The 144179-nt window shown below is 49.3% G+C and overlaps 1 protein-coding gene across 1 annotated transcript; it reads left to right on the forward strand.

Annotated features, from left to right (window-relative positions):
* The first annotated feature begins 28069 nt into the window (after positions 1 to 28069).
* Positions 28070 to 111203, forward strand: adgrl4 (adhesion G protein-coupled receptor L4). Its single transcript, XM_078408144.1, has 15 exons — positions 28070 to 28103; positions 34767 to 34943; positions 54064 to 54216; positions 59352 to 59422; positions 61258 to 61437; positions 64595 to 64778; positions 71642 to 71758; positions 73569 to 73774; positions 74700 to 74873; positions 79287 to 79490; positions 81606 to 81826; positions 84880 to 84946; positions 98322 to 98413; positions 101728 to 101896; positions 108305 to 111203. The coding sequence occupies exons 1-15, from the start codon at positions 28082 to 28084 to the stop codon at positions 108365 to 108367; spliced, it is 2100 nt and encodes a 699-aa protein (XP_078264270.1). The 5' UTR covers positions 28070 to 28081; the 3' UTR covers positions 108368 to 111203.
* Positions 111204 to 144179: the final 32976 nt, after the last annotated feature.

Genomic DNA, 144179 nt, shown 5'->3' on the forward strand with positions numbered 1-144179 from the left:
AATTCTGAACGTAGAATGTATGAACAGTGTCTGTTCCTGTGTCGCACTGTTCTTTGTTTTATTGTTCAAATGCTTGCAGCACTACCCAAGTGTCAAGAAAGTCAAGAGTCAAGAATCTAAATGCTGGAGTAATTCAGCAGGTCAGCTGGATCTTAAAGAAACGTACACAATTATAAAAGGACTGGACAAGCTAGATGCAGGAAAAAAAATGGCCCCAATGTTTGGGGGAGTCCAGAACCAGGGGCCACACAGTCTAAGGATAAAGGTGAGGCCATTTAAAACTGAGATGAGAAAAAAACCTTTTCACCCAGATAGTTGTGAATTTGTGGAATTCTCTGCCACAGAGGGCAGTGGAGGCCAATTCAATGGATGAATTTAAAAGAGAGTTGGATAGAGCTCTAGGGGCTAGTGGAATCAAGGGATATGGGGAGAAGGCAGGCACGGGTTACTGATTGTGAACGATCAGCCGTGGTCACAATGAATGGCGGTGCTGGCTCGAAGGGCCAAATGGCCTCCTCTTGCACCTATTTTCTATGTTTCTATGTTTCTATGTCAGGCAGGAATCGGTGACGTTTCGGGCCAGAACTCTTCTTAAGGCATCTGCAGTTCCTTCCTACACAATTTAATAACATCATGACAGTATAAGATCGTGAGAGGAATAGATCGGGTAGACGAACAGAGTCTCGTGCCAAGAGTAGGTGAGTCGAGGACCAGAGGACATAGGTTCAAGGTGAAGGGGAAAAAGATTTAATAGGAATCTGAGGGGTAACTTTTTCACACCAAGCTGCCAGAGGAGGTAGTTGGGGCTGGGACTATCCCAACGTTTAAGAAACAGATCGACAGGTACATGGATAGGATAAGTTTGGAGGGATATGGGCCAAACAGGACTAGTGCAGCTGGGACATGTTGGCCGGTGTGGGCGAGTTGGGCCGAAGGGCCTGTTTCCACACTGTGTCACTCTAGAGTTGGGCCGAACGGCCTGTTTCCACACTGTGTCACTCTAGAGTTGGGCCGAAGGGCCTGTTTCCACACTGTGTCACTCTATGACCAGAGTTCAGGAGTGTTTTATTGCCATATGAACCGAAATGAGACAATGACATTCTTACGAGCAGCAGCAACACCACAGGTGCTTAACGGCAATTCCAGCATCAAATTAATGTGTTTAGTGACCCTTCCATGTGCTTGATTGAATGAATAAGTGGATTACGTTGCAAGTGTTGTCACAGTGGTAGACTCCAAGGCACCTATTATGACCAGGCAGGATCCCACATCAATGTGATAATGGCTTATTAACCTGTTTCACCAGCGTTAATATGATGGATCAGCACTGATTAATTTTAAGCAGGCTTGGTATGCAACAGTAAAGTGTATTTCACTTCTGAGGCACTTTTTAGGGCCTCGGGGAATTACAAAGTGCCGCACAGCCTAGAAAAGACGGCAGCCAGCCATAGACGGCACTCAGAGGACATAGGTTTAAGGCGAGGGAGGGAAAGAGTTAATAGGAACTTGAGGGGTAACATTTTCACCCAAAAGGTGGTGGTTGTATGGAACGAACTGCCGGAGGAGGTAGTTGAGGCTGGGACTATCCCAACGTTTAAGAAACACCTAGACAGGTACATGGATAGGACAGGTTTAAGGGGATAGGGGGGCAAACGCAGGCAGGTGGGACTAGTGTAGATGGGGCACGTTGGCCGGTGTGGGAAAGTTGGGCTGAAGGGCCTGTTTCCACGCTGTATCACTCTATGACTCCATGACTAGCATGATATCCTCCTCAAAATGGCCAAAAGAAATGACATTGACATCACCCTTTGAGCTGTGAAGTGAAATCACGGTGAAAATTGGTATCTAAAACAGGAGCTTGGAAGACCACAGTCATTGTAGGTCATACAAGGGTCGGCACGGTGGCGCAGCGGTAGAGTTGCTGCCTTACAGCGCCAGAGACCCCGGGTTCGATCCCGATTACGGGTGCTGTCTGTACGGAGTTTGTACGTTCTCCCCGTGACCTGCGTGAGTTTTCTCCGAGATCTTCGGTTTCCTCCCACACTCCAAAGACGTGCAGGTGTACAGGGCCCTAGTGAGACCGCACCTGGAGTACTGTGTGCAGCTTTGGTCTCCACATTTGAGGAAGGATATTCTTGCTATTGAGGGCGTGCAGCGTAGGTTTACTAGGTTAATTTCAGGAATGGCGGGACTGTCGTATGTTGAAAGACTGGAGCGACTGGGCTTATATACACTGGAATTTAGAAGGATGAGAGGGGATCTTATTGAAACGTATAAGATTATTAAGGGGTTGGACACGTTAGAGGCAGGAAACATGTTCCCAATGTTGGGGGAGTCCAGAACCAGGGACCACAGTTTAAGAATAAGGGGGTCGGCCATTTAGAACGGAGATGAGGAAAAACTTTTTCAGTCAGAGAGTTGTGAATCTGTGGAATTCTCTGCCTCAGAAGGCAGTGGAGGCCAATTCTCTGAATGCATTCAAGAGAGAGCTAGATAGAGCTCTTAAGGATAGCGGAGTTAGGGGGTATGGGGAAAAGGCAGGAACGGGGTACTGATTGAGAATGATCAGCCATGATCACATTGAATGGCGGTGCTGGCTCGAAGGGCCGAATGGCCTCCTCCTGCACCTATTGTCTATTGTCTATAATAAGTATAAAAAAATAACTGCAGATGCTGGTACAAATCGAAGGTATTTATTCACAAAGTGCTGGAGTAACTCAGCAGGTCAGGCAGCATCTCGGGAGAGAAGGAATGGGTGACGTTTCGGGTCGAGACCCTTCTTCAGACTGATGTCAGGGTGGCGGGACAAAGGAAGGATGTATTGGTTTGTAGGTTATTTGCCTTGGGGTAAATGTAAATTCTCCCTAGTGTGTGTGTGTGTGTGTAGGATAATGCCAATGTACTGGGATCGCTGGTGGGCACGGACTCGGTGGGCCGAAGGGCCTGTTTTGCGCGCCGTCCCTCCAAACTAAACTGAAACGAAACTCCCATCGGAGAGAGGAGGAGAACGTCTTCACAGTAGGAACGTACCTTTAGGAGATTGCGTCCTCTCCCTTTAAGCGAATAGCAGCAAGCAGTTTTGTTTAATCTCCTGCCTTTGGCACTGTTTAAGCAAAGGGGAAACACACTGACAATGAATAGCAAGGGTGGGAAGGGTGGAAAGACGAAAAGGGCCGGGTGGCATCATCAATCATTGCCTGAATTCAATGAGGGGTGGTTTTCAACAAGTAGGTGTCAACTTTTGAAATACACAATAAGAAGGATTCAAAAGTTTGGCTCAGTTTAGTTTAGAGACACAGCTCGGAAATAGGTCCTTCGGCCCACTGAATCCGCACCGACCAGCGATCCCCGCGCACTAACACTATCCTACACACAATTTACAATTTTCCCAAAGCCTATTAGCCGACAAACCTCGAAGTCTTTAGAGTGTGGTAGTAAAACCGGAGAAAACACACACGCAGGCCACTGGGAAGAACGTACAGACAGTGCCCGTAGTCAGGATCGAACCCAGGTCTCTGAGGCTGTGAGGCAGCAGCTCAACTGCCCGTTTAGAAGTCTAAGCTATGTCTGAAGAAGGGTCCCGACCCGAAACGTCACCGCTGCATGTACATATGTAGGACAGCAGAGCAGTGCAGCGGTAGAGTTGCTGCCTCACAACGCCAGAGACCCGGGTTCCATCCTGACTACGGGTGCTGTCTGTATGGAGTTTGTACGTTCTCCCCGTGACCGCATAGGTTTTCCCAGGGTGCTCCGGTTTCCTCCCACATCAGGAAAAAAGGGTTCCCAATGTTGAGGGGAGTCCAGAACCAGGGGCCCACAAACAGTCTAAGAACAAAGGGGAGGCCATTTAAAACTGAGGTGAGAAAAAACTTTTTCACCCAGAGAGTTGTGGATTTGTGGAATTCTCTGCCACAGAGGGCAGTGGAGGCCAATTCGCTGGATGAATTTAAAAGAGAGTCAGATAGAGCTCTAGGGGCTAGTGGAATCAAGGGATATGGGGAGAAGGCAGGCACGGGTTACTGATTGTGGATGATCGGCCATGATCACAATGAATGGCGGTGCTGGCTCGAAGGGCCTAATGGCCGCCTCCTGCACCTATTTTCTATGTTTCTATGTTTCTATCCCAAAGATGTGCAGGTTACGGGTTAATCTGTAAATTGTCCCTGGCGTGGGTAGAATAGAACTAGTGTACGATGGATCGCTGGTCGGTGCTGATTCAGTGGGCTGAAAGGCCTGTTTCCGCGCTGTATCTCCAAACTAAACTAATCTACAACCCTGCATGTGCTTCTTCTGTAAATTTAATTCAACTGCTTCGACAGTTCTGGGGCAATCAGGAGAGGCAGCAAATCCTGGCACTTTCACCGACTGTCAGCCGACGAACAAATACATACAATACAAAGAAGCATCACATCTAATGTTTACAGCGTTGCAGTAATTTCGAGCAACCGAGAGTCAGTGCCAACCATGAAGACTTATTACCTTGTTCTGTCTTTATCCCCATTAAAAAGCTACGTTAAAGCAATGAATATAAAATGTGGTAAACCTGCAGGTGATTGCACAGAGCGTGTGGTGCCAATGTCAAGAATTATGTTCAATTTGATCAATTATGATCAATTGTAAATTGTCCCAGACTACGGGTGCTGTCTGTACGGAGTTTGGAACGTTCTTCCCCGTGACCTGCGTGGGCTTTCTCCAGGCACGGTGGCTCCCCCCACACTACACCAGGTATGTAGGTAGATTCGCTTGGCATCATTGTAAATTGTCCCTAGTGAGCGTGTAGGATAGTGTTAGTGTGCGGGGATCGCTAGTCGGCACGGGCACTGTGGGCCGAAGGGCCTGTTTCTGCGCTGTATCTCTAAACTAAACTGAAGATGGATAGGTTATGTGTTCAATTGAGACTATTCTCAAAATTATGATAAATTTGTGGCTTTATGTTTTGTTTTGTTTTTAGTTTGGTTTAGAGGTACAGCGCGGAAACAGGCCCTTTCGGCCCACCGGGTCCGCGCCGCCCAGCGATCCCCGCACATTAACTCTATCCTACACCCACTAGGGACAATTTTTTTTACATTTACCAAGCCAATTAACCTGCATTCCTGCACGTCTTTGGAGTGTGGGAGGAAACCGAAGATCACGGAGAAAACCCACGCAGGTCACGGGGAGAACGTACAAACTCCGTACAGACAGCACCTGTAGTCGGGATGGAACCCGGGTCTCCGGCGCTGTATTCGCTGTAAGGCAGCAACTCTACCGCTGCGCCGCCGTGACCGCCCATTATGTGTGGAGGATAGGCTGTCAATTGCATCTTTCAATGGGCTATCATCAAAGTAAAGACCTTTATTAATCAATCTCACTTTATTAATGCTGAGATCAACGAAAACCTGGGTGATATAAAACACCCAGGGATTCACAAAATCACGCCATCAAATCTCCCGTCATTCCCAGAGCACCAACAGCCATGAAACAAGGCAAAATACTGGTCCCTACATCATCAAATTTTGATACCAATATTCCCTTTACCCAGGACGATAAGGGAATGGAATATGTTACCGCCCAACACACACGTGCTGCCCCCGATCTTCAGTCATTTAAAAAGGTGATTGAGCAACTAGATCTCCTCAACTTAGTCAAAAAGGCCCACTTCAAAATGTAATCACTACTCTACTCACTCCGACCTGCGCGAGATCACCACTTATGAGGTGTTTTTTCTCGCAGTCACCAACCAGGACCATAACCAGAACAGACATCTTTAACAAACCACCGGTCCGCCTCAACCCAATCTGATCTCCCGGTGGCTCAGCACCTCAACTCCCCCTCCCACTCCCACGCTGAACTTTCTCTCCTGGGCCTCCTCCATTGTCAGAGTGAGGCCCAGCGCAAATTGGAACAAGAATGGAAAATTTAGCCGTGTAAAAAGAGTGAGAGTGGGTTTTTTTTTTTAGAGATACGGCGCGGAAACAGGCCCTTCGGCCCACTGGGTCTGCACCACCAGCACTATCCTACACACACAAGGGGCAATTTACAATTTATTCCGAAGCCAATTAGCCTACAAACCTGCACGTTCTTGGAGTGTGGAAGAAAAACCGGAGCACCTGCAGAAGACCCACGCAGTTCACGGGGAGAACGTACAAACTCCACACAGACAGCGCCCGTATTCAGGATCAAACCCGGGTCTCTGGCGGTGTAAGGCAGCAACTCTACCACTGCGCCACCATGTTTGTTTGTAGGTTAATTGGCTTTGGAATAATTGTAAATTGTCCCCAGTGTGTGTCGGATGGTGTTGGTGTGCAGGAATCGCAGGTCGACGCGGACTCGGTGGGATGAAGGCTTCAAATAGCCCTTGCTTTACCTCTCTCTCCATCCCCTCCCCCTTCCCAGTTCTCCCACCAGTCTTACTGTCTCCAACTACATTCTACCTTTGTCCCGCCCATTCCCCTGACATCAGTCTGAAGAAGGGTCTCGACCTAAAACGTCACCCATTCCTTCCCTCCAGAGATGCTGCCTGACCTGCTGAGTTACTCCAGCATTTTGTGTCTACTTCGGCGGGCTGAAGGGCCTGTTTCTGCGCTGTATCTCTACAATGAACTGAACGTGGGTAGGTGCCGTGTCTGATTGAGATTATTCTCCAGGCTGCATAACTCCACGACTCTAATTCCAGCCAATTCACCTACATGCCATCTTTTCTAAGTATGTTGTACTTGGCAATTTGTGTAGGAAAAACACCTGCACCTCGTCCAACCTCATCTATTGTATCCGCTGTTCCAGATGTTAACTTCTCTACATCGGCGAGTCCAAACGCAGGCTCGGCGATCGTTTCGCTCAACACCTTCTCTCAGTCCGCCTCAACCAACCTGATCTCCCGGTGGCTCAGCACCTCAACTCCCACTCCCACGCTGACCTTTCTGTCATGGGCCTCCTCCATTGTCAGAGTGAGGCCCAGCTCAAATTGGAGGATCAGCGCCTCATATTTCGCTTGGGCAGCTTACACCCCAGCGGTATGAACATTGATTACCCTAACTTCAAATTGTCCTTGCTTTCCCTCTCTCTCCATCCCCTCCCCCTTCCCAGTTCTCCCACCAGTCTTCCGGTCTCCGACTACATTCTATCTTTGTCCCGCCCCCTCCCCTGACATCAGCCTGAAGAAGGGTCTCGACCCGAAACGTCGCCCATTCCTTCTCTCCAGAGATGCTGCCTGACCCGTTGAGTTACTCCAGCATTTTGTGTCTACCTTCGATTTGTACTTGGCAATGGTCATTTCCCAGTTGTGCTTTTTTTCGTAGGCATAAATAATCTAAATAACCATGACGACAGAAACAATGTACAGTTGCCAACCATTCTCGTGTTTTATAATGAACAGAGTTGCCTGGGTAGTCAATTGCACAAGAGTATTTTGTTTCCCCTTGTGTCGTGCTGTTAAAAACTGTTCATTTTCAGACTTTAGACTTTAGACTTTAGAAATACAAAGATATCGAAAATAGATGAGGGAGGAGGCCATTTGGCCCTTCGAGCCAGCACCGCCACTCATTGTGATCGTGGCTGATCATCTACAATCAGTAACCCGTGCCTGCCTTCTCCCCATATCCCTTGATTCCACTAGCCCCTAGAGCTCTATCTAACTCTCTTTTAAATTCATCCAGTGAATTGGCTTCCACTGCCCTCTGTGGCAGAGAATTCCACAAATTCACAACTCTCTGGGTGAAAAAAGTTTTTTCTCACCTCAGGTTTAAATGGCCTCCCCTTTATCCTTAGACTGTGTGGCCCCTGGTTCTGGACTCCCCCAACATTGGGAACATCTTTCCCGCATCAAGCGCGGAAAAAGACCATTCGGCCCACCGAGCCCACGCCGACCAGCGATCACCCCGTACACTAGCCCAATCCTACTCACTAGGGACAATTTACAATTTTACTGAAGTCTCTCTGAGGATCCTTCAGTACTTCTACTCTGGGGCTGTGGAAAGCATCTTGTCCGGAAACATCTCAATCTGGTTTGGGAACAGCTCTGTCCAGGACAGGAAGGCTCTGCGGAGAGTAGTGCGTTCGGCTGAACGTACCATGGGAACTACACTCGCCCCCCTGCAGGACCTATACATCAGGAGGTGCAGATCCAGAGCCAGCAACATTATGGGGGACCCCTACCACCCCAGCGACGGACTGTTCCAGCCGCTACGGTCAGGCAAACGCCTCCGCTGTCACGCTGTGAAAACGGAGAGCATGAGACGGAGTTTCTTCCCACAGGCCATCAGGACTGTCAACTCTCATATCACCAGGGACTCATTTAATTCACTGTATTCATTTATTTTTTGTGTTAAAAAAGAAAAATTCGATTCTGTTGTGTAGTTTTAGCACAATCCGCAGGCTTTGCCACTTTCATTTCACTGCACATCTTGTATGTGTGTGTGACAAATAAACTTGACTTGACTTGACTTGGAGGCCAAGTCTCATTGTTATTGTTGAGATTGCCAGTGAGCACAGAGGTCTTGGTCCAGTTTCTTGCACAGCTGCAATAAACTGCATCCCCAGAGCAATTTCTTTAAAGCACTCGGAATGGTCAGAGGATTGAAACCCATTATGGAGATGAAAATCTGTCATTCTCACCATAACTGTTTCGAGTAGACTTTTAAACGTGATTAATAGGGCCTGTTCCCTGCCTCTGTACAACGTACACTCTCTCTACTTCTTCATTTCCCTCGCAAGCATTGGGGCAGAGGGCAGGCTGATTATCAAGGGCCTAAACCTGCCTCGTTTGACCTTATAATTCAGCGATGTGTTATGGCTGTCTGGCAGGTGGCTCGTGTATTATACTGCACGGAATTGCGATTTGGAATAAAACAGACGGCAGTCAATGGATATTTTTTTAAGATGGAAACACATTGAAGCTTACCAAATGGTGAAAGGCCTAGATAAAGTCAATAGTCAATAGTCAATTTATTTGTCACACACACATAAATGTGCAGTGAAATGAAAGATTACCCACAGTCCAACAATAAGACCAATAAAAATAAGCAATAAAAATAAGCAAGAAACATCCATCACAGTGACCTCCTCACTGTGATGGAAGGCCAGAATGTCTTTTTCTCTTCCCCTGCCGTCTTCTCCCGCGGTCAGGCTGTTGAAGTTGCCACGTCGGGGCGGTCGGGGGTCCCGACATTGGAGCCCGCGCCGGGCGGAGAAAATCCCGCGGCCTATTTCAGGCCGCGCCGGACGGCGAAAGGTCCGCGGCGGGCCTTGGATGTTGATGTGGAGAGGATGTTTCCACTGGTGGGAGAGTCTAGGACCAGAGGGCACAGCCTCAGAGTAAAAGGATGTACCTTTAGAAAGGAGATGAGAAGGAAATACTTCAGTCCGAGGGTGGTGAATCTGTGGAATTCATTGCCACAGACGGCTGTGGAGGCCAAGTCAATGGGTATTTTTAGGCAAGAGATTCATAGATTCTTAATTAGTACGGGGTGGCAACGGTTATGGGGAGAAGGCAGGAGAATGGAGGGAAAGTTAGGTCGAATGGCAGAGTAGACTTGAGGGACCGAATGGCCTAATTCTTGTCCTACCTCTGAATGAATCAATCAAAGCACATCTATGGTCAACTATTTAGTTTAGTCTAGTTTAGAGATACAGTGCCGAAACAGGCCCTTCGGCCCACCGAGTCCGCGCCGACCAGCGATCCCCGCACACACACACATAAGGGACAATCTACATTCTTAGAAAACCAATCACCTACATTAACGTGCACATCTTATGGAGCATGGGATCTCGGAGAAAACCCACGCAGGTCACGGGGAGAACGTGCAAACTCCGTACAGACAGCACCCGTAGTCGGGATCGAACCCCGCTCTCTGGCGCTGTAAGGCAGTAACTCTACTGCTGCGCCACCGTGACCGCCTTAACTGAGAGAAAGACTTTGCACTGCATCTTGATTGAAAGCAGACACATTGTGAGTTTACATCATAATTCCTTTAAACAAGGCAAAGAGTAATTATTGACCAGGGGTGGTTGTTTCATCGGCCAGGGGTGGTTGTTTCATCGGCTGCACATTATACCGTCAGAAGGCAATTCTTATTTGAAGACTTTGTTAAATGATTACATTTTCGAAAGAATGGATGCAATTTGAAATAAATTATCTCTCCATAATTTATACCTGGAGTGCCTGTTCAAGGCACAGATGAAGAAATAAAATTGTGTTTCACTCTTTTTTGCCCCCCCCCCCTTTGAATTTGGATCCTGCAAAGAACATCGAGTCCCCACTCGAAACGTCGCCTGCCCACCGCCCCCACAGATACTGCCTGGCCAACCGAGTTCCTCCAGCACTTTGTGTTTTGCTCAAGATTCCAGCATCTGCAGTTCAAGTGTCTTCACAATTACATCGGTTTTCAATAAAGAACAAGATGGACTCAGCTAAGGGGGCAAAACGTTATAGGGAGTTTGTGCGTTCCACCCCGCGACCACGTGGGTTTTCTCCGGGTGCTCCGGTTTCCTCCCACACTCCAAAGACGTGCAGGTTTGTAGGTGAATTGGCTTTGGTAAAGATTGTACATTGTCCCCAGTGTGTGTAGGATAGTGCTAGTGTACGGGGTGATCACAGGTCAGCGCAGACTCGGTGGGCCAAAGGGCCTGTTTTCACGTTGTATCTCTAAACTATCTGTGAAATGACGGCAGCATTGTATGAATGAATGAATGAATGAATGAATGAATGAATGAATAGGTTTATTCACAAAATGCTAGAGTAACTCAGCAGGTCAGGCAGCATCTCGGGAGAGAAGGAATGGGTGACGTTTCGGGTCGAGACCCTTCTTCAGACTGATGTCGGGGGTGGGACAAAGGAAGGATATAGGTGGAGACAGGAAGATAGAGGGAGATCTGGGAAGGAGGAGGGGAAGGGAGGGACAGAGGAACTATCTGAAGTTGGAGAAGTCGACTTTCATACCACCGGGCTGCAAACTGCCCAGGCGAAATATGAGGTGCTGCTCCTCCAATTTCCGGCGGGCCTCACTATGGCACTGGAGGAGGCCCATGACAGAGAGGTCAGACTGGGAATGGGAGGGGGAGTTAAAGTGCTGGGCCACCGGGAGATCAGTTGCGTTAATGCGGACCGAGCGCAGGTGTTCAGCGAAGCGATCGCCGAGCCTGCGCTTGGTTTCGCCGATATAAATAAGTTGACATCTAGAGCAGCGGATGCAATAGATGAGGTTGGAGGAGGTGCAGGTGAACCTCTGTCTCACCTGGAAAGACTGTTTGGGTCCTTTGATGGAGTTGAGGGGGGAGGTAAAGGGACAGGTGTTGCATCTCGTGCGGTTGCAGGGGAAAGTGCCCGGGGTTGGGGTGGTTTGGGTAGGAAGGGACGAGTGGAACAGGGAGTTATGGAGTGAATAGGTTTATTGGCCAAGTATGCATATACAAGGAATGTGTAAGCAAATAACTGCAGATGCTAGTACAAATCGAAGGTATTTATTTCACAAAATGCTGGAGTAACTCAGCAGGTCAGGCAGCATCTCAGGAGAGAAGGAATGGGTGACGTTTCGGGTGTGCTCCGCTCACATTGACAACACAAACATACAGTTAACAATTAAGAATAAAGCATAAACTCATCAAAACAATGCAAAATGAATTTTACTGTGTCATCTTTAATTGCATACGTGACAATAAATATCCATTGAATCGTTGATCATTGAGCTAAGTTAAAACTAAACCATCTAAATCGGGAGTAAGGAAATCAAACTTAATGCTAGTATTTATTTCAAGAGGGCCTGTACACAAAAACAGGGATGTAATGCCGAGGCTCTATAAGGGCGCTGGTCAGACCACAGTTGGAGTATCGTGAGCAATTTTGGGCCCCATATCTAAGGAAGGATGTGCCGGCTCTGGAGAGGGTCCAGAGGATGTTTACAAGAATGATCCCAGGAATGAGGGGGTTAGCATACGATGAGCGTTTGTCATCACTGGGCCTGTACTCGCTGGAGTTTAGAAGGATGAGGGGGGCGACCTCATTGAAACATACAGAATAGTGAAAGGCCCGGATAGAGTGGATGTGGAGAGGATGTTTCCACTGGTGGGAGAGTCCAGGACTAGAGGTCATAGTCTTGGGAATAAGGGACGTTCTTTTAGGCAGGAGATGAGGAGGAACTTTTTTCGTCAGAGGGTGGTTAATCTGTGGAACTCATTGCCACAGAGGGCTGTGGAGGTCAAGTCAGTGGATAGTTTTATGGCAGAGATAGACAAATTCTTGATTAGAACGGGTGTCAAAGGTTATGGGGAGAAGGAAGGAGAATGGGGTTAGGAGTGAGAGACAGATCGGCCATGATTGAATGGTGGAGTAGACTTGATGGGCCGAATGGCCTAATTCTACTCCTTTAACTTGTGAACTTGTGAAATGGTGCCAGCATTATTTGCAAAATGAATTTCACTGTGTATTATTTAATTGTATATGTGACAATAAATGCTCATTGAGCCATTGACCACCGGGTGGCGCCAGCAATGGCTGCCTCGCCAACCGTCTGTGTCATCCTTTCCTTCTTTGTTGTTTGATAGTATGGGTCAAATGTATGTTTTAGCATTCTTTAACTTGTTTTATGTGGTGGGTGGAGGGGGGGGAGTGTTTTTTAATCTCTTACCATGACGGAAATGCGATTATTTTTCGTATTGCATCTCTGTCCAGACTGCGTCCTAACATCGAGGAACTGGTGGCCTTTCCTGGAGACCGACTTCGGGAGCTCCAACAGCGGGAGCCTGCAGGACTTAACATCGTGGAGCTCGCAGTCCCTGGATAGAGACCGGCTTCGGGAGCTCCAGGCCGTAGAACCTTGATTGCCCCGAAGTGGGAGATTCGATCGCCCAGACACGGGGGTTCGACTGCCCCGGCCTTGGTAGAAAAGGAGGGAAGAAGATTAGACTTTATTGCCTTCCTTCACAGTGAGGAATGTGGGGAATCCGTTGTGGTGGATGTTTATGTTAACTTTTATGTAGTTGTGTGTCTTGTTGCTTTTTTTTAGGATGGCTGTATGGTAAATTGAATATCAATGTACCTTAATTGGTACACGTGACAATAAAAGACCTTTGAAACTTTGAACTAAATCACCTATACCTTTTCTACACGGATGCTGCCTGACCTGCTGAGTTACTCCAGCATCTTGTGTCTGCCTTCGGTGAGAGTAGCGTGTGATGGGTGCATGGGTCAAAGGTAAGGTTGCCAACTGTCCCGTATTAGCCGGGACATCCCGTATATTGGGGCTAAATTGGTTTGTCCCGTACGGGATTGCCCTTGTCCCGTATTAGGCCCGTGGGGTGCTGTAGGCCCGGACACTGTAGGCCCGGACACTGTAGGCCCAGACACTGTAGGCCCGGGGGCCACAGTTGGCCCGGACACTATAGGCCTGGACACTGTAGGCCCGGACACTGTAGGCCCGAACACTGTAGGCCCGGACACAGTAGGCCTGGAGGCCCAGGCGCCGCCTAAAGGAGGTTGCGTAGCAACCCGCCACCCTGCCGCCATTGGTGGAATGGGAGCACGTGGCCGCTGGCTGGATGAGGTCATGTGGGGCGCGGGGCGGTGATGTCACCTTTTGTCCCTTATTTTGGAGCGAGATAGTTGGCACCCCCATGTCAAGGGAGAGTCAGGACATTAAACATAGAAAATAGGTGTAGGAGGAGGCCATTTGGCCCTTCGAGCCAGCACCTGCAAGGTGTGCCATGTTCTCGGATAATGGAGCGCAGATGACAAAAGGTGTAGTTAACGTGAAATGTATTCACCGCGGATTTAAAAAAAACCCATTCTCAATACCTTGCTTAGGGCAGAGCGGCACGGTGGCGCAGCGGTAGAGTTGCTGCCTTACAGTGAATGCAGCACCGGAGACTCAGGTTCGATCCTGACTACGGGTGCTGTACTGTACGGAGTTTGTACGTTCTCCCCGTGACCTGCGTGGGTTTTCTCCGAGATCTTCGGTTTCCTCCCACACTCCAAAGACGTACAGGTTTGTAGGTTAATTGACTGGGTAAATGTAAAAATTGTCCCTAGTGTGTGTAGGATGGTGTTAATGTGCGGGGATCGCTGGGCGGCACGGACTCGGTGGGCCGAAGGGCCTGTTTCCGCGCTGTATCTCATAAAAATCTAGACGCACTTGAGTGGGAAAACTGCAAACTCTATCTCGCAGTTGCATAATTTAACATCCAGCCTCATCTTAGGAGTCATTCATCAGGTGCCCGCGTTGTTTCCAGCTATTTGCCTAGTCCGAGTGGCGTTTCTTTGAGACGTTCCACAATAGTCTCGCTAACGTTAGGTCATTCGTGGATGACTGGGAGACAGTACAATTCCCCAGAGCGACGTTCCTTTCAGGAGCCAAAGAGGCAAAGATATGAAACGGAGGTCGCGCAGAGCAAAAAGATTTTAATTGCAGGGATAATGGTGAGAAGAGAAGGCTTTTTGGCAGAATGGCTTATGCATCTGAGACTGCAAAGTACACCTGCCGGATATTGGCAATATTCAATGAAATGGAAGTGGATTTCTTCCACAGAGCTGGCTCCTTTCAAAGCTGTTTCTTGGAATCCTCCCCCCCATTATTGCGATCTTTTTTTGGGCCGATGATTAAATATACAGAAGAATGATTAATGGTTTGGCTTCAGAGTTTCGAGCGTTGCAGGCTCCCATTTTCTATTACCTCTGTAAACATGTCAAACTCCATTTGGCAACATTCGCGGGAGAGAGGAGAGCAAAATATGGAGCTTGAATTGAAGAAAAGAAAACACGGGGGGGAGGGGGGGAGGGAAAGGCACAAAGCGCTGGAGTAACTCAGCGGGTCAGGCAGCAATCCCGCAGAACAGCAAAGAGCCTGAAGGGCGGCATGGTGGCGCAAAGAGTAGAGTTGCTGCCTCGCAGCGCCGGAGACCCGGGTTCGATCCCGACCTCGGGCGCTGCCTGCACGGAGTTTGTACGTTCTCCCCGTGACCCGCGTGGGTTTTCTCCGGGTGCTCTGGTTTCTTCCCGCATTCCAAAGACGTACAGGTCTGTAGGTTAATTGGCTTGGTGTAATTATAAACGAGACAATTATATCAAGGGTGTGCATAGGATAGTGTCAGTGTGCGGGGTTCGGCAGGGACTCGGTGGGCCGAAGGGCCTGTTCCAGGGGACCAGTTTGCAGGGGAAACGTTCCCGCTGTTGGGGGAGGCCAGAACCAGGGGTCACAGTTCAAGGATAAGGGGTCAGTCCATTTAGAACGGAGACGAGGAGAAACTTTTTCACCCAGAGAGTTGTGAATCTGTGGAATTCTCTGCCTCAGAAGGCAGTGGAGGCCAAATCACTGGATGTTTTCAAAAGAGATTTAGATAGAGCTCTTAGGGCTGACGGATTCAAGGGATATGGGGAGAGAGCAGGAGCGGGGTACTGATTCTGGATGATCAGCCGCGATCAATATTGAATGGCGCTGCTGGCTCGAAGGACCGAATGGCCTACTCCTGCACATATTTTCTATGTTTCTATGACTCCCCCACCCCCCCCACGCACACAGTTTCTACCACTTACTGTCACACAAGGGGCAACGTACAGTTTGCGGCACGGTGGCGCAGCGGTAGAGTTGCTGCCTTACAGCGAATGCAGCGCCGGAGACTCAGGTTCGATCCTGACTACGGGGGCCGTCTGTACGGAGTTTGCACGTTCTCCCCGTGACCTGCGTGGGTTTTCTCCGAGATCTTTGGTTTCCTCCCACACTCCAAAGACGTACAGGTATTTAGGTTAATTGGCTGGGCAAAATTGTCCCTAGTGTGTGTAGGATAGTGTTAGTGTGCGGGGATCGCTGGGCGGCGCGGACTCGGTGGGCCGAAGGGCCTGTTTCCGCGCTGTATCTCCAAATCTAAAAAAAATCCAAATCTAAACCTACCCGCACGTCTTTGAGACGTGGGAGGAGACTGGAGCACCCGGAGGAAACCCACGCAGTTACGAGGAGGACATGCAAACTCCACACAGATAGGGGCCTGAGGCCAGGAACGAACCTGGATCTCTGGCGGTGTGTGGCTGTGGCTCGACTATCTACACCGCTGCTTTGACTTTTAGATTTAGAGATGCAGCGTGGAAACAGGCCCTTCGGCCCATCGAATCCACGCCACGACCAACACACTAGTTCTGTGCCACAAATTCTGGGGGCAATTTACTGAAGCCATTTAACCGACAAACCTGCCCGTCTTTGGAGTGCGGGAGGAAACACGAGCACCCGGAAAAAAAACCCACGCGGGTCACAGGGGAGAGGTGCAAACTCCATACGGACAGCACCCCTTAGTCAGGATGGAACCCGGGCCTCTGGCGCCGTGAGGCAGCAACTCTACCGCTGGCCATGGCAGATGAGCCTAATTGTTCGGCAAAAACGGTCGCCGAGTCTACGCTTAGTTTTTAAAAATATTAGTTTAGATGCAGCGTGAAAGCAGGCCCTTCGGCCCACCGGGTCCATGCCGACCAGCGATCGCCCTGTACACTAGCACAACCCCACACACACCAGGGGGCAATTTATAGAAGCGAGTGGTGAGTCTGTGGAATTCTCTGCCACAGAAGGTAGTTGAGGCCAGTTCATTGGCTATATTTAAGAGGGAGTTAGATGTGGCCCTTGTGGCTAAAGGGATCAGGGGGTATGGAGAGAAGGCAGGTACGGGATACTGAGCTGGATGATCAGCCATGATCATATTGAATGGTGGTGCAGGCTCGAAGGGCCGAATGGCCTACTCCTGCACCTATTTTCTATGTTTCTATGTTTCTATGATTCTAACCTACAAACCCGTACGTCTTTGGAGTGTGGGAGGAAACCGGAGCACCCGGAGAAAAACCCACGCAGGTCACGGGGAGAACGGACAAGCTCCGTACAGACAGCGCCCGTAGTCGGGATGGAACCCAGGTCTCTGGCGCTGTGAGGCAGCAACTCTACCGCTGCGCCAATGCTGTAGAAAGGTTTTCATATCAGTGTTAGCATTCAGGAGAGAGCACAGATTTCAATGGGCCAGTTGCAATTTTATTCCAAGTATGTGTTTGGTGATTAGAGGATGGGAAACATGTGCTTTTGAAGATAAGGCATGAAACAACACTGCTTTTTTGTAAATACACTGGGTTAGAGTGGCGGCATGTTGTTGTAGCAGAGGTTGAGTCTATTCATTGTGTGGTGATCTGTTCCTTCAAAACTCTCTGCCAACTTGGCTGGCTGCAAGCCTAAAACACGGGGTTAGACTAGGATAAGAAGTCTGATGACGGGGAGATTTCTTTCCACGACGTATGGCTCCAAAATACTAAAACAAAAAGGTGGCACAGTGGCACAGGGGTCTGAAGAAATGTCCCGACCCGAAACGTAGCACCTGATGAGCGTTTGTCGGCACTGGGCCTGCACTCGCTGGAGTTTAGAAGGATGAGGGGGAGGGCCTCACCAAACAGTGAAAGTCCTGGATAGAGTGGATGTGGAGAGGATTGCTTCCACTAGTGGGAGAGTCCAGGACCAGAGGTCACAGCCTCAGAATAAAAGAACATACCTTTAGAAAGACGAGGAGAGATTTATTTAGTCAGAGGGTGGTGAATCTGTGGAATTCATTGCCACAGAAGGCTGTGGAGGCCAAGTCAGTGGATATTTTTAAGGGGGAGATTGATGGATTCTTGATTAGTGCGGGTGTCAGGGGTGATGGGGAGAAGGCAGGAGAACGGGGTTGAGAGGGAAAGATAGATCAGCCATGATTGAATGGCGGAGTAGACTCGACGGGCCGAATGGCCTAATTCTGCTCCAACAACTGACAAAGTTACTCCAGCATTTTGTGTCTATCTTCGTTGCCCGTCTGTGGTTCCTTCCCACACTTTTGATCTGCTGGAGGTTGGTGAGGGAGTAGGTGTGTGATGGAAATTCTCTTGGCAGCGGGCGAGTTTTGATTCAATCGATAACAAAGAGTATGAAGGAAACAAAAATCAATGCAAGACCATGTCAACAGCATTAAGCACAGGTCACTTGCTTAATATAATTTAATACCTCGACACCCCTCCAGGACCTGCAGTATCTGTATTCTGTAGCCACCAAATAAACCATCATTTCATTCCCTTCTTTCCAGTTATAAATCTCCGGGTGAGGATTTTTGGCTGGCCAATTTTGTGTGCGTTTCATTCTTGCAATTCACGGTACCTATCCCTGTTCGATAAAGAAAATGTGGCTTCGGTGAGTTTGGTCAAAGAAGAGTTGAAGTCCAAAGACTTCAAATTATTAATCTTGCCGATCACATTGATAATGTCATAGAGTCACAGAGTGACACAGCGTGGAAGCAGGCCCTTCGGCCCAACTCGCCCACACCGGCCAACATGCCCAGCAACCCCAGTCCACCTGGTTCATATCCCCCCCCCCCCCCCCCCCCCCAAACCTGTCCTATCCATGTACCTGTCTAACTGTTTGACTGTCTAACTGTCTGAAGAAGGGTCTCGACCCGAAACGTCACCCATTCCTTCTCTCCCGAGATGCTGCCTGACCTGCTGAGTTACTCCAGCATTTTGTGAATAACTGTTTTAAATGTTGGGATAGTCCAGGAGCTCGTTCATACACCCACCACCCTCTGTGTGAAAATGTTACCCCTCAGATTCCTATTAAATCTTTTCCCCTTCACCTTAAACCTATGTCCTCTGGTCCATGATTCACCGACTCTGGGCAAGAGACTTTGTGCATCTACCCGATCTATTCCTCTCATGATTTTGTACACTAAACTATGGGCCACAGCTCTAAGGTGGGGGAGACAAAGTTTAAATTAGATTTAAGAAAGGGGATGGTTGTGGGGGAAATAGGGGAAATGGGGAGTGGAGGGCCGAGAAGGTGGAGAGGGGAAGGGGAGGGGGAGGAAGGAAGGGGAGGGGGGAGAAAGGGGAGGAGGAGGAAGGGGGGAAAGTGGAGAGGGGATAGGAAGGAAGGGGAAGTGGGGGGGAGAAACGGGAGGTGGAAGAGAAATGAGAGAGGTACGAGAGAGGGGATGGTGGGAGAGAAAGGGGAGGGGGAGGGGGGAGAGAGGGGAGGAGAGGAGAAAGAGGAGGAGTGTGGGGGAGAAAGGGGAGGGGAGGGGAAAGAAAGGCGGAGGAGATGGGGGAGAAAGGGGAATGGAGGGCAGCGAAGAGGGGGGAAAGGGGTGGGTAGAGCAGAGAAGGGGGAGGGGGGAGAAAGGGGGGAGGGGGGAGGAAGGAAGGGGAGGGAGCGGTGAAAGGGGAGGAGGAGGGAGGGGGGGAGTGGAGAGGGGGTAGGGCAGAGAAGGGGAGAGGGGGAGAAAGGGGGAGGGGGGAGGAAGGAAGGGGAGGGAGCGGTGAAAGGGGAGGAGGAGGGAGGGGGGAGTGGAGAGGGGGGTAGGAAGGAAGGGGAGGTGGGGGGAGATAGGGGAGGGAAAGAAAGGGAGGGGGAGGGGGAAGAAAAGGGGAGGTGGGGGGAGATTGGGGAGGGAAAGAAAGGGGAGGAGATGGGGGAGAAAGGGGAAGGGGATGGCAGAGAAGAGGGGGGGAAAGGGGTGGGTAGAGCAGAGAAGGGGGAGAGGGGGAGAAAGGGGAGAAAGGGGGAGGAAGGAAGGGGAGGGAGCGGTGAAAGGAGAGGAGGAGGGAGGGGGGGAGTGGAGAGGGGGTAGGAAGGAAGGGGAGGTGGGGGAGATAGGGGAGGGAAAGAAAGGGGGAGGGGGGGAAGAAAAGGGAAGAGATGGGGAGAAAGGGGAAGGGAGGGCAGGGAAGAGGGGGGAAAGGGGTGGGTAGGGCAGAGATGGGGAGAGGGGGAGAAAGGGGGAGGGGGGAGGAAGGAAGGGAGGTGGAGGGGGAGAAGGGGAGGTGGAGGAGAAATGAGTGGGGTTCGAGAAAGGTGGATGGTGGGAGAGAAAGGGGGAGAGGGAGGGGGGGGGGGGGGGGGGGGAGAAAGGGTAGGGGAGGAGAAAGAGTGCTAGAGGTCCCCAAAACAGGAGAATGCAGTGTTCCCTCCGCCATACTGTTGCATGTTTCTACATCTCAGGATAGTCAGAGTCGGGTGAAGGAGGGTATTTCACAGAGCAAAGGGTCCTGTCATGTTTAACCCTGTCACAGCCTTGGGTTGACGCTGTGATTCACGTCGATGAGGGTGCCATTTTACCAAAATAAACGGAAACGCCTCTGGTGAAAATACTGACGAGGAAGTGGCGGGTGATTTGCTGTACGGTTTCTGATCGTTCACCACAATAGCGGCCGCAAATAATCACAGCTACACGTTTTGTGTCGCAGATGGGAGGGAATCAAATGGAAATCGAGTCGGAGGTTTAATGGATGCTCACGGCTCAATTGAAATGTGTAACAAGAGCTTGAAGGAAATATATCTGTCACAATCGAAAGATAACACGGTTTATTCAGTATAATAAAGTGTAATAAAACACATCGGCCCAGAATGATGTGTGGGAATGAACTGCAGATGCTGGTTTAAACCGAAGATAAGCGCACAATGCTGGAGTAACTCAGTGGGGACAGGCAGCACCTCCGGAAGGGAAGGAATGGGTGACGTTTCGGGTCGAGACCCTTCTTTAGACTAGAGGGAGAGAGAGGGAGGGAGAGAGGGAGGGAGAGAGGATGGGAGAAAGGGAGAGAGAGAGGGTGGGAGAGAGGATGGGGGGGTTGGGAGAAAGGGAGAGGGAGAGGGAGAGAGGGAGAGGGAGAGGGAGAGGGGGTGGGAGAAAGGGAGAGAGAGGATGGGAGGGGTTGGGAGAAAGGGAGAGGGAGAGGGGGAGAGAGAGTGGGAGAGGGAGAGGGGCTGGGAGAAAGGGAGAGAGAGGGTGGGAGAGAGGATTGGAGGGGTTGGGAGAAAGGGGAGAGAGAGGGAGTGAGAAAAATTAGGGAGGGAGGGGAGGGAGGGAGGGAGGGAGGGGAGGGAGGGAGGGAGGGAGGGAGGGAGGGGAGGGGAGGGAGGGAGGGAGGGAGGGAGGGAGGGGAGGGAGGGAGGGAGGGAGGGAGGGAGGGAGGGAGGGAGGGAGGGAGGGAGGGAGGGAGGGAGGGAGGGAGGGAGGGAGGGAGGGAGGGAGGGAGGGAGGGAGGGAGGGAGGGAGGGAGGGAGGGAGGGAGGAAGGGAGGAAGGAGGGAGGGAGGAAGGAGGGAGGGAGGAAGGAGGGAGAGGATAGGAGAGATACATCCATGACAGATGAACACCAGTAAAGTGAGCCATTAATAGTCTGGTCAAAGGCTTCAAATGAAAGTGCCACTCTGGGTCGTGTTTAGCGATTCAGCGCAGAAACAGACCCTTTCGGCCCACCGGGTCCGCGCCGACCAGTGATCCCCGCACACTAACACTATCCTATACACACTGGGGACAATTTTTTACATTTACCAAGCCAATTAACCTACAAACCTGAACGTCTTTGGAGTTTAGGAGGAAACTGAAGATCTCGGAGGAAACCCATGCAGGTCACGAGGAGAACGTACAAACTCCGTACAGACAGCACCCGTAGTCGGGATGGAACCCGGGTCTCCGGCGCTGCATTCGCTGTAAGACAGCAACTCTACCGCTGCGCCACCGTGGCCGCCTGTTCTACCATTGTAAACAACGCTCATCCCACCACAACCAGAGAGCAGTGCTGAACTACTATCTAACTCTTTGGCGACCCTCGGACTACCCTTCATCGGACTTGTCTGGCCTCGCCTTGCACTAAACGTTATCCCCTTAAATTTAAGGGGAGGCCATTTAAAACTGAGGTGAGAAGGAACTTTTTCACCCAGAGAGTTGTGAATTTGTGGAATTCTCTGCCACCGAGGGCAGTGGAGGCCAATTCACTGGATGGATTTAAGAGAGAGTTAGATAGAGCTCTAGGGGCTAGTGGAATCGAGGGGTATGGGGAGAAGGCAGGCACGGGTTACTGGTCGTGGACGATCAGCCATAATCATATTGAATGGCGGTGCTGGCTCGAAGGGCCGAATGGCCTCCTCCTGCACCTGTTTTCTATGTTTCTGTTTCTATGTATCAACACACTGTAAATGGCTCGATTGCAATCATGTATTGTCTTTCTGATGACTGCTTAGCTTTTCACTGTACACGTGACAATAGGCTGGACTGAAACTGAACTCCTTGCCCACCCGCTCCTCACCCCACTGTTCACTGCTACCCTTGTTGACTCATCCGCGGGTGAACAGTGAGCAAACAAGCCCTTCTCTCCTGCCCCCAGAACCAGGGGCCACACAGTTTAAGAATAAGGGGTAGGCCATTTAGAACGGAGATGATGAATAACAATTTTCACTCAGAGAGTTGTGAATCTGTGGAATTCTCTGCCTCAGAAGGCAGCGGAGGCCAATTCTCTGAATGCATTCAAGAGAGAGTGAGATAGAGCTCTTAAGGATAGCGGAGTCAGGGGGTATGGGGAGAAGGCAGGAACGGGGTACTGATTGAGAATGATCAGCCATGATCACATTGAATGGCGGTGCTGGCTCGAAGGGCTGAATGGCCTCCTCCTGCACCTATTGTCTATTGTCAGCAGAGGGGGATTGTGTTAACTGTTCCTCCTCAGATCAAAGTGTCTGACATCATGCTTCCCAGCACCGAACCCTTCCCTGCCATTGTCTTCCCTCTTCAGTCGGCCCCGCCGTTCCTGGCTCAGAACAACAATGAAACGGCGGCAATGAGCCGATAGAAAGCTCCAATTCACCGACTTATCAAAAGCAGGCTTTGACGCAAAGCCACGGTGGGACAGGAAGCCAATGTTCAGAGAGGAATGAGCTACGAGGAGGGGGCTGCGGGTTTAGCAGGTAGCTCGCCTGCAGGATTGACGGTCCGTGCTTTTCTTGGGGCAATTAAATTCATAAGTCCATAAGTCATTTCGTTTTGGTTTTGGTTTTTAGCGTTGCAGCACCGAAACAGGCCCTTCGGCCCACCGACCAGCGATCTCCGCACACTAATGCTATCCCTACACACACTGGGGACAATTGGAAACATAGAAAATAGGTGCAGGAGGAGGCCATTTGGCCCTTCGAGCCAGCACCGCCATTCATTGTGATCATGGCTGATCATTCTCAATTAGTACCCCATTCCTGCCTTCTCCTCATATCCCTGGATTCCGCTAGCCCCTAGAGCTCTATCCAGCTCTCTTTTAAATTCATCCAGTGAATTGGCCTCCACTGCCCTCTGTCACATTGACACCAAGCCGATTAACCTACAAACCTGGAGTGTGGGAGGAAACCGGAAGATCTCGGAGAAAACCCACGCAGGTCACGGGGAGAACGTACAAACTCCGTACAGACAGCGCCCGTTGTTGGGCTGGAAGTCGGGTCTCTGGCGCTGCAAGGCAGCAACTCTGTCGCTGCGCCACCGTGCCGACCAAAGTCACAGGAGCAGAATGAGGCCATTTGGCCCATCGAGTCCACTCCACGATTCAACCATGGCCGGGGTGGGAGCTCCTCGTCATCCACCCAGGGTAGTTCTACGGAACTGGCAACATTTGCAGCAAAGCATCAACTACGGTACTCTGATTGCACCAATTGCCACTTTTGACTGTTGTAGTTGATTAACGAAAGGATGTCTGATAGATCACGGCTGATCTATCTCTCTCCCTCTCAACCTCATTCTCCTCCCTTCTCCCCATAACCCCTGACACCCGCACTAATGAACAAACGGTCAGTCTCCACCTTAAAAGCACCCACCGGCTTGGCCTCCACAGCCGTCTGTGGCAATGAACTCCACAGATTCACCGCCCTTCCGACTAAAAGAAATTCCTCTCCAAATTTGTGGAAAGATATTTATAAAGAAAGCTGACCGACCGACGCTCCGAGGACGCTGCCAGACCCGCTGATGTGACACCAGCACTTTGTGCCCTTTTGTACATTAACCAGCAGCTGGGAGAAAGCAGGAACGGGGTACTGATTGAGAATGATCAGCCATGATCACATTGAATGGCGGTGCGTACAGGCTCGAAGGGCCGAATGGCCTCCTCCTGCACCTATTGTCTATTGTCTATTGCAGTTCTTTGTTTCTCTGCCTCTACCGCCTGAGGAGGTTTGGCAGATCAACAAGTACTCTCGTGACCTGAGGAGGTTTGGCAGATCAACAAGTACTCTCGTGAACCTCTGCCGGTGTACAGTAGTGTACGGTAGTGAGTCTGAAGAAGGGTCTCGACCCGAAACGTCACCCATTCCTTCTCTCCCGAGATGCTGCCTGTCCCATTGAGTTACTCCAGCATTTTGTGAAATAAATACCTTCGATTTGTACCAGCATCTGCAGTTATTTTCTTACACTACGGCAGTGAGCATATTGACTGGTTGCACCACGACCCGGTTCGGCAACTCCAACGGCCAGGAACTAAAGAAGATTTCAATAGACAATAGACAATAGACAATAGGTGCAGGAGGAGGCCATTCGGGCCTTCGAGCCAGCACCGCCATTCAATGTGATCATGGCTGATCATTCTCAATCAGTACCCCGTTCCTGCCTTCTCCCCATACCCCCTGACTCCGCTATCCTTAAGAGCTCTATCTAGCTCTCTCTTGAATGCATTCAGAGAATTGGCCTCCACTGCCTTATGAGGCAGAGAATTCCACAGATTCACAACTCTCTGACTGAAAAGTTTTTCCTCATCTCCGTTCTAAATGGCCTACCCCTTATTCTTAAACTGTGGCCCCTGGTTCTGGACTCCCCAACATTGGGAACATGTTTCCTGCCTCTAACGTGTCCAACCCCTTAATAATCCTATATGTTTCGATAAGATTCCCTCTCATCCTTCTAAATTCCAGTGTATACAAGCCTAGTCACTCCAGTCTTTCAACATGCGACAGTCCCGCCATTCTGGGAATTAACCTAGTAAACCTATGCTGCACGCTCTCAATAGCAAGAATATCCTTCCTCAAATTTGGAGATCAAAACTGCACACAGTACTCCAGGTGCGGTCTCACTAGGGCCCTGTACAACTGCAGAAGGACCTCTTTGCTCCTATACTCAACTCCTCTTGTTATGGCCAACATTGATGAAGTCACAAAGTTATCAACACTGTCACGGATACTGACCAATTTGTCCATGAACTGAATTCCAATGAATTGCACAGATTCACGACCCCCAGACTAAACAAAGTCCCCCTCGTCTCCTCTCAAAAGGTGCGTCCTTTGATTCCAAAATTATGCAGGACAAACGTTATACAGAGTTGAAAAATTCAAGGAAAAAAATGTATGAAGGAAGCTCACCAACGGTCCAAAGTCACTCCCCTGACATCAGTCTGAAGAAGGGTCTCAACCCGAAACGTCACCCATTCCTTCTCTCCAGAGATGCTGCCTGACCCGCTGAGTTACTCCAGCATTTTGTGTCGGAAAACAAAAACTGCAGATGCTGGTTTAAATCGAAGGTAGACACAAAATGCTGGAGTAACTCAGCGGGACAGGCAGCATCTCTGGAGAGATGGAACGGGTGACGTTTCGGGTCGAGACCCATTCTTCGACTTGAAACGTCACCCATTCCTTCTCTCCCGAGATGCTGCCTGACCCGCTGAGTTACTCCAGCATTCTGTGTCTACCAGCATTCTGTGTCCATCTAGGGGGTGCTGACCTCCCCACCATCGAAGGCGTCTATAAGAGGCGCTGCCTCAAAAAGGCAGCCAGCGTCGTCAGAGACCCTCACCAACCCTGGCCACGCATTCATTTCACTCCTGCCATCGGGAAGAAGGTGCAGGAGTCTGAAAACGTGACCACCAGGTTCAAGAACAGTTCATTCCCAACAACTATCATGCTTTTGAACACCGTACAACACCAACCAAACTGTGAACTGGAACCTTCTCCGTTGTAATATGGGTTTCCTAATTTTTCTGCCACTAATATATACATTTTTCTAGTTTAGTTTAGTTTAGAGTTACAGTGCAGAGACAGGCCCCTTGGTCCAACGATCCTGCACCGACCAGCGATCCCCGCACATCAGCATTACCCTACGCACACTGGGGGCAGTTTCCTATCATGCCAAGCCAATTTACCTACAAGACCTGCACGTCTTTGGAGTGTGGGGAGGAACCGGAGCACCCGGAGAAACCCCACGCGGGTCACGGGGAGAGCGTACAAACTCCGTACAGACAGCGCCGTGGTCAGGATCGAACCCGGTCTCCGGCGCTGTGAAGCAGCAACTCTACCGCTGCGCCACCGTGCGCCCCTAATTTTAATTTATTTAATATTTTTCTGTTTACTATGTTATGTTTGAGTACTGTGTTTACAAAGCTGTTGTGCTGCTGCAAGTTAAAGATTTACATTGTTCTGTTTTTGGTACATACTAGACAAAGTGGCCCAAACCTCTCCTGCATTGGTGCAGCACCCCTGGCCTCCCTCCCCTCTCTCCTCATCACCCCCCCCTCCCCTCTCCCCTCTCCCTTCTCCCCACTCCCCCTTTCCCCCCTCCCTCCTCCCCTCCCCCTCCCCTCCTCCTCCCCTCCTTTTAAACTTTAAAATGTGAATAACTTCAAAAATATAACACCGATTTCAATAAAACTACTTGCATTATCACTAAAGTGACAAGGGTGAGCAAGCGGGCCTAAAATTGTCACGCTACCGTGTACCGCTTTGGCTGAAGTTCAGTCACAAACAAGATAACAAACGAGAGTATAAAGATGTCAATAAAACACTCTCGGTTCTTGAACTCAGTGGCACTGTGAGAAGTTACTGGTTAACCTGAGCTGGCAAAGTGAATCTAAATCTACAATGGCAGCTGGGGAAATTAAACCCTAGAAACATGGTATTTAAGAAGCAGCCGAGACCATCGCACAAACCGTCTGTACGGAGTTTGTACGTTCTCCCCGTGACCTGCGTGGGTTTTCTCCGAGATCTTCGGTTTCCTCCCACACTCCAAAGGCGTGCAGGTGTGTAGGTCAATTGGCTAATTGGCTTGGTATAAATGTACAGATGTAAAATTGTCCCTAATGTTTGCAGGCAGTGTCCGGGGGTGGCACGGACTCAGCGGCTGAAGGGCCTGTTCCTGCAGTGTATCTCAGAACTAAACCAAAGTAAACATTTTAAAGCTACCTGAGGCAAAAATTGCATCAATACTGAAGGTAGACACAAAATGCTGGAGTAACTTAGCGGGACGGGACAGGCAGCTTCTCTGGAGAGAAGGAGTGGGCGGCCTTTCGGGTTGAGACCCTTCTTCAGACTGGATATTGTTAGTTCCACTCTGTCGCTGTGTTAAGAGTCATTTATTGAGAATCTCTGGGGAGGCGATGTAATGCCCCTTCATCTGCGTGATTAGAAACATAGAAACACAGGAAACAGGTGCAGGAGTAGGCCATTCGGCCCTTCGGGTCAAGGGATATGGGGAGAAGGCAGGCCGATTTACTGGATGTAGTCAAGAGAGAGTTAGATTTAGCTCTTCGGGCTAACGAAACAAGGGATATGGGGTAAAAATGCAGGAATGGGGTACTGATTGTGGATGATCAGCCATGATCACAGGTGAAATGGCGGTGCTGGCTCGAAGGGCTGAATGGCCTCCTCCTGCAACTATTGTCTATTGCCTATTGAGCCAGCACCGCTATTCAATATGATCATGATGATCATCCAAAGTCAGCACCCCATTCCTGCATTTTTACCCCATATCCCCTTGTTTCCGTTAGCCCGAAGAGCTAAATCTACTCACTCTTGACTACATCCAGAAATGAGTTGTGAATCTGTGGAATTCTCTGCCTCAGAAGGCAGTGGAGGCCAAATCTCTGAATGCATTCAGAGAGAGCTAGATAGAGCCCTTAAGGATAGCGGAGTCAGGGGGTATGGGAAGAAGGCAGGAACGGGGTACTGATTGAGAATGATCAGCCATGAACACATTGAATGGCGGTGCTGGCTCGAAGGGCCGAATTGCCTCCTCCTGCACCTATTGTCTATGTCTATTGTCTAATCGGCCTCCACTGCCACTGAATTCCACAGATTCACAACAAACTGGGTGAGAAAGTTTTTTTTCCTCATCTCAGTCCTAAAAAGCCCTTCCCCTTATTCTTAAAGTGAGGCTCCTTGGTTCCAGACTCCCCCCAACATCGGGAACATTTTTCCCCGCTGTGTGATTGCTGAGGCCGGGCAGGATGCAGTGACTCAGATCCTCAGGAAACCTGCGCTTGCCCGGGAAGCGGAGAGGACTGAGCTTGCACGTCGCAACTGTGAGCACAGGACTGACTGCTGCCGGCTGGAGGCTCCATGAAGTTCATTCTACTGTGCGGTGAGTGGGGGGGGGGCTGAGACGATTCACCCCTTGTAACCCTTCCACCGACTGCCTTTCACAAACGCACCCGACCCTGTTGTTCGTTGAGTTAGGAAAAGTTAGGAAAAGGGGACGTACAACGAGATCTGGGTGTCCTGGTGCATCAGTCACTGAAGGAAGCGTGCAGGTACAGCAGGCAGTGAAGAAAGCCAATGGAATGTTGGCCTTCATAACAAGAGGAGTTGAGCATAGGAGCAAAGAGGTCCTTCTGCAGTTGTACAAGGCCCTAGTGAGACCGCACTGGAGTACTGTGTGCAGTTTTGGTCTCCAAATTTGAGGAAGGATATTCTTGCTATTGAGGAGTGCAACGTAGGTTCACAGGTTAATTCCCGGAATGGCGGGACTGTCATATGTTGAAAGACTGGGAGACGACTAGGCTTGTATTCACTGGAATTTAGAAGGATGAGAGGAGATCTTATCGAAACGTATAAGATTATTAAGGGGTTGGACACGTCAGAGGCAGGAAACATGTTTCCCAATGTAGGGTGAGTCCAAGAACAAGGGGCCAGAATTTAAGAATAAGGGGGAGGCCATTTATAACTGAGATGAGGAAAAACTTTTTCAGTCAGAGAGTTGTGAATCTGTGGAATTCTCTGCCTCAGAATTCAGTGGAGGCCAATTCTCTGAATGCATTCAAGAGAGAGCTGGATAGAGCTCTTAAGGACAGCGGAGTCAGGAGGTATGGGAGAAGGCAGGAACGGGGGGTACTGATTGAGAATGATCAGCCATGATCACATTGAATGGCGGTGCTGGCTCGAAGGGCCGAATGGCCTCCCCTGCACTATTGTCTATTGAGATGTCGTCCCGTTGTCCTGCTGGTCCTCACCCGGACTGAGATGATGAAAACCTCTTCCAAGGACTGAGATGAGGAAAAAACGTTTTCACCCGGAGAGTTGCGAATCGGTGGAATTGTGTGCAGTTTTGGTCTCCTAATTTGAGGAATTTCGATGCATTCAAAAGAGAGTTAGATAGAGCTCTTCAGGCTAACGGAATCAAGGGATATGGGGAGAAGGCAGGAACGGGGTACTGATTGTGGATGACCAGCCATGATCACATTGAACGGCGGTGCTCGCTCGAAGGGCTGAATGCTCTTCTCCTGCACCTATTTTCTATGTTTCCATGTTTCTAACAAGGACATTCTTGCTATTGAAGGAGTGCAGCGTAGGTTCACCAGGGAACCCGGGACGGTGGACTGACATACGATGAAAGAATGGATCGACTGGGCTTGTATTCACTGAATTTAGAAGGATGAGAGGGGATCTTATAGAAACATATACAATTCTTAAGGGATTGAACAGGGCTAGATGCAGGATAAAATGTTCCCGATGTTGGTGTGTGTGTGTGTGTGTGTGTGTGTGTTGTGTGTGTGTGTGTGTGTGTGCGTGTGTGTGCATGTGTTGCATATGTGTGTATGCATATTGTGTGTGTGTGTGTAGTGTGTGTGTGTGTGCTGTGTGTGTGTGTGTGTGTGTGTGTGTGTGTTGTGTGTGTGTGTGTTGTGGTAGTGTGGCGTGTGTGCGTGTGTGAGTGTGTGTGTGCTGCGTGCGTGCGTGCGTGCGTGCGTTGCGTGCGTGCGTGCGTGCGTGCGTGCGTGCGTGCGTGCGTGTCGTGTGTGTGTGTGTGTGGTGTGTTAGAGCAATCACTGTTTTGTAAAACCTTTCCTTGTTTCTCTTAAGGACTGTTAAGTTATTCCCTTTTTGCTCCACTTACTGGGGTCCCAGAAATGTCGGTGTAAGTTTCTGAGATAGACACAAAAAGCTGGAGTAACTCAGCGGGTCAGACAGCATCTCTGGTGAAAAGGGATAGGTGATATTTTTGGTCGAGACTCTCTTCAGACTGAGAGTCGTGTGGGGGTGGGGGGGGGGGGGGGGAGGGAAACGAGAGATGTAGACAGTGATGTAGAGAGATGTAGAACAAATGAATGAAAGATATGCAAAAACGTAACGATGATAAAGGAATAGGCGGTGTTAGCTGTGTGCTAGGTGAAAACTAGTTACAGACAATGAGACTCAACAAGACGACTTTGAAGCTGGTACGACTTGGGTGGGGGAGGGATGGAGAGAGAGGGATGCAAGGGTTTACTTGAAGTTAGAGTAATCAATGTTCATAACCGCTGGGATGGAAGCTGCCCAAGCGAAATATGAGGTGCTGTTCCTCCAATTTGCGCTGGGCTCACGCTGACAATGGAGGAGGCCCAGGGCAGAAAGTTCAGTGTGGGAGTGGGAGGGGGGGTTGAAGTGTTTGGCAATGGGAGGGGACACGTCACTTATTTAGCATTTAATCTCTCTGTTAGTTTCAAAGCTGTTACTTCAACAGGGAAAGGAAGACTTAAACCTGGAGGGGCTGAAGGGCCTGTTTCTGCAGTGCAAACACTCGAAACTCGAAACTAGTCCCATCCCACACTCTGCAGAAGCCAATTATCCTAGAATGGAAGGATGAGAGGAGATCTTATCGAAACGTATAAGATTATTAAGGGGTTGGACACGTTAGAGGCAGGTCACATGTTCCCAACGTTGGGGGAGTCCAGAATAAGGGGCCACAGTTTAAGAATAAGGGGTAGGCCATTTAGAACTGAGATGAGGAAAATCTTTTTCAGTCAGAGAGTTGTGAATCTGTAGAATTCTCTGCTCAGAAGGCAGTGGAGGCCAATTCTCTGAATGCATTCAAGAGAGAGCTAGATACTCTTAAGGATAGCAGAGTCAGGGGGGTATGGGGAGAAGGCAGGAACGGGGTACTGATTGAGAATGATCAGCCATGATCACATTGAATGGCGGTTGCTGGCTCGAAGGGCCGAATGGCCTCCTCCTGCACCTATTGTCTATTGTCTATAAACCCGCATTCCTCTGGAGTGTGGGAGGAAATCGGAGCTGCAGGAAAGAAAACCCACGGAGGTCACGGGGAGAACGTACAAACTCCGCACAGACAGCGCCCGTAGTTGGGATCGAACCCGGGTCTCTGGCGCTGTGAGGCAGCAACTCTGCCCGCTGAGCCACCTTGTGAATTATTTTTTAATAATTCAAAAAAATGAAGGCCATCATTTGGCAATAATTCTCCACAGAATTAAGATAACCGAGCAAAGATTGAGAGGACGATGAGGGGGATGTTGTTAAGCTGAGCATGGTGATATGTGATCTGGAATAAGACGTCTGTTTAGTTTCAGTTTCGTTTATTGTACCGAGGTACAGTGAAAAGGTTTTGTTGCGTGATGTCCAGTCAGCAGTAAGACAAGTACGTGATTACAATCGAGCCATTTACAGTGTGTAGATACATGATACATGATACCACGTTTAGTGCAAGGTAGAGACAATCAAGGTCCGATCAAGGATAGTCCGGGGGTCACCAAAGAGGTAGATAGTAGTTCAGCACTGCTCTCTGGTTGTGGTAGGATGGTTCCTTCAGCTTAGTGTTAGTTTAATTTATTATTAATGTCACGTGTACCGTGTCACGTGTCACGTGTCACGTGTACCCCCATCCGGACCAAACTCAGATCCTGGGGGGACAGGGCTTTCTCCATCGCTGCTCCCACCCTCTGGAACTCACTACCCCAAACCGTCAGAGACTCCTCCTCACTCACCTCATTCAAAACATCACTGAAGTCTCACCTGTTCAGCACTGCCTTCAACCACTGACCGTCACCTCACCTTCTGTCTCCTTTCTCTGTTCGTTACTTATTTATCTATTTATTCACTTCTCTATGTTCTAGTAATCCCTGTAAAGCATCTTTGAGTGTTTGAAAAGCGCTATATAAAATGTAATGCATTATTATTATTATTATTACCGAGGTACAGTGAAAAGCCTTTGTTCGGGAATCAGATTCAATCGTTACTTTCGGATTGGGGTTCGAATTGTGGTGGAAAAGGAAGGTGGAGGTGCAATGTGTGGAAAGATCTACGACCAACCTTTTGAAACACGGTTACAATGTAGTGCAGTACAGCGACTTTCATATGAAGAAAGACTGGATAGACTCGGCTTGTACTCGCTGGAATTTAGAAGATTGAGGGGGGATCTTATAGAAACTTACAAAATTCTTGAGGGGTTGGACAGGCTAGATGCAGGAAGATTGTTCCCGATGTTGGGGAAGTCCAGAACAAGGGGTCACAGTTTAAGGATAAGCGGGAAGTCTTTTAGGACCGAGATGAGAACGTTTTTTTTTCACACAGAGTGGTGAATCTGTGGAATTCTCTGCCACAGAAGGTAGTTGAGGCTAGTTCATTGGCTATATTTAAAAGGGAGTTAGATGTGGCCCTTGTGGCTAAAGGGATCAAGGGGTATGGAGAGAAGGCAGGTACGTGATATTGAGTTGGATGATCAGCCATGATCATATTGAATGGTGGTGCAGGCTCGAAGGGCCGAATGGCCCTACTCCTGCACCTATTTTCTATGTTTCTATGTAGTCAAGTTCCCTCCCCAACCAACTCAAGTTCTCGCTCTGCCACAGAAGGCAGTGGAGGCCAATTCACGGGATGTATTCGAGAGAGAGTTGGATATAGCTCTTGGGCTCTTGGAATCAAGGGGTATCGGGAGAAAACAGGAACGGTGTACTGATTCTGGACGATCAGCCACAATCATATTGAATAGTCGAAGGGCCGAATAGCCTACTCCTGCACCTATTTTCTATGTTTCTATGAGATGCAATGTGCAGAAAAAGCTACGACTAATCCTTTTGAAACACAGCTACAGTGGGTCAAGAGGCAGGAAACATGTTCCCGATGTTGGGGGAGTCTGGAACCAGGGCCCACAGTTTAAGAATATGGGATAGGGCCATTTTGAAAAGAGAGGAGGAAAAACCTTTTTCACTCAGAGAGTTGTGAAGCTGTGGAATTCTCTGCCTCGGAAGGCAGTGGAGGCCAATTCTCTGGATGCTTTCAAGAGAGAGCTAGATAGAGCACTTAAGGATAGCGGAGTCAGGGGGTATGGGGAGAAGGCAGGAACGGCGTACTGATTGTGGATGATCAGCCATAATCACGGTGAATGGCGGTGCTGACTCGAAGGGCCGAATGGCCTACTCCTGCACCTATTGTCTATTGTCTATTGTCTCCCCAACTCCCCCCCCCCCCACCCCACTGATACTGCCCGTGCTCTTGGACTCCACGATTCTATTAAAGCTACCCACGGGCAATCTGGAAATGTGGCTTTGCAGCTTAACTTGAAAACAAAGGTGGCAGGAAATCCTGCGGTCATGTTTGCAATATTCTGGTGATTAGAACCATTCCCCTCCCTGGTGACGCACTGCTCTGCAGCAATCACTGCTGGAGTTAAACATCAAGTGATAAAGTAGATTTGGTGGCACCTTTATTTATCCGTAAGGTTACGTTACTGTGTCCATCCCTGCTGCCAACGCAAACACAAAATCTTTGCGTGCAGCATTTTTCCCGGGCGGGAATGGTTTTAGATAAACGGGTTCGATCCTGACTACGGGCGCTGTCTGCGCGGAGTTTGTACGTACTCCCCGTGACCTGCGTGGGTTTTCTCTGGGTGCTCCGGTTTCCTCCCACTATCCAAAGACTAATTTGGAGTGTTTTGTAGGGTTAATTGGCTTGGTAAAATTGCAAAATGTCCCTCGTGTTTAAGATAGCGTTAGTGTCCAGAAATCGCTGGTCGGCGAGGATTCAATAGACAATAGACAATAGGTCTATTGGGAGGAGGAGGCCATTCGGCCCTTCGAGCCAGCACCGCCATTCAATGTGATCATGGCTGATCATTCTCAATCAGTACCCCGTTCCTGCCTTCTCCCCGTACCCCCTGACTCCGCTATCAGCGGGACAGGCAGCATCTCTGGAGAAAAGGAATAGGTGACGTTTCGGGTCGAGACCCTTCTTCTGTTTCATTGTCCTGTGCTCTGTCAACGGAACATGCTATCTTATCAGATCAGATATTGCTGTACATAAATACAATCATATCCGATTCAAGTCAAACTCAAGTGCAATAGAAAAGATTAAGAGGCATCTGGGTCATACATAGGTAAATGGGAGTAGTGAAAAGCTTAGATGGGGCACCTTGGTCGGCATGGATGATTTGGGCCGAAGGGCCTGTTTCTGTGGTGCAGCGGTAGAGTTGCTGCCTTACAGCGCCAGAGACCCGGGTTCCATCCTGACCTCGGGTTTCGTGTGTACAGGGTCTGTACGTTCTCCCTGTAACCATGTGGGTCTTCTCCGGGTGCTCCGATTTGCTCCCACACTCCAAAGACGTGGTTTCAGGTTCATTGGAGTCTGTAAATCGTCCCTGGAGCGCGGGCTAGAATGAGCGTAGGGGGGGGTTGGCGTGGGTTGGCGTGGACTCGACGGCTGAAAGTGCCTGTTTCTGTGCTGTATCTCTAAACTAAAACTAAAATGTGCTGTGTGACTCTATGGAAGACGTGACCGAGATTTTTAATATAAGGATGGAACGTTCATCATATGAGGTGCTGTTCCTCCAATTTGCGCTGGGCCTCACTCACTCTGACCATGGGGGAGGCCCAGGACAGACAGGTCAGTGTGGGAATGGGAGGGGGCGTTGAAGTGTTTGGCAACCGGGAGATCAGGTAGGGTTTAGGCGGACCGAGCGGAGGTGTTCAGCGAAACGAAACTATGTCCTGTGTTGTTCATCTGCATTTCTTTCTCGCCCTCTTTTGGTGCACTGCAGTGTGGCTGCCCAGTCTGCTGGACCTCTGCTCCGTGTCGCTGAGTTCCAGCCCGCACGCCAGCGCTAGGTGCAAGGGCATCGAATGCAACAAGAACGCCACGTGCACGACGGTGGCGGGGAAGCTTGGCTGCTACTGCAAGGCTGGCTTCACGGGGGACGGGGTGCACTACTGCGAAGGTAGGTCGTGCCTCCACGGTTTAGCAGGGGTGGCGAAGCGGCTTTCAGAGACGAAGCACGGTGGCGCAGCGGTAGAGCTGCTGCCTTGCAACCTGCCGGGGTCGATCCTGACTGCGGGTGCTGTCTGTACGGAGTTTGGACGTTCTCCCCACGACCTGCCTGGGTTTTCTTCGGGTGAAACATGGAAAACACAGAAACATAGAAACATAGAAACATAGAAAATAGGTGCAGGAGTAGGCCATTCGGCCCTTCGAGCCTGCACCGCCATTCAATATGATCATGGGCTGATCATCCAGCTCAGTATCCTGTACCTGCCTTCTCTCCATACCCCCTGATCCCTTTAGCCACAAGGGCCACATCTAACTCCCTCTTAAATATAGCCAATGAACTGGCCTCAACTACCTTCTGTGGCAGAGAATTCCACAGACTCACCACTCTCTGTGTGAAGAAATGTTTTCTCATCTCGGTCCTAAAAGACTTCCCCCTTATCCTTAAGCTGTGACCCCTGGTTCTGGACTTCCCCAACATCGGGAACAATCTTCCCGCATCTAGCCTCTCCAACCCCTTAAGAATTTTATATGTTTCTATAAGATTCCCCCTCAGTCTTCTAAATTCCAGCGAGTACAAGCCGAGTCTATCCAGTCTTTCTTCATATGAAAGTCCTGCCATCCCAGGGATCAATCTGGTGAACCTTCTCTGTACTCCCTCTAAGGCGAGAATCTCTTTCCTCAGATTAGGAATCTGTCTTTCAGATTAGGAAATGTCTTTCCTCAGAAACATCAAAAATCGGTGCAGGACGAGGCCATTCGGCCCTTCAAGCCAGCGCCGCCATTCAATATGATCATGGCCGATCATTCTCAATCAGTACCCCGTTCCTGCTTTCTCCCCATATCCCTTGATTCCGTTTGCCCCAAGTGCTATATCTAGCTCTCTCTTGAATACATCCAGTGAATCGGCCTCCACTGCCTTCTGTGACAGAGAATTCCACGGATTCACAACTCTCTGGGTGAAAACGTTTTTTTCATCATCTCAGTCCTAAATGGCCGACCCCTTAATCTTAAACTGTGACCCCTGGTTCTGGGCTCCCCCAACATCGTGAACATTTTTCGTGCTCCAGTTTCCTCCCGCACTCCGAAGACGTATGGGTTTGTAGGCTAATTGGCTTCAGTAAAATTGTAAATTGTTCCCAGTGTGCTAGGTAAAACTAGTGTAAGACTAATCGCTGGTCGGCGCCAACTCGATGGGCCGAAGGGCCAGTTTCCACACTGTATCGCGAAACTCAAACTAAATGAATCATAATAATCATAATCATCATATCACAATCATAATCATAATACTTAATTAGCCAAGCCATACAGTCAATAGACAATAGACAATAGGTGCAGGAGTAGGCCATTCGGCCCTTCGAGCCAGCACCACCATTCAATGTGATCATAGCTGATCATTCTCAATCAGTACCCCGTTCCTGCCTTCTCCCCATACCCCCTGACTCCGCTATCCTTAAGAGCTCTATCTAGCTCTCTCTTGAATGCATTCGGAGAATTGGCCTCCACCTCCTTCTGAGGCAGAGAATTAACCTACAAACCTGTACTTCTGGTTTATCGTCAGGAGATACAAAGAATGCAGATGGTGCTTTAGTTTAACTTAGTTTAGTTTAGTTTAGTTTAGTTTAGAGATACAGCGCGGAAACAGACTCTTTGGCACAACGAGTCCGCACCGACCAGCGATCCCCGCACATTAACACTATCCTACACACACTAGGGACAATTTTTACATTTACCAAGCCAATTAACCTAAGTGCCTGTACGTCTTTGGAGTGTGGGAGGAAACTGACGATCTCGGAGAAAACCCAGGCAGGTCACGGGGAGAACGTACAAACTCCGTACAGACGGCGCCCGTAGTCGGGATTGAACCCGGGTCTCCGGCGCTGCATTCGCTGTAAGGCAGCAACTCTACCGCTGCGCCACCGTGGATGGTTTTAAATAATGACGAGATGGAGTACAGGAAGGAGATTGAGAACCTCATGTCCTGGTGTCGAGGTAACAACCTCTCCCTGAATAACAGCAAGACAAAGGAGGTAGCGATCGAATTCTTGAAACAAAGATGTGCACATGCCGCAGTTTGCATTGGAGGTGCTGAAGGAGAGATTGTGGAAAGAAATTCCGAGGAGTCAATATCACCAACAACTTCTCCTGGACCACCCATAATCGAAGCAACGACCAAGAAGGCACACCAACGCCTCCACCTCCTTGGAAGGCTTAGGGGGTTCGGCATGATCCCCCACAACTCTCACCAACTTCTACAGGTGCACCAGAGAAAGCATTTGATCAGGATGCTGGATCACAGCTTGGTTTGGGAACAGCTGCAACCAAGACCACAACAACAAAGCTTTTCATTGTACCTCGGAACACGTGACACTAAACCAAACCAAACCAAACCAAACCAAACTAAACGAAACTAAATTGAGCGGCACGGTGGCGCAGCGGCAGAGTTGCTGCCTTACAACGATAGAGACCCGGGTTCGATCCCGACCAGGGGTGCTGCCTGTACGGAGTTTGTACGTTCTCCCCGTGACCTGCGTGGGTTTTCGCTGAGATCTCCAGTTTCCTCCCACCCTCCAAAGACGTGCGGGTTTGTAGGTTAACAGGCTTGGTGTAAATGTAAAATTGTCCATAGTGTAGGGTGGCGTCAGTGTACGGGGATCGCTGGGCGGGGCGGACTCGGTGGGCCGAGGGGCCTGTTTCCGCGCCATATCTCAAAACCAAACTAAGTTAAAGTAAAATAAAGCAAACCAGATTTCTGGTGCTGTGAGGCAGTTAGTATTTGCCAGATCCACAACACCAGAGTGGGAACAAATCATATTTGATTCAACCATTGCACGATTGTGCAGCCCCTACTTTTAATGAATCTCCTTCAGGCAGTGAAGAAAGATAATGGCATGTTGGCCTTCATAACGAGAGGATTTGAGTACATGAGCAAAGAGGTCCTTCTGCAGTTGTACAGGGCTCTGGTGAGACCACATCTGGAGTATTGTGTGCAGTTTTGGTCTCCCAATTTGAGGATGGACGTCCTTGCTATTGAGGCAGTGTAGAATAGGTTCACCAGGTTAATCCCCGGGATGGCGGGACTGTCATATGAGGAAAGATTGGAAGGGCGGGGCTTGTATTCACTGGAGTTTAGAAGGATGAGAGGGGATCTTATAGAAACGTATAAAATTATAAAAGGACAGGACAAGCTAGATGCAGGAAAAATGGTCCCAATGTTGGGGGAGTCCAGAACCAGGAGCCATACAGTCTAAGAATAAAGGGGAAGCCATTTAAAACTGAGATGAGAAAAAACTTTTTCACCCAGAGGGTTGTGAATCTGTGGAATTCTCTGCCAATTCACTGGATGAATTTAAAAGAGAGTTAGATAGAGCTCTAGGGGCTAGCGGAATCAAGGGATATGGGGAGAAGGCAGGCACGGGTTACTGATTGAGGATGATCAGCCATGATCACAATGAATGGCGGTGCTGGCTCGAAGGGCCAAATAGCTTTCTCCTGAACCTATTTTCTATGTTTCTATGTTTCTATGTTTTCTCAATGCACCTCCCATCAGGAATGTAGGGTGGAGTGGATGGTGCCACGACCAGGTTAATTGGCCTTGTTACTTGTTCAGAGACCTTGTCCCTTTCTCACCTTGAACCCCTCACCCTACCTCCCATTGCTAATCGGGACCTGCAATCACCAGAGAGGAAGGAAGCGGCCAATTTGTTTTGGAACATGGAACTTGAATAATCTCCTTTCTGCAATGCCTGCCAAACAAGATGTTGTGTGGCTGCAGAGGGTTTGGCTGTCCTGTTTACGAGATAGCTCGGAAAACAAGAATAGACGGCACGATGGAGCAGCGGTAGAGTTGCCGCCTCACGGCGCCAGAGACCAACCAAGAGCTGCTGCCTCACAACACCGGAGTCACAGGTTAAGTCCTGAACTCGGCTGCTGTCCCTGTGTGTGGAGCTTGTACATTCTCCGGGTTAGTTAGTTAGTTTAGTTTACTGTCACTTGTACAGAGGTACAGTGAAAAGCTAGTGTTGCATGCTAGCCAGTCAGATATCAATCGAGCCATTCACAGTGTACAGATACGTGGTAAAGGGAACAATGTGAACTGGGTGCTCCGGATTCCTCCCACTTCCCAAAGACGTGCGGGTTTATTGGTAGGTTAATTGCCCCTCTATAAATTGCACCCAGTGTGTAGGGAGTGGATGAGAAAGTGGGATAACAGTGTGACCGATGGTCGGCGTGGACTCAGTGGGCCGAAGAGCCTGTTTCCATGTTGTTTCTCTGAACTGAAACCAGAGCACCCGGAGGAAACCCACGCAGTCACAGAGAGAACGCACAAACTCCACACAGGCAGCGCTCGAGGTCAGGATCGAACCCGGGTCTCCTGCACTCTGAGGCAGCAACTCTACCAGCTGTGCCACCGTGCCCAGTGCTTTTGTAAAACCCTTCTCCGAAGCGCGTGAATGGGTTTCGTAAGTTCATAAGTTGCCGGAGCAGAATTAGGCCATTCGGCCCATTAAGTCTATTCCATCATTCAATCATGGCTGATCTAACTTTCCCTCTCAACCCCAATCTCATGCTATCTCCCCTGGTGATCGATGGTCGGCATGGACTCGCTGGGCCGAAGGGCCTGTTTCCAGGCTGTTTCTCTAAAACTAAAACTAAAAACCAAGAGTCAACCTCGAGAAAACGCGTCTGTCTGTCCGGAGTTTGTACGCTTTCCCCGTGACCTGCATGGGTTTTCTCCGAGATCTTCGGTTTCCTCCCACACTCCAACGACGTGCAGGTTTGTAGGTTAATTGGCTTGGTGTAAACGTTTTTTTAAATTGTTCCTAGTGTGATGATAGACACAAAATGCTGGAGTAACTCAGCGGGATAGGCAGCCTCTCTGGAGAGAAGGAACGGGTGAGGTTTCAGGGTCGAGAACCTTCTTCATCCTAGTTAGTGTTATTGTGCGGGGAATGCTGGTCGACACGTACTCGATGGGCCAAAGGGCCTGTTTCCACGCTGTATCTCTAAAACTAAACTCAAACATCCCCCAATATCCTCCCCACAACCAACAGATCTCTCTTCTTGTCCCTGGCTATTTATACATGCAAGTATATCTTTCCTATGTCTGAAAGGGTCAGCTAAATGGTCAGCACATCTCGTTCTTGGCTGCCTTACACGTAGACACAGTTGTTTGTGATGCGGACGGTCATTGTGTGGGGAATTGGCCGCCTCCCAGGGATAACAATAGGGCTGCAACTTGCCAAGGCCCAGGGAGGCTCTCGACGGTAGAGTCGCTGCCTCACAGGAGCGCCAGAGACCCGGCTTCGATCCCGACCGCAGGTGGGCGCTGTCTGTACGGAGTTTGTGCGTTCTTCCCCGTGACCCATGTAGGTGTCCCCCCGGTTCTCCGGTTTTCTCCCACGCTCCAAAGACGTGCAGGTTCGTAGGTTAATTGGCTTGGAATAAAGTTTAGATTGTCCCCAGTGTGTGCAGGGACCAGCAGGCAAAGAGTCTCCCCGGCAACTGCGCCATCTTGGATCTTGGAATCTCCCTGGCAACAGCGCCCTGGCAACAGCGGGGGGATCTTGGAATCTCTCCGGCAACAGCGCCATCTTGGATCTTGGAATCTCCCTGGCAACAGTGCCATCTTGGATCTTGGAATCTCCCTGGCAACAGCGCCATCTTGGATCTTGGAATCTCCCTGGCAACAGTGCCATCTTGGATCTTGGAATCTCCCTGGCAACAGTGCCATCTTGGATCTTGGAATCTCCCTGGCAACAGTGCCATCTTGGATCTTGGAATCTCCCTGGCAACAGCGCCAGGTAAAGTGAGTGGTAAAGTTAGAATAGTTAGAAGTTAGAATAGTTCCTTTATTGTCATTGTAACATGAGCCATGTACAACGAAATTGTAAAATGTCAGCCAGTCAGTGCACCATTCAAACATTTCTAAAAGCTAACGATACATACAAGGTAAAATATTTAAAAAAAGATAAACAACTAAAATAAATATCATGAAAATAGCACGCATAAACACCCAACCCTACATCCTTCTGTCGATTTCACAGTCTCTTATTATGTATCGCCCCTGCGTTCCTTGGCGGCTACATTTAGTGCCTTTATAGCAGTGGGGTAAAAACTATTTTTAAGTCTGTTTGTCCTTGTCCTTGTAGATCTGTACCGTCTGCCTGACGGTAACAGTTCAAACAGGGAGTGTCCGGGGTGGGAAATGTCCTTTATAATACTCTGGGATTTTTTGATGCAGCGGGAACTGTGTAAGTCCTCCAAGGTAAGTAGAGGGCAGCCGACAATCCTCTGGGCGTTGTCAATGGCCCTCTGGAGCGCTTTCCTCTGAGCCGCTGTGCAGCTGGTGTACCATACGCATACACAGTATGTTAGGATGCTCTCAATGTAGCACCGATAAAAGGACAACAGCAGTCTCTGAGTGATGTTATTCTTCCTGAGCACCCTCAGGAAGTGCAGTCTCTGCTGGACCTTTTTCAGCAGCGCAGAGGTGTTCACGCTCCACGTCAGGTCCTCCTCAATATGGATTCCCAGGAAGCGGAAATCCGCCACCCTCTCCACACAGTCCCCTCTGATAGTTAATGGTACCATGTCCGTTTTATTCTTTCTGAAGTCTATTATTATTTCCTTTGTCTTTAAGGTGTTGAGGAGCAGGTTATTTTCTCCACACCACACTGTCAGCTGCTCCGCCTCATCCCGGTAGGCGTACTCGTCCCCCCCGGTGATGAGTCCCACCACCGTAGTGTCATCCGCAAATTTGACAATGGTGTTGCTGTGGTGGGCGGGGGTGCAGTCATGTGTATAGATGGTGTAGAGCAGGGGGCTCAGCACGCAGCCCTGTGGAGAGCCGGTACTGAGGCTGAGGGCCGTGGATGTGTGATGGCCCACTCTGACTCTCTGGCTGCGAGCTGACAGGAAGCTATTTATCCACATGCAGGTGGAGTGTGGAAGTCCCAAGTCCCCCAGTTTGTCCACCAGTTTATGGGGAAGGATTGTATTAAAGGCAGAGCTGTAGTCCACAAAGAGCATCCGCACGTAGCTCCCCGGCTGCTCCAGGTGGAACAGTGCAGCATGGAGGGCTGTGGCTATAGCGTCCTCTGTGGATCTATTCGCTCTGTACGCAAACTGGTGGGGGTCAAAGCTTCGGGGCAGGAGTGATGTGATATGACCCCGGACCAGTTTTCCAAACACTTCATCACCACTGGTGTGAGTGCGACTGGCCGGTAGTCGTTGAGGCTGGAAATGTGGGGTTTTTTGGGCAAGGGGACTATGATTGCGGACTTCAGACAGGATGGAACAGTGGACTGGGCCAGAGACTGGTTGAAAATCCTCGTTGGGGATCGTTGGTCGGCACAGACTCGGTGGGCCGAGGGGCCTGGTTCCGCACTGTATCTCTGGACTAAACTAAAGACTCAGTCCGTGGGTGCTTCATATTAGCCGGATTTATCCCACAGAACGTACAGAAAGGAAGAGGAGAGTTTTAGAAAGGAGGGCAGAAGGAAGATTAGCATGTATGCAAGCGGTTTTGTAGATGTGGCGGAACTGTGGTGGATGGGGCTGAATGTGAACTGTGGTGGATGGGGCGCAGCGGTAGAGTTGCTGCCTCACAGCGCCAGAGACGATAGACAATAGACAATAGACAATAGGTGCAGGAGTAGGCCATTCGGCCTTTCGAGCCAGCACCACCATTCAATGTGATCATGTTAGATTTGGTGGTGTTCAAGATCCAAGATGGCGCTGTTGCCAGGGAGATTCCAAGATCCAAGATGGCGCTGTTGCCGGGGAGATTCCAAGATCCAAGATGGCGCTGTTGCCAGGGAGATTCCAAGATCCAAGATGGCGCTGTTGCCAGGGAGATTCCAAGATCCAAGATGGCGCTGTTTCCAGGGAGATTCCAAGATCCAAGATGGCGCTTTTGCCAGGGAGATTCCAAGATCCAAGATGGCGCTGTTGCCAGGGTGACCCTTTGCCTGCTGGTCCCCGTAGTGGTTCTGCTATCATTCATTACAATCGCTCCATTATTTTTCATCTTTATTTCAACAGCAGATCTGTACACTGTGGACAGATCGATGGTAATCATGTTTTGTCTTTCCGCTGACTGGTTAGCACGCAACAAAAGCTTTCCACTGTACCTCGGTACACGTGACAATAAACAATAAATGGGTGGCACGGTGGCACGGTGGCTCAGCGGTAGAGTTGCTGCCTCATAGCGCCAGAGACACGGGTTCAATCCCGACTACGGGTGCTGCCTGTATGGTGTTTAAACGTTCTCCCCGTGACCTGCGTGGGTTTTCTCCGAAATTTTCGGTTTCCTCCCGCACTCCAAAGACGTACAGGATTGTAGGGTAATTGTAAATTGTCCCGAATGTGTGTAGGATAGTGTTAATGTGCGGACTCGGTGGGCCGAAGAGACCATTTCCATGCTGTATCTCTAAACTAGTCCTTTTGCAAATTTCACTGTGTCAATTCCTTTTGTTGTCACCTCGTCCCCAGCCAACAATGGACCATTGTGGGCTCCACCGGTCCTGAGTCATCGGTGCCAGCTCCGATTTGTTCTGTACCTTCCCATACCTCTAGATTCTCCCCTCCCCTGACAACTCGGTCCGACGGAGGGACTCGACCCGAAACGTCACCAATCACTTTTCTCCAGAGATGCTGCCTGGCCCGCTGAGTTACTCCAGCACTTTGCCACTATCCTCAAAGTACTCTTTGGTGCTGTTAAAATGCAAGAAAATTAGCAGCTGCACTCCAAAGCTCCCACAAACCACTGTGTGATAAATGGCCAGATGTCTATTGCAGTGAAGTTGATTGAGAGATAATTGCCAGGAATAACTCAGTTGCTCATCCCTGAAGCAGTGCCTTGGGATCGTTTGTGTTTCCAGGATAGAACAGAGATTTCTAATGGAAATGTGTTTAAAGTCATCGTTGAGCGCCGTGATTTGTTGTTCTTCATTCAAGAGTAGGACGAGCCAACACAGAGATGTTAGCAGAGCAGTAAAAATCACTACATCCTAGGAATAAATATCACCAACAACTTCTCCTGGACCACCCATATTGAAGCAAAGGCCAAGAAAGCACACCAACGCCTCTACGTCCTTAGAAGGCTTAGGAAGTTCGGCATGTCCCCAACAACCCTCACCAACTTCTACACAGATGCGCCGTGGAAATGGCGGGACTGTCGTATGTTGAATGACTGGAGCGACTAAGCTTGTATACACTGGAATTTAGAAGGATGAGAGGAGATCTTATCGAAACGTATAAGATTATTAAGGGGTTGGACACGTTAGAGGCAGGAAGCATGTTCCCAATGTTGGGGGAGTCCAGAACAAGGGGCTACAGTTTAAGAATAAGGGGTAGGCCATTTAGAACGGAGATGAGGAAAAACGTTTTCAGTCAGAGAGTTGTGAATCTATGGAATTCTCTGCCTCAGAAGGCAGTGGAGGCCAATTCTCTGAATGCATTCAAGAGAGAGCTAGATAGAGCTCTTAAGGATAGCGGAGTCAGGGGGGTATGGGGAGAAGGCAGGAACGGGGTACTGATTGAGAATGATCAGCCATGATCACATTGAATGGCGGTGCTGGCTTGAAGGGCCGAATGGCCTCCTCCTGCACCTATTGTCTATTGGAAAGCACTTCATCGGGATGCTTCGCAACTTGGTTTGGGAACAGCTCCGTCCAAGATGGCAAGAGATTGCAGGGAATTGTAGACGCAGCCCAGACCATCACATAAACCAACCTCCCTTCCATTGACTTCATCTACACCTCAAGTTGCCTCGGCAAGGCCAGCAGCACAATCAAGGACCAGTCTCATCCCCGGTCACTCCCCCTTTCTCCCCTCTCCCATCAGGCAAGAGGTACAGAAGTGTGAAAACGCACACCTCCAGATTCAGGGGTAGTTTCTTCCCAGCTGTTATCAGGCAACTGAACCATCCTACCACCAACTAGAGAGCGGTCCTGAGCTGCCATCTACCTCATTGGAGACCCTCGGACTCTCTTTAATCGGACATAACTTTACCTTGCTCTAAACATTACTCCCTCTATCCCTCTTTCCGCTGCCTGGTTAGTATGCAATAAAAGCTTTTCACTGTACCTCGGTACACGTGACAATAAACTAAACCAAACTTTATTTTAGGATCTCATTCTCACTCTGATTTCAGTCCGACGAAGGATCTCGACCCGAAACATCATAGACAATAGACAATAGACAATGGGTGCAGGAGGAGGCCATTCGGCCCTCCGAGCCAGCACCGCCATTCAATGTGATCATGGCTGATCATTCTCAATCAGTACCCCGTTCCTGCCTTCTCCCCAAAACCCCTGACTCCGCTATCCTTAAGAGCTCTATTTAGCTCTTTCTTGAATGCATTCAGAGAATTGGCCTCCACTGCCTTCTGAGGCAGAAAATTCCACAGATTCACAACTCTCTGACTGAAAAAGTTTTTCCTCATCTCAGTTCTAAATGGCCTACCCCTTATTCTTAAATTGTGGCCCCTTGTTCTGGACTCCCCCAACATTGGGAACATGTTTCCTGCCTCTAACGTGTCCAACCCCTTAATAATCTTATACGTTTCGATAAGATCTCCTCTCATCCTTCTAAATTCCAGTGTATACAAGCCTAGTCGCTCCAGTCTTTCAACATACGATAGTCCCGCCATTCCGGGAATTAACCTAGTAAACCTACGCTGCACGCCCTCAATAGCAAGAATATCTATTCCTTTTCTCCGGAGATGCTGCCTGCCCCGCTGAGTTACTCCAGCATTTTGCGCCTGTCTCCGGTGTAAACCAGCATCTGCAGTTCCTTCCGACACAAATGTTTTAGGGTGGTTTGATCTAGGTCTAAATTGCTAGTTTTTGGTAAATAATGCTTCAATGGAACACAGTGAAGGATAACCATCAGGGAGAAACATCAGGTGTGGTCTACATTCCTAACGCCCTCAGTCTAAAGTTGTGTCCATCAGCACGTCACTGAGATATTTATTCAAGGGATATTATGTGTGGATCAAAGCATCAAAGTCCTGTTTACTTGATGGTTTGCCGTTGATAACATTGATGTGGAGAGGATGTTTCCACTAGTGGGAGAGTCCAGGACCAGAGGTCACAGCCTCAGAATTAAAGGATGTTCCGTTAGGAAGGAAATGAGGAGGAATTTCTTTCGTCAGAGGGTGGTGAATCTGTGGAATTTGTTGCCACAGAGGGCTGTGGAGGCCAAGTCAGTGGATATCTTTAATGCAGTGATAGATGGAATCATGATTAATACGGGTGTCAGGGGTTATGGGGAGAAGGCAGGAGAATGGAGTTAGGATGGAGAGATAGATCAGCCATGATTGAATGGCCGAGTAAGACTTGATGGGCCAATTTGCCTTATTCTACTCCGATCACTTAAGACCTTACCGAAACATATCGGGGATCTTATCAAAAAACATATAAGATTATTAAGGGGTTGGACACGTTAGATGCAGGAAACATGTTCCCAATGTTGGGGGAGTCCAGAACCAGGGGCCACACAGTTTAAGAATAAGGGGTAGGCCATTTAGAACAGAGATGAGGAAAAACTTTTTCAGTCAGAGAGTTGTAAATCTGTGGAATTCTCTGCCTCAGAAGGCAGTGGAGGCCAATTCTCTGAACGCATTCAAGAGAGAGCTAGATAGAGCTCTTAAGGATAGCGGAGTCAGGGGGTATGGGGAGAAGGCAGGAACGGGGTACTGATTGAGAATGATCAGCCATGACTACATTGAATGGTGGTGCTGGCTCGAAGGGCCGAATGGCCTCCTCCTGCACCTATTGTCTATTGTCATCCCGGCCAACTCCCTCTTCTCCCCTCTCCCATCGGACAAGAGGGACAGGTGTGAAAACACACACCTCCAGATTCAGGGACAGTTTCTTCACAGCTGTAATCAGGCAAATGAACCATCCTCGCACCTGTAGTCAGGTTCAAACCCGGGTCTCTGGAGCTGTAAGGCAGCAACTCCACCGCTGCGCCACCGTGCCGCCCTATCTTGTGAAAATCTATCATTTTCTAACCTGACATCAGCTTGGAGATGAAGGCTTCCCGCAAATGTTGCTTTTGTTGCTCTGATTCCGAGGAGCTTCATGAGGCAACAAATAAGTTCGTAAGGTCTTAAGTGACACTGGTCCTTGATTATGCTGCTGGCCTTGCCGAGGCAGCGTGAGGTGTAGACGGGCGTTCACGGTGGCGCAGCGGTAGGGTTGCTGCCTTACAGCGAACGCAGCGGTGGTGATCCGGGTTCGATCCCGACTACGGGTGCTGTTTGTATGGTGTTTGTACGTTCTCCCCGTGACCCGCGTGGGTTTTCTCCGAGATCTTCGGTTTCCTCCCACACTCCAAAGACGTGCAGGTTTGTAGGTTAATTGACTTGGTAAATGTACAATTGTCCCTAGTGGGTGTAGGATAGTGCTAATGTGCGGGATTCGCTGGTCGGCGCGGACCCGTTGGGCCGAAGGGCCTGTTTCGGCGCTGTATCTCTAAACTAAACTAAACTAGATGGAGTCGATGGAAGGGAGGTACCCGAAAGGTCACCTGTTTTCCTTTTCTCCAGAGACGCTGCCTGACCCGCTGAGTTACTCCAGCATTTCTGTGTCGTACATGTTCCCGAGTCTGGTGGTGCGCGCTTTCGAGCTTCCGGAACCTTCTGCTGGGCGGGAGCGGGGAGAGAACGGAATGACCGGGGTGGGACAAGGAAAGAGTGTCAGAGAAAAACAATTTAGTTGCGGGGAGAAGTCACAGGACATCCACATCGTGTGCACAGATACATCCTGCCTGCGTTTGCCCGATGTGTACTTTGGCTGGGGCCACTTGCTAAACATCTCCCCGCCTTTCAAGTTTCACTTCCTTTCCTCCGCTTCTTCAACACAACACCATCTGTTAACCACTGATCATGGATACACACATCACGCATCTGTAGGAAGCAACTGCAAATGCTGGTTCACACCGAAGATCAACACAAAAACGTTGGAGTAGTGGAAAGACTGGGCTTGTATTCACTGGAATTTAGAAGGATGAGAGGAGTTTCTTAAGAATAAGGGGTAGGCCATTTAGAACTGAGATGAGGAAGAACCTTTTTCAGTCACAGAGTTGTGAATCTGTGCAATTCTCTGCCTCAGAAGGCAGTGGAGGCCAATTCTCTGAATGCATTCAAGAGAGAGCTAGATAGAGCTCTTAAGGATAGCGGAGTCAGGGGTTATGGGGAGAAGGCAGGAACGGGGTACTGATTGAGAATGATCTGCCATGATCACATTGAATGGCGGTGCTGGCTCGAAGGGCCGAATGGCATCCTCCTGCACCTATTGTCTATTGTCTATTGTCTATTAAATAGAAACATAGAAACATAGAAAATAGGTGCAGGAAGAGGTCATTCGGCCCTTCGAGCCAGCACTGCCATTCATTGTGATCATGGCTGATCGTCCACAATCAGTATCCCCTGTGCCCAACTTCTCCCCATATCCCTTGATTCCACTAGCCCCCAGAGCTCTATCTAACTCTCTCTTAAATCCATCCAGTGATTTGCCTCCACTGCCCTCTATGGCAGAGAATTCCACAAATTCACAACTCTCTATGTGAAAAAGGTCTTTTGCACCTCAGTTTTAAATGGCCTCCCCTTTATTCTAAGACTGTGGCCCCTGGTTCTGGACTCCCCCAATAGAAAATTATAAAATTATAAAAGGACTGGATAAGTTAGATGCAGGAAAAAATGTTCCCAATGTTTGGGGGAAGTCCAGAACCAGGGGCCACTCAGTCTAAGAATAAAGGGGAGAACCATTTAAAACTGAGGTGAGGAAAAACTTTTTCACCCAGAGAGTTGTGAATTTGTGGAATTCTCTGCCACAGAAGGCAGTGGAGGCCAATTCACTGGATGAATTTAAAAGAGAGTTAGACAGAGCTCTAGGGGCTAGCGGAATCAAGGGATATGGGGAGAATTCAGTTTAGTTTAGTTTAGTTTAGATTAGTTTGGTTTAGTTTAGTTTAGTTTAGTTTAGTTTAGTTTGGTTTGCTTCGGTTCGGTTTGCTTCAAATATCTATCGTTTAGTTTATTGTCACCTGTACCGAGGTACAGTGAAAAGCTTTTGTTGCGTGCTAACCAGTCAGCGGAAAGACTATGCATGATTACAATCGAGCCGTTCAAAGTGTATAGATACATTATAAGGGAAGAATGTTTAGTGCAAGGTAAAGACAGTAAAGTCCAATCAAGGATAGTCCGAGGGTCACCAATGAGGCAGATAGTAGTCCAGCACTGCTCTCTGGTTGTGGTAGGATGGTTCAGTTGCCTGATAACAGCTGGGAAGAAACTGTCCCTGAATCTAGAGGTGTGCGTTTTCACCCTTCTACACCTTATGCCTGATGGGAGAGGGGAGAAGAGGGAGTGGCCGGGGTGAGACTGGTCCTTGACTATGCTGCTGGCTTTGCCGAGGCAGCGTGAGGTAAAAATGGAGTCAATCGAAGGGAGCTGATGGGCAACCCTTGATATTGAGCACAGTTGTTGTTTAAGGAACTGCAGTTGATTGTTTTCACTGCCGATAAACACAAAATGATGGAGTAACTCAGCAGGTCAGGCAACATCTCTGGAGAAAAGGAATAGGTGATGTTTGGGGTTCGAGTCTGATGAAGGGCCTTGACCCGAAATGTCACATATATTGTCTAGTTTAGTTTAGTTTCGAGATACAGTGTGAAAACAGGCCTGTCGGCCCATCTATTCCGCCCTAACCAACGATCCAGAACTCTCCTACACACACTAGGGGCAATTTACAATCTTTACCGAAACCATTTAACCTACAAACCTGCACGTCCTTGCAGCGTGGAAGGAAACCGGAGCACCCGGAGAAGACCCACGCTGTCATGGGGAGATCGTACAAACTCCGTACAGACAGCAACCGTAGTCAGGATCAAACCCGGGTCTCTGGCGCTGTAAGGCAGCAACTCTACCGCTGCGCCACCGTGCTGCCCCCAATATTTGGGCTCTGTTGAAAAAAATGGTTTCAGAAAGAGATACATTAGCTGGAATGATTAAGTAGCAGCCAAACCACACCAATGAAAAGAAAATCAAGGTTTTGTATCCAATTTAACATGTTTGATTCAGCCACCTACCATTTAACCATACAATTTTCGATGTACAGTACCTCAATAAGGTTACTTAAAATTCTCAAAGAAAGGTTCTCTGTCACTGTGGACAATCCACCCTGCCCAGAATGTCCTTGAAAGTCTAAACACACACTGGACACAATGAAAGCTTTTCAGCTATTGTGTGTCATAGGTTAAAGTAAATAGCTTTAAAACATATTGGTCCTGGAAGATGTGTTCGCTCATTCAACAAAATGATTCTGTACCAGGACCAAAGAATTCAATGTATCCTTGAGAGTGGGCCTTCAAGCTGAGATTTAATTAATGGGTTTCAAAAGAGCAAAGGACTTGGTAGATGAAAGCAGGTTTTTCTTCTGTTGATGGGGAGTCCAGTACAAGTAGGGTTGCCAACTGTCCCGTATTAGCCGGGACATCCCGTATTTTGGGCTAAATTGGTTTGTCCCGTACGGGACCGCCCTTGTCCTGCATTAGACCTGGGAGGCGCTGTAGGCCCGGACGCTAATGGTCCTGACAGTGTAGGCCCGGACACTGTAGGCCCGGACACTGTAGGCCCGGACACTGTAGGCCCGGACACTGTAGGCCCGGATGCTGTAGGACCAGACGCTGTAGGTGCGGACAGTGTAGGTCGGAGGTTGGCCAGTGTAGGCCTAACGGTGGTTGCATAGCGACCCGCCTCCAGCCCGGGCGGTCGCCATTGGTGAAGCGGGAGCACGTGTCCACTGGCTGGGTGAGGTCACGTGGGACGCGGGGTGGTGACATCACCTTGTCCCTTATTTGGGAATGAGATAGTTGGCAACCCTAAGTACAAGTGAGACACAACCTTAATGTCCAAACACTGGCACGGTGGCGCAGCTGTAGAGTTGTATACCTCACAGAGCCGGAGACCCGGGTTCGATCCTGACTACGGGCGCTGTCCGTATGGAGTTTGTACGTTCTCCCCGTGACCTGCGTGGATTTTCTCCAAGATCTTCGGTTTCCTCCCACACTCCAAAGACGTGCAGGTTTGTAGGTTAATCGGCTTGGTATACGTATAAAATTGTCCCTAGTGTGTGTAGGATAGTGTTAGTGTGCAGGGATCGCTGGTCGACAAGACTCGGTGGGCCGAAGAGCCTGTTTCCACACTGTATCTCTAAACTAAACTAAACTAAATTAAACAAGGCCATCAAGGGAAGGTTTCAAACAACTGCATGAAGGAGAGTGGAGACATGGAACTCTCTCCCTCAAAAAGTTCCTGTTTTAAATTTAATATTTCTAGGAATTTAAATTTAATAAAGGAGATAATCGGGGCAATTATTTTTCACACAGAGGGTGCTGGGTAAGAAGGTATGGTGGTGTTGCTGCCTCACGGCGCCAGAGACCGGGTTCGATCCTGGCTACGGGCGCTGTCTGTACGGAGTTTGTACGTTCTCCCCGTGACCTGCGTGGGTTTTCTCCGGGAGCTCCGGTTTCCTCCCACACTCCAAAGACGTGCAGGGCTTTAGGTTGATTGGCTTTCCATAAAGTGTAAATTGTCCCTAGTGTGCAGGATAGTGCTAATGAACGGGGGGGGGGGGGGGGGGGGGGGAGGGGGGAGGGGGGGGAGGGGGAGGGGGGGAGGGGGGGGAGGGGGGGGGAGGGGGGAGGGGGGGAGGGGATCGCTGGTCGGCGCGGAATCAGTAGGCCGCAGGGCCTGTTTCCATGCTGTATCTCTAAAAGTCTAAACTAAAGTCTAAACTAAAGTTTAAAGTAAAGAGTACCTGGAATGCGCTGCCAGGGGTGGTGGTTGAGGCAGGTGCGATAGTGTCGTGTACGTGATATTTTGGAAAGGCACATGGATGTGCATTGAATGGATGGATACGGATCATAGGCAGAAGCTCATGCAGCCTCGGCAAGACCTGCAGCAAAATCACAGTGTGGTCTCACCCCGGTCACTCCCTCTTCCCCCACCTCCCCCCCTCTCCCTTCAGGCAAGAGGTATAGAAGTGTGAAAACGCACACCTCCAGATTCACAGACAGTTTCTTGCACGGCTGTTATCAGGCAACTGAACCATCCTCTCACTAGCTTGAGAGAGGTCCTGACCTCCCATCTACCTCATTGGAAACCTTTGAATTATCTTTAATCTTGCACTAAGCCATGAAACCCTTTATCCTGTATCTGTACACTGAGGACCGCCTGATTGTAATCACGTATCGTTTCTTTCGCTGATTGGATAGCGCGCAACAATAAAAACCTTTCACTTGACCATGGTACATGTGGCAATAAACAATCTAAACTGGATTAGACGCAAAAAGCTGGAGTAACTCAGCGGGACAGGCAGCATCTCTGGAGAGAAGGAACGGGTGACGATTCGGGTCGAGACCCTTCTTCAGGCTGAAATCAGAGTGAGAATGAGATCCTATAAAAAGTTTCGTTTAGTTTATCGTCAGGTGTACCGAGGTACAGTGAAAGCATCTGTTGTGTGCTAACGGGAGAACCTTTTTTTCAATCTCTTACCTTGCCGGAGATGCGATTGTTATACGGGTCGTATCTCCGGTCGCTCTGCGGCCTAACATTGTGTAGCTGGCGACCTTGTCCGGGAATGACTTTGAGCCCCACCGCGGGCCATGGACTTACCAACCCTTGCCTGGGATCGACACTCCAACCGCGGCCTGCGGACTTTAACATCGAGGAGCTGGCAGTCTCGGGTCGAGACCGACGTCGGGAAACTCCAAGCCGCACGACGTTCGACTAGCCCCGACCCGGGGTAGATCGCCCGGCCCGGGGGAGCTGAGATTCCCCCCCCCCCCCCGATGCAGCAGCTTGATCGCCCCGACGAGGAAGGCCCGCCGCCGGCTACGGGAGTCAAGATCGTCCCTTCAACTGAAGGTTCGAGGCCCCCGACCGCTGGAGGACAAAGAAGGGAAGAGATTTAACTTTGTTCCGCCTTCCATCACAGTGAGGAATGTGGAGGAGTCACTGTGGTGGATGTTCATGTTAAAATGTATTTTGTGTGTCCTGTTGCTTTTTATTGTTATGACTGTACGGCAAATGACATTCCTCGTGTGTTGCAAAACAATAAAGTATGATTGTGATTGTGATTGTGATTGCAACCAGTCAGCGGAAAGACTAGTCATGCTTACAATCGAGCCTTCTACAGTGTACCGATACATGATAGAGGGATTAACGTTTAGAGCAAGATAAAGTTACGCCCAATTAAAGATAGTGCGAGGGTCTCCAGCTCAGGACTGTTCTCTAGTCGTTGTTCTCTAGTTAACTCAGATTTGGGGTCTCGACCTCGAAACGTCACCCAGTCCTTCTCTCCAGAGATGCTGCCTGACCCGCTGAGTTACTCCAGCATTTTGTGTCTATCTTGGGTTTACTTGTACTCGCTGGAATTTAGAAGATCGAGGGGGGATTTTATAAAAACTTACAAAATTCCTAAGGGGTTGGACAGGCTAGATGCAGGAAGATTGTTCCCGATGTTGGGGAAGTCCAGGACAAGGGGTCACAGTTTAAGGATAAGGGGGAAGTCTTTTAGGACCGAGATGAGAAAGTTTTTTTTCACACAGAGAGTGGTGAATCTGTGGAATTCTCTGCCACAGAAGGTAGTTGAGGCCAGTTCATTGGCTATATTTAAGAGGGAGTTAGATGTGGCCCTTGTGGCTAAAGGGATCAGGGGGTATGGAGAGAAGGCAGGTACAGGATACTGAGTTGGATGATCAGCCATGATCATATTGAATGGCAGTGCAGTCTCGAAGGGCCGAATTGCCTACTCCTGCACCTATTTTCTATGTTTTAATGTTTCTATGATCAGCTCCTTGGTCTTGGTGGTATTTAGGGACAGGTTGTTATCGGAGCACCAGCCTCAGCGGTTCTTCCTAAAAAGCTGGGTTAGTGATGGCCTTCGTTGGAAACGTGGTCAGGCAGCAACTCTACCGCTGCGACACAGTGTGTCCTCGTTTAGGTTCCGTCTTCCCGTCTTGCGGAGGGGTAACTCTGCTTTTTCTCTCCGCCACAGATGACGACGAATGCCAGAATGCCACCCTGACCTGCGGGCTGAATGCCACCTGCACCAACACCTTCGGGAGCTACTACTGCACGTGTGTCCGGGGCTACCGGTCCTCGCGCGGGGAGAAGGAGTTCACCCCCAACGACGGCACCACCTGCCACGGTGAGAACAACGCAGGGGCCGCTCTTAGGAGCACGGAACTGCAGACGCTGCTTTGCGCGGACAGGGCAAGTGTGGAGGGATGTGGGCCAAACGCGGGGCCAGTTGGGACTAGTGTAGCTGGGACATGTTGGACGGTTTAGTTTGGTTTAGTTTAGAGATACAGCGCGGAAACAGGCCCTTTCGGTCCACCGGGTCGGCGCCGACCAGCGATCCCCGCACACTAATGTGGAGATGAGTGGCCCAAGCAAACAAATAAGACAGATCTGGCTGTGCGTTCCTCATCTCCACATTAACACTGTCCTACACCTACACCAGGGACAATTTTCACATTTACACCAAGCCAATTAACCAACACACCTGCACGTCTTTGGAGTGCGGGAGGAAACCGAAGATCTCGGAGAAAACCCGCGCAGGTCACGGGGAGAACGTACAAACTCCGTACAGACAGCACCCCGTAGTCGGGATCGAACCCGGGTCTCCGGCGCTGCATTCGCCGTAAGGCAACGACTCTACCGCCGCGCCTCAGGGTGTGGGCAAGTTGGGCCGAAGGGCCTGTTTCCACGCTGTATCACTCTGTGACTCTATGCCTCGGAGACAGTGAGAGTGAAGGGAGCCTTGAAGAGAGCGGTCCCTGGTGAAGACTGGAAGGAGCAGGGAGGGGTAGATGAGACTGGTGGTGCAATCCCATTGCAGCCGGCGAGAATGACAAAGGATCATGTGCCGGATGTGCAAACATTAGTGGGATGGAAGGGGATGAGAGAGAATCCCTGTCGTGTTCATAAGGTCATGTGATAGGAGCAGAATAAGGCCACTCAACCCATCAATGCTCCGCCATTCAATCGTGGCTGATCTATCTCTCCCTCCTAACCCCATTCTTCCTAACTGCCTTCTCCCCATAACCCCTGACACCCGTACTAATCAATCTCCGCCTTAAAAATATCCACTGACTTGGCCTCCACAGCCTTCTGTGGCAATGAATTCCACAGATTCACCACCACCCTCTGACTAAAGAAATTCCTCCTCACCTCCTTCCTAAAGGAACGTCCTTTAATTCTGAGGCTGTGGCCTCTGGTCCTAGACTCTCCCACTGGTGGAAACAATCTCTTCCCACGTCCACTCTACCCAGACCTCTATATCTCTCAGGAATCTCGAAGCTAAACTAGAGTAAAAACGAAATTCTCTGACTGTACATTGGTTCCGTTCCCTGTTTGGCTCACCGGCAGTATCTCTAATGATACAGAAATTATATTCTAGAAATCCGGGTGAATAAGATTGAATCCCACTGTGGTAGTTGGGGAATTAAAAATCAATGAAAATTGAACATTAAATAACCATAAAACCACAGGCAATGCCGTTAAGACTCAGTTGGTTCACCAGCGCTGGATCGGAAATCTATCTCGGATGACTCATAAAAAATATCTTTTAACTAACTACTCAAATGGCCAGCAAATAACTCAGTCATAACAATAGGAGGCACTATAATAAGTATAAAGGTATTAATCGTGATTGAGTTATTCCTAACACAAAATGCTGGAAGGATCGGGTGGCGCAGCGGTAGAGTTGCTGCCTCACAGTGCTTGCAGCGCCAGAGAACAGGGTTCGATCCCGACCAGGGGTTGCTGTCTGTACGGAGTTTGCACGTTCTCCTCCGTGACCTGCTTGGGTTTCTTCCGAGACCTTCTCTTTCCTCCCACGCTCCAAAGACGTGCAGGTCTGCAGGTCAATGAGACAAAGAAGCAAACTCTCCCCAGCGTGTGTGGTATAATGGGAATGTGGCGGGAACGCTGGTCGGCGCAGACTCGATGGGCCGAAGGGCCTGTTTCCACGCTGTATCTCCAAACTAAATGGAGAAGGGTTTCTTATCATATTATATCATATCATATCATATATATACAGCCGGAAACAGGCCTTTTCGGCCCACCAAGTCCGCGCCGCCCAGCGATCCCCGTACATTAACACTATCCTACACCCACTAGGGACAATTTTTACATTTACCCAGCCAATTAACCTACATACCTGTACGTCTTTGGAGTGTGGGAGGAAACCGAAGATCTCGGAGAAAACCCACGCAGGTCACGGGGAGAACGTACAAAAACTCCTTACAGTGCAGCACCCGTAGTCAGGATCGAACCTGAGTCTCCGGCGCTGCATTCGCTGTAAAGCAGCAACTCTACCGCTGCGCTACCGTGCCGCCCGTATCGAAAGGTATAAAATTATAAAAGGACTGGACAAGCTAGATGCGGGAAAAATGTTCCCAATGTTGGGGGAGTCCAGAACCAGGGGCCACACACAGTCTTAGCATAAATGGGAGGCCATTTAAAACTGAGGTGAGAAGAAACTTTTTCACCCAGAGAGTTGTGAATTTGTGGAATTCTCTGCCTCAGAGGGCAGTGGAGGCCAATTCACTGGATGAATTTAAAAGAGAATTAGATAGAGCTCCAGGGGCTAGCAGAATCAAGGGATAGGGGGAGAAGGCAGGCACGGGTTACTGGTTGTGGATGATCAGCCATGATCACAGTGGTTGGCGGTGCTGGCTCGCCAAGGGCCAAATGGCCTCCTCCTGCGCCTATTTTATATGTTTCTATGGTTACACCTCACTTTCCTTCACTAATACTGAGAGTCATTACAGAGCTAGAATGATAGACAGATGATCAGCCATGATCACAATGGTTGGCGGTGCTGTCTCGCCAAGGGCCAAGTGGCCTCCTCCTGCACCTATTTTCGATGTTTCTATGTTTAAAGTAAATTAAAAGGAAGTGTCCATCCATTGAACTGGGGACTGAAGATTGCAGAGTTGAATTCTGAAACAATCATCCTAATGAAACCTGGCATTAGCAACCTTTGCACCGATGTTGTGTCATGTGAACTGTGCCGCAAGTAAATGATGTTCTCTGCTTCAAAGGGGGTAGAGAGCAAGCAAGATAAAACGGAACCTTAAGCTTGCTTGACAGAAAAGAATCTCAATGGCGCAGCGCAAATTTAAAAGGCACATGAATGCTAATTCGCACAACGGGTGGTGGGTGTATGGAACAAGCTGCCAGAGGAGGTCGTTGAGGCTGGGACCATCCCAACGTTTAAGAAACAGTTAGACAGGTAGACGGATAGGGCAGGTTTGGAGGAATATGGACCAAGCCCGGGCAGGTGGGACTAGTGTAGCTGGGACATGTTGGCCGGCGTGAGTAAGTTGGGCCTGTTTCCACGCTGTATCACTCTATGACTCTATATCTAACCTACAACCCCCCACCCCCCTCTTCTCCCGCCTTTTCCCTTTGTCTATTTCTCCCAGCACCCCTCCCGTTCGACCTTGGCTTGACAATGGCCTCGTCTTCCATTTTTATCTCACATATATTTTGTCTTTTCATCTCTGGCCTTTGTCCAACTATTTACCTATCAACCTTCACTCACCTATATCCACCTATCACTCACCAGGCTTTGTCCCACCCTCTCCTCTCTTCCAGCTTCCAGCTGCCCCACCCCATCATAATCGGTTATTTCTTGCACTAAACACTATCTCTTGCACGAAACGTTATTCACGTTATTCCCTTTGTCACGTGTCTGCACACTGTGAATGGCTCGATGGTCATAAGGTCATAAAGAACAGGAGTAGAATTAGGCCATTCGGCCCTTCAAGTCTACACCACCATTCAATCATGGCTGATCTATCTCTCCCTCCTGACCCCATTCTCCTGCCTTCTCCCCATCACCTCTGACATCTGTCTCTGCCTTAAGAATATCAACTGACATTGTCACGACAGCCTTCTGTGCCAAAGAATTCCACAGATTCACCACCTTCTGACCAAAGAAATTTCTCCTCATCTCCTTCCTAAAAGAACGTCCTTTAATTCTGAGTATTGATCTCTAGTCCTAGACTCTCCCACCAGTGGAAACATCCTCTCCACATCCACTCTATCCAAGCCTTTCACTATTCTGTATGTTTCAATCAGGTCCCCTCTTCATTCTTCTAAATTAATCATGTATTGTCTTTCCGCTGACTGGTTAGCACGCAACAAAAGATTTTCACCGTACCTCGGTACACGTGACATTAAATAAATAAAACAAACAAACCTAAACTGAAGAAGGACACCGGCCAGAATCGTTGCCTGTCCGTGTTCTCCAGAGATGCTGCCTGACCCGCTGAGTTACTCCAGCACTCTGTGTCTTTTTTCCTTCTGACCATTGCTTTTTGCGCATTCCATCAAATAGCGTTTCCAGAGATGCTGCCTGACCCGCTGAACTACTCCAGCTTCTTGTGTCTATCTTCAGTGTTCCTTTACTATTGTGTGCAGTTTTGGTCTCCCAATTTGAGGAAGGACATCCTTGCTATTGAGGCAGTGCAGCGTAGGTTCACGAGGTTAATCCCCAGGATGGCGGGGCTGTCATATGAGGAAAGATTGGAAAGACTGGGCTTGTATTCACTGGAATTTAGAAGGATGAGAGGGGATCTTATGGAAACGTATAAAATTATAAAAGGACGGGACAAGCTAGATGCAGGAAAAAATTTCCCAATGTTGGGGGAGTCCAGAACCAGAGGCCACACAGTCTAAGAATAAAGGGGAGGCCATTTAAAACTGAGATGAAAAAAATCTTTTTCACCCAGAGAGTTGTGAATTTGTGAAATTCTCTGCCACAGAGGGCAGTGGAGGCCAATTCACTGGATGAATTTAAAAGAGAGTTAGATAGAGCTCTAGGGGCTAGTGGAATCAAGGGATCTGAGGAGAAGGCAGGCACGGGTTACTGATTGTGGATGATCAGTCATGATCACAATGAATGGTGGTGCTGGATCACAGGGCCAAATGGCCTCCTCCTGCACGTATTTTCTATGTTTCTATGGTTACACCTCACTTTCCTTCACCAATACTGAGAGTCACTACAGAGTTCGAATGATAGACAGAGTGTTGCTCCAATATATTAATTAAGTGGAGACTTTGCAGGGTAAAAGTTGCAAGTGAGTAATAAAAATATATTAGGTTATACGACAGGTAATTTATTTGCTATCAGTTGTCAAGCAGTTGGCACAGGGCCAATGGAATGGCCTTGATGTGGAAGATAAGAGTCGGTTGATTATAAAATTAAACTGTACAAATGTTAGTCGGGTGTGTGAAGTTAATGATGATATCTTCTGCTCTCGTTTACAGAGATCTCGGAGATACCCTGCTACTTAATCAGCAACTGCCTGTCCAAGAGGATTAATGATACTTTGCAGCAGGTAATATTGTTTGTGCAAGGAGACAAGAGATCTAGATAAAGAAACAAAGGGAGGAAAATATTGCTACCGGTTTGGTTTGTTTTTTTTTGGTTTAGATTTAGATTTTAGATTTAGAGATACAGCGCGGAAACAGGCCCTTCGGCCCAACGGGTCCGTGCCGCCCAGTGATCCCCGCACATTAACACTATCCTACACACACTGGGGACAATTTTTACATTTACCCAGTCAATTAACCTACAACCCTGTACGTCTTTGGAGTGGAATTCTGTGGTTTAGATTATTGCCACATGCACCGACCGAGGTACATTGAAAAGCTTCTGCTGCGTGCTAACCAGTCAGCAGAAAGACAGTACATGATCACAATTGTATACAGACACATGATAAGGGAATAATGTTTAGTTCAAGGAAAAGCCAGCAAAATCCGATCAAGGATAGTCCGAGGGTCACCAAGGTCTGTGCACAATAACACAAGCCTACACACACACCAGGGATAATTTACACTTATACCAAGTACACAAACCCAAGCCAATTAACCTACAAACCTGCACGTCTTTGGAGTGTGGGAGGAAACCGAAGATCTCGGAGAAAACCCACGCGGACACGGGTAGAACGTACAAACTCCGTACAGACAGCGCCCGTAGTGGGGATTGAACCCGGGTCTCTGGCGCTGCAAGCGCCATAAGGCAGCAACTCTACTGGGGAGGGGTGGGTGGGGAGGGATGAATGAACCAGTCTGGCAGGTACATCCGGATCTACAGTGTCCGGACCTACAGTGTCCGGGCCTACAGTGTCCGGGCCTACAGCGTCCGGGCCTACAGCGTCCGGGCCTACAGCACCCGGGCCGACACTGTCCAGGCCCACAGCATTCGGGCCTATGCTGTCCGGGCCTACAGTGTCCGGGCCTACAGCGTCCGGGCCTACAGCATCCGGGCCTACAGTGTCTGGGCCTACAGCGCCTCCGCCAGGCCTAATATGGGACAAGGGCGGTCCCGTATGGGACAAACCAATTTAGCCCAATATACGGGATGTCCTGGCTAATATGGGACAGTTGGCAACCCTATACATGGATAGGACAGATTTGGAGGGATATGGGCCAAGCACGGGCCAGGTGGAACTAGTAGAGCTGGGACATGTTGGCCGGTGTGGGCAAATTGGGCCCACGGGCCTGTTTCCACGCTGTATCACTCTGTGACTCTATGCCTCGAAAACATCTCGGAGACAGTGAGAGTGAAAGGAGTCTTGAAGAGAGCGGTCCCTGGTGAAGACTGGAAGGAGCAGGGAGGGGTAGATGAGACTGGTGGTGCAATCTCATTGCAGCCGGCGAGAATGACAAAGGATCATGTGCCGGATGCAAACATTAGTGGGATGGAAGGGGATGAGAGAGAATCCCTGTCATGTTCATAAGGTCATACGTTCTAGGAGCACTTATAGGCCATTCGGCCCATCAAGTCTACTCTGCCATTCAATCAGGGATGATCAATCTCTCCCTCCTAACCCCATTCTCCTGCCTTCCCCCCATAACCCCTGACACCCGTGCTGATCACGAATCAAGAATCTATCTGACTCCGCCTTAAACACATCCATTGACTTGGCCTCCACAGCCTTCTGTGGCAATGAATTCCACAGATTCACCGCCCTCTGACTAAAGAAATTCCACCACATCTCCTTCATAAAAGAAGGTCCTTTAATTCTGAGGCTGTGACCTCTGGTCCTAGACTCTCCCACTCATGGGAACATCCTCTCCACATCCACTCTATCCAAGGCCTTTTAATTTCTCTGTCTCCGTGCTGGTATTTTTTGTTAATGTTATTTTGTGATCTGGTGGCTTTCGACAGCTGAGCAGCTTCAGGGAACCGCAGATGGCCCTGGAGGAGATGGCCAAGAACACCACAGGAGGCCTGACCGCCACCGATCTGCTTCTGTACGTCGAAGTCCTCTCAAAGTCCGCAGCGTCGCTTAGTACAATCAACGAGACTCTACCCAATCCAACCGCCGTTGCCAATGTCACCATCAACGTACGTTACTCCACACGGACAATACTCGGTTAATTCCCGGAATGGCGGGACTATCATATGTTGAAAGACTGGAGCGACTAGGCTTGTATACACTGGAATTTAGAAGGATGAGAGGAGATCTTATCGAGACGTATTAGATTATTAAGGGGTTGGACACGTTAGAGGCAGGAAACATGTTACCAATGTTGAGGGAGTCCAGAACAAGGGGCCACAGTTTAAGAATAAGGGGTAGGCCATTTAGAACTGAGACGAGGAAAAACTTTTTCAGTCAGAGAGTTGTGAATCTGTGGAATTCTCTGCCTCAGAAGGCAGTGGAGGCCAATTCTCTGAGTGCATTAATGAGAGAGCTAGATAGAGCTCTTAAGGATAGCGGAGTCAGGGGGTATGGGGAGAAGGCAGGAACGGGGTACTGATTGAGAATGATCAGCCATGATCACATTGAATGGCGGTGTTGGCTCGAAGGGCCGAATGGCCTCCTCCTGCACCTATTGTCTATTGTCTATTGTCTATTGACCGACGCAAAGTGCTGGAGTAACTCAACGGGTCAGGCAGCGTCTCTGGAGACAAAAGGATGGGTGAAATTTTGGGTCGGGACCCTTCTTCTCTTCCAGCTATCTCATCCCTCCTCCCTTCCCCCCCCCCCCCCCCCCCCCCCACCCCTCCCCCTCCCCTCCCCACATCAATCAGTCTGAACAAGGGTCTCAATCCAAAACATCACCAATTCATGTTCTCGATAGGTAGAAACAAGGAACCGCAGATGCTAGCTTACAACAAAAAGAATGCACAGAGTGCTGGAGTAACAGTTATAATTAGGCACCTGCAGTGAATATTAAAGATCTCTCATTCTTTAGCAAATGAAAAAGAAATTGATGCAAGGATTTTGTACGGTCGCAGTGTACTGAAAGTTCGTTACTGCCACGGCCTTAGTTTTAATGTAGTGAAATATTGTGGCTAAACTGCACACAGCAAGTCTGACGAACAACCTGGTCATGGAAATAGACACACAGTGCTGGAGTAACTCAGCGGGGTCAGGCAACATTTACGGAGAACATGAATAGTTGATGTTTGAGGTGGGACCCTACTCCAGACTGATTGTGGGATGGGGGGGGGAAAGAAATCTGGGAGTGAGGAGGGGCAGGCCAAAGTGTGGCAGGTAATAGGTGGACACAGGTGAGAGGGAGGGGGGGTGTTGACAGGCATAAGGTTGGATAAAATGTGATCTCCAAATTTGAGGAAGGATATTCTTGCTATTGAGGGCGTGCAGCGTAGGTTCACCAGGTTAATTCCCGGAATGGCGGGACTGTCATATGTTGAAAGACTGGAGTGGCTAGGCTTGTATACACTGGAATTTAGAAGGATGAGAATATAATATATATCTTATCGAAACATATAAGATTATTAAGGGGTTGGATACGTTAGAGGCAGGAAACATGTTCCCAATGTTGGGGGAGTCCAGAACAAGGGGCCACAGTTTAAGAATAAGGGGTAGGCCATTTAGAACTGAGATGAGGAAAATCTTTTTCAGTCAGAGAGTTGTAAATCTGTGGAATTCTCTGCCTCAGAAGGCAGTGGAGGCCAAGTCTCTGAATGCATTCAAGAGAGAGCTAGATAGAGCTCTTAAGGATAGCGGAGTCAGGGGGGTATGGAGAGAAGGCAGGAACGGGGTACTGATTGAGAATGATCAGCCATGATCACATTGAATGGTGGTGCTGGCTCGAAGGGCCGAATGGCCTCCTCCTGCACCTATTGTCTATTTGTCTATATAAAGAGAGAAAAAAGGATTGAAGAGTTGTGAATTGTGAAGCCAGGAATTTAGTTTAGTTTCGTTTATTTTAATAACTAATATGCGGGTAATCATTGGCCGGCATGGAATCGTTGGGCCGAAGGACCTGTTTCCACGCTGTATCTGTAAACTAAAGAAACTATCACCGCTCAGCCTTCTGCAGTACAATGAATTAAATCCCACCTTGTCCAAACTCTCCCTGTACTGTTGTTTATTTCAGTTTAGTTTATTGTCACGTGTCCTGAGGTACAGTGAAAAGCTTTTGTTGCGTGCTAACCAGTCAGCAGAAAGGCGACACACGATTACAATCGAGCCAATTACAGTGTACAGATACATGATAAGGGAATAACGTTTAGTGCAAGGTAAAGCCAGCAAAGTCCGATCAAGGATAGTCCGAGGGTCACCAATGAGGTAGATAGTAGTTCAGCACTGCTCTCTGGTTGTGGTAGGATGGTTCAGCTGCCTGATAACAGCTGGGAAGAAACTGGCACTGAATCTGGAGGTCCTGGGGGGAGAGGAGAGGAGGAATCATGTACTCCAGAGATGTTGCCTGACTCGCTGAGTTACTCCAGGACTTTGACTCTTTTTTCAAGATGCAAGGAACTGCAGATGCTGGAATCTTACATTGAATAGAAAGTGCTGGAGCCAAACAAGAGTGTTTAGGGTTCCATCTTCTTAGTTTAGTTTAGATTAGATTAGATTAATTTACTTTAGTTTAGGTTAGGTTTGTTTAGTTTAGTTTAGAGATCTCGAGAGTTTTTTTGTAAACCAGCATATGCAGATTATCGTGAATCTGGATTTTTTAATATGTTATGTGTAGGACGGAACTGTAGATGCTGGTTTACAACGAAGATAGACACAAATTGCTGGAGTAACTCAGCGGGTCAGGCAGCATCTCGGGAGAGAAGGAGTGGGTGACATTTCGGGTCGAGACCCTTCTTCAGACTGAGAGTCAGGGGAGAGGGAGACAGAGAGATATGGAAGTGTAAGGTGTGAAAATGAGAGATCGAAGGGGATGTGGATCAAGGAAAATGTAGAATAGCTCATTGCTGGCTGAGGGGAAGGTAACAACGACGCACACAATCAGTAAAATTTAAACAGGAGGACAGTGAAACTAGTCGGAGAACTAGGATGGGGGAGGGATGGAGAGAGAGGGAAAGCAAGGGTTACTTGAAGTTAGAGAAGTTAGTGTTCATACCGCTGGGGTGTAAGCTTCCCAGGCGGAATATGAGGTGCTGTTCCTCCAATTTGCGCTGAGCCTCACCCTGACAATGGAGGAGGCCCAGGACAGAAAGGTCAGTGCGGGAATGGGATAACGTGTTACGTTCTGTGTTCAAAGTCCTACTCATTTCTTTCCCCACACGAACACTCTAGGCCATTGTGAAAACAGTGAACAATCTTTTGAAACCGAGCGAGATGGTGGTGTGGAGTGAAATCGTGGAGGACGAGAGGAGGAAAAGTGCCACAAAGTTGCTGCACTTGATGGAAACATCGGCCATCAGCATCTCCCAGCACCTGAGGGGCGCCACAGAGCTGGAGTTCAAAGAGACCGACGTTGGTGAGTTCTGTGCCTTAGTAGTTTAGTTTAGTTTAGAGAAACAGCGCAATAACAGGTCCTTCGGCCCACCGGGTCCGCGCCGACCAGCGATCCCCGCACACTAACACTATCCTACACACACTAGGGACAATTTTACATTTATACCGAGCCAATTAACCTACAAACCTGCACGTCTTTGGAGTGTGGGAGGAAACCGAAGGTCTCGGAGAAAACCCACGCGGGTCACGGGGAGAAGGTACCTGGGTCTCCGGCGCTGCATTCGCTGTAAGGCAGCAACTCTACCGCTGCGCCACCGTGCCGCCCTGAAACTAGTTTTAGTTCGAGTGATACAGCGTGGAAACGGGCCATTTTGTCCCACCGAGACCGCGCCGACCAGCGATCACCCTGCACACTAGTTCTACGTTACCCCAGTTTCGCATCCACTCCCTACACACCGCGGGCGACATTAACCTACGAACCTGCACGTCCTTGGAGCGCGGGAGAAAACCCGCGCGGTCACAGGGTGAACGTGCAAACTCCGCGCAGACAGCGCCCGAGGTCAGGATCGAACCCTGGGTGTTTGGCGCCGTGAGGTAGCTACTCTACTAGCTGTGCCACTGTGTTTGGTGAGCATTCGTGAGCTGAAGGTTGTGTTTCCATGCTGAATCTCTCCATTACTCGCCCACCCTCCATTACATACACATTCAATGAATTATCAAGCTTGAAAGGGTTCAGAAAAGATTTACGACAATGTTGCCAGGACTAGAGGGTGTGAGCCACAGAGAGAGGTTGAGCAGGCTGGGTCTCTATTCCATGGAGCGCAGGAGGATGAGGAGGGATCTTATAGAGGTGTACAAAATCATGAGAGGAATAGATCGGGTAGAGTCTTTTACCCAGAGTAGGGGAAACGAGGACCAGAGGACATAGGTTCAAGGTGAAGGGGAAAAGATTTAATAGGAATCCGAGGGGTAATCTTTCCACACCGAGGGTGGTGGGTGTATGGGAAAAAAACTGCCAGAGGAGGTAGTTGAGGCTAGGACTATCCCATGGTTTAAGAAACAGTTGGACAGGTACATGGATAGGACAGGTTTGGAGGGTTATGGACCAAGCGCAGGCAAGTGGGACTAATGTAGCTGGGACATTGTTGGCCGGTGTGGGCGAGTTGGGACGAAGGGCTTGTTTCCACCCTGTATCACTCTATGACTCTATCCTCCAAAATGTCTGGCACTTTCAGCATGGAATCATAGTGTCATAGAGCTACGCAGCACAGAAACAAAGTGATTTCCCTGCAGCTCCGTGCAGGCAGGTGGGATAGTGAAGATGGGGCATGTTGGCCGGTGTGGGCGAGTTGGGCCGCAGGGCCTGTTTCCACACTGTATCGCTCTATGACTCTGTAACTAGTGTGAACGGGTGATTGATGGTCGGCGTGGACTCGGTGGGCCGAAGGGCCTTTTCCATCCAGTAGCCTTGAATCAATCAGTGCGGCACGGTGGTACAGTGGTAGAGTTGCTGCCTTACAGCGCTTACAGCGCCAGAGACCCGGGTTCGATCCCGACTATTAAGGGGTTGGACACGTTAGAGGCAGGAAACATGTTCCCAATGTTGGGGGAGTCCAGAACCAGGGGCCACAGTTTAAGAATAAGGGGTAGGCCATTTAGAACGGAGATGAGGAAAAACTTTTTCACTCAGAGAGTTGTGAATCTGTGGAATTCTCTGCCTCAGAAGGCAGTGGAGGCCAGTTCTCTGAATGCATTCAAGAGAGAGCTAGATAGAGCTCTTAAGGATAGTGGAGTCAGGGGGTATGGGGAGAAGGCAGGAACGGGGTACTGATTGAGAATGATCAGCCATGATCACATTGAATGGTGGTGCTGGCTGGAAGGGCCGAATGGCCTACTCCTGCACCTATTGTCTATTGTCTGTTGACTAGGGGGGGCCGGCAGTACAGAGATTGTACATTCTCCCCGTGAGCCGGGTGGGTTTTCTCTGAGAACTTCAGTTTTCTCCCACACTCCAAAGACGTGCAGGTTTGGTGTAGTGCGTCTTGGCAGGTTTTGGCTTGGTGTCAAAATGTAAAAATTGTCCCTACTGTAGGATAATGTTAGTGTGCGGGGATCGCTGGTCGGCGCGGACTCGGTGGGCCGAAGGGCCTGTTTCCGCGCTGTATCTCTAAACTGATCCGATCAAATCAATCCATCAGTGGTCACACCTCCCAAAGTTACTACACTCAAAATAATGCTTCAAGTTGGCTGATTTATATTTTATTTTAAGGACATATTATTCATGCTGTCACACCCAGCAGATTTACACCAAGGTGGGGATTTGATACAGCACAGCAATTTTTTTTTGTTTGTTTCAACAATGAGAAGATTCCACTCATTCAGCATCTTTTGGCAGTTTAAGATATTCCCAAATCCATTTGCTGCCAGCAAGGTATTTTTACAAGGGACAAAGTAAGAAAAATGACAGCCAACTCAGGAGAAGCGTGTGGATAATGAGCAGACGCATCTGTTTTTATAGTGATATTGGTATATTGGTTGTTGGGGGGGAGTTAAACATTGCCCTGTACTGCTGTAGGTCTATATGTGGGCGGCACAGTGGTGCAGCTGGTAGTACCACTACCTCACAGTGCCAGAGACCCAGGTTCAGTCCTGACTCAGATGTAGGGGTGCCAACTGTCCCGTATTAGCCGGGACTTACCGTATTTTGGGCTACATTAGTTTGTCCCGTACGGGTCCGCCCATGTCCCGTATTAGGCCCGGATGGCGCTGTGGGCCCGGGCGCTGTAGGCCCCGACACTCTAGGCCCCAAAGCAGTAGGCCCCGACAGTTTAGGTCCCGACACTCTAGGTTTCCGACATTTTAGCTCCGGACAGTGTAGGCCCGGAGGCCCGGGCACCGCCTAACGGAGGTTGCCTAGCAACCCACCCCCCGCCCTCCCCGGCCTGGGCGGCCGCCATTGGTGGAGCGGGAGCACGTGGCCGCCGGCTGGGTGAGGTCATGTGGGGCGCGGGGCGGTGACGTCACCTTGTCCCGTGTTTGGGAGTGAGATAGTTGGCAACCCCTACTCAGAGGCTGCCAGTGTGGAGTTTGCACTTCCTCCCTGTGACACTGCTCTCATTCCAAAGACGTGCGGGTTGGTGGGTTTATTGGCCGCTGTGAATCGACCCTGCTTGCAGGCTACATTTGGAGTACCGTATTCAGTTTTCATCACCCTGCTAGGGAGAATATGTCATTAAGCTTCATCGGGCGCAGTGGTAGAGTTGATGCCTTACAGCAACGGAGAACCGGGTTCGATCCTGACCATGGGTGCTGTCGGTACGGAGTTTGTAAGTTCTCCCCGTGACCTGTGTGGGTTTTCTCCGGGTGCTCTGGTTTCCTCCCACACTCCAAAGACATGCAGGTTTGCAGGTTAATTGGCTTCTATAAATTAACCCAAGTGTTTAGTTTAGTTTAGTTTAGTTTAGAGATCCAGCGCGGAAACAGGCCCTTCGCCCACTGGGTCCGCTCCGACCAGCGATCCCCGCACATTAACACTATCGTGCACCCACTAGGGACAATTTTTACATTTACACCAAGCCAATTAACTTACAAACCTGTGCGTCTTTAAAGTGCGGGAGGAAACTGAAGATCTCAGAGAAACCCCACGCAGGTCACGGGGAGAACGTACAAACTCCGTGCAGACAGCACCCGTAGTCAGGATGGAACCCGGGTCTCCGGCGCTGCATTCGCGGTAAGGCAGCAGCTCTACCGCTGCGCCACCGTGACCGCCCGCGTGTTGGATAGAACTAGTGTACGGGGTGATCGTTGGAGGGTGAGCCTGCTTGTCTCCACGCTGGAAACTAAACCAAACGAAAGCTGAACTGAATCCTTCCATCTGTCTGTCCCTCTGCTTTTCCAAACCTGGATCCTGGACAAAACTCTGCATTTGTGTGGCTGCCGCCAATGTGTTTGACTGACAATGTTTCTGCATCACTGGGACATTTTAGTTTCTAAATGATTAAAATAAGAATATTTCCAAGGGGATAAAAACGGACAAATGGAAATGTGGGCGGAGGCGTGAATGCTTTGAAAAGGCAAATAGTTTGAATCAATTCGGGAGAGAAATGGAACATATAAATTCCAAGCACTGTAAAGCACTGGTTTGCAGAGGGAATAACTTGAAATCAGATGCTAAAGCAAATAGCGGAGGATACAAAATGTGTAGGAAGGAACTGCAGATATTGGCTCATACCAAAGATAGACTCAAAGTTAGGCAGCTCTTTTAAACAGGGTGGTAAAACTGAACAGCGATCTCCACCAGGAAATGAGAACCATCACCACTGAGTCGTAGACAATAGACAATAGGTGCAGCAGTAGGCCATTCGGCCCTTCGAGCCAGCACCGCCATTTTTCACTGTGATCATGGCTCATACAGCACTGTGATCAGAGTCATGCAGCGCAGAAACAGGCCCTTCGGCCCAACACATCCATGCCGACCAAGATTCCAGATCGATGCTAGTCCCACCTACCCGCCTTTGCCATATCCCTTTAAACTTCACTTTACAGATACAGCGCGGAAACAAGCCTTTCGGCCCACCGAGATCGCTCGGACCAGCGATCACCCCGTACGCTAACACTATCCTACACACTAGGGACAATTTGCAATTTTACCGAAGCCAACTAACCGACAAACCTTTTCGGCTTTGGAGTGTGTGAGGAAACCACTGCCGCACGGTGGCGCAGCAGTAGAGTGCCTGCCATACAGCGCTTACAGCGCCAGAGACCCAGGTTCAATCCCGACTAAGGGTGCTGTCTGTACGGAGTTTGTACGTTCTCCCCATGACCGCATGGTTTTTCTCCAAGATCTTCAGTTTCCTCCCACACTTACAGGTTTGTAGGTTAATTGGCTTGGTGTAATTGTAAAATTATCCCTAGTGTGTGTAGGATGGAGTCAATGCGCGGGGGTCACTGGTCGGTGCGGACTCAGTGGGCCGAAAGGGTCTGTTTCCAGGCTGTATCTCTAAACTAAACTAAAAAAAAACACCTGGAGAAAACCCACTTGTTCACAGGAAGAACAGAAAGATTTGTAGGTTAATCTGCTTCTGTAAATTGTCTCTAGATTGTAGGATTTGTTAGCGTACGGGGTGATCGCAGGTCTCCTCTGTCTGCACATGACCCATATCCCTCCAGTCCCTGCATATCCCGTCAAAACCTCCTGAATCACCACTATTGTATCTGCCCCCAACAAACACTCCTGGTAGCTCGTTCCAGTAGGGTTGCCAACTATCTCACTCCCAAATAAGGGACAAAGGATGACGCCACCGCCCCGCGCCCCACATGACCTCACCCAGCCAGCGCCCACGTGCTCCCGTCCTACCAATGGCAGCCGCCCTGGCCGGGAGGCAGGTTGCTATGCAACCTCCGTCTGGCGGCGCCCGGGCCTACGCTGTCCGGGACGACATTGGCCCCCGGGCTACATTGTCCGGGCTACAGTGTCCGGGCCTACAGTGTCCAGGCCTACAGTGTCCAGGCCTACAGCATCCGGGCCTACAGTGTCCGGGCCTACAGTGTCCGGGCCTACAGAGTCCGGGCCTACAGAGTCCAGACCTACATTGCCCAGTCCTACAGTGTCCGGGCCTACAGCGCCATCCGGGCCTGATACAGTTCAAGGGTGGTCCCGTATGGGACAAACCAATTTAGTCCAAAATACGGGATGTCCCGTCTAATACGGGACAGTTGGCAACCCTACATTCCAGGCACCCACTACCCTCTGCGTAAAAAATCCTGCCCTTCTCATCTTTAAATTTGCCCCTCTCAACTTTGAGTGAGACAGGTTTAGTTTAATTCAGAGATATGACGCAGAAACAGGCCCTTCGGCTCACCGTGTCCGCGCCTACCAGCGATCCTCATATCCTATCCTGCACACCAGGGACGATTTAAAACCTGCACGTCTTTGGAGAGTGGATGGAAACCGGAGCAGCTGGAAAAAACCCGCACAGGTCACGGGGAGAAGGTACAAACTCCGTGCAGACAGCACCCATGGTCAGAATCGAACCGGGGTCTCTGGCGCTGTGAGGCAGCAGCTCTTCCACTGCGCCACCGTGCCGACCTTAGTTGACTAGTATTCCACCGACCACCTTGATTCTGTGCCGAACCGTTAAGGCATCACCTGTTCGGCATGATGGCGCAGCGGTAGAGTTGCTGCCTTACAGCGAATACAGCGCCGGAGACCCGGGTTCGATCCCGACTACGGGCGCCTTCTGTACGGAGTTTGTACGTTCTCCCCGTGACTCGCGTGGGTTTTCTCCGAGATCTTCGGTTTCCTCCCACACTCCAAAGACGTGCAGGTTTGTAGGTTAATTGGCTGGGTAAATGTAAAAATCGTCCCTAGTGGGTGTAGGATAGTGTTAGTGTGCGGGGATCGCTGGTCGGCGCGGACTCGGTGGGCCGAAAGGGCCTGTTTATGGTAGGTTATGGTATATGGTATATGGTATAAGGTATATGGTATGTTTATGGTAGGTTATGATATATGGTATATGGTATAAGGTATATGGTAGGTTAATTGGCTTGGTATATGTCCCTAGTGGGTGTAGGATAGTGTTAGTGTGCGGGGATCGCTGGTCGGCGCGGACCCGGTGGGCCGAAAGGGCCTGTTTCCGCGCTGTATCTCTAAACTAAACTAAACTAAAACTAAATGCAAAACATGCAGAACTATCAATCTTATTTCTTTAAATTCAGCATTGTTTCTCTTTCGCGGTCTGTGAATATTTACTGGCCCTGTTATATTTGTGCTGATGGGTGTAGGATGTGTGTGTGTGTGTGTGTGTGTTTATATTTAGAAGTGTCTGCACAGGCAGAGCTCACTGATTCATGACTTATTAATAACATGTTTTCCTGATTTCTCAGCCCTCAAACTGTACACTTTTGATCTAAGTCAAGATGAGCAACTTCAAACTCAAGTGAATTTGGAGCACAGTCAGATAAGCATTTCTCAACGGAAGGAAGATAGAACCATCTCTAATGGTAAGTGGGTTTAGGTTCAGCTTTATCTACACCATCTGTATCCAGACGAATAATGAAAGGCCCGGATTGTTCATGAGTTCATATACGTTTACAAGTCATAGGAGCAGAATCAGGCCCTTCGGCCCATCGAGTCTACTCCGCCATTCAATCATGGCTGATCCATCTCTCCCTCCCAACCACATTCTCCTCCCCATAACCCGTACTAATCAAGAATCCGTCAATCTCCGCCTTAAAAATGCCCAATGGCTTGGCCTCCATAGCCTTCTGTGGCAATGAATTCCACAGATTCACCACCCTCTGACTAAAGAGTGGATGTGGGGAGGATGTTTCCACTAGTGGGAGAGTCTAGGACCAGAGGGCACAGCCTCAGAATTAAAGGACGTTCTTTTCGGAAGGAGATGAGGAGGAATTTCTTTAGTCAGAGGGCGGTGAATCTGTGGAATTCTTTTCCACAGAAGGCTGTGGACGCCAAGTCAGTGGATATTTTTAAGGCAGAGATAGATAGATTCTTGATTAGTACGGGTGTCAGAGGTTATGGGGAGAAGGGGTTAGGAGGGAGAGATAGATCAGCCATGTTTGAATGGTGGAGTAGACTTAATGGGCCGAATGGCCTACTTCAGCTCAAATCGCTTATGACCTTATGACCTTACGTACTGAGGACAAATAATGAAAGGCCTGGATAGTTCATACGTTCATAACTTCACAAGTTATAGGAGTAGAATTAGGCCTTTCGGCCCATCAAGTCTAATCCGCCATTCAATCATGGCTGATCCATCTCTCCCTCCTAACCCCATTCTCCTGCCATCTCCCCATAACCCCTGGTTAGAGGGTGGTGAATCTGTGGAATTCATTGCTACGGAAGGCTGTGGAGGTCAAGTCAATTGGTTATTTTTAAAGAAGAGATTGTCAAGTTCTTGATTAGTAAGGGTGTTAAAGGTTACGAGGGGAATGGGGATGTGAGGGAGAGATAGATCAGCCAGGATTTAAAGGCAGAGTAGACTTGATGGGCCGAATGGCCAATTCTGCTCCTATGGCTTTATTAACTTCTATTGGAAAGTTTTGCTTTGCTTTGCATGCCATCCAAACACATCAGATAATACTACACATAAATACAATCAAGTCAAACTCAGGTACAATAGGTGGAGCGAAGTGGCAAAGCAGGAATGATGGTATGTTTGACAATAGACAATAGACAATAGGTGCAGGAGGAGGCCATTCGGCCCTTCGAGCCAGCACCGCCATTCAATGTGATCATGGCTGATCATTCTCAATCAGTACCCCGTTCCTGCCTTCTCCCCATACCCCCTGACTCCGCTATCCTTAAGAGCTCTATCTAGCTCTCTCTTGAATGCATTCAGAGAATTGGCCTCCACTGCCTTCTGAGGCAGAGAATTCCACAGATTCACAACTCTCTGACTGAATTTTTTTTTCCTCATCTCAGTTCTAAATGGCCTACCCCTTATTCTTAAACTTTGCCCCCTTGTTTGCTTTCATAGGTCAGAGCATCGAGTCTAAGAGCCAGTGCAGCGTCACAGGCCGTTGGTTAGGCTGCATTTGGAAACATAATAAACATAGAAAATAGGTGCAGGAGGAGGCCATTCGGCCCTTCGAGACAGCACCGCCATTCATTGTGATCGTGGCTGATCATCCACAATCAGTATCCCGTGCCTGCCTTCTCCCCATACCCCTTGATTCCGCTAGCCCCTAGAGCTCTATCCAACTCTCTTTTTAAATCCATCCAGAAATGAGTGTGAATTTGTGTCTTGTTTGTCGCCATTCCCCACTGAAAAATGTTTCTGTGTGTCACTAGGGACTGTCGCCATCATTTTCCTTCAGTACAATACTATTGGCTCTCTGCTGGACCCCTCCAACAGCTCGCGGGAGAGTGAGGTGAACGGGACAGCCACTCAGAAGGAATACACTGTGAACTCGCCCATCATTGCCGCGGCGATCAGAGCAAACCCTCCAACGCTCTACCGCATGGAGCACATTACATTCACACTGAGGCATTTACAGGTAACGGAGACGAAACGACCTTACTGCATCCTGCCAGTTCAACGTAGAACACTGTGCAGCATAGGAACAGGTGCTTTAGTTTAGTTTAGTTTACTTTACTTTAGCTTAGTTTCGTTTAGTTAAGTATAGAGATTACTGCAAGGAAACAGGCCCTTCGGCCCAACGAGTCCCGCGCCGACCAGCGATCCCCGCACACTAACACTATCCCACACTAAGGACAATTTACATTTATACCAAGCCAGTCAACCTACAAACCCGCACGTCTTTAGAGTATGGGAGGAGACGGAAGATCTCGGAGAAAACCCACGCGGTCATGGGGATAACATACAAACTGCGCACAGACAGCGCCCGTGGTCAGGGCCGTTTTTACAGCATTATGGGCCCCCGGGCAAAGCAGTGTACTGGGGCCCCTACCGTTACTCTCCCCCACCCCCCTTTCCCTACTAGCACCCCCCTTGTCGTGCCGGCGAAAAGCACTTACCGAAAAGCACTTAGCGATGGACTTAGGGTGCTACATTGTTGCGAAAAGCACTTACAGATCGCTGTGAGAAGCACTTAGGGACCGAAAATGTTGCGAAAAAAGCACTTATTGAACCTACATTTTTAAAGTAGTATTTATTTATTGCAAGTCACTTAACATACACAGATCAGCATGGGGCCCCTATGCTCGTGGGCCCCCTGGCAAGTGCCCATCAGGCCCATGCGTTAAGACGGCCCTGCCCGTGGTCGGGATGGAACCCGGGTCTCCGGCGCTGCATTCGCTGTAAGGCAGCGACTCTACCGCTGCACCACCGCGCCGGTTGAGAGGGAGAGATAGATCGGCCATGATTGAACGGCGGCGTAGGCTTGCTGGGCTGTGACCCCGGCACTTTTGTGTCCTTTTCTGAACGACTTTCTGTCTCTTTTCATTCCCTCTCCACCCCAGCCTCTGAGGACGGAGGAATCTGTCTGTGTGTTTTGGAATTACTCAGCCCTCAGCATGGAGGGTGAGTGGGACACGGGGGGATGCGAGGGGCTCCACTCCAACGCCACGCACACCACCTGCCGCTGTAACCATCTGACCAACTTCGCAATCCTGATGTCCTCGTCCCCGATTAAAGTAAGTATCGGCGACGGAGTAAACTCATAAACCTATTGTCTATTGGGGACGGGCTGCTGATAGTGGATGATCAGCCATGATCACGGGGAATGGCGATGCTGGCTCGAAGGGCCGAACGGCCTCCTCCTGCACCTATTGTCTATTGTCATCACACGGGCGGTTAAAACACACACACTATCCAGTGAGCCTGGATAGAGTGGGTGTGCAGAGGACAGCACTGGGCCTCTACTCTCTGCAGTACAGAATACAGTACAATGCGACACGATACGACACGACACGACACGACACGACACGACACGACACGACACGCCACGACACGACACGACACGACACGACACGACACGACACGACACGACACGACACGACACGACACGACACGACACGACACGACACGACACGCCACGCCACGCCACGACACGACACGACACGACACGACACGACACGACACGACACGACACGCCACGCCACGACACGACACGACACGACACGACACGACACGACACGACACGACACGACACGACACGACACGACACGACACGACACGCCACGACACGACACGACACGACACGACACGACACGCCACGACACGACACGACACGACACGACACGACACGACACGACACGACACGACACGACACGACACGACACGCCACGACACGATACAATACGACATGATACGACATGATACGACATGATATGATACGATACGATATGATACGATATGATACGATACGATATGATATATATCTGAGTATTGTACTCTGCTTCGACTGAGGTTGCTATTGTGACTGGGGAGGACTTTCTGGGCATAAGATTTCTTTTTATTAAGATACGATATTATACGATACGATATTATACGATACGATACGATACGATACGATACGATACGATACGATACGATACGATACGATACGATACGATACGATACGATACGATACGATACGATACGATACGATACGATAGAACTTTACTTGTCCCAGGATGGATATTGGTCTGCCAACAGTCATAAAACACAACATGAAACATGAAATTAAAGTGATGAGTGGAAAGGATTGGGGATATGCAATGACTGGGGAGAGGGTGGACACAAAATGCAGGCGTAACTCAGTGGGTCGGGCAGCATCTCGGGGGAGAAGGAATGGGTGACGTTGCGGGTCGAGACCCTTCTTCAGACTGATTGGGGTAGGGGAGGGGGAAGGGGAGTCAGTCTCATTCTCAGTCTACCCCATGACAGAAGGGGGAGGAGTTGTACAGTTTGTTAGCCACAGGATCTCATAGAAACATAGACAATAGGTGCAGAAGGAGGCCATTTGGCCCTTCGAGCCAGCACCGCCATTGATTGTGATCATGGCTGATCATCCACAGTCAGTAACCCGTGCCTGCCTTCTCCCCATATCCTTTGATTCCACTAGCCCCAGAGCTCTATCCAACTCTCTCTTAAATTCATCCAGTGATTTGGCCTCCACTGCCCTCTGTGGCAGAGAATTCCACAAATTCACAACTCTCTGGGTGAAAAAGATTTTTTCTCATCTCAGTTTTAAATGGCCTCCCCTTTATTCTTAGACTGTGTGGCCCCTGGTTCTGGACTCCCCCAACATTGGGAACATTTTTCCTGCATCTAAGTCTATTTCGGCATTCAGTCATAGCTGATCCATCTTTTCCTCTCAACCTAAATCTCCTGCCTTCCGGTCCCCTGACGCCCGTACTAATCAGGACATTATCTATCTCCGCCTTAGAATGGCCCAAATATGCTTCTAAGAAATATGAACTTGAAACACCCCTCACTCTTATCCACCTATCACTTGTGTAGGAAGGAACTGCAGATGCTGGATTAAACCGAACGTAAACGCAAAAATCTGGAGTAACTCAGCGGGTCAGGCAGCATCTCTGGAGAGAAGGAATGGGTGACGTTTCAGGTCAAGACCCTTCCATAACGCCACCTATTCCTTCTCTCCAGAGATGCTGCCTGACCCGCTGAGTTAATCCAGCATTTTGTGTCCACCTATCAATTGCCCGGCTTTGTCCTGCCTCTCTTTTCTAACTTTCTCCCCCCCCCCCTTCTCCATGAAGGGGTCCCGACCCTAAAAATGGTCTGTCCAGTCCCTCCACATTTTCTGCCTGGCCCATTGAGTTCCTCCAGCACTTTGTGTTTTGCCCAAGATTCGACCATCTGCAGTTCCTTGTGCTTCTTACACCCTTTACCCTGCCTCGGTCAAGTATCAATTTTTGATTTTTGGTGCTTGTGTTCAAACCCCTTTGTGGCATTGCACCCCCTCCTCCTCCTCCACCCCCCCCCCCGCCCCCTCCAACCCCCCTCCTCCACCCCCCGCCCCTCCTCCACCCCTGCCTCCCCTCCTCCACCTCCCGCCCCCATCCCCCCCTCCTCCATCCCCCCTCCATCCTCCCTCCTCCATCCCCCCTCCATCCCCCCTCCATCCCCCCTCCATCCTCCTTCCATCCTCCCTCCTCCATCCCCCCTCCACCCCCATCCTCCACCCCCTCCTCCATCTCCCCTCCATCCACCCCCATCCATCCCCCCATCCCCATCCCCCCTCCATCCCCCTCCATCCTCCTTCCATCCTCCCTCCTCCATCCCCCCTCCAACCCCTCCTCCACCCCCCTCCTCCATCCCCCCTCCATCCCCCCTCCATCCCCCCTCCATCCCCCCTCCATCCCCCTCCATCCTCCTTCCATCCTCCCTCCTCCATCCCCCCTCCACCCCCCTCCTCCACCCCCTCCTCCATCCCCCCTCCATCCACCCCCTCCATCCCCCTCCATCCCCCCTCCATCCCCCTCCATCCTCCTTCCATCCTCCCTCCTCCACCCCCCTCCTCCACCCCCTCCTCCATCCCCCCTCCATCCCCCCTCCTCCACCCCCTCCTCCACCCTCCACCCCCCCCTCCACCCCCCCTCCATCCTCCCTCCTCCATCCCCCTCTCCACCCCCTCCCCTCCACCCCCTCCTCCTCCATCCCCCCACCTCCCACCCTCCTCCTTCCCTCCTCCTCCACCCCCTCAATCCCCCCCACCTCCACCTCCAGCACCCCCCACCTCCACCTCCACCACCCCCCCCACCTCCACCTCTACCCCTTCCCCCCCTCCATCCTCCCTGCTCCTCCACCCCCTCCATCCCCCCTCCACCTCCCCTTCTCCACCCCCCTCCTCCACCCCCCCTCCTCCACCCCCCCTTCTCCACCCCCCTCCTCCACCCCCTCTTCCACCCCCCCTCCTCCACCTCCCTCCTCCATCCCCCCCTCCACCCCCCCCCCACCTCCCTCCTCCATCCCCCCCTCCATCCCCCCCCCACCTCCACCTCCACCCCTCTCCCCCTCTCCATCATCCCTGCTCCTCCATCACCTCCCCCTTCCCCAGGCCCATTTCATCCGTAATTCATCCAGCTTTACGACCGTCTGACGCATCGAAGCACCACCATCTCTGTTGCTTTTCTCCAGAAGTCTACTTCATTTCACAACCTGCACAAGTACACAATCCCAGACGTCCCGTCATCATCTACAGCACCAAGCATATCATTACACCCACCTACAATGCCAACATTTGACAGGTCGTAACACTGGGACCACCCCTTCCATCCCACTGAAACACCCTGTCTCAGCCACTTTGTGTTCCCTTCCTGATTCTTCTGAAAGGCACTACTTAAATTCTCGCCCACCGCCAATCTTTTGGTCACTTCATGTTATTTGGCTCAGATGTCAGTTGACACTTCCATTCCTTGGGAGGATCTGCAGTGTCGGAGACCTTATGGGGAAGGGTCCCGATCACACACGTTCTCCGCCCATTCCCCTCCACAGATGCTGCCTGACCCATTAGTTAAGTCCCTCCAACAATGCTTTTTCCCCAAAGCATTTGGTACATGGTACAGAAAGCTACAGAGATACACCATCCTCTGTTCCATCATGGGTAGGACAGGATACAATGGATAGGAAAGGTTTGGAGGGCTAGCCTAGATGGGGCATCTTGTTTGCCATGGGTGAGTTGGGCCAAAGGGCCTCTTTCCGGTGCTGTCTGACTCTCTACGATCCAAATGCTGGTGAATGGGACCAGCTTAGATGGGGCATCTCGGTCAGCACAGACGGGTTGGGCCGAAGGGCCTGTTTCTGTGCTGCGTGACACATTGTGATCCAAATGCTGGAGTAGCTTAGATCAGAGTACCTTGATCAGCATGGACGTTGGGCCGAAGGGCCTGTTTCCGTGTTGTATGAGTCTACGATTCTATCTGCTCTAAATGATGGTAAATGGGACTAGCTTAGATGGGGCACCTTAGTCGGCATGGTTGTGATGGGCCGAAGGGCCTCTTTGCGGGTTGTGTGATCGTATGACCGGGCTGTGGCTGTTTGTCTCATCTGTGCATTTTCACACACTGCAAGTACAGCTCTTGACACCTAATCCCTTGCAGGATGTTCTACATAATAACATCCTGACCCGGATCAGCCAGCTGGGAATAATCGTGTCCTTGATCTGCTTGTCAATGTGCATCTTTACCTTCTGCTTCTTCGGCGAGATTCAAAGCACCAGAACAACCATTCACAAGAACCTCTGCTTCAGCCTCTTTATAGCAGAGCTGCTGTTCCTTACCGGGATTAACTTCAACACCAACAAGGTAAGCCGCACGCGTTCACGCCAGCTCCGCTCTCACCCCTCAAAGAGGCGGTAGAGTTGCTGCCTCGCAGCGCCAGAGACACGGGTTCCATCCTAACCACGGGTGCTGTCTGTACGGAGTTTGTACGTTCTCCCCCATGACCTGCGTGGGTTTTCTCCGGGTGCTCCGGTTTCCTCCCACACTCCAACGACGTGCAGGTTTGTAGGTTAATTGGCTCCTGTAAATTGTCCCTAGTGTGTAGCATAGAACTAATGTAGGGATGATTGATGGTCGGCATGGACTCGGTGGGTCAAAGGACCAGTTTCCACGCTGTATCTCTAATGTGCAGGTGAAATGGCTTCTGTAAATTGTCCCCTGCCTAAGATAGAACTCAATGGGCCGAAGGGCCTGTATCTATTCCTGTATCTCTAAACTAAACCAAAAGATTATTGACCAGAACCACTAACTCTAAGTCTCTCTCCGCTCTGCCCAGCTGAGTGCTTCCAATATTCACTATTTTTAGTTTAGTTTAGAGGAACAGCGCGGAAACAGGCCCTTCGGCCCACCGAGTCCGCGCCGACCAGCGATCCCCGCACATAACACTACCCTACACACACTAGGGACAATTTACAATTTTACCAAGCCAATTAACCTACAAACCTGCACGTGTTTGGAGTGTGGGAGGAAACCGAAGATCTCGGAGAAAACCCACTCATGTCATGGTGCGAACGTACAAACTCTGTACAGACAGCACCCGTAGTTGGGATCAAACCTGGGTCTTTTATTTTCGACTTCTAGCCTCTCCTGGTGTTTGGGTTTTGAGAAGGCTGTGATTATTATCTTTAAATTCCTATGTTGTGTCTATTCTCTGCACCACCCCTACCCTGCTCCTAACCACCCATCCCACCCATCCCAACCACCCATCCCACCCATCCCAACCACCCATCCCACCCATCCTAACCACCCATCCCACCCATCCTACCCATCCCAACCACCCATCCCACCCATCCCAACCACCCATCCCACCCATCCTAACCACCCATCCCACCCATACCACCCATCCCAACCACCCATCCCACCCATCCCAACCACATCCCACCCATGCCACCCATCCCAACCACCCATCCCACCCATCCCAACCACCCATCCCACCTATCCCAACCACCAATGCCAACCACCCATGCCAACCACCCATCCAACCCAAATATCCATGCCCCACCCACCCATCCAAACTACCCATCCTTCCCAAACATCCCAACCACCCATCCCACCCATGCCAACCACCCATCCCAACAATCCCGCCAACCATGCCATCCACCCATTCCACCCATCCCATCCACCCATCCCAACCATCCTACCAAATATCCATCCCATCTATCCCATACCATCCATGCCAACCACCCAACCCATCCATCCCAACCATCCATGCCATCCACCCATCCAATCCAAATATCCATGCCCCACTCACCCATCCAAACTACCCATCCCTCCCATCCTTCCCAAACATCCCAACCCCCCGTCCCAACCACCCAACCACCCCACCCATCCTACCAAACATTCAATCAACCACCTATCCCAACCATCCATGCCAACCACCCATCCACCTCACCCATCCTACCAAACATTCAACCCAACCATCCATGCCAACCACCCACCCCAACCATCCTACCAAACATTCAACCCAACCACTAATCCCAACCACCAATCCCAACCATCCATGCCAACCACTCATGCCAACCATCCTACCAAACATTCAACCCAACCGCCTATCCCAACCACCAACCCCAACCATCCCTGCCAACCACCCATGCCAACCACCCGCCCCAAACATCCATGCCAACCACCCACCCCAACCATCCTACCAAACATTCAACCCAACCACCTATCCCAACCACCAATCCCAACCATCCTACCAAACATGCAACCCAACCACCAATCCCAACCATGCATGCCAACCACCCATGCCAACCATCCACCCCACCCACCCTACCAAACATTCAACCCAACCACCTATCCCAACCACCAATCCCAACCATCCATGCCAACCACTCATGCCAACCATCCTACCAAACATTCAACCCAACCACTTATCGCAACCATCCATGCCATCCATCCACCTATGCCAACCCCGTGCAGCTGCTGTGCTCCATCGTGGCGGGACTGCTGCATTACTTTTTCCTGGCTGCATTTGCCTGGATGTGCATCGAGGGCATCCATCTCTACCTCATCGTGGTTGGGGTCATCTACAACAAGGGCTTCCTGCACAGGAACTTCTACATCTTCGGCTACGGCAGCCCCTCCGTCGTCGTGGGGTTCTCGGCTCTGCTTGGCTACAAGTACTACGGCACCGATAAGATGTGAGTGCCCAGTGGGGGTGAGGGGAGGAGGGGGTTGCCACGGCAACGCGCCATTGGCGGTGAGATCCTTTACCGTGCAGGCGATTTCCTTGGCAGTTTCCACCAGTTCGGTTCCATCCATCTTGCACAAGCGGCACGGTGGCGCAGCGGTAGAGTTGCCAACTTACAGCGCTCACAGTGCCCGAGACCCGGGTTCGATCCCGACCACGGGTGCTGTCTGTACGGAGTTTGTATGTTCTCCCCGTGACCTGCGTGGGTTTTCTCCGAGATCTTCGGTTTCCTCCCGCACTCCAAAGACGTGCAGGTTTGTAGGTTAATTAGCTTGGTATAAATGTAAATTGTCCCTAGTGTGTGTAGGATAGTGTTAGTGTGCGGGGATCGCTGGTCAGTGCGGACTCGGTGGGCCGAAGGGCCTGCTTCCATGCTGTCACTCTAAATTAAATTAAAAACTAAAACTAAAACAATACATACAAAATGACGAAATTATTTGGCCGACAGTTTGGTCTTTGATTGTTGGCTGACAGTTTTGCCAATAAAACCTTCAAATAGGAAAATATATTCACTGATCAGCCAAAACACAATGTTCAGGAGTTCTTGAGCTGGTAACACTTGACATTAATGAAGCATTCCCTTCCAATTACCCTTCACTTTAATTAGCCTTCCTTGAAAATTGATCTCCAATATACACCGATCGTCCAAAACATAATGACCACTGACAGGTGAAGTGAATAACATTGGTTATCTTGTTACAGTGGCACCTGTCAAGGGGTGGGATAAATTAGGCAGCAAGTGAAGTCAGTTCTTGAAGTTGATGTGTTGGATGCAGGAGAAATGGGCAGGAGTAAAGACCTGAGCGATTTTGACAAGGGCCAAATTGTTATGGCCAGACGACTGGGTCAGAGCATCTCTGAAACGGCAAGGCTTGTGGGGTGCTCCCGGTCAGCAGTGGTGAGTACCGACCGACAGTGGTCCGAGGAGGGACAAACCGGCGACAGACAGGGTGTTGGGCACCCAAGGCTCATCGATGCGCGAGGGCAACGAAGGCTATCCCGTCTGGTCCGAACCCACAGAAGGCCTACTGTGGCACAAGGTGGCATGATGGTACAGCGGTAGAGATGGTAGAGTTGCTGCCTTTCAGCACCAGAGACCTGGGTTCAATCCCGACTATGGGTGCTTGTCTGAATGGTGTTTGCACGTTCTCCACGTGGCCTGCGTGGGTTTTCTCCGGGTGCTCCGGTTTTCTCCCACACTCCAAAGACATACAGGTTTATAGGCTAATTGGCTTCGGTAAAATTGCAAATTGTCCCTAGTCTTATAGACCGTATAGAAACGTATAAAATTATAAAAGGACTGGACAAGCTAGATGCAGGAAAAAAATGTTCCCTATGTTGGGGGAGTCCAGAACCAGGGGCCACACATAGTCTAAGAATAAAGGGGAGGCCATTTAAAACTGAGGTGAGAAGCAATCTTTTCACCCAGAGAGTTGTGAAATTGTGGAAATCTCTGTCACAGAGGGCAGTGGAGGCCAATTCACTGGATGAATTTAAAAAAGAGTTAGATAGAGCTCTAGGGGCTAATGGAATCAAGGAATATGGGGAGAAGGCATGCACGGGTTACTGATTGTGGATGATCAGCCATAATCACACATGAAGGGCCAAATAGCCTCCTCCTGCACCTATTTTCTATGTTTCTAGTGTGCGAGGATGGTGTTAGTGTACGGTGTGATTACTGGTCGGCATTGTCCTGGTGGGCCAAATGGCCTCTGTATCTCTAAACTTAATAAAAACTTTAGAAAATGGTGCTTGATAAAACAAAAGTTCCTGTGAATATTTTCACTAATGGCCAATACGGTGTTGCCTCCACTGGGGAGAATGAGGGATGATCATATCGGGGTGTAGAAGATCATGAGACGAATAGAGCTGGATCAGCCACGATCACATTGAATGGTGGTGCTGGCTCGAAGGGCCGAATGGCCTACTCCTGCACCTATTGTCTATTGAGAAGGGTCCCTACCCACAACATCATCCATCCTTTTTCTCCAGAGATGCTGCCTGACCCGTCGAGTTACTTCAGCTCTTTGTGCCTATCTACGAGGGGAATAGATCGGGTAGACGCACAGAGTCTCTTGCCCAGAGTAGGGGAATCGAGAACCAGTGGACATAGGATTTGTGGTGAAGGGGGGGAAAGATTTACTAGGAAACTGAAGGGTGACTTTTTAACACAAAGGGTAGCGGGTGTATGGAATGAGCTGCCAGAGGAGGTAGTTGATGCAGGTACAAACAAATGTTTAAGAGACACAGGTAGACAATAGACAATAGGCCATTCGGCCCTTCGAGCCAGCACCGCCATTCAATGTGATCATGGCTGATCATTCTCAACTCTCTGACTGAAATGTTGAAAGACTGGAGCGACTAGGCTTGTATACACTGGAATTTAGAAGGATGAGAGGGGATCTTATCGAAACGTACAAGATTATTAAGGGGTTGGACATGTTAGAGGCAGGAAACATGTTCCCAATGTTGGGGGAGTCCAGAACAAGGGGCCACAGTTTAAGAATAATGGGTAGGCCATTTACAACGGAGATGAGGAAAAACGTTTTCAGTCAGAGAGTTGTGAATCTGTGGAATTCTCTGCCTCAGAAGGCAGTGGAGGCCAATTCTCTGAATGCATTCAAGAGAGAGCTAGATAGAGCTCTTAAGGATAGCGGAGTCAGGGGGTATGGGGAGAAGGCAGGAACAGGGTACTGATTGGGAATGATCAGCCATGATCACATTGAATGGCGGTGCTGGCTCGAAGGGCCGAATGGCCTCCTCCTGCACCTAGTGTCTAGTGTCTAGTGTCTAGTGTCTGTTCAAGTCCTTCTGCAGAATCCCTGCCTTCTCCACACTACCTGCCCTTCCACCTATTTTATTATCATCCGCAAACATGGAATGGCTGGGTGATCACTGATTCGGAGAGAGACCATGAGTTGAGGGAGAGGGAGAGTTGTTGGCGGGGAATTGTTGGGATTATTTTCTCACAAGCCATCTTTCCCCGTTCTATCTCTCCCACAGCTGTTGGCTCAGCACAGAAAACAACTTCATCTGGAGTTTCATCGGGCCGGCTTGTTTGATCATTTTGGTAAGTTTGAACGTTTCGTGTCCTGGCGTTTTATAGAATCCATTGGTTTGTATTCTAATTTTCACAGAGTGGCGCGGTGGCGCAGCGGTAGAGTTGCTGCCTCACAGCGCCAGAGACCCGGGTTCCATCCTGACCACGGGTGCTGTCTGTACCTATTTCGCATGTTCTCCCTGGGTGCTCCGGTTTCCTCCCACACTCGGATCGTTCAGAGCCTCGGTCTGTTTCATTCATGCTGCTCCTTGTCTGAGAAACATCACCCACTGAGGCCCAATAAAAGTCATAGAATCGTACAGCATGGAAACAGGCCCATCGACCCAACTTATCCACGCTGACTAACATCAGGTGGCGCAGCGGTAACGTTGCTGGCTTACAGCGCTTACAGTGCCAAGAGACCCGGGTTCGATCCTTGTCTGTATGGAGTTTGTACGTTCTCCCCGTGACCATGTTGGTTTTCCCCAAGATCTTTGGTTCCCTTCCACACTCCAAAGACGTGCAGGACAGTAGGTTGATTGGCTTAGTATAAGTGTAAATTGTCCCAATAGACAATAGGTGCAGGAGGAGGCCATTCGGCCCTTCGAGCCAGCACCGCCATTCAATGTGATCATGGCTGATCATTCTCAATCAGTACCCCATTCCTGCTTTGTACCCCATTCCTAGTATGTATAGGATAGGATCACTGTTTGGTGTGGACTCGGTGGGCCGAAGGGCCTGTTTCCGCACTGTATCTCCAAACTAAATTAAACTAACATGTTCCATCTACACTAAGATCCTATTAAATCTTTCCCCTTTCACCTTAAAACTATGTCCTCTGGTTCTCGATTCCACTTCATTGGCCAAGAGACTATGGCGTTTACCAAATCTATTCCTCTCATGATTTTGTACATCTCTAAATGATCACTCCTCATCCTCCTGCGCTCCAAAGAAGGCTGTCACAGAAGGCTGTGGAGGCCGTCAGTGGGTATAGTTAAGACAGAGATAGATAGATTCTTGATTAGTACGGGTGTCAGGGGTTACGGGAAGGCAGGAGAATGGGGTTAGGAGGAAGAGATCGATCAGCTATGATTGAATAGCGGAGTAGACTTGATGGGCCGAATGGCCTAATTCTACTCCTATCACTGATGATCTTATGATCTTATGAAAGAATAGAGTCCCAGGCTGCTCAACCTCTCCCTACAGCACAGGCCCCTCGAGTCCTGGCAACATCCTCGTGAATCTTCTCTGTCCCCTTCCAGCTTAATAGCTGGAGAAATGCTTCTTTTGACCCTCTTATTCTCTTGAGCTCTATAATAACTTTGAGCTGGTCTCTTCAGTTCATGTAATGACATGTTCTATCAAAATGACAAAGTGCCACAAGCAGATAAAAGAAGGTTGCCTAGGAAACAACCCGCCATTTTTTTTTGTTGCTTCTATGTAATCCTGTTGCAAGAGCTTAGTTTAGCTTGGAGATACAGCACGGAAACAGGCTCTTCGGCCCACTGAGTCCGCACCGACCAGCGATCCCCGCACACTAACACTATCCTACACACACACACACACACACACACACACACACACACACACACACACACACACACACACACACACACACACACACACACACACACGGGACAATTTTTTACATTTATACCAAGCCAATTAACCTACAAACCCGCACGTCTTTGGAGTGTGGGAGGAAACCGAAGATCTCGGCGAAAACCCACGCATGTCACGGGGAGAACGTACAAACTCCGTACAGACAGCACCCGCAGTCGGGATCGAACCCGGTGGTCTTGCTCTGTAAGCGCTGTAAGGCAGCAACTCTACCGCTGCGCCATTGTTGATTGCTCGAACGTTGTTGCCAGGAAACGCTTCGCGCCCATCGGTCTTTTCCTACCTGACGACGACAGGTCGTCAATGGCAGCAGGTCAAAGGTCAGAAGTCAGACGGCCTTGGTGACAGTTGAGAGATTATTAATGGATGCGTTTTGGGTTGTGATCCCACGCGCTGAACACCAGATGATTAGAAATATGAATAAGACTAGGCTCCATGCCTCTCCAAGCTTGGTCTACAACCCCTTGGACCCACCATCTTACTCCGCCAGAGACCCAGGTTCGATCCTGACCTCGGGTACTGTCCGTCTGTGTGGAGTTTGCAAGTTCTCCCTGTGACCACGTGGGTTTCTTCTGGTTGCTCCGGTTTCATAAATTCCTACGGTCATAAGTCATAGGAGCAGAATTGGGCCATTCAACCCATTGAGTCCACTCCGCCATTCAATCATGGCTGATCTATCTTTCCCTCTCATCCCCATTCTCCTGCCTTCTCCCCATCGCCCCTGACACCCCGCACCAATCAAGAATCCATCAATCTCCGCCTTCAAGGATACACAATGACTTGGTCTCCACAGCTGTCGGTGGCAATGGCTTGGGGGCAGCATATCTTACAGAGTCCCACCTTTCCTGTGCCCCGACCCGAGCTCTCAGGTTCCGGCCGATTCCGGCCTGTTTGCCATTCAATGCCGCAGCAGTAAGAAGATTGGGGAAGCAGCCTTTTTCAACGACGCCCCCCAAGCTGTGGCCCACCCTCCTCAGGGCTATGACAGGCGCTGACTCAGATGAGAATTTTAAACGGCAGTTAAAGACATATCTTTTTATTCAAGCTTTTAACTGATTTTACTTCCTTTGTTCATTTACACTCCCAATTTTACATTTTATATCTACATACTAAAGCTCTCGTTTGTTTGTTCGTTTGTTCCTGACCTACAGCCAAAACGGTACACGATAGCGCGACAGTTTTAGGCCCACCTTACTCACCATCGTCCCTTTGGTGCTAATGGAAGACGTTTCATTGAAATCGGTGTTATATTTTTTAAGTTATTCACATTTAAAGTTTCAATCTATCTCCTAGGGAGGGAGGGAGGGAGGGGGTGGAGGGAGGGAGGGGGTGGAGGGAGGGAGGGGGTGGAGGGAGGGGGTGGAGGGGGTGGAGGGAGGGAGGGGGTGGAGGGAGGGGGTGGAGGGAGGGGGTGGAGGGAGGGAGGGGGTGGAGGGAGGGGGTGGAGGGAGGGAGGGAGGGGGGGAGGAGGGAGGGGGTGGAGGGGGGGGGAGGAGGGAGGATAAGGGGGGTTGAGGGGGATGGAGTGGGGGGGAGGGGAAGGGTAGGAGAGGGGGAGGGGTAGGAGAGGGGGAGGGGGGAGGGGAATGGGAGGGGGAGGGGAATGGGAGGGAGGGGGGGAGGGGAATGGGAGGAAGGGGGGAGGAGGGGAGGGGGTGGGGAGGAGGGCGGGAGGGGGAGGGGGGGAGGAGAGCGTGCTGCACCAATGCAGGAGAGGTTTGGGCCCAACGGGTCCACTTGGTCTAGTTTTGTCTGCCTGTGTCTTTACTGTTTTATATTGTATCGTTGTTTAGTCTTGTGTTTGTTTTTGTGGAAAGCACTTTGAGCTGCATTAGAGTGGGACTGGTGTAGCTGGGACATTGTTGATCGGTGCGGGCAAGTTGGGCCGAAGGGCCTGTTTCCACACTGAATCAATGTTCCACTCTATGACTCTATTTACACTAGTTCTGTATTTTCCCACTCGCACATCCCCCTGGTTCGATGGTGCTTTTATGGTCAGATGTGCGAAGTGCTAACGCAGTGAAATTCTTTATCTTCATAAGTTCATAAGTGATGCGGGAGCACAATTAGGCCGTTTGATAAGATACGATACAATAGAACTTTATTGATCCCAGGAGGCAAATTGGTCTGCCGACAGTCATAAAAACGCAACAAGGTACATGAAACATGAAATTAAAGTGAGGAATGGAAAGTCCAGGATTGGGGATGTGCGAAGATTGGGGAGGAGGAGTCAGTCTACCCCACGACAGAAGAGGGAGGGGTTGTACAGTTTGATAGCCACAGGGAAGAATGATCTCCTGTGGCGTTCTGTTCTGTGCTGCATTTCGGTGGGACCAGTCTGTTGCTGAAGGTGCTACTCGGGTTAGCCAGTGTGTCACGGAGTGGGTGAGCTGGATTGTCCAGGATGCTGAATGGCCTCATTTGGCCCATCGAGTCTACTCCGCCATTCAATCATGGCCGATCTATCTCTCCCTCCTAACCTCATTCTCTTGCCTTCCCTCCATAATTCTTGTGTTCGTAAATCATTTTTTAATTCTTTACCTCATCTCTACCCCCGAAAATGTCCTAGAGATGTGGGAGGAATCCAGAGCGCCCAAAAGGACGCCACTTGTTCACTATGGAGAACATGCAAACTCCACACAGGCAGCACCCGGGTCTCTGGTATTAAGAGGCAGCAGCCCTAGCAACTGCGCCACCATGCCACACCAACTGTTTAGTTTAGAGATACAGCGCGGAAACAGGCCCTTTCGGCCCACCGGGTCCGCGCCGACCAGCGATCCCTGCACACTAACACTATCCGACACCCACTGGGGACAATTTTTACATTTACCAAGCCAATTAACCTACAAACCTGCACGTCTTTGGAGCGTGGGAGGAAACCGAAGATCTCGGAGAAAACCCACGCAGGTCACGGGGAGAACGTACAAACTCCGTACAGACAGCGCCCGTAGTCGGGATCGAACCCGGGTCTCCGGCGCTGCATTCGCTGTAAGGCAGCAACTCTACCGCTGCGCCACCGTAAGACCGCCCATAAGACAGTTCACAAGTACAGCCATTCAGCCCATTGAATGTCCTCCGTCATCCAGTCATGGCCGACCTATCCCTTCCTCTAAACCCCATTCTCCACGTAACCCCTGACACCCGTACTAATCAAGAACCTCCGCCTTAAGAAATATCCACTGACTTGGATTGAAAGCAGAAACGGAAATATAAAGCTCTTGAAACTTTGCAAGCTTCGCAGTCCCCATTCTTGTTTACTGAAAATTTATGGACGTTTTAATCCCCTGAGCGAAACTATAATTAAATCAAGGCTGTGCTAGATGAAGCATCATTCTGGACCAAAAACATCTGTTATTGAATGATCATCTCAATGCCTGCCTAGATAATATGTGGAACACAAAGAAATAACTCGTGCGGAATGAGTTTTTGTTAAGAAATAGAAGTGTATATTGCATCCCACCAAGAATATTACAGAGCCAGCATTGATATTAAAATTACTACTTAAAAAATCAGCTTCCCTCAGAAGTCGATAGATCTCTTTCAATTTAAAGGGGTAATACGCACGATGAGTTTGTACCTCATGATTTGTGCACACCTCTACAATATCGCCCCTCATCCTCCTGCGCTCCAAGGAATAGAGTCCTCACCTGCCCAGTCTCACGCCCTCGAGTCCTGGCACCATCCTTGTGAATCTCCGCACATTTCCCACCTCAACAACATCTTTCCCGTAGCAGGGTGACCAAACTGGACACAACACTGTAAATGTGGCCTCACCAATGTTGTCTTTTACAACTGTAACATGACCTCCCAAATTTGATAGCTTAGTTTAGTTTGGATATACAGCGCGGAAATAGACCCTTTCGGCCACCCCTATCTGCGCCGACCAGCGATCCCCGCACAATAACGCTATCTACACACACACTAGGGAGAATTTGTATTTATATCTACCAAGCCAATTAACCTACAAACGTCTTTGGTGTGTGGGGAGGAAACTGAAGATCTCGGAGAAAACCCACGCAGGTCACGGGGAGAACGTACAAACTCAGTACAGACGGCACCCGTAGTCGGGATCGAACCCGGATCTCCGGCGCTGCATTCGCTGTAAGGCAGCAACTCTACCGCTGCGCCACCGTGACCGCCCTTTAAAAAAGAACATGGGACAGATTTGGTGGGTTACACGGTCTCCTCTGTGTTACATCGTTCCGGAATTCTGGAATGATGGTGATTGAACAGATTGGAGTTATTGTCTCCTCAAAAATGTTACATGAAATCATAGATAGACACAAAATGCCGGAGTAACTCAGCGGGACAGGCAGCGTCTCTGGAGAGAAGAAATAGGTGACGTTTTGGGTCGAGACGCTTCTTCTGAAAAAGAGTCTCGACCCGAAACGCCACCGATTCCTTCCCTCCGGAGATGCTGCCTGTCCCACCGAGTTACTCCAGCATTTTGTGTCTATCTTCGGTGTAAATTAGCATCTGCAGTTCCTTCACTGTCCACCTGATTAAACATTACTGATTGAATGCCTCATTGTCACCTGCCCCTCAGCTAACATAGAACCATCTTACATGTCCTTGATCAGTGCCTCCTTTGATCTGCCGTCTTCACACCTTACCCTTCCATATCTCTATGTCTCCACCCTCTCCCCTGACTCTCAGTCTGGAGAAGGGTCTTGACCCGAAACGTCACGCTAAAGGCTTTTCACTGTGCCTCGGTACACGTGACAATAAACCAACCTAAACTAAACAAAACCATTCTTTCTCTCCAGAGATGCTGCCTGTCCCACTGAGTTATGCCAGTATTTTGTGTCTTATAGAGTCATAGAGTGATTCAGCGTGGAAACAGGCCCTTCGACCCAACTTGCCCACACTGCCCGACATGTCCCAGCTACACTAGTCCCACCTGCTTGCATTTAGTCCATATCCCTCCAAACCTGTCCTATCCATGTACCTGTCTAACTGTTTCTTAAACGTTGGGATAGTCCCAGCCTCAACTACCTCCTCTGGCAGCTCGTTCCATACACCCACCACCCACTGTGTGAAAAAGTTACCCCTCAGATTCCTATTAAATCTTTTCCCCTTCACCTTAAACCTATGTCCTCTGGTCCTCGACTCGCCTACTCTGGGCAAGAGACTCTGTGCATTTACCCGATCTATTCCTCTCATGATTGTATACACTATCTTTGGTGCAAACCAGCTTCTGCAGTTACTTCCTTCACATCCCTTCCATGGAATCAAGGAAGAGGGATTATGGGTCAAACGTAGGTAGATGGGACCAGTGCAGCTGGGGCAACTCAGTTTAGTTTTGTTTGGTTTAGTTTTTATTAGTTTAGTTTAGTTTAGTTTAGAGATACAGCGCGGAAACAGGCCCTTCCGCCCACTGAGTCCGCGCCGACCAGCGATCCCCACACACCCTACACACACTAGGAACAATTTACATTTATACCAAACTAATCAACCTACATACCCGCCCGTCTTTGGGGCGTGGGTGGAAACCGAAGATCTCAGAGAAAACCCGCGCAGTCACGGGGAGAACGTACAAACCCCGTACAGACAGCGTCGGGATGGAACCCGGGTCTCTGGCGCCGGAAGGCAGCGACTCTACCGTTGCGCCCCAGTGCCGCCCCACCCCACCATTTTCCGTCCATCCAAGATTTAGAGGGATATGGGTCAGATGCGTGCAGGTGGGACGAGTATCGATGGGGCACCTTGGGCAAGATGGACCGAAGGGCCTGTTTCCACATTGGATGTCTCTGTGACGGCCAAGTTTTAATGGATTTTGATAGCGCCGTTTTAATGGCACTCAGAAGAAACTCTGGAGTACTTTGTAAGCAAAGTCTCACTGTGTTAATTAGCTTGCATCGACAACCATAAGTGGCATCTTCCATACGAACACCCAGCAACAAAAAAAAATACTTGGCACTTTTGTCTCTGTCATGTGAAGCCACAATTAGTGGGAGCTCCTGACACAGTTTCAGCTGCATCCATCCATATTAATGCAGGGGAACAGATTTCTCTCTCTTCTCCTCCACGTGGATTGCTGCGGACAAGGGCTGCTTCACCAGCTCATCAAAGGTCAACTGTGTTCACTTGTCCGAGCATAGAGGGAGTACAGAGAAGGTTCACCAGATTGATTCCTGGGATGGCAGGACTTTCATATGAAGAAAGACTGGATAGACTCGGCTTCTACTCACTGGAATTTAGAAGATTGAGGGGGGATCTTATAGAAACTTACAAAATTCTTAAGGGGTTGGACAGGCTAGATGCAGGAAGATTGTTCCCGATGTTGGGGAAGTCTAGAACAAGGGGTCACAGTTTAAGGATAAGGGGGAAGTATTTTAGGACCGAGATGAGAAAGTTTTTTTTCACACAGAGAGTGGTGAATCTGTGGAATTCTCTGCCACAGAAGGTAGTTGAGGCCAGTTCATTGGCTATATTTAAGAGGGAGTTAGATGTGGCCCTTGTGGCTAAAGGGATCAGGGGGTATGGAGAGAAGGCAGGTACGGGATACTGAGTTGGATGATCAGCCATGATCATATTGAATGGTGGTGCAGGCTCGAAGGGCCGAATGGCCTACTCCTGCACCTATTTTCTATGTTTCTATGAACCGGAGCGGCGAAATTCTTGCTTACCGCGGCTAAATTCATCCCTAAATTGTCCCTGGTGTGTGCGTAGGATAGTGTTAGTATGCGGGGATCGCTGGTGGGCGCGGACTCCGTGGGCCGAAGGGCCTGTTTCCACGCTGTATCTCTAAACTAAACTTAACTGTTGCCTCACAGCGCCAGAGACCCGGGTTTGATCCCGACCTCGGGCGCTGTCTGTACGGAGTTTGTACATTCTCCCCGTGACCTGCGTGGGTTTCCTCCGGGTGCTCCGGTCTCCTCCCACATCCCAAAGACTTGCGGGTTTGTGGGTTAATTGGCCCTCTGTAAATTGCCCCTAGTGTGCAGGGAGTGGATGCAAATGGAACAATTGAGGGGGGGTAGGAATGGAAGGAATTACTAACGGGGTGAGAAAAAGGCGGCAAAGGTCAGAAAGAGTCACCCAATTCTTTCCCTTCCATTTTCCCTTGGTCTCCAAAATCAAATACCAGAGGACATAGGTTTAAGTTTAAGAAGTATAAGAAAATGGGTCAAACGCAGGCAGATGGGACCAGTGCAGATGGGGCAACTGAGTTTAGTTTTGTTTGGTTTCGTTTTTATTAGTTTAGTTTAGTTTAGTGATACAGCGCGGAAATAGACAATAGACAATAGGCCCTTCCGCCCACTGAGTCCGCGCCGACCAGCGATTCCCGCACATTAACACTATTCTGCACACACTAGGAACAATTTACAGTCCCGGAACGGCGGGACTGTCATATGTTGAAAGACTGGAGCGACTAGGTTTGTATACACTGGAATTTAGAAGGATGAGAGGGGATCTTATCGAAACGTATAAGATTATTAAGGGGTTGGACACGTTAGAGGCAGGAAACATGTTCCCAATGTTGGGGGAGTTCAGAACAAGGGGCCACAGTTTAAGAATAAGGGGTAGGCCATTTAGAACGGAGATGAGGAAAAGCTTTTTCAGTCAGAGAGTTGTGAATCTGTGGAATTCTCTGCCTCAGAAGGCAGTGGAGGCCAATTCTCTGAATGCATTCAAGAGGGAGCTTGATAGAGCTCTTAAGGATAGCGGAGTCAGGGGGTATGGGGAGAAGGCAGGAACGGGGTTCTGAGTCAGAATGATCAGCCATGATCACATTGATTGGCAGTGCTGGCTCGAAGGGCAGAATGGCCTCCTCCTGCACCTATTGTCTATTGTCTATTATCTAAAATAACTGCAGATGCTGGTACAAATCGAAGGTACTTATTCACAAAATGCTGATGTAACTCAGCAGGTCAGGCAGCATCTCAGGAGAGAAGGAATGGGTCACCCATTCCTTCTCTCCTGAGATGCTGCCTGACCTGCTGAGTTACTCCAGCATTTTTTGAATAAATAGGTTTAAGTTTAGTTTAGTTATTTTCACCTGTACCGGGCCATTCTTAGTCACATGTGCGACCAAAAATGTGAAAAATTGTGGACTACATCTCTTCTAATTCTGAAAGCATTACAGGTATATTGTTTTGTACTGTATATATATATATATATATATATATATGACTTATTTATGTCAAAGTTTATCAAATGAAATTTTTATATGTTATGCTGACAATGTTTGTTTAGGTTCAGAGGTAAAATATCGCCGGTCACGTGTGTGACCTCACACGGAAGCATTTTTTCACAACTCAGTTTTATCTTACAAACTCTGTGAATTTTAAAAAGCTGGAATGTTCATATCTTTAGCAGACATGCATCATAGTTCTGTAGGTAGGAAAATAGCAATGAATAAGATTAATCTCTTACAAGAATTTTTTCATGTATTACTTCGTGTGATGTCGTCTGGTCACGTGTGTGACAGTTTGGTTCACTTTCCAAAGAATGGCCCTACCGAGCGAGGTGCAGTGAAAAGCTTTTGTTGCGTGCTAACCAGGCAGCGGAAAGACAACACATGATTACCATCGAGCCGTCCGCAGTGTACAGATACAGGATAAAGGGGAAAAACGTGAATAATGTTGAGTGCATGATAAGGCCCATCAAAGGTCCATCAAAGATAGTCCGAGGGTGGTGGGTGTACGGAACGAGCTGCCAGAGGAGGTAGTTGAGGCTGGGACCATCCCATCGTTTAAGAAACAGTTAGACAGGTACATGGATAGGACAGGTTTGGAGGGATATGAACCAAGCGCAGGCAGTTGAGACTAGGGTAGCTGGGACATTGTTGGCCGATGTGGGCAAGTTGGGCCGAAGGGCCCGTTTCCACACTGTATCACTATGACTCTATGACACTATGCCCTGGAATCGGAGTTTGTTCTTTGAGTTAAAAGGTACTGGAAGATGTAGCAGCTGCTTAGAGCACTTGTGATTATTCCTCTGTCACACATTTTGTGCGATTGCAAATCATTAGATTTCGGTTTTTAAAGATCCTTCAATGGTTAGAAGCAAAGACGCTGCTGAATCCATCCCTGAAAGATCTTCAATCACTATTAAAAGTGCTTTGCATTCTACGACGAGCGATTACCGGTATTACACTCGTGATATTTTTTTAATTACGCAGAGCCAGAGATTTTAATGCCGCCGCACGTCTCAGTTAGAATAATTGCCCGTGAATGTGTCGAACATTCGCACAGTGCAATCTGAAGGCCCTGGCGACCACCGATAATTGTCCATCCTTGGATCCTGCTGCAATTTGTTCAAATAACTAATGAACAGCCGACGTTGTCCCTCGTTTCCTTCATAATGGACTCCGAATTCAAGGTGGATCCTTGGTGTTATGAGACAAATTACTCTGAATAATGGTTTTATAAGGAGGATTGTGAAACTTTTTATTTGATTAGAGTCCTGTGTCCACTGTGTGGTACTCAAAGGCCCGTCGGGCTTTGCGCCGTCTCCTTGATTGAAGGCTGCCTTATCGTGCGTGTGTTCCACATTGATTGTCCTTTGACTACTTCACCAATTCATCTTTAAGTGCCTCGAGTGCTGTCGGTACTAAAGTTCTCCTCTGAAACGTTCTGGTAACTTGCCCAGCACTTAAGGCACTTACTGTACGTGGGGGGGGGGGGGGGCATGGAAGACACAAAGCTCGGAGACAGGACAGGAATTGAACAAATTGAAATGAACAAATGTTATTAGCCACATTTATTTCACAAAATGCTGGAGTAACTCAGCAGGTCAGGCAGCATCTCAGGAGAGAGGGAATGGGTGGCGTTTCGGGTCGAGACCCTTCTTCAGACTGATTAGCAAAATCATGTTTACGTACAAGGAATATGCCTTGGTGCTTTGATCGCAAGTAACAACACGACATACAGTAAAACAATTACGAATCAAACATTATAATTTAAACATGTGAAGAGTTAAATAACATACCAGAGCACAAGGAGGCTACGAACTTTTGGTTGTTCAGTAGAGCTACTGCTCGTGGGCAAAAGGACTGGCGGGACTGTCGTACGTTGAAAAACTGGAGCGACTGGGCCTGGGCCACCAAACTTTCCGACCTTGGATTTTCCCAAACCTTCTGCCAATGGATCAAGGACTTCCTGACCAACCGCCCCCAGACAGTCAAAATAGGCCCTCATCTCTCCTCCACCATTACACTGAGCACCGGCTCACCACAGGGCTGTGTGTTGAGCCCCATCCTTTACTCCCTCTACACTCACGACTGCGCCCCCACCCATCCCACCAACACCATCATCAAGTTCGCGGATGACACGACTGTGGTTGGACTCATCTCAGAAGGAGATGAGACAGCCTATAGGGATGAAATCCAAAGGCTGGCAGCATGGTGTTCAGTGAACAATCTGGTCCTGAACTCCTCCAAAACAAAGGAACTTATAATTGACTTTAGAAAAACCAGTGGAGATTACGACCCACTCTACATCAATGGGGTCTGTGTGGAAAGGGTACCAGCTTTCAGGTTCCTGGGTACGCACATCGCAGAGGATCTCACCTGGTCTACCAACACCATCACCACAGTAAAGAAGGCACAGCAGAGACTCCACTTCCTGAGGATCCTCAGAAAAACCAACCTGCAGGAGAAGCTCATGTTGTCCTTCTATCGCTGCTCCATCGAGAGTGTGCTGGCATACTGTATAACCACATGGTATGCCAGCTGCTCAGAAAAGGACAGGAAGGCCCTTCAGAGGGTCATCACGACGGCCCAGAAAATCATCGGCTGCTCACTGCCCTCCCTGGAGCACCTGTTCAGCCTACGCTGCCTCAGTAGAGCAGGCAAAATAATAAAAGATCCATCCCACCCCGGCCACCGTCTGTTTGTTCATCTGCCCTCTGGTCGACGTTTCAGGTCGATCAAATCCCGAACAAACAGACTTAAGAACAGTTTTTACCCCAGGGCCATACGAGAACTGAACACTACCTTGCACTAGGCAACACCGTTAAAAAATCGGTCATATAATTGTATTTAATTGTATTTATGTATTTATTTGTTTTTGCATTTATTGCATATATGTTTGTACGCACCGTCAGGATTGGCTATTTTTTAATTTCGTTGTACTCGTTGCAATGACAATAAATGAATATTATTATTATTATTATTATATACTCTGGAATTTAGAAGGATGAGAGGGGATCTTATTGAAACATATAAGATTATTAAGGCATTGGACACCCTAGAGGCAGGAAACATGGTCCCGATGTTGGGGGAGTCCCGAACCAGAGGCCACAGTCTAAGAATAGGAGGTAGGCTGTTTAGAACGGAGATGAGGAAAAACTTTTTCACCCAGAGAGTTGTGAATCTGTGGAATTCTCTGCCTCAGAAGGCAGTGGATGTCAATTCTCTGGATGCTTTCGAGAGAGAGTTGGATAGAGCTCTTAATGATAGCGGAGTCAGGGGGTATGGGGAGAAGGCAGGAACGGGGTGCTGATTGTGGATGATCAGCCACGATCACGGTGAATGGCAGTGCTGGCTCGAAGGGCCGAATGGCCTATTCCTGCACCTATTGCCTAATGTCTACAAGGGCCCGTTTCGCTCTATGACTATGACTCTGTGACGGTCGTGGCGGCAGATGCAATAGTGGCGTTTAAGAGACCTTTGGATAGCCACATGGATCTGCAAGGAATGGAGGGATATGGATTGGGTGCAGGCAGACAAGAGTTGGGCTTGGCATCAAACCCGATAAGATGGTTTTATCCGTCTTTGTCTCATGTTTTCAACCCTCTCTCAGTGATCTATCTTACTTTATCTACACTTATTTTGCAGGTCAATGTCCTGGCATTTGGAGTCATTATTTACAAGGTCTTCCGGCACACATCCAAGTTGAAACCGGAAGTGAGTTGCTACGAAAATATTAGGTAAGGTTAAAAATCAGAAATTGTCCATTTAAACTCAGTTGCAATCTTCTTCCCCTCGGTTATTAGGCTTGTGAAGAGTCCGCCCGTAAGCTAGGGTACTGTCCGATTCACGTCGACCCCATTGCTGACGTTGGACTTTGTCTGTGGAACTGGTGCGCTACAATGCTGAGAACATTATTTAGTTCAGTTTAGAGATACAGCGCGGAAACAGGCCCTTCGGCCCACCGGGTCCACGCCGACCAGCCATCCCCGCACATTAACACTATCCTACACACACTAGGGACAATTTTTTACATTTGCCAAGCCAATTAACCTACATACCTGTACGTCTTTGGAGTGTGGGAGGAAACCGAGGATCTCGGAGAAAACCCACGCAGGTCACGGGGAGAACGTACAAACTCCGTACAGACAGCGCCCGTAGTTGGGATCGAACCTGGGTCTTCGGCGCTGCATTCGCTGTAAGGCAGCAACTCTACCGCTGCGCCACCATGACCGCCCTATTCTGCCCTCTGTATCTAGCCCGTTGTTCTACCTGAGTTTGGCTTGATTGTATTTATAGTGTATCTGATTTGTTTGGATAGCATGCAAAACACAGCTTTGCACTTTTACTTCACAAGACTTGGCAATAATAAACCCAAGCCGAAATGAAGGTAGACACAAAACGCTGGAGTAACTCAGCGGGCCAGGCAACGTCTCTGGAGAGAAGGAATGGGTGACATTTTGGGTCGAGACCCTTCCTTCCCACGCTAAACCTAAAGGAAAATGTTAATTAAAATGTGTAATTAAACTTGAGATTACTTTATCATTGGCAAACATCCAGCTTCTTTTTCCTATCATGTAATGTTGAAACTTGTAAGTGTTTTTGACTATAATCTGGTCACTGCATGGAGATGTATTTTAGCAAGCATTGTAAGTAGATGAGCAGATAAGATGGCTTCACAATACACTATGTGTTGGAAGGAACTGCAGACGCTGGTTCAAACCGAAGATAGACACAAAAAGCTGGAGTAACTCAGCGGGTCAGGGCGCATGTGAAGAAGGGTCTCGACCCGAAACGTCACCCTTTCCTTCTCTCCAGAGATGCTGCCTGTCCCGCTGAGTTACTCCAGCTTTTTGTGTCTATCATAAGTGGTAGGTGGATACAGGTGAGGGTGGGGTGATTGGTAGATGGGTGCAGTATATGACATAGGCTGAACTGCACGGTGGCGCAGCGGTAGAGTTGCTGCCTCACAGCGCCAGAGACCTGGGTTCGATCCTGACTACGGGTGTTGTCTGCACGGAGTTTGTACGTTCTCCCCGTGACTTCATGGGTTTTCTGCGGAGAAAAGGAATAGGTGATGTTTCGGGTCGAGATCCTTCTCCAGACTGAGAGTCAGTGGAAAGGGAAACGATGATTCCAAATCAAATAACCTATAAACCTGCACGTCTTTGGAGTGTGGGAGGAAACCGGAGAACTGGAGATTGGGGGGGTGGGGCGGCACGGCGGCGCGGCGGTAGAGTTGCTGCCTCACAGCGCCAGAGACCCGGGTTCGATCCCGACTACGGGTGCTGTCTGCGCGGAGTTTGTACGTTCTTCCGAGATCTTCGGTTTCCTCTCCCTCTCCAAAGACGTGCGGGTTTGTGGGTTAATTGGCTTGGTATAAATGTAAATTGTCCCCAGTGGGTGTGGGATGGCATTAGTGTGCGGGGATCGCTGGTCGGCGCGGATTCGGTGGGCCTGTTTCTGCGCTGTATCTCTAAAGCTAAAAATCCCGGACAGAAAACCCCGCGCAGGTCGCGGGGTGAGAACGTATGAACTCTGCCCAGACCAGCGCCCGTAGTCAGGATGGAACCCGGGTGCTTGGCGCTGTGGGGCAGCGACTCTACCGCTGCGCCATCGTGCCCACGCACACATGACAATGAGCTTGACGTGACTGCCATCCGAATAGAACAAGTCAGGACACGGATCTGTAAGCCTGCAAACGCTGAAAGCTCATTAATTACAAGTGATAAATTGCCCCTGCAGCAGAAGTGACAGCACTGTAACTCAACTGAAACCTCCTCCTAAGTACGCAGGCAGCTGGCGAGTGGGTGAAACACTGTGCCACTGGTGTAGGGAGGAACTGCAGATGCTGCTTTGCACTGCAGATAGACATGACGTGCCTGGGTAACTCAACGGGTCGAGCAGCATCTGCGGAGAAAAATGAATAGGTGACATTTTGGGTCGAGACCCTTCTTCAGACTGAGAACAGAAACATAGAAAATAGGTGCAGGAGTAGGCCATTCGGCCCTTCGAGCCTGCACCGCCATTCAATATGATCATGGCTGATCATCCAACTCAGTATCCCATACCTGCCTTCTCTCCATACCCCCTGATCCCTTTAGCCACAAGGGCCACATCTAACTCCCTCTTAAATATAGCCAATGAACTGGCCTCAACTACCTTCTGTGGCAGAGAATTCCACAGATTCACCACTCTCTGTGTGAAAAAAAACTTTCTCATCTCGGTCCTAAAAGACTTCCCCCTTATCCTTAAGCTGTGACCCCTGGTTCTGAACTTCCCCAACATCGGGAACAATCTTCCTGCATCTTGCCTGTCCAACCCCTTAAGCGGTCCACTTCTCCTGGTTTCAGGGTTTGCTTTAAGATGAGGTGCTATGGTGGAACCTACTTGTTCACGACTCCCTTGTGGTCACGGGGAGAACGTACAAACTCCGCGCAGACAGCACCCATAGTCAGGATTGAAGTTGGGTCTCTGGCGCTGTGAGGCAGCAGCTCTACCATTGGTAGATAGGGTGGTGAAGAAGACATTTAGTATTGGCCTTCATCAGTCAGGGAATCGTCTTGAAACTGGGACATTATGCTACAGTTGTGCTAAGCGTGATGAGGAAAGACGCCATTAAGCTGGAAAGAATACAGAGAAGTTTTACAAGAACGTTGCCAGGATTTCAGGACCTGATCTCTCAGGAGAGGTTGAGCAGGCTAGTACTTTATTCCTTGGAGAGCAAGAGGCGGAGTTTAGATTAGTTTAGAGATACAGCGCGGAAACAGGCCCTTCGGCCCACTGAGTCCCCGCCGACCGGCGATCCCCGCACACTAACACTGTACACACTGGGGACACGGGGAGAATGTACAAACTCCGTACAGACAGCGCCCGCGGTCAGGATCGAACCCGGGTGTCTGGCGCTGTGAGGCAGCGACTCTACCGCTGCCTCAATGACCGATGCTGCCTGACCCGCCGGGTTACTCCAGCACTCTGTGTTCTACGCAAGATTGCAGCATCTGCAGTTCCTTGTGTCCTCAGTGTAGTGACGCTGTCTCTTCGTGTCTTGCAGGTCGTGCGCTCGGGGTGCTTTGGCCCTGCTCTTCCTCCTTGGAGCTACCTGGACCTTCGGCGTGCTGCACATTATCAAGGGATCCCTGGTGACCGCATACCTCTTCACCATCTCCAACGCATTCCAAGGGATGTTCATCTTCATATTCCTCTGCGTCCTTTCAAAGAAAGTAAGTGCATCCTCCCAGCAAGTGCATGTCAAGTGTGAAGAAACCTAATGGCATGTTGGCCTCCATCACGAGAGGATTTGGCAATTCTCCCTGCAAGGTCGACCCACACAACACTCTTCTGGAATTCTTTGAGGATGTAACTAGGAAAATGGACAGGGGAGAGTCGGTGGATATGGTGTACCTCGACTTTCAGAAAGCCTTCGACAAGGTTCCACATAGGAGATTAGTGGGCAAAATTAGAGCACATGGTATTGGAGGTAGGGTACTGACATGGATAGAAAATTGGTTGACAGACAGAAAGCAAAGAATGGGGATAAATGGGTCCCTTTCATAATGGCAGGCAGTAACTAGTGGGGTACCGCAAGGCTCGGTGCTGGGACCGCAGCTATTTACAATATACATTAATGACTTGGATAAAGGGATTTAAAGTACCATTAGCAAATTTGCAGATGATACAAAGCTGGGTGGTAGTGTGAACTGTGAGGAAGATGCTATGAGGTTGCAGGGTGACTTGGACAGGTTGTGTGAGTGGGCGGATGCATGGTAGATGCAGTTTAATGTGGATAAGTGTGAGGTTATCCACTTTGGTGGTAAGAATAGGAAGGCAGATTATTATCTGAATGGTGTCAAGTTAGGAAAAGGGGACGTACAACGAGATCTGGGTGTCCTAGTGCATCAGCCACTGAAAGGAAGCATGCAGGTACAGCAGGCAGTGAAGAAAGCCAATGGCATGTTGGCCTTCATTACGGGAAGATTTGAGTACAGGAGCAAAGAGGTCCTTCTGCATTTGAACAGGGCCCTGGTGAGACCACATCTGGAATATTGTGTGCAGTTTTGGTCTCCTAATTTGAGGAAGGACATCTTTGCTATTGAGGCGGTGCAGCGTAGGTTCACCAGGTTAATCCCCGGGATGGCGGGACTGTCATACGATGTAAGATTGGAAAGACTGTGCTTGTATTCACTGGAATTTAGAAGGATGAGAGGGGATCTTATAGAAACGTATAAAATTATCAAAGGACTGGACAAGCTAGATGCGGGAAAAACGTTCCCAATGTTTGGGGAGTCCAGAACCAGGGGCCACACAGTCTAAAAATAAAGGAGAGGCCGTTTAAAACTGAGATGATAAAAAAACTTTTTCACCCAGAGAGTTGTGAATTTAGACAATAGACAATAGGCAATAGGCAATAGGTGCAGGAGTAGGCCATTCGGCCCGACGAGCCAGCACCGCCATTCAATGTGATCATGGCTGACCATTCGCAGTAAGTACCCCGTTCCTGCCCTCTCCCCATACCCCCTGTCTCCTCGATCATTAATAGCCCAGAAATGGGGAAATCGAGAACCGGAGGACATAGGTTTAAGGTGAGGGGGGGGGGAAAGATTTAACAGGAACCTGAGGGGTAACTTGTTTTTTACACAGAAGGTGGTAGAACGAGCTTCCGGAAATGGTAGTTGAGGCAGGTTCTATCACAACATTTGAGAAACGTTTAGATAGGCTCAATAATAGGACAGATGTGGAGAGATATGGGCTAAACGCAGGCAGGTGGGACTAGTGTAGATGGGACACGTTGGTCAAGTTGGGCTGAAGAGCCTGTTTCCACGCTGTATCACTCGATGATCAGGCAGCATCTTTGGAGGAAATGGGTAGGCGACATTTAAAGCTGGGTCTGAAGAAGGGTCTCGACCCAAAACGTCACGCATTCCTTCTCTCCAGAGATGCAGCCTGTGTCTATCTCCAGTTTAAACCAGCATCTGCAGTTCCTTCCTACACATTTAAAGTTGGGACCCTTCTTCAGAGTCAGAGAAACATATAAAATTCTTAAGGGGTTGGAGAGGCTAGATGCGGGAAGATTGTTCCCGATGTTGGGGAAGTTCAGAACCAGGGGTCACAGCTTAAGGATAAGGGGGAAGTCTTTTAGGACCGAGATGAGAAAACATTTCTTCACACAGAGAGTGGTTTGTCTGTGGAATTCTCTGCCACAGAAGGTAGTTGAGGCCAGTTCATTGGCTATATTTAAGAGGGAGTTAGATGTGGCCCTTGTGGCTAAAGGGATCAGGGGGTATGGAGAGAAGGCAGGTACAGGTTACTGAGCTGGATGATCAGCCATGATCATATTGAATGGCGGTGCAGGCTCGAAGGGCCGAATGGCCTACTCCTGCACCTATTTTCTATGTTTCTATGCTGCCTGACCCATTGAGTTCCTCCGGCTCTGTGTGTTCTACACAAGAACCCACCACCTTGCTGCCTGGGTTACTCCAGCGTTCGGTGTCCAATTCCCAAGTTCATCCTTGTGTCTGTCCCTGGATTCCATTTTCTAAGTTGCAATACACAACAAAACAAAAACGCGGTGATCTGTTTCTCATTCCACATTTTGATGCAACTTGTAAGATATTGCAAAATCTTGCGTCTAAGTTAAATAGCTGGGATATTGTTAACGACCTGCATAATTAGCACTGCCGAACGGTATCGTAGCAACATCTTTATTATACGCTGACATAACACTTTCTATTCCAACGACCACCTGATAATTGGAAATAAATAGCTTTCTAATTACATTGCTATTCAAAGTATATACAAGCATTAGCATTATTACCCTAGGAATCATGGGACTCTGAGATAGATGGGCCCTGATGTTGTCAACAGTGAAGTTTTAGTTGCTGGTTTGTTTGTGACTTGTTCTCTCCTCCCTCAGTCTTCCACTGAAAATTGCATCAGCCAAGTTTAGTTCAGTTCAGTTTGGTTTAGTTTAGCTTACTGTCACGTGCGCTGAGGTACAGTGAAAGGCTTTTGTCGCGTGCTAACCAGTCAGCGGAAAGACAATGCATCATTACAATCGAGCCGTTTACAGTGTACAGGTACATGACGAGGGAATAACGTTTAGTGCGAGGTAAAGCCAGCAAAGTCCGATCAAGGATAGTCCGAGGGTCACCAAAGAGGTAGATAGTAGTTCAGCACTGCTCTCTGGTTTTGGAAGGATGGTTCAGTTTAGACAATAGACAATAGGTGCAGGAGGAGGCCATTCGGCCCTTCGAGCCAGCACCGCCATTCAATGTGATCATGGCTGATCATTCTCAATCAGTACCCCGTTCCTGCCTTCTCCCCATACCCCCTGACTCCGCAATCCTTAAGAGCTCTATCCAGCTCTCTCTTGAATGCATTCAGAGAATTGGCCTCCACTGCCTTCTGAGGCAGAGAATTCCACAGATTCACAACTCTCTGACTGAAAAAGTTTTTCCTCATCTCAGTTCTAAATGGCCTACCCCTTATTCTTAAACTGTGGCCCCTTGTTTAGAGATACAACCGTGGAAACGGACCGTTCACGGCCAACCGACCAGCGATCCCCGCACACTAACACTATCCTATACACACTAGGGACAATTTACATTTATGCCAAGCCAACCAGCCGACAAGCCTGTACATCTTTAGAGCGTGGTCGTAAGCATTCATTTGCCCTCATTCTAATTCATGTATTCCACAAATACATCAACTCCTCGCAGATTCCACCACACAAGGCTAGTTACAGCGGCCAATTAACCTGCAGGTCTTTGGGGTGTGGGAAGAGACCAGAGCACCTGGTGGAAAGCCACTCGGTCACAGGGAGAGAACGTGCAAACTCCCTGCAGGCAGCTCCGGGATAGCACAGGATTGAACCTGGGAGTTGGACACCGAATGCTGGAGTGACCCAGCGGGTCAGGCAGCATCTCTGCGGAGAAGGAATGGTTGACGTTTCGGGTTGAGACCCTTCTTCAGACCCTGGGATCAGGAGAGTGGGATTCGTGAAACACCAGCTCTGCTAGTTGTGCTGCCCCTGATTTATGCCTCCCCTAAAGTTTAATTGCCTACGATTAATCTGAGCTAATTGTGCTCTGTAAGATTACTGAGGGACAGAAGGCCGGAATGGAACTGAGCGGTAAATAGATTTGAAATCATCTTTCTGGCACCATTCCGAGTAAATTATGGATCTTGTTTAGCAAGGATTTCCTGATGGACTTAGGCACTTAATATACATTCTGCCGTTGTTTAAGGTGTTATTGATTCGGGCAAAAGTGTCACTGTAACCGAGCTTGTCAACAATTCTTTTTTAATGCTGTAGAGAGGAGATAATCAATTACTGGTTCATCATCCCCAGTGGGACAAGGTCGAAGTGCACAAGAACGCAACACACTAATCCTGCGATCAATACTTTTTGACGTTATCCCTGTAATCAATGCTATCAATATTCCCCCCCACTCTGTCCCTTGTTTATCCTTTATTGTCAGTGCAGGACGACACTCCAACACAACTTGGAAATTCAACCGTTGACCCTTTCCTACGACCAGTGTGGATTCACAATTCTGCATGTCTCACAGAATCGTAGAGTCAGAGAGTGATACGGAGTGGAAACAGGCCCTTCGGCCCATCTTGCCCATACCGACCGGCATGTGTCTCTCTGACCTTACTTTTCAATTGCACGTGTTAATGTAGATCTGGCGTCAAGAGTCAAGTCAAGAGTGTTTTATTGTCATATGTCCAGAAACAGAACAATGAAATTCTTATATTATTATTTAATATTAATATTATATTAATTCTTATATATTTATTTATTTGTCCATTTCTAATATGTATATATATATACACACACACACAAATATATACACACACACACAAATATATACACACACTCAGACGCGCGCACACACACACACACACACACACACACACACACACACACACACACACACACACACACACACACACACACACACTCACACACACTCTCACACACATTCTCACACACACACACACACACACACACACACACACACACACACACACACACACACACACACACACACACACACACACACACACACACATATATATATATATATATATATATATATATATATATATATGTATGTATGTGCTGAGTGTGTGTGCCTACAAATGTAAATGTACGTGCCTCTGCGTGTATGTATGTGTGTGTGTGTGGCTGTCGGTGTGTATACGCACACGCACACGCACACGCACACGCACACACACACGCGTATATATAAAAACACAGCCAAATAAATAAACAACAATAGTGCAAAGTCAGAGGACTAGAGTCCCGGGTTCCATACTAACCTCGCGTGCTGTAGATTAATTGGCTTCTGTAAATTGCCTTTAGTGCGTAGGGAGTGAGTAAAAAAGTGAGATAACAGAGAAATGGTGTGAATGTGTGATCGATGGTCGGCTTGGACTCAGTGGGCCGAAGGGCCTGTTTCCATGCTGGACATTCCAACTAAAGAATTAAATAACTCAAGAGGGTGGCACGATGGCGCAGCAATAGGGTTGCTGCCTTACAGCGCCAGCGATCTGGGTTTGATCCTAACTACGGGTGCTGTCTGTACGGAGTTTGCACGTCCTCTCTGAGAGCCCTTGGATTTCCTCCGGGCGCTCCGGTTTCCTCCCGCATCCCAAAGACGTGCAGATTTGTAGGTTAATTGGCTTCTGTATTAATTGCCTTTAGTGCTTAGGGAGTGGATAAGAAAGTGGGATAACAGAGAAAGTGGGATAACAGAGAAAGTGGGATAACAGAGAAAGTGGGATAACAGAGAAAGTGGGATAACAGAGAAAGTGGGATAACAGAGAAAGTGGGATAACAGAGAAAGTGGGATAACAGGTGGAGTCCAGAACCAGGGGCCACAGTTTAAGAATAAGGGGTAGGCCATTTAGAATGGAGATGAGGAAAAACCTTTTCAGTCAGAGAGTTGTGAATCTGTGGAATTCTCTGCCTCAGAAGGCAGTGGAGGCCAATTCTCTGGATGCTTTCAAGAGAGAGCTAGATAGAGCTCTTAAAGAAAGCGGAGTCAGGGTGTATGGGGAGAAGGCAAGAACGGGGTACTGATTGTGAATGATCAGCCATGATCACATTGAATGGCGGTGCTGGCTCGAAGGGCTGAATGGCCTCCTCCTGCACCTATGTAAGAAAATAACTGCAGATGCTGGTACAAATCGAAGGTATTTATTCCCAAAATGCTGGAGTAACACAGCAGGTCAGGCAGCATCTCGGGAGAGAAGGGATGGGTGACGTTTCAGGTTGAGACCCTTCTTCAGACCGAGAGCCGGGGCGAGAGGGAAACGAGAGGTGTGAACAGGTAAAGAAGGGCCTCGGCCCGAAACGTCACCCATTCCTTCTCTCCTGAGATGCTGCCTGACCTGCTGAGTTACTCCATCATTCTGGGAATAAACTCCTGCACCTGTTGTCTGTTGTCTATTGTCTAAGACGTGCAGGTTTGTAGGTTAATCGGATTCTGTAAATCGTCCCCAGTGTGTGGGTGGGACCCGAACCCGTGCACAGAGGTGACCGCTGCTCGGCACGGGCCCTGTTTTCCACGCTGCGTCTCTGAGAGGGATTAACGTGGGTTTTATTTCATTCCACCTGGCAGATTCAGAAGGAGTACTACAGGTTATTTAAAAACGTGCCCTGCTGCTTTGAGTACCTGAAATAAACCGGACGGAAGGCGGACAACCGACCAGGAGGTGGGAGAAGAAAGACTGCTAAGAAGAGTTGGCCAATGACGTTGATGGACGTGACCATAATTTATTTAAAGCTTTACTATGGGATGGGCTTCATTGGGATGGAGTGTGGGGGAGGGGGGGGGGGGGGGGGGGAGAGTGGAGAATACACAGGTAACTTACAATTCTCACACCTAGTCTTCCGTTCCAATTGGGTCCTCTTCGATGATTTTTTATGGCCTTTGTTGGCATTAGCAAGTTGGGCCACTAAGCTTATTGCTGTGCTGTATATCTCCAAGTTTTAGTTTTTAGTGATACAGCGCGGAAACAGGCCCTTTGGTACTCCGAGTCCGCGCCGACCGGCGATACCCCACACATTAACACTACCCTACACACACTGAGGACAATTTTTACATTTACACCAAGCCAATTAACCTGCAAACCTGTACGTCTTTGGAGTGTGGGGTGGAAACCAAAGATCTCGGAGAAAACCCACGCAGGTCACGGGGAGAACGTACAAACTCCGTACAGACGGCACCCCGTAGTCAAGATCGAACCCGGGTCTCCGGCGCTGCGAGGCAATAGCTCGACCACTGCGCCCAGTTAAAACAATGACTTGTTTTGTATTAAAACAATTGCTTTTTCCATGTAACATTTTATCCAGTCAAAATCTCAACTTTCCAGGTTTGCATTTTAATATCTTTCAGAATGAGATCCCTAATATTAAAGGGAAGAAGTTTAATAAGATGTGTGTACGAAGAAACTGCAGATGCTGCTTAACAGCTGAGATAGACACAAAGTGCTGGAGTAACTCAGCGGGTCAGGCAGCATCTCTGGACAAAAGGAATTGGAGACATATTTTAGATTTTTTTTAGATTTTAGATTTAGAGATACAGCGCAGAAACAGGCCCTTCGGCCCACCAAGTCCGTGCCGCCCAGCGATCCCCGCACACTTAACACTATCCTACACCCACTAGGGACAATTTTTACATTTGCCCAGCCAATTAACCTACAAACCTGTACGTCTTTGGAGTGTGGGAGGAAACCGAAGATCTCGGAGAAAACCCACACAGGTCACGGGGAGAACGTACAAACTCCGTACAGACGGCGCCCGTAGTCGGGATCGAACCTGAGTCTCTGACGCTGCATTCGCTGTAAGGCAGCAACTCTACCGCTGCGCCACCGTGCCGCCAACTGAAGACCGAGTCTGAAGAAGGGTCTCGACCTGAAACGTCACCTATTCCTTCTCTCCAGAGATGCTGCCTGACCCGCTGAGTAACTCCAGCACTTTGTGTCTATCATTGAGAGCAATAAGATGCAAGGTAGGGAGTCCCAGGACATTTTTGTTAAGGTTGAGAGATTAACTTTAGACTTTGATTAGTTTAGTTTATTGCAAAGTGTTCCAAGGTACAGTGAAAAGCTTTTGTTGCGTTCCAATCAGTCAACCAAAAGACAATAAACGATTACAGTCGAGCCATGCACAGTGTACAGATGCATGATAAAGGGGATGACGTGGACTTTAAACTTCAGAGATATAGCATGGAAACAGGCCCTTCAGCACACCGAGTCCGTGCCTACCAGCGACCACCCCATCCACTAGCACTATCCTACACACTACATGTGCTGGACATTTAGACAGGACAATCCATTTCAGCTTGTGCTCAGACTAACTTGGCCTACGCGATCTCCCAGTTGCCAAACGCTTTGACTCCCCCTCCCACTCCCACGCTGACCTTTCTGTCCTGGGCCTCCTCCATTGTCAGAGTGAGGCCCAGCGCAAATTGGAGGAACAGCACCTCATATTTCGCTCGGGCAGCTTACACCCCAGCGGGTAGACACACAATGCTGGAGTAACTCAGCGGGTCAGGCAGCATCTCGGGAGAGAAGGAATGGGTGACGTTTGGGGTCGAGGCCCTTCTTTACCTGTTCACACCTCTCGTTTCCCCCTCGCCCCGAATCTCAGTCTGAAGAAGAGTCTCGACCCGAAACGTCACCCATCCCTTCTCTCCCGAGATGCTGCCTGACCCGCTGAGTTACTCCAGCATTTTGAGTCCACCTTCGATTTTACAGTTTTTTTCCTACACATTACAACCCAGTGGTATGAGCATTGACCTCTGACTTCAAGCAAACCTTTGCTTTCCCTTCTCCCTCTCTCCCTGTCCCTTCGCCACCCTGGCCGTCCTGCCAGCTTCACTGCCATCCCGCTTGGTTTCTCTGTTTGTATCCACTCGTTATCACCTTCCCCACAGCCAACAATGGACCATTGTGGGCTCCACCTTTCCTTGATCGTCGTTGCCGGCTGTGCCTCAACCTTTTGCGGGCCCTTTCATTCATTGTCCTTTGTACCTGTTCACACTTCTCGTTTCCCTCTCCCCCCCCCCCCCCCCCCCCCCCCACCGCCCCGATTCTCGGTCTGAGGAAGGGTCTCGACCCGAAAGGCCGCCTATTCCTTTTCTCCAGAGGTGCTGCCCGACCCGCCATTTTGTGTCTACCGGCTGGTGGCATTCTGATGGGAGCACTCCCTCTTGCGGAGGGAGCCTCACCTTCCACAGATGTGCAGTTTGATGACAGGTTTTAATGACAAGTCCCGTGGATTACCAAAGCACGCCATCTTGCCAATCCACGGCACCCGAACGCCCACGGATCAGAATTTCAACGAAGAATGAAGCAGAGAGCCATAACCTTAACGAGAGACTTGGGATGTTAGCGTTTCTTATGAACTGATTGGTATCTTCCAAGAGTTTTATCCTGTAAAATAGACTTTTTTTTGCGGACGCAGAAAAGGATTCTCTGCAAAGTAAACTCATTTACGTTTATGCTTTTTGAATAAAGGCGTGAAATTGTTTCCCGTGTGATCCTTGTACCTCTCTGGTGGCGACGGAGGTGCTTTGCATTAATTTATTCCTTCTGCTAGCAGAGCTGCATTGTAAGGTTACAGCAAGGTCTGGCTCACCAGTGTTCAGCAACAACGATGCCTGGCAATAACTTACACTGGCATTACATTGCCTCCTGTGGATGTGGCCCAGTTTAGTTTAGAGATACAGCGCGGAAACAGGCCCTCCCGCCCACCGAGTCCGCACCGATCAGTTGTCCCCGCACACTAAAGGGCCTGTCCTCAAAAAAAAATGTCGGCGATCTGCTACAACTTTGACAGTCGACGGCAGTCGCGATTTTTAAGGCGACTGCCGGCGATTGTCAAAGTCGTAGCAGATCGCCAGCATTTTTTTTTAACCCTACGACAATTACCACGACAACGACCACGACAACGACCACGACAAGGCCGATACAAGTTGCTTTTTTTATGAAACTAGCACCTGGCTAAGAGATTACACCGTCTTCGGAAACATCGCGGAAATTCCCACTCTTACCTGACCGTCAAACTGCCGCCTCCAATCTACCTGACGGTAAATAAATTGGTCAAACGAAACTATCTTCTGGTATCTTCAAATGCCTTTTCTTAATTTAACATTACGTGCTTCTAAACGCATCTGCGACAACCTAGCAAACCTGGGGACAGCGTGAGACAGACAGCGCCCGCAATAAGCTACGATTCCTGGCCACAAGCCAGCTGTCGCCCAGAAATATCTATCTGGAGCATGTTTCCGCGACACGCCAAGATCCGCTACGATTCGTTGAAGACTCCTCACGATCACGCCCGCCCGCGACACCCCGGCAAAAACGTTTGGTGAAAGCCTAGTCGCCTTAACATCGCCTAAGTCGGACAGGCCCTTAACACTATTCAACACACTAAGGACAATTTATAATTTACAATCGGCAATTAATTTTGTGGCGGCTCACAAATAACCTTATTGTAACGGGAAGGCTATCGAGCTTTTGATTATGCACTTAAAGGTTTAGTTTAGAGATACAGCGCGGAAACAGGCCCTTTGGCCCATCGAGTCCGCGCCGACCAGCGATCACCACACATCAACACTATCCTATACACACACTAGCGACAGTTTTACATTTACACATTTATACCAAGCCAATTCACCTACAAACCTGCATGTCTTTGGAGTGTGGGAGGAAACCGGAGATCTCGGAGAAAACCCGCGCATGGTCATACGATAATGATACGATACGATTCGATACGATAGGACTTTATTCATGTCCGGAGGGAATTTGGTCTGCCTAAAGTCACAACGCACAACAAGGTACACGAAAACTTGAAATTAAAATTAAATTAAAAGTGTAAAAAAGAAAAAGACAGTTGGCTGTCTGTGGCGTGGCACGGCGCCTTAACCGGAACGAACGGACAATAGACAATAGACAATAGACAATAGGTGCAGGAGGAGGCCATTCGGCCCTTCGAGCCAGCACCGCTATTCAATGTGATCATGGCTGATTCTCAATCAGTACCCCGTTCCTGCCTTCTCCCCATACCCCCTGACTCCACTATCCTTAAGAGCTCTATCTAGCTCTCTCTTGAATGCATTCAGAGAATTGGCCTCCACTGCCTTCTGAGGCAGAAAATTCCACAGATTCACAACTCTCTGACTGAAAAGGTTTTTCCTCATCTCCGTTCTAAATGGCCTACCCCTTATTCTTAAACTGTGGCCCCTTGTTCTGGACTCCCCCAACATTGGGAACATGTTTCCTGCCTCTAACGTGTCCAACCCCTTAATAATCTTACACGTTTCGATAAGATCTCCTCGCATCCTTCTAAATTCCAGTGTATACAAGCCTAGCCGCTCCAGGCTTTCAACATATGACAGTCCCGCCATTCCAGGAATTAACCTAGTGAACCTACGCTGCACGCCCTCAATAGCAATAACATACAAACAAGTCGACGGGCGCAGGCTTATCCACTGGGCAGAGGATTTCAAAACTAGATGGACCCTCCCTCCCACACACTGGGCCCCCCTTTGTTCTCCCACCGTCACTCACGGCTGTACCCTCCATTGTTCTTCACGGCTCCACGGATCCCAACTCAACCATGTCTTGGAGAGCCATTGTAAAATGGAGATGGCTGTACCTTCTTTTAAACGCAGATAGACACAAAAAACATGGATTGACTCAGCGGGACAGGCAGCATCTCTGGAGGGATGGAATAGGTGTGAAGTTTCTGGGGCTGAGCCCCTTCTTCAGACTGAGAGTCAGGGTAGAGGGAGATACAGAGATAAGGAAGTGTAAGGTGTGAAAACAGGACAAAGGGAATGGAGATCAAGAAAAATGTAGAATAGATCATTGTCAGCTGGAGAGAAAGTAACAAGAAAGCAGGCCATTCGGGCCTTCGAGCCAGCACCGCCATTCAAAGTGATCATGGCTGATCATTCTCAATCAGTACCCCATTCCTGCCTTCTCCCCATATCCCTTGATTCTGCTAGCCCTAAGAGCTCGATCTAACTCTCTTTTGAATGCATTAGACAATAGACAATAGGTGCAGGAGGAGGCCATTCGGCCCTTCGAGCCAGCACCGCCATTCAATGTGATCATGGCTGATCATTCTCAATCAGTACCCCGTTCCTGTCTTCTCCCCATACCCCCTGACTCCGCTATCCTTAAGAGCTCTATCTAGCTCTCTCTTGAATACATTCAGAGAATTGCCCTCCACTGCCTTCTGAGGCAGAGAATTCCACAGATTCACAACTCTCTGACTGAAAAGGTTTTTCTTCATCTCCGTTCTAAATGGCCTACCCCTTATTCTTAAACTGTGGCCCCTTGTTCTGGACTCCTCCAACATTGGGAACATGTGTCCTGCCTCTAATGTGTCCAACCCCTTAATAATCTTATACGTTTCGATAAGATCCCCTCTCATCCTTTTAAATTCCAGTGCCTAGTCGCTCCAGTCTTTCAACATATGACAGTCCCGCCATTCCAGGAATTAACCTAGTAAACCTACGCTGCACGCCCTCAATAGCAAGAATATCCTTCCTCAAATTTGGAGACCAAAACTGCACACAGTACTCCAATGCATCCAGTGAATCGCCACTGTACCAGCCCTGTAAAACAGGTGGGCATGGATTACATGCGCAAAGATCAGAAGGGTGTTTCACCTTCCTGTAACTCCTCTCCAGTATTTCCCACTCCACCACCAACACAGATAAAGACATGGAGTGCTGGAGCAACTCAGCGGGTCAGGCAGCATCTGTGGAGAACATGGATAGGTGACGTTTCACAGAGTGCTGGAGGAACTCAGCGGGTCAGGCAGCATCTGTGGAGAACACGGATAGGTGACGTTTCACAGAGTGCTGGAGGAACTCAGCGGGTCAGGCAGCATCTCTGGAGAACACGGACCAGTGAAGAACCTTCAGCCTTCTATTGGATTATTAGTTTGTGCGGGGGCTGGCTTGGTACAAGTTTGCTGCACAAAGCTGCTTTACAACCACGGCTAAAATCTCAGAAACAATTTCATTAACTGCAAACCCCTCTGGGAATCCACAACTCGATCTCATTACGAGATTTTCTTTGTTGTTGTTGTTGCAATACAGACATTTCAGCCAGCTGAATTTCACTCGAGTTAGCTTGCTGCAGGTTTAGGGCTAAGAGTATTGTGTTTTATTCAGTAGGCTGGATGTCGAGGAGCAGTGCGAACATACAGTGTCTTTCAAATCCGAGCCCGTCATCTCAGGGGCAGATTATGCCAAGCTCATTTCCATTAAAACATTTGAATTAGAAATCAGGCTGCTTTGCCTTCGTTTCCGTTCATGTGTCATGGGGGATTTGAGCGATGAGGAACTTTGCTGATTGCACTTTAATATAAAATAGGAGGCGATGCGTTTTGAGAGGCAACTACCCAGTAACACTGAAAATCTCAGACGCATTCCTGATTATGGGTGGCTCACAGTGGCGCTCCCTCGCAACACTGGAGAGAAGGCAGGAGAAAGGGGTTAGGAGAAAGAGATAGATCGGCCACGGCGGAGTAGACTTGATGGGCCGAATGGCCTGATTCTACTCCTATCACTTATGAGGAAAAACTTCTTCAGTCAGAGAGTTGTGAATCTGTGGAATTCTCTGCCTCAGAAGGCAGTGGAGGCCAATTCTCTGAATGCATTCAAGGGAGAGCTGGATAGAGCTCTTAAGGATAGCGGAGTCAGGGGGTGTGGGGAGAAGGCAGGAACGGGGTACTGATTGAGAGTGATCCGCCATGATCACATTGAATGGCGGTGCTGGCTCGAAGGGCCGAATGGCCTCCTCCTGCACCTATTGTCTATTGTCTATTGTCTATTGATGTTATCACCTTAGAGACCTGGGTTCGATCACGACTACGGGCGCTGTCTGTACGGAGTTCGCACGCTCCCCCCCCCCCCCGCGACCCGCGCGGGCTTTCTCCGGGGGTTCCGGTTTCCTCCCACACTCCAAAGACTTACAGGTTTTTGTAGGTTTAATTGCCTTGGTATAAAAGCAAAATTGTCCCTAGTGTGCGTAGGGTAGTGTTAGTATGCAGGGATCGCTGGTCGGTGCGGACTCGGTGGGCCGAAGGGCCTGTTTCCGCGCTGTGTCTCTAAACTAAACCAAACGAAATAAAACTAAACATCTAACCAATTAACATGATTAATAACTATCAATGACCATTAATCTGTGCACTATTGAACAATAAATATGGTAGTTAAAATTGTTAGTATTTATTGTCCCATGAAAATATCAAAGCACAGTATTTAGTGATGTTCCCTTGGGGTAACACTTAGAACAATTGGAACATCGAGACCCACAGACATTAAATCAACACAGTGTTGTAAAAGTAATTGAGCCTGTTAGCTGGGAAAAAAAGCTGTTAGCTAGGGTACCAGTAGAATTGTAGTAACAAGGAATTCTCTGCCTCAGAAGGCAGTGGAGGCCAATTCTCTGAATGCATTCAAGGGAGAGCTAGATAGAGCTCTTAAGGATAGCGGAGTCAGGGGGTATGGGGAGAAGGCAGGAACGGGGTACTGATTGAGAATGATCAGCCATGATCACATTGAATGGCGGTGCTGGCTCGAAGGACCGAATGGCCTCCTCCTGCACCTATTGTCTATTGTCTATTGTCTACACTCCGTGCAGGCAGCACCTGAAGCCGGATCTCTGGCGCAGTGAGGCAACAACACTACCGCTGCGCCACCGTGCTCCCCTTCATTCACGTTACATTCTCCAAAACATGAAGTGTGGGAAAGAACTGCAGATGCTGGTTTAAATCGAAGGTAGACACAAAATGCTGGAGTAACTCAGCGGGACAGGCAGCATCTCAGGCCCTTTCGGCCCACCGAGTCCGCGCCGCCCAGCGATCCCCGCACACTAACACTATCCTACACACACTAGGGACAATTTTTACATTTTACCCAGTCAATTAACCTACAAACCTGCACGTCTTTGGAGTGTGGGAGGAAACCGAAGATCTCGGAGAAAACCCACGCAGGTCACGGGGAGAACGTACAAACTCCGTACAGACGGCGCCCGTAGTCAGGATCGAACCTGAGTCTCCGGCGCTGCGTTTGCTGTAAGGCGGCGACTCTACCGCTGCGCCACCTTGACCGCCGTTTTTTTTAATATTCCGCTTGGGCTGCTTACAACCCAACCTGTCACCTTCAAAGATTTGAATGCATAGACTTGTTTCTGCACCTTCTTTAAAGCCAAGTCATTTAATTTATACTGTCTCTTTATCTTCTCTTTCCTGCCAGAATTTCATTTCACTCCACCTTTTGTGTATTCAATTCAACAACACCGACAATTCTTCACAACAGTTCTTTCCTGTCCACTTGAATTCTCTTCATTGTTCACCTTATCTCCAGTTTTTGCGGCATCTCCAATCTTCGATCACAGCCTCAGAATTAAAGGGCGCTCTTTTAGAAAGGAGGTGAGGAGTAACTTATTTAGTCAGAGGGCGGTGAAACTGTGGAATTCTTTGCCACAGACGGCTGTGGAAGCCAAGTCAGTGGTTATTTTTAAGGCAGAGACAGACAAATTCTTGATTAGAACGGGTGTCGAGGGTTATGGGGAGAAGGCAGGAAAATGGGATTAGGAGGCAGAGATAGATCAGCCATGATTGAATGGCAGGGTGGACTCGATGGGCCGAATGGCCTAATTCTATGATAGCTTGTGAACTTTGGAATGGTGCATCACACACCGATGAGCCAAAACATTATGACCACTGACAGGTGAAGTGAATAACATTGATTGTCTTGTTACAATGGCACCTGTCAAGGGGTGGGATATATTAGGCAGCAAGTGAACAATCAGTTCTTGAAGTTGATGTGTTGGATGCAGGAGAAATGGGCAGGAGTAAAGACCTGAGCGACTTTGACAAGGGCCAAATTGTTATGGCCAGACGACTGGGTCAGAGCATCTCTGAAACGGCAAGGCTTGTGGGGTGCTCCCGGTCAGCAGTGGTGAGTACCGACCGACAGTGGTCCGAGGAGGGACAAACCACAAACCGGCGACAGACAGGGTGTTGGGCGCCCAAGGCTCATCGATGCGCGAGGCCAACGAAGGCTATCCCGTCTGGTCCGAACCGACAGAAGGTCGACTGTGGCACAAGTCACAGAAAATGTTAACGGTGGTCACGGGAGGAATGTGTCCCAATACACAGTGCATCGCACCCTGCTGCGTATGGGGCTGCACATGGAGGACCAACAGCATATTAGGCACGTTGGTCATAATGTTTTGGCTCATCAGGTCATAATGTTTTGGCTGATCGGTGTATATACACAGGTCCATGTTATGAACAGAGTCCAGACAGAGTTGGAATTCCTTAGCCAAGCATTTTATCCATGTTAACGGCAGCCCCTTTAATAAAATACGATGCAATACGATAGAACTTTATTTATCCCAGGAGGAAAATTGATCTGTCAACAGTCAAACAGTTAATTCCTTGTGTTTACCAAAATGTTCCCTGGTACCAGAGATCTGTTTAACTGCAGGGTGAAGTTTTGAACAAAATACCAAGTGCCGCCAGACTTTAGACTTTAGCGCGGAAACAGACCCTTTGGCCCATCGAGTCCGTGCCGACCAGCGATCATCCTGTACACCAGCACACCAGGGACAATTCACAATTTCACTGAAGCCGATTAACCTACACACCTGCACGTCTTTGGAGTGTGGGAGGAAACCGGAGCACCCGGAGGAAACCCACCCCCGTCACGGGGAGAACGTGCAAACTCCGTACAGACAGCACCCGGTGTCAGGATCACACCCGGGTCTCCGGCGCTGTGAGGCAGCAACTCTAAAAGTCAATAAACCTTTACATTTAATAATGCAGGTGCAATAGACTAGCAGTTAAATTACTGCAGAGAGTAGTCTGTTAATTATTTCACACTCCAAAGCAACTGCCCTGAAATTCATCACCTGCCATTGAAGCCAAGTTATATTGTAGTAACCGCACATTGGCACGGTGGCGCAGCGGTAGAGTTGCTGCCTTAAAGGCGAATGCAGCGCCGGAGACCCGGGTTCGATCCCGACTACGGGTGCTGTCTGTACGGAGTTTGTACGTTCTCCCCGTGACCTGCGTAGGTTTTCTCCGGGATCTTCGGTTTCCTCCCACACTCCAGAGACGTGCAGGTTTGTAGGTTAATTGGCTTGGTAAACGTTAAAAATAAATTGTCCCTAGTGGGTGTAGGATGGTGTTAGTGTGCGGGGATCGCTGGTCGGCGCGGACCCGGTGGGCCGAAGGGCCTGTTTCCGCACTGTATCTCTAAAAACTAAAATTATGCTCTGCTTCTTAATATTCAGTTCTCTTTGCAACCAACAGGTTGAATTACAGCAGCTAATTGAGATGTGGAAAGCAAGGTGGCGCAGCGGTAGAGTTGCTGCCTCACAGCGCCAGAGAACCGGGGTCCCATCCTGACCACGGGTGCTGTCTGTACGGAGTTTGTACGTTCTCCCTGTGACCGTGTGGGTTTCCTCCGGGTGCTCCGGTTTCCTCCCACACTCCAAAGGCGTGCGGGTTTATAGATTGATTGGTCTCTGCATTCAAGAGAGAGCTTGATAGAGCTCTTAAGGATAGCGGAGTCGGGGGGTATGGGGAGAAGGCAGGAACGGGGTACTGATTGAGAATGATCAGCCATGATCACATTGAATGGCGGTACTGGCTCGAAGGGCTGAATGGTCTACTCCTGCACCTATTGTCTATTGTCTATGACTCCTAGTATGAATCGAGTTGAGTTGAGTTTAGTTTATTGTCAAGGGTACTGAGATACCATGGAAAACCTTTGTTGCGTGCTAACCAGTCAGCGGAAAGACATCACGCGATTCACATCAAGCGTACAAATTCATGATAATAGGGTTAACATGCATAACGTTTAGTGCAATATAAAGTCCAATAAAGTCCAATTAAATGTATAAGAAAATAACTGCAGATGCTGGTACAAATCGATTTATTCACAAAATGCTGGAGTAACTCAGCAGGTCAGGCAGCATCTCGGGAGAGAAGGAATGGGTGACGTTTCGGGTCGAGACCCTTCTTCAGACTGATGTCAGGGGAGGGGGCGGGACAAAGATAGGATGTAGTAGGAGACAGGAAGACTAGTGGGAGAACTGGGACAGGGAGGGGAAAGAGAGGGACAGAGGAACTATCTGAAGTTAGTTTCTTCATACAATTGGTCTACTGGAAGCAATGCAGAGAGATTGCCACAGGACCATTTTCAATGCAGATAATGAGTGCAGGGGTGAAGGTGATGTTTCTTCAGGGTCCCATTGACTGACCCAGAGGGGCAGTCAAAACATCCACGTAAATAATGACAGCAAATGTAACGATGCATCCCATTTCTTCTTCTTGCGTTTGAGCCATTCCTTCTCTCCCGAGATGCTGCCTGACCTGCTGAGTTACTCCAGCATTTTGTGAATAAAGTCCAATTAAAGATGTTCTGAAGGTCTTCAATGAGGTAGATAGTAGCACAGGACCGCTCCCCTGTTTGGGAAGGGTGCTTCAGTTGCTACAGGGTCCCTCAACCAAGGATCACGAGGAACACGACTGCCCTCGACATCCTGACCAATGTGAGGCCCCTCCCTCCCTCCCCTCACTCTCTCCCTCCCTCCCTCGCTCCATCTCTCCCTCCCTCTCTCTCTCCTTCCCTCACTCTGTCCCCCTTCCTCCATCTCTCCCTCCCCCACTCCCACACTCCCTCTCTCCCTCCCTCCCACACCCTCCCTCTCTTCCTCTCTCCCTTTTCATCCCTCCCTCCCCACTCCCTCCCACACTCCCTCCCTCCCTCCCTCCCTCCCTCCCTCCCTCCCTCCCTCCCTCTCTCTCTCCCTCCCTCTCTCCCTCCCTCCCTCCATCTCTCTCCCCACACTCCCTCCCTCTCTTCGTCCCTCCCTCCCCCTCTCTCTCCCTCCCTCCCTCCCTCCCTCCCTCCCTCCCTCCCTCCCTCCCTCCCTCTATCTCTCCCTCCCTCAATCCCTCCCTCTCTCCCAACTCTCCCGTCGTGCGGCACTCCCTTCAGCTGGGAAGAAACTGCCTCCGGAGTGGATAGGAAAGTGGGAATAACATAGAGGTCGAGTGAACCAGTGATGAAAGCTTGGCGTGGACTCGGTGGGTCGAAGGACCTATTTCCATGCTGTATCTTTCAATTACCTCAATCAATGTCAGGGGTTACGGGGAGAAGGCAGGAGAATGGGGCTGGGAGGGAGAGATAGATCAGCCGTGATTGAATGGCGTAGACTTGATGGGCCGAATGGCCTAATTCCACTCCTATCACTTGTGAACTTATGAATTTCATTACCATGAAGATTATTTCATTGTGATGCACAGAGAGGTGCAATGAAAGGTTTGTATTTCCTTGCAATCCAGTCAACAGAAAGACTACTCATGATTACAATCAAGCTGTGAGCAGCACACAGATACAGGATAAAGGGAGATATGGGATCCTGCTTGGCAGAGGCTGGTTCCAACATTTCTAATCGCAAAACCAGGCCAGCGTGGTGGCGCAGCGGTAGAGTTGCTGCCTCACAGCGTCAGAGTCCCAGGTTCGATCCTGACTACGGGTGCTGTCTTGTACGTTCTCCCCGTGACCTGAGTGGGTTTTCTCCGAGGTCTTCGGTTTCCTCCCACGCTCCAAAGACGTACAGGTTTGAAGGTTAATTGGCTTGGTATAATTGTAAATTGTCCCTAGTGTGTGTAGGATAGTGTTAGTGTGCGGGGATCGCTGGTCAGTGCGGACTCGGTGGGCTGAAGGGCCTGCTGTATCTCTAAACTAAACTAAACTAAACTAAAACAGCAGTCACACTTTGCAAAGGACATCATTGACCGGATTAGACTTTTGGGACTTTAAAAAGGTCGTAGAAGACGTTATTAAATGCTTGTCTCTTTCTTTCGTGAAAGCAAAGCTTCATTTGGGCAGCAGACAATTGAAAATACATTTCTCTTGGCTCTCAACTTGTCCCAGAGTAACAGGATAAACAAAGAGTGGCAAGGAAGGAACTGCAGATGCTGGTTTATACCGAAGACAAGCACAAGGTGCCAGAGTAATTCAGCAGGTCAGGCAGCATCTCCGGAGAAAAGGGAAGTGGGATGTTTTGGGTCGGAATCCTTCTTCAGACTGGAAGCAGAGTGAGGAGGGGGTGGGGGGGGGGGAAGAGGGAACTGGAGGTAGGAAAAGGCCAGAACAAATCAGGGCCGGCAACAGGTGACCAAGGAAGGGTGGAGCCCACAATGGCCCATTGTTGGCTGGGGAAGAGGTGATAACAAAGAGATACAGGGATGCGAACAGTGGAACTAGTAGGACGACTAGTGTGTAGGGAGGAACTACAGAACCTCAGTCTGAAGAGGGGTCTCGACCCGAAACGTCACCCATTCCTTCTCTCCCGAGATGCTGCCTGACCTGCTGAGTTACTCCAGCATTTTGTGAATAAATCGAGGAACTGCAGATGCTGGTTTCCAACGAAAATAGACACAAAGTTCTGGAATAACTCAGCGGGTCAGGCAGCATCGCTGGAGAGAAGGAACGGGTGACGTTTCAGGCCAAGACTAGGGTTGCCAACTGTCCCGTATTAGCCGGGCTAAATGGCCCTTGTCCTGTATTAAGCCCGGGGGCCGCTGTAGTCCCGGACACTGTAGGTCCGGACACTGTAGGCCCGGACACTGTAGTCCCAGACCCTGTAGGCCCGGACACTGTAGGCCCTGGGCCACTGTAGGCCCGGACACTGTAGCCCAGGGGCCGCTGTAGTCCCGGACACTGTAGGCCCGGACACTGTAGGCCCGGACACTGTAGTCCCGGACCCTGTAGGCCTGGACACTGTAGCCCCTGGGCCACTGTAGGCCCGGACACCGTAGGCCCGGACACTGTAGGCCCGGACACTGTAGGCCCTGGGCCACTGTAGGCCCGGACACTGTAGCCCAGGGGCCGCTGTAGTCCCGGACACTGTAGGCCCGGACACTGTAGGCCCGGACACTGTAGTCCCAGACCCTGTAGGCCCGGACACTGTAGGCCTGGACACTGTAGGCCCGGACACTGTAGCCCAGGGGCCGCTGTAGTCCCGGACATTGTAGGCCCGGACACTGTAGTCCCGGACCCTGTAGGCCTGGACACTGTAGGCCCTGGGCCACTGTAGGCCCGGACACTGTAGGCCCGGACACTGTAGGCCCGGACACTGTAGGCCCGGGGCCGCTGTAGGCCCGGACACTGTAGTCCCGGACCCTGTAGGCCTGGACACTGTAGGCCCTGGGCCACTGTAGGCCTGGACACTGCAGCCTAGGGGCCGCTGTAGTCCCGGACATTGTAGGCCCGGACATTGTAGGCCAGGATACTGTGTAGGCCCGGATACTGTGTAGGCCCGGAGACCCGGGTGCCGCCTAACGGAGGTTGCGTAGCAACCCGCCTCCTGGCCCGGGCGGCCGCCATCGGTGGAGTGGGAGCACGTGACCGCTGGCTGGGTGAGGTCACGTGGGGCGCGGGCGGTGACATCACCTTTTGTCCCTTATTTGGGAGTGAGATAGTTGGCAACCCTAGTCGAGACCCTTCCTCACACTTATATCCTCGACGTAAATCAGCATCTGCAGTTCCCTCCAACACACTAGTCGTCCTACTAGTTCCACTGTTCGCATCCCTGTTTCTCCTCATTATCACTTCTTCCCCTGCTGGGAGGGCAGGGGTGATTACATATTTTTTTAATAATAAAGAATGGAGTCTGGCAGCAAAGCAGAAGGTTGAGTGCTTCGCTGAATCTGTTTCTTGTTTAAAAGAATTACTGGGACAATTTATGCGGTGTCTTTCTCCTCTCCACACAGCTGTCAAATTGCCAGTGGCTAGGATTTGAATATTTGCTCCTGTCGTACGTGTTATTGGTAATAACTAGGCATTTAGGTAATTTTTCTTGACAGCGGCAGTGCGACTGATTGCCTCTTCCACATCAGCACAGTCTTACTTTTGCACACGGGGAAATTAAAAAACTTGGGTGCACCAAGGGGCGATTTTTCTTTTTACACACACAAAATTAGCACGCCTCGAACAAAGGTGGCTGGGTTTGAGTCAAGTCAGCGGATGCCCGCGAGAACTAGGGCTAATGGAATCAAGGGGATGTGGGGAGAAAGCAGGAACGGGGTTCTGATTTTGGTTAGCCAACGGCAAGGCTCTGTGGGGGAGGGCCGCAGTCTAGGGTCCTTCCGCTGCTGGACATGGGGGGGGGGGGGGGGGATAGGGGGCAGGGTGCGGTGGAGACGCCCCTCAAAATAAGGGAAGGGATTCCACGCCAGTGGGCCGCATGAGTGGCAAGGGTGGAGGGTAATTTTATGTCAATAGACAATAGGTGCAGGAGGAGGCCATTCGGCCCTTCGAGCCAGCACCGCCATTCAATGTGAACATGGCTGATCATTCTCAATCAGTACCCCGTTCCTGCCTTCTCCCCATACCCCCCCTGACTCTGCTATCCTTAAGAGCTCTATCCAGCTCGGTACACGTGACAATAAACTAAAATGAAATAAACAACAGTACAGGGAGAGTTTGGACAAGGTGGGATTTAATTCATTGTACTGCAGAAGGCTGAGTGGTGATAGTTTGTTTAGTTTACCGATACAGCGTGGAAACAGGCCCTTCGGCCCAACGATTCCATGCCGACCAATGATTACCCACATATTAGTTATTAAAATAAATGAAACTAAACTAAATTCCTTCCTCTGGCTTCACAATTCACAACTCTTCAATCCTTTTTTCTCTCTTTATATAGACAATAGACAATAGGTGCAGGAGGAGGCCATTCGGCCCTTCGAGCCAGCACCGCCATTCAATGTGATCATGGCTGATCATTCTCAATCAGTACCCCGTTCCTGCCTTCTCCCCATACCCCCTGACTCCGCTATCCTTAAGAGCTCTATCCAGCTCTCTCTTGAATGCATTCAGAGAATTGGCCTCCACTGCCTTCTGAGGCAGAGAATTCCACAGATTCACAACTCTCTGACTGAAAAAGTTTTTCCTCGTCTCAGTTCTAAATGGCCTACCCCTTATTCTTAAACTGTGGCCCCTGGTTCTGGACATTGGTGTATTGAACGTGCGTATTGAATGTGTGTATAGCCTCCGAGAATGTTGGATGGAATTCTGTGAGGAACTTGGTTTGTATATGTTTATTTCTCGAATAAAGTATATTTTGAAATAAAAACGGGTACTGATTTTGGATGACCGGCCACGATCATATTGAATGGCGGTGCTGGCTCGATGGGCCGAATGGCCTATTCCTGCACCTACTTTCTATGTTTCTATTTTTAAGGCAGAGATAGCCAAATTCGTGATTAAAAAGGGCGTCGAGGGTGATGGGGAGAAGGCAGGAAAATGGGATTAGGAGGCAGAGATCAGCCATGATTGAATGGCGGAGTGGACTCGATGGTCATAAGGTCATGTGATAGGAGTACAATTAGGCCATTCGGCCCATCAAGTCTACTCTGCCATTCAATCATGGCTGATCTATCTCTCCCTCCTAAATCCCATTCTCCTGCCTTCTCCCCATAACCCCTGACACCTGTCAGAGCCAAATGACCTAATTCTACTCCTATAACTTGTGAACTTGTGAACCAGTGAAGCACAGTTTAGGCCTTCCACAGAATGGGGGGGAAAGGCAAAGATCACCCCAACGCTTCAGGTTGTCCATGCGATCATCCAGCCAGGACCACCAGATATGTTGTGGAGCAGTTCTTTCAGTTTAGGTTCGAGATGGAGCGTGGAAAAATGCCCTTCGGCCCACCGAGTCCACGCCACCCATCAATCATCTCGTTTGCATTAGTTCTAATGTTATCCCACTTTCGCAACCACTCCCTACACACTAGGTATTTATTTCACAAAATGCTGGAGTAATTCAGCAGGTCAGGCAGCATCTCAGGAGAGAAGGAATGGGTGACGTTTCGGGTCGAGACCCTTCTTCAACCTACACACTAGGGGCAATTTCCATCGAGTCCGCTCCACCATTCAATCATGGCTGATCTCTGCCTCCTAATCCCATTCTCCTGCCTTCTTTTCATAACCCTTGACACCCGTTCTAATCAAGAATTTGTCTATATCTGCCTTGGCCACTGACATGGCCTCCACAGCCATCACTGGCAATGAATTCCACAAATTAACCACCCTCTGACTAAAGAAGTTCCTCCTCACCTCCTTTCTAAAAGAGCGCCCTTTAATTCTGAGGCTGTGCCCTCTGGTCCTAGACTTTCCCACTAGTGGAAACATTCTCTCCACATCCACTCTATCTATGCCTTTCATTATTCTGTATGTATCAATGAGGTCCCCCCCTCAACCTTCTAAACTCCAGCGAGGACAGGCCCAGTGCTGCCAAAAATTCATCATATTCTAACCCACTCATGCCTGGGATCATTCCTGTAAACCTCCTCTGGACCCTCTCCAGAGCCAGCACATCCTTCCTCAGATATGGGGCCCAGATTTGCTCACCGTGCTCCAAATGCGGCCTGACCAGCGCCTTACAGAGCCTCAGCATTACATCCCTGTTTTTGTATTCCAATCCTCTTGATATAATAGTTGTCGCGGACTCGGCCGGCCGAAGGGCCTGTTTCTGCGCTATATCGCTAAAGCCTAAAGACAAAGCTTCCTTCCATCATTACCGACTCTAATTACCCAGCTAACTTTTGTTCCATCGCAGCATAGAAACATAGAAAATAGGTGCAGGAGGAGGCCATTTGGCCCTTCGAGCCAGCACCGCCATTCATTGTGATCACGCCTGATCATCCACAATCAGTAACCCGTGCCTGCCTTCTCCCCATATCCCTTGATTCCGCTAGCCCCTAGAGCTCTATCTAACTCTCTTTTAAATTCATCCAGTGAAATGGCCTCCACTGCCCTCTGTGGCAGAGAATTCCACAAATTCACAACTCTCAGGGTGGAAAAGATTCTTCTCACCTCTATTTGAAACTTCCAAATAGTTCCAATTTGCCTTGGATCCAACTTTTAACATTTTGAGCCAGTCTTTCATGTGGGTCCTTATCAAAGTCTCTACTAAAGACCTTGTTGATTACGCTAACTGCACCCAAGATAGACACAAAAAGCTGGAGTAACTCAGTGGGTGAGGCACTTGCCTGACCTGATGAGTACCTTTAGCTCTTTTTTGTCTATCTTGGGTTTAAACCAGCATCTGCAGTTCCTTCCTGAACATTAACTGCATTAATCTGATTTAAAACAAAATCAGGGCGGCACGGTGGCGCAGCGGTAGAGTTGCTGCCTTACAGCGAATGCAGCGCCGGAGACCCGGGTTCGATCCCGACTTCAGGTGCTGTCTGTACGGAGTTTGTACGTTCTCCCCGTGACCTGCGTGGGTTTTCTCCGGGATCTTCAGTTTCCTCCCACACTCCAAAGACGTACGGGTCTGTAGGCCAATTGGCTTGGTGTAAATGTAAAATTGTCCCCAGTGTGTGTCGGACAGCATTAATAGACAATAGACAATGGACAACAGGTGCAGGAGGAGGCCATTCGGCCCTTCGAGCCAGCACCGCCATTCAATGTGATCATGGCTGATCATTCTCAATCAGTACCCCGTTCCTGCCTTCTCCCCATACCCCCTGACTCCGCTATCCTTAAGAGCTCTATCTAGCGGGGGGATCGCTGGTCGGCGCAGACTCGATGGGCCGAAGGGCCTGTTTCTGCGCTACATCTCTAAACTAAACGAAATTTAGACAGAAACTTAAATAGGGGAGGTAGAGCAGGACACGGTTCTTTCACGGGCAAATGGGATAGTACGGGTTGGGCAAAGAGGTCAGAGTAGCCGTGACGGGCAGAAGGGCCACTGTAAAGCCCCATGACCTCACATCACTTCATCTCGTCCCCGGTCCAGTACACCACCAGTAGATGCACAATGAAAGATGAAGCTCTCTGGGTCAGTGACTCTCCAGGTAAGCCATCAAAAAGCCTGACAACCTAATATTTTATTCTAATAATCAAATAAGGTGCCAGAATTTATAAAATCTTTAATAAAGCCAGAGGTTATTAAAATGGAACACATTTTACAGCACAGGGCATGTTATATTCCATCTAAAAGTGTTTGAATAGGCAATTTTAACAGTCACTTGAGATTAGGTAGTTATTAGTTCCAAATATAATGATTCATTTATCTGATCTCTACTTCTCTCACATCTAGATAATTATGCCTACAATTTTCATCCATCATTACCACTAGAAGAGAGTGCACAGAGTCTAATATTTTATATTGTAAATAGTTCTAAAAGCTTTTTTAATGGATCACTTGGCAAGTTTATATATTGTTTTTTACACACAATTCAATTCTTCAGACGAAAATTAATGTCAGTACAATTATACAAAGAGCGTACAGATTATGGAAACAACAAGCCTCCGCTTGGAAAGTGCATGTGTTCACCCAACATTGAAAACAGATGATCTGGAGAGTCTTTTATTGCTTTCTCTGGTGGCTGGCTATGAATGAACGTATAAATGAATGAATGGATGAATATCCGACAACACAGTATTGGGAGATACTAAAGGAATATTACCAAGATTAATTTTAGATAAATATCAGGAAAGATTTCTCAAAATAGCAATAGCAATAGCAAAAAAATGTGTAGCGGTCACTTGGAAAGATCACAAGGAAATAAGAATTGAAAGATGGTATGCAGAAATGCGTAGTTGTATCCCATTAGAAAAAGCTACTTATAATCTGAGAAATAGATATGATTTCTTTTTGAAACTTTGGAACCCATTCACGTTAAAACTAGGATTAAGAATTGGAAATATTTAATTTCAGGATTGTTTTGATACCCTTAAAAAGAATTTAATAAGAAATTAGCCGGAAGTGTTTCCTTCTTGTCTCCAGGTTTCTTTCCTTCTTTCTTTCTTTCTTTCTTTCTTTCTTTCTTTCTTTCTTTCTTTCTTTCTTTCTCTCTTTCTCTCTTTCTCTCTTTCTCTCTTTCTCTCTCTCTCTCTCTCTCTCTCTCTCTCTCTCTCCCTCTCTCCCTCTCTCCCTCTCTCCCTCTCTCCCTCTCTCCCTCTCTCCCTCCCTCCCTTCCTTCCTTCCTTCGATAATACAGAACAATACATGTATAATCGAATTTATAATGTATAATCGAATTTATAATGTAGGTATCATTGGGTACTATGAGTTGTAACATGTATGTGTTTTGTTAAAATTTAAATAAAATTAATTTTTTTTAAAAACACAGTAGTGACTACACTTCAAAAGAGAAGGTATCACAAAATGCTGGAGTAACTCAGCAGGTCAGGCAGCATCTAGGAGAGACCCTTGAGGTCTCAACCCGAAACGTCACCCATTCCCTCTCTCCTAGATGCTGCCTAACCTGCTGAGTTACCCCAGCATTTTGTGATACCTTCAATTTGTACCAGCATCTGCAGTTATTTTCCTATACACTTCAAATACAAATCGAAAACCTTGGAGGGCTGCGGATTGAGTTGGAAAAACAGTGAAGAGAAGATTTTCCCGGGATGTTTCCACTAGTGGGAGAGTCTAGGACTAGAGGTCACAGCCTCAGAATTAAAGGACGTTCTTTTAGGAAGGAGATGAAGAGGAATTTCTTCAGTCAGAGGGTGGTGAATCTGTGGAATTCCTTGCCACGGAAGGCTGTGGAGGCCAAGTCAGTGGATATTTTTTTAAGGCAGAGATAGATAGATTCTTGATTAGCGCGGGTGTGTCAGAGGTGATGGGGAGAAGGCAGGAGAAAGGGGTTGGGAGTGAGAGATAGATCAGCCATGATTGAATGGCGGAGTAGACTTGATGGGCCGAATGGCCTACTTCAGCTCCTATCACTCATGACCTTATGGCCTCATGATGTTGGCAGGACCAGAGGGCCTGAGCTACTGAAACATCCTACCAACAACTAGAGAGCAGCCACTAGAAATCACAGCAAATTGTGGACGCAGCCCAGACCATCACACAGACCAACCTCCCTTCCATTGACTCCATCTACACCTCGCGCTGCCTCGGCAAGGCCAGCAGCACAATCAAGGACCAGTCTCACCCCGGCCACTCCCTCTTCTCCCCTCTCCCATCGGGCAAGAGGTACAGAAGTGTGAAAACGCACACCTCCAGATTCAGGGACAGTTTCTTCCCGGCTGTTATCAGGCAACTGAACCATCCTACCGCAACCAGAGATCAATGCTGAACTACTATCTACCTCTTTGGTGACCCTCGGACTATCCTTAATCGGACTTTGCTGGCTTTACCTTGCACTAAACGTTATTCCCTTATCATGTATCTATACACTGTAAATGGATCGATTGTAATCATGCATTGCCTTTCTGCTGACTGGTTAGCACGCAACAAAAGCTTTTCACTGTACCTCAGGACATGTGACAATAAACTAAAATGAAATAAACAACAGCACAGGGAGAGTTTGGGCAAGGTGGGATTTAATTCATTGGAGTGCAGAAGGCTGAGGGGTGATTGTTTGTTTAGTTTACAGATACAGCGTGGAAACAGGCCCTTCGGCCCAACGATTCCATGCCGACCAATGATTACCTGCATATTAGTTCTATGTTTTCCTCGTTGTGTATCCCACACACACTAGGGGGCAATTTACAGAAGCCAATTAACCTGCACGTCTTTGGAGTGTGGGAGGAAACCGGAGCACCCGGAGAAAAACCCACGTGGTCACAGGGAGAACGTACAAACTCTGTACAGACAGCACCCGTGGTCAGGATCAAACTAGAGTCTCTGGCGCTGTAAGGCAGCAACTCTACCGCTGCACCGCAGTGCTGCCCACATCTAAATGGATCAAAAACAAACTGGAAGACAGTTCAGGATTATCCCAAGGCATTTCACTTTCTCTTCAACTTTCAGGTACATCCTACCTGAGAAGGTGAGAAGGTTTTGCCGCAAAGTGCAGCCAGAGTCCAGAGCCTTGCATCATGAATGTCCCAGCTACACAAAATGGAGGGTGGATGCAGGAGGAGATGGGTCATGGGAGTTACAGTTGCATCCCCTCCACAGATGCTGAACGTGATGAACACTGCCCCGGTCCATCACAGGTACTGACCTCCCCACCATCCAAGGGATCTACAGGTAGGGTCGCCAACTATCTCACTCCCAAATAAGGGACAAGGTGGCGTCACCGCCCCGCGCCCCACGTGACCTCACCCAGCCAGCGGCCACGTGCTCCCGCTCCACCAATCCCGGCTGCCCCGGTTGGGAGGCGGGTTGCTAGGCAACCTCCGTTAGGCGGCGCCCGGGCCTCCGGACCTACACTGTCCGGGCCTACACTGTCCAGGCCTACACTGTCTGGACCTACACTGTCCGGGCCTACAGTGTCCGGACCCACAGTGTCCGGACCTACACTGTCCAGACCTACACTGTCCGGACCTACACTGTCCGGGCCTACACTGTCCGGGCCTACACTGTCCGGACCTACACTGTCCGGGCCTACACTGTCTGGACCTACACTGTCCGGGCCTACAGTGTCCGGACCCACAGTGTCCGGACCTACACTGTCCGGACCTACAGTGTCCGGGCCTACACTGTCTGGACCTACACTGTATGGACCTACAGTGTCCGGACCTATAGCGCCCCCCGGGCCTAATACGGGACAAGGGCGGTCCCGGACGAGACAAACCAATTTAGCCCAAAATACGGGATGTCCCAGCTAATACGGGACATTTGGCAACCCTACCCACAGGAGGCGCTGCCTCAAAATGGCAGCCAGCATCTTCAGAGACCCGCACCACCCTGGCCACGCTCTCATTTCACTCCTGCCATCGGGAAGAAGGTGTAGGGGACTGAAAACTGTGAACTCCAGTTTCAAGAACAGCTCCTTCCCAACCACCATCATGCTATTGAACACTATTGTGTGGCACGGTGGTGCAGCGATAGAGTTGCTGCCTTACAGCGCCAGAGACCCGGGTTCGATCCTGACTACGGGTGCTGTCTGTCTGGAGTTTGTACGTTCTCCCAGTGACCTGCGTGGGTTTTCACCCTTGGGAGACCTTCGGTTTCCTCCCACACTCCAAAGACGTAGAGGTTTGTAGGTTTAGTTGGCTTGGTATAGATGTAAATTGTCCCCAGTGTGTGTAGGGTAGTGTTAGTGTGTGGGCATCGCTGGGTGGCCCGGACTCAGTGGGCCGAAGGGCCTGTTTCTGCGCTGTATCTTTAAAACTAAGACTAAAAATTACAAACACCAACTAAACCATGAACTGTCGATTGCACCATGGACTTTGGACTTTGTTTTGAACTAATATTGGGGATTTCTTTTTTAAGTTGAAGGAATTGTGTTTATTATGTCGAAGGTAGACACAAAATGCTGGAGCAACTCAGCGGGACAGGCAGCATCTCTGGAGAGAAGGAATGGGTGACGTTTTGGGTCGAGACCCTTCTTCAGACTGATGTCAGAGACGTTACCCATCCCTTCTCTCCCGAGATGCTGCCTGACCCACTGAGTTACTCCAGCATTTTGTGTCTACCTTCCATTTAAACCGGCATCTGCGGTTTTCTTTCCTACAGTGTTTATGATGTTATCTGTGAGTGTTGTGTTTACAAAGCTGTTATGCTACAGCGAGAAAGAATTTCATTGTTCCATTTTCGGTAAATAGGACAATTAAACCGTCTTGACCCTGCCAAGGTGCCAAGGAAGAAACAGTCTACATGTCTCCTTTTAATCCCACTGTCCAAACCTCAAATCAATTAAATCGATGTGCCATTCAACAACAGAATATTTATTCATTCACAGGACATGGGAGTCACTGACAAGGTCAGTGGTGATTGTCAATGCTTGGTTTGGTTTGGAGAAACCGCGCGGAAACAGGCCCCCACCGTGTGTGTCCGCGCCGACCAGCGATCCTCGGGCATTCGATCCAAGGCCAATCGGATCAAAAATAAGCTGGCTAATAATGGAAGAAAGCTTTTACTTCGGAGATACAGAGCGGAAACATGCCCTTCGGCCCACCGAGTCTGCGCCGACCAGCGATCACACTGATACTATCCCACACACACACACACACACACACACACACACACACACACACACACACACACACACACACACACACACACACACACACACACACACACACACGCACACACAAGGGACAATTTACAATCTTTACCAAAGCCAATTAATCTACAAATCTGCACGTCTTTGGAGTGTGGGAGGAAACGGAAGATCTTGGAGAAAACCCACGCAGGTCACGGGGAGAACGTGCAAACTCCGCACAGACAGGCACCCGTAGTCGGGATGGAACCCGGGTCTCTGGCACTGTAAGCGCTTTAAGGCAGCGACTCTACTGCTTAATATGCTAAGTCAGTCATGAGTCGATTGATAATCAAGTCACATTGAAGCCAACTTGGCACTCATGGTAGATGCAAGGAACTGCAGGTGCTGGTTATCAAAACAGCACCCGTCAAAGCATTTTTGCCCCTTAGAGTGGTACAGCACGGAGACAGGCCCTACGGCCCAACTTGCCCATGCTGACCAAGTCCCCATTGTGTTTGGCTAATTCCCTTCCAATCCTATCCCATCCATGGAGAGTACCTGCCTCAACTACCTGCACCAGAATCTTATTCCATACACCATGCTTTGTGTAAAAATGTTACCTTACAGGTTCCTATTAAATCTTTCCTTCCTCACCTTAAACCTATGCCCTCTGGTTCTTGATTCCCCTACTCTGGGTAAAAGACTGTACATTTACATTATCTATTCCTCTCATTATCTTACACACCTCTATAAGATCACCCCTCATCAGCCTGACCGCGGGTGAAGACGGCAGGGGAAGAGAAAATACATTCTGGCCGTCCATCACATTGAGGAGGTGACTGGAGGAGACTCACTGTGATGGATGTTTCTTTTGTTTGGTGTTGGTTTGTGGTTGTGTGTGTAATTGCTTATTTCATTGCTTTTATTGGACTGTGGGTGACGAAATCTCGTCCAAAAGACTTGTTTTTTTTGGATGACAATAAAGGTAATTCCGATTCTGATCCTCCTGCGCTCCGAGGAATAAAGTCCTAGCCTGCATGACCTTTCCCTATAGTTCAGGCCCTCTAGTCCTGTCAACATCCTCTTTAGTTTAGTTTAGTTTAGTTTAGTTTAGTTTAGAGATACAGCGCAGAAAAAAGCCCTTTCGGCTCACTGGGTCCGCGCCGACCAGCGATCCCCACACATTAACACTATCCTATACCCACTAGGGACAATTTTTATATTTACCAAGCCAATTAACCGACAAAGCAGTACGTCTTTGGAGTGTGGGAGGAAACCAAAGATCTCAGAGAAAGGGGAGAACGTACAAACTCCGTACAGGCAGCGCCCGTAGTCGGGATCGAACCCGTGTCTCCGGCGCTGCATTCGCTGTAAGGCAGCAACTCTACCGCTGCGCCCCCCTCTTAAATCGTCTCAGCGCCCTTTCCAACTTAACAACATGGTTCCTGCAACAGGGTGACCAAAACTGAACGCAATACTCTAAATGTTGGCTCGCCAATGTCTTGTACAACTGCAACCTGACCTCCCTATTGAGGGCGCGCAGCGTAGGTTTACTAGGTTAATTCCCGGAATGGCGGGACTGTCATATGTTGAAAGACTGGAGCGACTAGGCTTGTATACACTGGAATTTAGAAGGATGAGAGGAGATCTTATCGAAACGTATAAGATTATTAAGGGGTTGGACACGTTAGAGGCAGGAAACATATTCCCAATGTTGGGGGAGTCCAGAACAAGGGGCCACAGTTTAAGAATAAGGGGTAGGCCATTTAGAACTGGGATGAGGAAAAACGTTTTCAGTCAGAGAGTTGTGAATCTGTGGAATTCTCTGCCTCAGAAGGCAGTGGAGGCCAATTCTCTGAATGCATTCAAGAGAGAGCTAGATAGAGCTGTTAAGGATAGCGGAGTCAGGGGGTATGGGGAGAAGGCAGGAATGGGGTACTGATTGAGAATGATCAGCCATGATCACATTGAATGGCGGTGCTGGCTCGAAGGGCCGAATGTCCTCCTCCTGCACCTATTGTCTATTGTCCCAACTTCCAAACCCAGTACTTTGACAGATGAAGGCCAATGTGCCAAAAGCCTTCTTGACCACCCTGCCTACCTGTGACACCACTTTCAAGGAACCGTGTACCTGCACTCCTAGTCCTGTTAGTTTAGTACTACACCCTCTCAGAACGTGGCAGCTATTCAATGAACGCTTTCTTTCGCTTGACTCCACCTGTGTGCTCGGTAGATTATTCGAATGCTTATTACACTTTAAGCAGAGAATATTTTTTTAAGATCCCATTTTGGATTTACTTTTCATCATATTGAATTTATGGCCCAAGGTAATGTTCTAGCCTCACTTTATCTCCGCTGTTTAATACTTTTTAATGCCTTCCCGAACCTTGCTGCATTCACTCTGAAAATATTTTATTCATGTCTAACATAGCCGGTACCCATTAGTTCCAACTGATAACATTACAAGGCGATGAGTCTGGATTGTGATACGTATTGCAACCCAATGCAGATTGATGCACTTCATTTTCCAAGGGAATTTTACTGATTCTTCCTCATCCAACGATTTACAATCGCATTCCTGCATTTACAACAGTTTGAGGTGGCGCAGCGGTAGAGTTGCTGCCTTACAGAGCTTGCAGCGCCGGAGACCCGGGTTCCATCCCGACTACGGGCGCTGTCTGTACGGAGTTTGTACGCTCTCCCCGTGACCTGCGTGGGTTTTCTCCGAGATCATCGGTTTCCTCCCGCACTCCAAAGACGTGCAGGTATGTAGGTTAATTACAGACAATAGACAATAGGTGCAGGAGTAGGCCATTCGGCCCTTCGAGCCAGCACCGCCATTCAATGTGATCATGGCTGATCATTCTCAATCAGTACCCCGTTCCTGCCTTCTCCCCATACCCCCTGAATCCGCTATCCTTAAGAGCTCTATCTAGCTCTATAATTGGTTTGGTAAATGTGAAAATTGTCCCTCGTGTGTCATAAGGTCATAAGGGATAGGAGAAGAATTAGGCCATTCGGCCCATCAAGTCTACTCCGCCATTCTATCATGGCTGATCTATCTCTCCCTCCCAACCCCATTCTCCTGCCATAACCCCTGACACCCGCACTAATCAAGAATCTATCGATATCTGCCTTAAAAAAATATCCATTGACTTGGCCTCCACAGCCTTCTGTGGCAAAGAATTCCACAGATACACAATCCTCTGACTAAAGAAATTTCTCCTCATCTCCTTCCTAAAAGAACGTCCTTTATTTCTGAGTCTATGACCGCTAGTTCTAGACTCTCCCACTGTGTGTAGGATAGTGTTAGTGTGCGTGGATCGCTGGTCAGTGCAGGCTAGGTGGGCCGAAAGGCCTGCTTCCGAGCTGTATCTCTAAACTAAACTAAACAAACACTATCCTACACACACTGAGGACAATTTACAATTAGACCAAGGCAATTAGCCTACAAACCTGTGCGTCTTTGGGATGTGGGAGGAAACCGGAGCACCCGGAGAAAACCCACGCAGGTCACAGGGAGAAGGTGCAAACTCCAAGCAGACAGCGCCCGTAGTCGGGATCGAACCCGGGTCTCTGGCGCCGTGAGGCAGCAACTCTGCCGCTGCGCCATCTAAAGATAAAAAGTAGATGACTTTTCTTCATTGACATCAATAAACCAGATGGGTTTTTATGAGGGGCTTTAATGGGCTTTACTGCCACTAAAAGATTTTTATTCCACATTTATTTAATTAACTAAATTAAATTGCTCAGCTCCCATGATGGGAGTTCTGTTCTCATCTCCAAATCTCTGGTCCACGATCCTGGATTGCCAGCCAGTAAACTAACCTCCTGAGACCCTCAGCTCCTCCTGAACTTGGTCGCTGCACAACCTTGTTGCTGAGAGGAAATCAGTGTATAAAATCATGAGAGGAATAGATCGGGTAGATGCACAGAGTCTCTTGCCCAGAGCGGGGGAATCGAGGGCCAGAGGACATACACCAATCAGCCAAAACATTATGACCGCTGACAGGTGAAGTGAATAACATTGATTATCTTGTTACAATGGCACCTGTCAAGGGGTGGGATATATTAGGCAGCAAGTGAACAGTCAGTTCTTGAAGTTGACGTGTTGGATGCGGGAGAAATGGGCAGGAGTAAAGACCTGAGCGACTTTGACAAGGGCCAAATTGTTATGGCCAGACGACTGGGTCAGAGCATCTCTGAAATGGCAAGGCTTGTGGGGTGCTCCCGGTCAGCAGTGGTGAGTACCGACCGACAGTGGTCCGAGGGGGGGACAAACCACAAACAGGCGACAGACAGGGTGTTGGGCGCCCAAGGCTCATCGATGCGCGAGGGCAACGAAGGCTATCCCGTCTGGTCCGAACCGACAGAAGGTCGACTGTGGCACAAGTCACAGAAAATTTTAATGGTCATGGGAGGAATGTGTCCCAATACACAGTGCATCGCACCCTGCTGCGTATGGGGCTGCACACGGAGGACCAACAGCATATTGGGCAGGTGGTCGTAATGTTTTGGCTCATCGGTATAGGTTCAAGAAGAAGGGGAAGAGATTTAATAGGAATCTGAAGGGTAACTTTTTCACACAAAGGGTGGTAGGTGTATGGAACAAGCTGCCGGAGGAGGTAGTTGAAGCTGGGACTATCCCAACATTTAAGAAAGAGTTAGACAGGTACATGGATATGACAAGTTTGGACGGGTATGGACCAAACGCAGGCAGATGGGACTAGTGTAGTTGGGACATGTTGGCCAGTGTGGGCAAGTTGGGTTGAAGGGCCTGTTTCCACACTGTTTCACTCGATGATTCTATGACTCTAACTGCAGATGCTGGTTTACACCGAAGATAGACTCAAAAGGTTGGAGTAACTCAACGGGACAGGCAGCATCTCTGGAGAAAAGGAACAGGTGACGTTTCGGGCCGAGACACTTCTTGAGACCGAGTCTTTGTCCCATGAGTCCGAAGAAGGGCCTTGACCCAAAACATCACCTGTCCATTTTCTCCAGAGATGCTGCCTGACCCCGCTGAGATACTCCAGCATTTTGTGTCTTTCTTCGATTTAAACCAGCATCTGCAGTTCCTTCCTGCACATTCACCCTACCGTCGGCGTGTCGCGTAGTCACTGCTGGCCGCGGGCAGCGTCGGACACGAGGAGCGAGGGCCGGTAGCAGAGGGAGTGGGGCGTTGCCTCCAGCGTCTGCAAGGTCGGCTGCAAGAGGGCTTTCCCCCTTAGGGGTTGCCAACTATCTCACTCCCAAATACAGGACAAGGTGACGTCACTGCCCAGTGCCCCACGTGGCCGCACCCAGCCAACGGCCACGTGCTCCCCCTCCACCAATGGTGACCGCCCGGGCCGGGAGGCGGCTTGCCACGCAACCTCCGTTAGGCGAACACACTCGGCCCCGCTCCCCGAACACACTCCGTTAGCCTACAGCAGTCCTCGGGCCTACAGGGTCCAGGCCTACAGTGTCCAGCCCTATAGTGTCCGGGCCTACAGTGTCCGGGCCTACAGCAATCCTTGGGCCTACAGTGTCCAGGCTTACAGTGTCCGGGCCTACAGTGTCCGGGCCTACAGTGTCCGGGCCTACAGTGTCCGGGCCTACAGTGTCCGGCCCTACAGTGTCCGTGCCTACAGTGTCCGGGACTACAGTGTCCGGGACTACAGTGTCCGGCTCTACAGTGTCCGGGCCTACAGTGTCCGGCCCTACAGTGTCCGGCCCTACAGTGTCCGGCCCTACAGTGTCTGGGCCTACAGCGCTCCCCCGGCCCTAATACGGGACAAACCAATTTAGCCCAAAATACAGGATGTCCCGGCTAATACGGGACAGTTGGCAACCCTGTTCCCCCAGGACATAGATGGGGCGGGCGAGGAGAGGGACGTGGGACGGCGGGCCGAGCCGGTCCAGGGTGACGGACGATGGAGGCCCTGCAGCAGCCTGGGGCTCGCCTGGATCAGTAGCCGCCCCAGTACATCTAGCGCACGGACTGGACTTTGGACAGTTTGTTAACGGCGCCAAAATATTGTGACTCGTGCACGTGCGATCGATGCTAAAAAGGATTTCACTGTGGGATTTCACACATGATAATAAAAAACCATTGTACTTTTCCGTTTGAGCGCTTTCCAATTCTACGCGTCTGTGATCCTACTGCAAGAAAGGAGATGAGGAGGAATTTGTGTCTATCTTTGGTATAAACCACCATCTGCAGTTTCTTCCTACACATGAATACGCATGTCACAGCCTCAGAATTAAAGGACGTTCCTTTCGGAAGGAGATGAGGAGGAATTTCTTTAGTCAGTGGGTGGTGAATCGGTGGAACTCTTTGCCACAGAATGCTGTGGAGGCCAAGTCAGTGGATATTTTTAAAGCAAAGATAGATAGATTCTTGATTAGTACGGTTGTCGGGGGTTATGGGGAGAAGGCAGGAGAAAGGGATTGGGAGGGAGAGATAGATCAGCCATGATTGAATGGCGGAGTAGACTTGATGGGCCGAATGGCCTAATTCAGCTCCAAAACATGAATGTAATAAAGCAAGATTTTTGTTCTACCTGAACCTCACCAGACTTGTGTATATAATAATAAACTCAATGTGAAACTCAAGCTGAACTTTTATTTGGGTGGCTGCACGGTGGCGCAACGGTAAGGTTGCTGCCTCACAGCGGCTGAGTCCTGGGTTCCATCCCGACTACGGGCGCCGTCTGCACGGAGTTTGTACGTTCTCCCCGTGACCTGCGTGGGTTTTCTCCGAAACCCTCGGTTTTCTCCCACACTCCAAAGACGTACAGGTTTGTAGGTTAATTGGCTTGGTGTAAAAGTAAATTGTCCCTAGTGTGTGTAGGATAGTGTTAATGTGCGGGGATCGCTGGTCAGCGCGAACTTGGTGGGCCGAAGGGCCTTTTCTCGAAACTAAAGGAATCTAAACTAAATTAGCTTGGGCATCTGAGACCTTAGACTGTTCTAACGCTGCCATTGTTTGTACAGATAAATTACATGTGTTGTTATTCCTCCTATTTATAAACTATTTCAAATTGTCACCAGTATTGTTGATGTCCTATTAACCTGTTTTCAAACAAAGCTGGCTTTTCGAAACGTGCCATTGTACTTCTGGGGAGCATCTATTTCTCGATTCATGCATGTTCTCTGACTATTATCAATTGTGTTGTCACCATCTAGTGGGCAACCACTTGCTTAACAGCAAAGGTTCAACCTGCACAGTGGGTGGTACTGTGGCACGGCGGTAGAGTTGCTGCCTTACAGCGCCAGAGGCCCGGGTTCGATCCTGACTACGGGTGCTGTCTGTCCAGAGTTTGTACGTTCCCCCCCCCCCCCCCCCCCCCTCCATGGCCTGTGTGGGTTTGCTCTGGGTGCTCTGGTTTCCTCCCACACTCCAAAGACGTACGTTGGCTTCAGTAAGATTTTAAATTGTCCCCAGTGTGTGTAGGATAGTGTTAGTGTGCGGGGATCGCTAATCGGCACGGTCTCGATGGGCCGAAGGGCCTGTTTCCACGCTGTATCCCTAAACGAAACTAAACTTGGTTTTGGTTTTAATTTATTGTCACGTGCGCCGAGGTGAGGTTAAAAAGCTTTCGTTGACTACCCTGTCAGCAGAAAGACAATAATACATGATTACAATCAAATCATTCACAGTGTACAGATACATACAATACAATACAATACAATACAATATATCTTTATTGTCATTGTACAGGGGTACAACGAGATTGGGAATGCGCCTCCCATACGATGCAATAATTTAATTAGCTAGTCAATATTAATTTAAACAACCCAACGAAACAAATTGTAACAGTTTTAAAACAGAATAAAGTGCAAGTAGGTCTGTGCCGGTTCAGTGTGCGATGTGACCATCCGGCTCAGCAGGACCGGTTCATGGCAGCTATGGCCCTGGGGATGAAGCTGTTCCTGAGTCTGGAGGTGCAGGCGTAGAAGGCCTTGTATCGTCTGCCCGATGGTAGAAGTTCGAACAGACTGTTGCAGGGGTGTGAAGAGTCTTTGTGGATGCTGGTGGCTTTTCTGAGGCATTGTGTGTTGTAGATGCCCTCCAAGGCTGGTAGCTGTGTTCCGATGGTCCTCTGAGCTCTATGGACTACCCGCTAAAGAGCTTTCCTCTCTGCCTCCGTGCAGCTGAGGTACCACACAGGGATGCCATGTGTTAGGATGCTCTCTATGGTGCAGCGGTAGAAGGTCGTCAGCAGCTGTTGGGGTAGACCAGACTTCTTCAGTGTTCTTAGGTAGAACAGTCGTTGCTGTGCCTTCTTGACCAGCGCAGCAGTGTTATTGGACCATGTTAGGTCCTCCGAAATATGAGTGCCCAGAAACTTGAAGCTGGACACTCTCTCCACACTGTCCCCGTTGATAAAGATCGGGGCGTATTCCCCGTTGTGTGACCTACGGAAGTTGATGATCAGCTCCTTGGTCTTGGTGGTATTTAGGGACAGGTTGTTATCCGAGCACCAGTCCGCCAGGTTCTGCACCTCCGCTCTGTATTTTGTTTCATCCCCGTTGGTGATCAGCCCGATCACCATTGTGTCGTCTGCAAACTTGACAATGGTGTTGGTGTCGAATGCAGGAACACAGTCATGTGTGAATAGGGAGTAGAGCATGGGGCTCAGAACACAGCCCTGTGGTGTGCTGGTACTCAGGGTGATAGTGGAGGACAGGAGTGGGCCCATTCTCACTGCCTGCGGTCGCTCCAGCAGGAAGTCTAGGATCCAGTCACATAATGATGAGCTGAGGCCTAGCTGGTGGAGTTTGGTGATGAGCTTGGTGGGGATGACCGTGTTGAAGGCAGAGCTCTCCATTGGCTTCAGTAAGATTTAAAATTGTCCCCAGTGTGTGTAGGATAGTGTTAGTGTGCGGGGATCGCTAATCGGCACGGTCTCGATGGGCCGAAGGGCCTGTTTCCACACTGTATCCCTAAAGTAAACTAACACGTGTGCCGAGGTGCAGTGAAAAGCTTTCGTTGACTACCCTGTCAGCAGAAAGACAATACATGATTACAATCGAATCATTCACAGTGTACAGATACATGACAAGTGAATAACGTTTAGTACAAGGTCGAGCCTGTAAAGTCCGATCAAGGATAGTCCGAGGCTCATCAATTAGGTAGATGGTAGTTCAGCACTGTTCAGCTTTCTGGTTGTTGGTAGAATGGAGGTTCGCAGACTAATTGACTTCGGTGAGATTGTAAATTGTCCCCAGTGTGTGTAGGATAGTGCTAGTGTACGGGGATCGCTGGTCGGCGCGGAGTTGGCCTAAGGGCCTGTTTCCATGCTGTATCTCTAAACTAAACTAAGCTAAATTACAAGCCACCTGGGATAAATAACAGGCTCGCATTTGGATTCAGGAACATGTTGGTGGATTAAAAAATCAGTGTCAGAGCAAATTGGCATTCACTTAACATACAACAAGCCAGCTGTGATTGACAAAGGTTCAGAGCAGTAACCATTGACACAGATAGGGTAGACAGTCAGAACCTCTCTCTCCCAGGGTGGGAATGTAAAAGAGGCGCTGTCTGTGTGGTGCTTGCACGCTCTCCCCTGTGACATCCCACCTGGCTTGCTATTGAGCATTAAACTGCACACAATGATAGAATTAAACGGTACGTGACTAAACAATCGAAGAGTGCACAATGAGCCACTGCCTCACAGTGCCAAAGACCCGGGTTCAATCCTGACCTCGAGTGCTGTCTGTGTGGAGTCTGCACGTTATCCCTGTGACCACGTGGGTCTCCTCCGGGTGCTCTGGTTTCCTCCCACATCCCAAACACGTGCGGGTTTGTGGGTTAATTGCCCCCCTAGTGTGTAGGGAGTGGATGCGAGAGTGAGAATACAGGTGGTGAATCTGTGGAATTCACTGCCACAGACGGCTGTGGAGGCCCTCTGTCAATGGATATTTTTAAGGCGGACTCGGTGTGCTGAATCTCTAACGTCTAAAGGCAATGATGCCTCAGTCATTGACACATTCCAACCCATGATAAGATTTTAGATTAGAGATACAGCGCGGAAACAGGCCCTTCGGCCCACCGGGTCCGCGCCGACCAGCGATCCCCGCACATTAACACTATCCTACTACCCACTAGGGACAATTTTTTACATTTACCTAGCCAATTAACCTACAAACCCGCACGTCTTATCGAAACATATAAGATTATTAAGGGGTTGGACACGTTAGAGGCAGGAAACATGTTCCCAATGTTGGGGGAATCCAGAACCTGGGGCCACAGTTTAAGAATAAGGGGTAGGCCATTTAGAACGGGGATGAGGAAAAACTTTTTCAGTCAGAGTTGTAAATCTGTGGAATTCTTTGCCTCAGAAGGCAGTGAAGGCCAATTCTCTGAATGCATTCGAGAGAGAGCTAGATAGAGTTCTTAAGGATAGCGGAGTCAGGGGGTATGGGGAGAAGGCAGGAATGGGGTACTGATTGAGAATGATCAGCCATGATCACATTGAATGGTGGTGCTGGCTCGAAGGGCCAAATGGCCTCCTCCTGCACCTATTGTCTATTGTCTTTGGAGTGTGGGAAGGAAACCAAAGATCTCGGAGAAAACCCACGCTGGTCACGGGGAGAACGTACAAACTCTGTACAGACAGCGCCCGTAGTTGGGATCGAACCCGGGTCGATGGCGCTGCGTTCACTGTAAGGAAGCAACTCTACAACTGTGCCACCGTGACCGCCCCAATGATCTAGTGGGAGATTACGGACACACACACACACACCACCAATTGTGCTTGGGTACAGCAATATGCAGCAGAAGTGACAAGAGGCCGCACAAGCAGCAAACCCATGGCGCGTTGTGCTAATAACCTACATAATGGAGTTAATTAAAGAGTGTAATTGAACTGAATTAACTTAGTTCATTCCTGTAACTCTAGTTACACAAGACCAATGCAAAGATTCCACCATCCTATAACTCCCATAACTCCCAGGACTTTGCTGGCTTTATCTTGCACTCAATGTCATTCACTTATCATGTACACTGTACACTGCAAATGGCTCGATTGTAATCATGTATCGTCTTTCCGCTGACTGGATAACAGGCAACAAATGCTTTTCACTGCCACAGAAGGCAGTGGAGGCCAATTCACTGGATGTTTTCAAGAGAGAGTTAGATATAGCTCTTGGGCTCTAACGGAATCAAGGGAAATGGGGAGAAAGCAGGAACGGGGTACTGATTTTGGATGATCATATTGAATGGCGGTGCTGGCTCGAAGGGCCGAACGGCCTACTCCTGCACCTATTTTCTATGTTTCTATGTTTCTATTTTTCTGTGGTACACTTGACAATAAACTAAACTGTAAACTGTAAACGGCAGTTTATTGTTGTCACATGTGCCAAGGTACATGAGTTATTAGAGTCAGTTATTAAAAGCTAGAGTCAGTTAGATTCAGTTATTAAAAGCTAGAGTCAGTTATTAAAGATGGGATAGCAGCACATTTGGAAAGTGGTGAAATCATTGGACAAAGTCAGCATGGATTTATGAAAGGTAAATCATGTCTGACGAATCTTATAAAAAATTTCGAGGA

This window comes from Rhinoraja longicauda, chromosome 11, assembly GCF_053455715.1.
Source record: "Rhinoraja longicauda isolate Sanriku21f chromosome 11, sRhiLon1.1, whole genome shotgun sequence".
NCBI classification, from domain to species: domain Eukaryota; kingdom Metazoa; phylum Chordata; class Chondrichthyes; order Rajiformes; family Arhynchobatidae; genus Rhinoraja; species Rhinoraja longicauda.

Coding starts and splice junctions, on each gene's coding strand:
- adgrl4 (XM_078408144.1), top strand. CDS start 28,082: ATGAAGTTCATTCTACTGTGCG. Junction 61,438..64,594: donor TTGCCAATGTCACCATCAAC/GTACGTTACTCC, acceptor CGAACACTCTAG/GCCATTGTGAAAACAGTGAA. Junction 79,491..81,605: donor TTAACTTCAACACCAACAAG/GTAAGCCGCACG, acceptor AACCCCGTGCAG/CTGCTGTGCTCCATCGTGGC.